General features: G+C 37.6%; 2 long non-coding RNA genes across 2 annotated transcripts; one reads left to right on the forward strand and one right to left on the reverse strand.

The window, feature by feature from the left end:
• The first annotated feature begins 4,185 nt into the window (after positions 1 to 4,185).
• On the forward strand, positions 4,186 to 114,269 carry LOC135406577 (uncharacterized). Its single transcript, XR_010426350.1, has 5 exons — positions 4,186 to 4,269; positions 59,538 to 59,663; positions 84,067 to 84,162; positions 108,310 to 108,380; positions 113,222 to 114,269. It is a non-coding gene; the product is annotated as an uncharacterized LOC135406577 (long non-coding RNA).
• On the reverse strand, positions 85,626 to 87,961 carry LOC135406578 (uncharacterized). Its single transcript, XR_010426351.1, has 2 exons — positions 87,733 to 87,961; positions 85,626 to 85,773 (listed from the first exon to the last, which is right to left on the reverse strand). It is a non-coding gene; the product is annotated as an uncharacterized LOC135406578 (long non-coding RNA).
• Positions 114,270 to 144,179: the final 29,910 nt, after the last annotated feature.

Consider the following 144,179-nt stretch of genomic DNA (forward strand, 5'->3'; position numbering starts at 1 on the left):
TGGGGTTTTTTGTTTGTTTGTTTTTTAAATTGCACAGGATGTTTATGCCTGCTGTGCTTAATTTTAAAATCCCATTATGTCATAAAAATGTTTTCTCTTTCATTTCTCTTCCATCTTGTATCAGTTTTCATTAAAAAAATCTTTGACTGCAGCACAAATTCCCCCTTAAATTTATTTTTGTCTCATAGAAGCTAATGTCACAGACACTCTAAAAGGTGATTCCACCCTCACTCACACTCCCACAGCACTTTCCACCTTTTAATCTTGCATTTGATGGTAATGCTTTTTCTTTAATCTCAGGATTCCATACTTTCCATTAGCAAGAAAACTTCACTTGTTGGTAGTTTTCTATTCAGCATGGATGAATCTTCTAGGTGTTTCTGTAACAATTTACAGTATAATGGCTTTCTTTAAAACAGACTTGGAATACTTTTGTGTAATATTTGAGTGCCCACCTCTCAGTCTTCTCTTCTTCAATAATATGGGACAATTTCAAATGGGTTTTGATGCTGGTGGGAAGATCAGGAAAGTTACTAACTAGAAGTAAATAGTTGGTTGTTGGAACAGCAGCAGAGAAGCAAGAGAAGGATAAAGAGAGAAGTAAACAGGAAAGTATGAAAAGGAGTTTTCAGGAAATGCTACTGAAAGAAGGAAAAATTGTCAGAGATGAGCCAATGCAGGGAGGTGAGTCCCATGTAGACATGCTGCTTTGACAAGGAACAGAAAAAGTGTTGTTATGGAGACATTTTCAGTATCACCTTTTCCAAAATGTAAGATGAATCCTTGAGAGTGTGGTAAGTCAGAAAAAGTTTGGATCATGCTTCAGTAGGGTATTGTGGTGCAAGTTACTATTTTTATTTCTTTGGAGATCCAGGAGATAAAGAGCATGTGGATGAGCTTATGAAGTGTTTTCTTCTGCATATCTTTTTGTCATTCAGCTTTGAAAACAGTGTGAAAGCTCTGTTCTCTCTTTACCTAAATGACTGTGAAACAGTGGTGGGATAGTCATTTCCATATGTGAGCTTCTTAAAAGTAGTTAAATGTCCAGCATTGTTAATCCAGAGGTTATAAAATGAAGTTCCCTTGCTGCTTTGCTTAATGGTATTTGCTGCAGAAAAAAAAAAAATAAATGCGGGAGAGGAAAATGAGAAACATTATTACTATGCATTTTCCATTTTGCCATCCCATGAATTGAAATTGCCTAATTGTTCATCAGCTTCACAATAGAAATGCCTTTTATTTTTTTCCAGGCACTTAGAGATGACTTAAGTGTCAATTGGCAGAACAAAGAAGCCAATTTATGTATCAAGTTTTCTCTGTTTCTTTATCCTTTAAAATAATTTACTTTATTAGTTTAGTGTGCTTGAAAGAAGAGGGATTGACAGGACTACAGTGACGAAATATCAGTTCACAGAACTAGGTCATATACATACATCTTTACTAATGATAGAGTTGAAAAGGTAGAATTTTGTCAGCTTCCACTTGTATTTAAATTACCCTAAAAAAAAAAAAAAGAAGAAAAAAACCCCAGCTAGCTCCCTATCACATTCTGAATTACATTGTACCCAGTGCTAGAAGTAAATGCTTGTAAGTATATGAGAGTAAGACTAAAGACTGTTTGAAAAGCCAACAGCATCTCAACCTTCTTTGCCCACAACTGATTCCACCCCACTAAATCCAGTGGGAAACTTTGTGCTGGTACCCAGGACTAATGTTTACTGTGGTCAACATGAAGAAAATGAAGTTGATTAAGGCCTCTCACAATTTCTTCATATGCTGCTCTTATTTCTGCCTTGTGAATATACCTGATTGTTTGCATGCCCATGCATTGTATGAATGAGATGCTATTTTGCTAAATCATTGCATCAACGTTCACATGCACATCCAGCTCAGTCAGTGGCTGAATATTTATGACTTCACAGCTGGTACTGTGTCCAGCCTGGGAAAATTATTACTTCCTCTCTGAAGAAAAGAATTTTTTACACTTATATGTTTCAAGAAGAAATGGAAAACTTGAGAACACTTGAGTCCTGTAGTAGGACTGTCAGCACTGTATGGCTGCCTTGAAAATAGAACAGTCCTTGTGTTACATAAATTTTATTCTGTGGGTGAAAGGAAATCAGTGTATGCTTATTGTCCCTATTAGCTTGGGATTTTTAAATACACATAGTTATATTCAGTGTTTGATTAATCTCCTTTTGGATATTTATTATAATTTCCTTCCAAGCAGATCACCCTGATTCCTTTGCCTGCTCTGAGCAGCCTGACCATGCGTGTGGGACCCTCTGCTTTGTACCTCCTGCCACTCACATGGTTCTTTGGTATCCCATGGCCAAAAGTCTCTTTGCCCTTGTTCAGGTACCAACAACACCTCATCAATGTATATGAAGGAGTGATGCCAAGAGGATGGAGCCAGGCTCTTCTCAGTGGTGCCAACACCTAGGATGAGAGGCAGTGGCCAGAAACTAATGCGCAGGAGGTTCCATCTGAACATGAGGATGAACTTTTTTTTTGCAGTGACCTTACACAAGAAAAGATTGCCCAGAGAGGCTGTGGAGTTTCCCTCAGTGAAGATATTCAAGAACTGCCAGGATGCAATCCTCTACCATGTGCTCTAGGATGACCCTATTTGAGCAGGAGGTTGGACCAGATGACCCACCATAGTCCCTTCCAACCTGACCCATTCTTTGAGTTTGTGATTCTGTGACAACACACCTGCTAGTGCCTTGCAGACAGTAAATCCCGCAACAAGCAAGGGCATCAACTCAGAAATCATAAGCTGGTATGGCAAAATCCGCAGTTCCCTCTAGGACTAGTGAAAACGTGGAATGGGATGGTTGGTCTTCAAAACCAAAACAAAACTGGCAGTGGAATCTCAGCAGTCATGAAACCAATGGTATACCTCAATTTCCTGCTATGGCACCATCATTCCACTTTCTGGGAGAGTTCATTTGTTCTGAACTCATCAGGAAGGGAAGCCCATCAGCCTCTTACAAACCAGTGATCTCTGTTCATGCATACCCCTAGAGCAGCATTTGGGTTTTGTCCTGGTGGTTGTTCTTTTATTTCAGATGAAGAATAGTCTGCTAACAGCAGACAATATATATCAGTGGAAATCACACAAAACAGCCAGATGTAATTCAAATGTTGTGTGTGAGATGGCTTCACCTGATGTTTCTTAAACCTTGAATTACAATGGCGCTGTTAATAAATGGTTATCTACAAGTGGGAACCTCTCTTGAAAGTGTAATTTGTTTATGGGAATAAATAGAAAAGACTAAAATATAACATACAGCATAAAAGTCGTAGTTCTACTTATGTATATTCTGTCTCATCAAGAAAATGGCAATGCTGATACACTGTATCATTCTGATTTTTAAATATCTCATGTAAAAAAGCACTATTGGGTTTGGTGATTACCATATTAAGGACTTTGGACTGATATATTTGAATCTGATTTGAGAAATAACATTTCATATAAATTTCACATGCATTTTGATTTTTAATTATAAAAACCCATGGTCCCTTAAAAATTATTTTAGGCTAGGAACAAGCCCAGTGCAACAGTAATATTAGCTCTATCACATATGAGCCTGCATCTGGAATGAAGCAGCTCCACAACAAACCTAAGATACCAAGGAGCTTTCTATCAGACTCCCACTGGCACACTCTACTTTCCACTATCATTTTCCTTGAGAAGAAAGGCTCATCTGGAAGACTAAATAAAGTGTGGCAGAAGCTCATGGGTTTTGTTCTTAATGTATCACACCACAATTTTTGTTGTAATTATTTTTCACCTCCTTGAAATGCTTAAGGATTCTGCTTATACAGTTACAGAATAAATATAGTTGACAAACATCAGTGATATCATCTTATAGGATGGTGATAATTGTAGATTTGTACACTGTATAAAAATATCTGACAAGGTTAAAAATTGCATGATTAAATAAAGCTTTTGAAACCTTTAATGCATTGTAAGACTTTTATTATTTTATTATACTCTTCATTCTCCTTTCCAGCTGTGAATTTTCAAGATTTATTTGTCACTATTCTCTGTTTTTCTGCTGTATACAGTGTTTGTGGGCTATGGCAACCAATCCTCTTGGGCTTTCTTTCCTTTAATTTGCATAAACACAGACATCATATGAATATTCAGTGAGTGGCTTTGCATTAAGTGCCCTTAATCAGATTTTCAGTTCAGTTTTATTGGTTGCCCACACAGTCAGATATTTCACCCAGAAAATCTGAGGGCCCTACAAAGCTAACCAGGTAAGGTTTGAATTCTTTTAATGCATCTAATGAAGGAGAATTAGCATTTATTATATAGATTCTGGAGACGACTCAAATCTTGCTAGTTTGATCAGGGAGCAGCTATGTATGTATTTTTTTTTAATAATTATTATTGCTATTGTTTTTATTGTTGTTGTTAACCACAGATGGCCAGATTGGGAACATGCTTCTGCAATTTGCATAAACATCAACTCTTAATGAATAATACATAAGGGTAATTTTAAACACTGTCCTCCGAGTGTGGCAGGCTGTGTGGCACCGCGGTTTGATTGGCTCTGCAACATTTTCATCACTGGCAAATATTCCTACAACATGAAAGCCATTAAATAACCTGAATTTATGTACAGTGCTTGTTCTTTGAAAATGTCGGCTATCTTTTCAAAGGGAATTGCATTAGTTCCCCTCATACCCTCCCAGGCTATAGCACTTCTCACTTTCCATGAAAAACATGTTACGAGCTTGATTGCACCTGCTGTTTGTAGCCTTGACCAGCGCCTGAGATTCCTGGGGAAGGTGATATCAGCCTCAGCTGTAAATGTCTTTAACTTGCATAAAGATGAGCAACATGTAAATAAGAAACCCTCACATTTATATGCAATATGCACCCTTTCATTCACACACTGGAGGTGTCTCCACTCGCTTCTGTTTAAGCTGGGATGCAATTTGAGAAAGGAATAGTCACACTCTAAATATGTTATTTATAAGGCTATTTTGATTTTTCTGCTATCTAAAATGTCATTTAAGGAAGGATAATTGGAGACATGGAAAACTAAGGGAAGGAGATAAGACAAGCATTAATTGAGAACTCAGCACTTGGGAAACGGTATAGAGAGCCAAAGCTGGTTTATGTATTTAAATTACTGGAGATAATTCACTTCCCTCTCCTTATTCTTAGCTTAATACTCAGCTTTTGTGAGTGTCTTGAAATGAGCCAGTGGAGGATAAAATAATCACATCTAAAGCTTTCTTGTTACAAATGGTTTTGATTCAGAAGCTCATAGGTGTGTTGACCCCTAGAGAGGGTCAGTGTCCCAGGCAAAATATAATGTATGTGAGCACCAAAGCCACATGGAAAAGAAAAATTAATGAAACAGAGTTGTGATACACAGTAAGATTTAGGGTAAAAGTCATATTAAATGGAACGTGCAGTCAGCACATTTATCCTTTAAACTGTATCAAGTACAACTATGCATGTGCTTCAAAAATGATAATGAGGAAAACTGAGTTGTCCATTGGTTTGGACTATAGATACAACCTATAAACCTGAACAGCTGGATTTTAACAGTACTGAATTGCTAAAATTGCACATTAGATAGACTGTAGGTGACCTTGAGTAATGGGAGGCACATGGTGGTGTGTGAGGCAAGTTGGCATGTTTTCTGTCATGTTGTAATCTCTGATAAGAAGATGCTGAGCAAAGAAAGTATTTTCACTGCTGGTATCAACTATTCCTGTAGATCTAGTGCAAACTAAAACTAAAAAAAACCAAACCTGAAACAAAAAAATAAAAGAGAATGAAGAAAAAGCAAAAATGCCTCATTTTAATCAATAGTTTCTCATTTATGGTAGTGTTATTTCTTCAAATGAATATTTATACCATTTCTTTTATGACATTAAAGGAAGGCCTAACAGGGGCATGGTTTTTTATTTGACTTATTTTCAATTTTTTTTTCCTTTAAATCAATGCCTGGTATTTTGAAGGGGAAACACGAAAGTGGATTAAAACTTAACATGTAAAAATAGGAAAAAATGTCTCTCATGATTAGATGCACTTATTTTAAAAAGAGTTACATTTTATGCAGAATTATTAATACTAATTTTAAATTTACATCTCCTGCCAATTTGAATTTTTTAATTCTTTCAGGTTTTAATGAGTTCACTGTGCATTTAATCATCAGTCATTAAATCTTTACATCTACCATAAACAGTAAGTGATCTTTAATGTGTTATAGGGATTGTAAGACTGGTAGCTTTAAAAGAATATGCTTACCCTAGAACTAGATGACTTACCAAAGAAATTCTGTGAAGGAACATCTGTAGTAGTACATGTATTGTTGCTGGCATGTAGCACCTCCCTCTGTGCTAAGCCCACCCTCATTATCTTTTTTCACAATGAAATTTGTTAATATCCTGATGAGATTGATCTGACCTGATTTTAATGCTCTTATCATTGCTGCTCAGGTGAAATTTCTAGAGGAGGTGCAGGGATTTTACATACAGGAAGGACTTTAAAATTGAGCTTTTCACCCTTATTCATGAACAGTGGATGGTGCCCTTGTTGGCACAGCAGAAAGAAAGGGATATTCTGCCCGAGGAATCTTCTGGGAAAAAAAAAAAGGGGGCCAATGAACACAATTTAGTTGTCCATATTGCGACAGGATGAAGTATCTAGTGGGAAATGCTTCAATGTCTCCTCTGAGCAAGGATGCTCTGAAAGCCAGAAACTCAACCCTCCACCCTGGTGCTTAGAGATAACCATGACAAACCTGTCCCTCCTGCACACATTTTGACTTGGCTGAGTAACCCACCTTGATACAACCCTAAGCACCTCTAAAATATGCATCACCGGTCCCCATAAATATACAGCAGTTTCCACTTCATCTTCAAAACGAAACCATAATACCAGGTGAGTCAGTCTCATCTGTTCTATCAAGAGAAATCAAAAATGAAACAGTGCCTGGCCTCATAGTGCCTGCTGTTATTCTTTTTTTTTATTTCCCTAGGGTAAATAAATAATTACTGAAAGCATGCCTTCAATAGCTATGATTGGAGAGTGAACATTGAACTTAATTCATCCTTAATTGCCCAGCAATGGTGCCCAGCAATGCATGGATTTTAATGCAGCTATTTTAGAGTTTTTTAATTGAATTGGAATAAAAACAAGAAGGGAATCTGAATACAAAAGTTCCCACTTCTACTGTCTTTGGTCCTGCAGACCTCGTGATGGTGCATTCCAGGCTGACCACAGCATGGAAAAATGCTGTGTTTCTGACATTGGAAAATATTGTGGGGAGAAAAAGGGAGCAAACAGGCTTGCAGGCTTTCAGATACAGTTTTTAAAAGAAAAAGAAGAAACCTATTTTTCATTTTCCATTGTGAGTAACCTTTAGACAGGCATAGTATCACTGATTTTGGTTGCTGTTCTGGAGGACTATAGGACTAAACCCTAAAAAGAAAAATGGCATGAAACAGTAAATTAGGATGCTTATTCGCCTCTCTCTCACCCCAATTTTACACCAGTGTAACACCATTGACATCAGTGGTAGTACTGCTGACTTTAAGGAAAGGAAGGAGAAAATCAAGCTTGAATTTTTTACAGCTTTCTCAGTGACAAAAAAATCTGATAGATAGCAACTCTGCCAGTGTCACTGTAGCCCTTGGTATAAACTACAGATTTAAAACGTGCAGCTCGACTGTATTTTACCTTTATATATGCCAAAATAGTAATGCTGTGCTGACACCCAGTAAACAGGTTTTTGCCCAACCATTTACCCATATACACGGCTTGCCTTAGTGTATTTATATCCATTTAATCTTCCTCAAATTCTTTTCTCTTTCATAAACATAAAAGGTCTTTTGAAGATTTTTTGGTGCATACCACTGTTAATTAGCATTTAGAATGAAAGGTCTGACAGTTTATTAACAATAAAAAAACAACTATGAAGGAAGGAAGCATTTTTACGTAATGAATGACTGGTTTGCATATCTAGAACTGTAAGGTGGATCATACTCATGGGGATTCCTGTTTCTTTACATATCAGCTGCTAGGGTTATTATTATTCTCAGGTGTAATGGAGAGCATAATAGAAAAACAGTCTTTCTAACATGGGTTGGCATGATGCTACAGGAACAAAAGGCTAATAGCTCTGAGTTCTGTACAATACATTTTTACAATTGTAGAATAAATGCATCTTCTACTTTCAATTCATGTGTTCTGTTTTGGTTTGAGATTTTTTCTCATGGATCTTTTTTTTTTTTCATGTTTGGGCATTGAGGAGTGGGAAAAAAAAGACCAGAGGAGGTGTTTTTCAAGTATAATTTTCAGAGATAAATTGAAAACACCATTACAATCAGGTTTCTGTTACAGGTAGTCAAACAGAAGTATGCTGGGGTGAGTTTGACCCAATGAAAGAGAATAAATTTCAATGTAATTTAGCAAGTGCAATGTTCCATTCTTGGCTAGGTTTGGCTATAGTTTGCCTAAAAAGTCTTGGAGAAGTCACTTCAGTGCCTATGCTCTTCTTCCCCAGTAATCATGATGGGTTGAGCTGCACATTGTTTAGGTTTTGTCACTAAACACCTCGTGGTGAGGTTTAATTGCCCTTGTGGTTGTGTCTTTATGTCATGGAAGAGGGACACTGTTATTCTCTTGAGTCCAGTTCCTGGGAAAAGAGATGGAGAACAGGGACTGTGTGAAGAACAGTTGCCGCCCGAGCTTGCTGCTCTCTGGTCTTTCAGGAATTATTAAGAAAAGACACTATGTCTTGTAATTCCGTCCCAGGTACTAGCACACACTGATACAGAGAAGGATTGGGGTGCAAAAGAAAGTTCCCACACATTTGCAGTCACTGTCCTCATCCCTCTGCAGGGAGAAATGTCATCCTTCTAGCTCAGGATGTCCCTACAGGAAGATATCTGTTAGGGGGATCTTTCAATTTTTCTCACTCTGATGGCCCTTCACTGGTCTCCTCATCATCTTTGCACGAATGTTGCAAGATATTTTTGCTTTGGGTTTGGTCCTTGCACTTGTCAAATCAGGGTTATTTCAAGAGTGGACCACTGGGTGATATATCTCAAATCCTCAATTTTACAGCAGAAGAGTTCCTCTGGTGTACCCCAAAATCTGGTTGACCATTCTACCAGAGGTCAAATGAGTGTCTTTGAGACTATTTATTGTTATTTGAGAGAGGTAACAATGATTAGAAATTAGGGGTAAGTCTTGTCCCCAACAGCTGGAGGAGAAGAAGACCAGAGGCATCTGTAGGTCCCCAAGCCCACATTTGGGGCATTTTCTAATACATATGAAAGAATTAGAAGGATAAGAGCAAAATGCACACAGCTTTCGTTATTAGGCACATTTCTGTAGGTTTATGATGCATGGGAAATGTTTGTCCCGTGTAAGGTACAGCATCTCTGGCAGTCCTCTAGTGTTATAATAATGTTGCCACTGTTGATGACAACAAAATTTAGGTTTTTTGTTCCTGTCACCTTCTCTGGGAGCAGGACTGTTTTTCAGTGAGACACTGTCACTTTGCATAAGCTGTGGATGGGGCCTTGTCCCTACATACTTATATACTCTCTTTGCACAAGGGGCTACAACATCTCTTTTAAAACATAATGTGCATTGTGTGTGCATTCAAGTTGAAGACCTCTTTTTCAAAATGTTTTCCTTAATATGTTTTCCATAATATTCCATACTATCCATCAGGCATTTCAAAGGATTGGCAAATGCTGCTAGAAAATCCAGGAAAAAAACCTGTTTAGAATATTTCTGTCACTGTGATCTGTGATTTAGGAGTTTCACTAATTGGTTTGTGCCACTTAATTTTAAAATATCATAAAGTTCCTATGGAGCCTTTTATTTGATTTTTTTTTTCAAATGAGTACAGGTTTTGTTCAGAAGTTTCTGATTATATAAAAAAAGAAAAAAAATTGGTATATTGCCATTGCCATTGACATATAGACAGAGAAAAAGTGAAATCATCAGAGAAATTTGTCCTAAGCTGTAACACTCTAGAGTCCTTAACTTCTCTCACTCCTGACTTCAATATCTTCAGTGAGTAAGGTTTTTTTCCATGAAAAATATTAAAATTGGATCAAACCACACAGTGATTGCTGTAAGTGCAGCAACAACTTTCCATACTGTAAATAACTGATGCCCCATTGTCCTTGAGGCAACGCTTTAACCTGCTATTAAAGAAAGATTTTTCTTGAAGCATGTCTTGCTGTTGAAGGGCTCTACCTCAAGCAAAACACCAGCAGCCACGGCGGTGTCTGCGTCCTGATGTCTGCGTCTCACCTGCATGGTTCATGGGATGCTGCTGGGAAATTAAAGCTTACACCTTGGGAAGGCGATCTACTTTTGCTCATGCTGCCATCAGAAATAATAGCTCTGTTTGGGAAGAGGATCTTGAAATATGGTGGGTTTGATTCTGTGACATACACAAAAGAGATTTTCACGCACTTTGAAGGATCATTTTGAGCAGAGGAAAAAAGGATGGGATGATGGGAGAGAACATCTGGAATAAATGCTTATCTCTAACATACATTCTGTCAAATCTTGATCGACCTAAGCAAGTTCAGGTTTGTACTGGGGAGAGGAGGCAATAGTTTTACTCTTCACCTAGTACATTCAGTAGAATTTATTTTTTTTTAAAAATCCCTGTTCCTTTATGGGGACAAACATCTCTTAGCTGCACACAGACTTCCCCCTTAAATGTATTTTTACCTGAAATCCTGATCTGATATATTAGACTGTGGCACAGTAGCATTAGCTGTAAGCTTCGGTATGAAATGAATGTCTTCCAAGTCAAAAGGGTTTTTAAATATTATAAAACTACATTTAAATAATCCAAGTGTATGATTTAGACCACTTCAAACATCATCCCTCAGATATTCCTGGTCCTTTTTTTGCTCATATGATTATTCATTACTTCAGTGCATTATAATAACCTCTGAATAAGTCAGGGCTCCATTAATCTGCGCATTGTGCATGGAAAAAAGGAGGAGGAGAAAAGAAAAGAAGAGAAGGAAACCCAGCCCACATTCCTGAGATCACACCACATAGATGTGAGGACTCTACATTAAATAAACCTGAATAAAAGATTTACACGGAGAGTTATTTATAATAAGTCACATTTTTTTATTCATTTCCCATATTTATCACAACAAAATTCAATCGAAGTCAGTGAGAATTTGACCTGATAAAAAGAGTCTCTGTGTGTAGTAGATCATTATCTTATCTGAATATATCATTAACAGTAAACAATTGAACCTGATATTACTCACATCAGGAAGGTATTATTTGTCCTGCCTCCAATGAAAACTAGAAACAGACTATTAAAATGATCTCTCCAAGGAAATGGAGTATTTTGTAGGAGATAGAGAAATACAATATTTGGCTCCCAGTCATTTGCATTAAGAATCCAAAGATTTTTCCTCTGGTATAAGCTTGGCTAATTTTAAAGGTTTTATTTATATAGATAAAAGAGATGGTAGTCTCAGCCACCAAAGCACTGAAGTGCTATCTCAGAAGGAAAGGTTCTACCACTGTGTATTTTCCTTTGCTCATTCTTCCCTCAAACACATTATGTTATTTTCATAAAATGGGTCCCTACCCTTTCATGTCAAAAGCACACAGAATGTATGTGAGGAAATAAGAAAAGAGTTATAACTATGCCTTTTAAAGTCTTTAGATATTTGCTGTGTTTAATTGTTGCAGAGACAACCCCAAAGCTGCCAATACTGCAAATCGAAATCATTGCCTGTGGATTTTAATTGGCTGTCTCCCATTCAGGGTTCATGGTGAATTTTGCCAGTTTCTGAGGAAAATTAAAAAAAAAAACCAAACACCCCACCATAAAAGTTTGGCATTTAAATTGAAAACTGAACAACTTTTGTGCAAAATGCAAACACTTGCTACCAGAGAGTAGGATAAATAATGAGAAATATAGCATCACTTATGTAAGTGATGCTTACACAAATATATGCTGAAAAAAAATTGAAACAGAAAAAACCCCACCCAACTGAATAATATAATATAAAAAAGGAAAAGCAGAACATAAGGGGAGGAAGATCAGAAAATAAGGTACCATTCCTTTCTGAATCTGCTGTGACAGACTGTCCAAGGGAAATTAACTCATCCTGTTCTCCGGAGGGAGCCTCACAATTGCAGGAGAAGAATTTTCCTGATGCGATCTTATGATAAACTTTCTGGAACATGAAGATAATTTAAATCTATCAAACTATTGAAACACTTATAAAACTTAGAGTTAAGATACACTTAAAAATATAAATAAAACATTTCACTAATTTCTCCATGGTTATAGAACTGCATTATTTGGCATCAATTATAAACCAAATACTAATGCTGAGTGAATAATTCACAATTAATATTTTATTCTATGAAATTAGCTCTTTTTGCTTATTGTGGAATATTTTCCTTTTATATTTTTCAATTCGATTTGGTGTAACATCTTCACTAGTATTTCAGCAGAGCTTATTGCCTTCTCTCCCTGAAGTATTCAAATATGCATCTCTCTTCATTCTCATGGTATAATGTTTAGGTTCTTTGTGATTGGGCAGATTCATCTCCTGGTGTTGTGTAAATTACCTGATTAGATCAGTGCATGGACTTTCCTTGCATTAATACACAGCTATGAATCTGCCGTTCATTTTCTTCAAATATTCGTGCTTACGGGTATGAAGTTTGCCTTTTGCAGATATTCATGCAAGTGAAATGTTATTGAATGACTGTTTCTGAAAAACAAACACTTGTAGAAGTTCATAATGGCTGCCCCAAATTCTTCAAACAATTTACATGAATAATCTCAGGTTTTCTTGAGTTTTCAGTTTTTTAAAAAAGGTTTCTCAGACCAAAGTTCTTCCCAAATGTTTATCAGGAGTACAAATACTGTTTTAGGTCAAACTGTCTGAACTCTGTTTTTTGCAACACAACAGCTTTGATGCTGTTATTGCTACCACCTGTATGTAAGAGTCTCTCCTTTTCAAGATGAGTCCTGGAACACAAATATTTACACAACTGTGTGGAAAAAAAGAGGGGAGAAAAATGTTGCAATTCATTTGCTATGGACAGTAAATCTACATGGGAAGGATATTGTTCATAGGCAAACAAATGTGAAACATGTCAGTCTTATAATGATCATGGTAAGATTTTGCTTTTAAATAAGTATAGGACTTCATTTTTCCTCCTTATTTGCAGGGCTAAAATATTTGCAGAGAAACACTATGAATTCTCTGTGTTTCTTATTAAACTCTTCTGGATTATGGATCCTTTTTCATCTCATGTGATGAGCCACAGAGGAAATCTTGGGAGACAATGAAGTTCTGATCACCTCTCATGAAAGTGATGTGGGTAGTCTGTTCCTATTTCTGAAAACTAAAGACAAAGAGATGCTAATTTTAATTTGTATATTTATTTTTAATTCATATCTTCTTTTTGTCAGAAGTTCAATGGCATTGCTTGTATCCACAGTGTAATCCCACCATGAAATGCATGAATTGTATGATACCAGCAGGACTGCAATTTCCTTTCTCAGCCAAATAATCCAATAATCCAATTCTGTTTCTCTGAGCATGTAGAAAGGGAGGTCTAATTTGAAATATCTGTCCTGTTTAAAAAATACACATCATATTTTTTCACTTTGCCCCTTTCCTCTCCGAAGTTCATCTGTCATCTGATCTGTCATCTTCCACATGAAGAACATTTTAGTTGTGTGAGAAAGAAATGATTTTGTTTTGAAATTGCTTCCTCTTTCTATTTTTAATTTCAATCTACACTGGAGAAAAATACTTTTCAAACTTCTTCTGAGTGTTGGGGTGGAGTTACTTCTATATTTGAACATTCTAAATTATTCTGCATCTGGGATTTTCTTCCGAGGAATAAGAGTTTCTTTTGAGTGTTAATCAAGACATTTCCAGCAAAACCAGTTCCTGAATAGAAATTAATCAAACATCAAAATATGCAAAACTTCTGATGTAAAACCTGCCTTTGTTTTTTAAGCAAGTGCAGATACATGGTGACACAGTATATCGTGCAAGCTTGCTCAATTTTTGCCATTTTCCCACAAAATGTTGCAGAATGAAAGGATGAGTGGCACAATGCCATTAGTGCTGCATTCACAGTGACTTATTTCCACCCTGTTGCACCAGCTGAAGTATCCCCAAACAGGAGTAAAGCAGCACTTGGAGCCACCAACTTTTCTCTTCTTCTGAACCTCTAAGTCTCATCTTACTGAATACTTCAATATTGTTGAGGTTTTAAATTATTTATCAACAGTGTCTTCAAAATTGATTAGTTCTATTGCATGTTGAAGTGGGGATCTGTTAAGTCACTAAGAGAAAGTATATTTTCTCTCCCAGTTATTAGGTGTCCCTTTTTTCCTGGTGTTGGAATTATGACCTGTTGCATTTCATAAAACTCTTTGATAATCTATGAGATCGTATTCAACTATGTTTCAGTAACAGAGTAATAGACTTATTTCAGAACTTCTCATTCTCTTGAATTTATATTAATTTTAAACAATTATGGGGGAAAAAAACCCCACGCTTGAGAACTAGAACATACAAGACTATTCCAAAGATCCATTTTTGGTCTGCCAGTGAGACTGCTTTATGACATTCTTCTTATTGCCAAAGCTGGTGGGATTGCAGCTCAGACTCTAAAGCAAATGAAAGCCTTATTTCTAACTGGTAAGTAATATCAGGTGAGATATTGATATTTAAGTTTTCAAGGCAAACATTAAGAAAATTTGTTGTCATTAATACATTTTTAATAATGTATCTAGTTTTTCCTTATGATTTAAATAGAGTATGTAATACTTGGGTCCTTATTCAAAAAGAATAGTACTGTGCATGACCAAAAAAAATATCTGTGTTTCAGATATTATCTATATGGCTAAACTGGGGTTTTAGAAAGTTAGGACAAGAGTCACTCTTTCTCTTATATTAGGATAAATTTAACCTCATTGAAGTTATAATGGCATAAGGGAAATCAGAAATGATTCTCCAAAGATTCCAACTAAGTGCAAAATCTGGGCTTTAATGTCTGTCATTAAGTGACACCATGCAAGTCTTTGGAGCATGTGGGTTCACTGAACATATTTCTTTGGAAAAGCTGTCAGGATTTTTAATGTTTGGATCAGCCAGATTAAGTGTGCTTAAACAGATTAACAAAATGGTAGGGGATGAAAATCAGTCTTTAAATAAGGTACAAAAAATTAATATAAGGTCAACAAAATAGAAAAAGACAAGCAAAATAAACTCTGCAAATAATGTAGAAAAAAGTGCTTTAATTTTTTTTTTTAATTGTGCTTCACTAACTCCTAGTTTACTTGTTTTTCATGCAAGTGGAACAATCATTTTCTAACCTGCAGAAGCAAATATAGCATCTGAAAGTCGAAATTGATTCTCCTCTCCTCCTGCTCTGTCTACAGAAATGAAGATGTTGTAAACTAGACTTACACTGTCATATACCTCAGTCAGTGGGATTTCTGTTCCAATTCAATATAATGAAAATTTTCATTGGTGATATTGCATGAGTATGTGGAAATAAGTGTGAGCTCATCATTGATCTTTCATTTGCCTGGACGGCAAATAAAAATGTGGAATTTGTGTTGAAAACTTGGTAGTCTGTGGCAGAGCAATGGTAATTTTCATCTCTAAGCCTGGGCAGATTTTGTGTTTAAGGTTTGACATAGAATTAGTAAGCATGCACGTAAAGCCCATATTCCACTTATAAAGTCAATTGTCAGAATAATGCAACACCCTGTGGGAATTACAAAGATTTTCAAATGGATCAGTGCAAACACTAGATAAATAGAATGGGTAAATCAGTGATGAATTGTAGAATGGTTGAGCAGATGAACTGCATTTTTAAATATTTCCTAACTTAGAAGGACAGGAAAAAGAGATATAGCTAATTTGAAAAACATGAAGAGCTGGAAAGCTTGCAGATTAAACTATTATTAAATAACAGGTTAATAATTAATAATAATTAAATTAACAATATTTAATAATTAAAATATTAATAAATAACAGGTAGAAGTTAGAAAAATATGTAGGTTTGAACCAATAAATCATAAGATCTTGGCTTATCAATACTCGTAGTTTTAAAAGAAGCATTGCAGGTGTAAGAAAAAAGAAAAAGTAAAATAGGCTTAATAAGAGTAAGGGTGATCAGAATTTACTGTTTGCTAAACATGAGAAAGAAGAAATTAGAGGTTTGGTTTTTCAACATGCTCGGAATTTCTTATTGCATAAAAAATGAAAGTATTTATGATTAGGAACACAAAATAAAACATATCAGTGGTTTAGATGCATGACTATTGTGTTGAAAAGAACTACCATCTCTATAATCAAGAGAGAGAATTGATGTTGTTGATGATGAACATGCTGATGTTGATTGTTCAGAACCACTCTCAACTGCTTGTTTGATTTGTTGAAATGAGAAAGGTACTGCTGAATAATTGTTGTTGCCTGTGTTACGATGGTTTGGGTATTGTAACTAGACATGCACATTCTGGAATAAAAGCCTGTGGATAGCTGATGAATATTTCTACTGCACATTAAGCTCTACTGGATCTTAAACAATATTAGCAGCCAAAGTATAAACATAAACTGTTTTCTGTGGTTTGTAGGTTTTGCAGACTCTTCCATCCCCCAATTTTATTTCATCAGATTCACACAAGCACCATGTTTATCTGCTCTCAATACTAGGAACTTTATGAGGCACTAGGAAATTTATAAGTCAGTCTAAAAAATGGTAGTTTCTCAGAAGCAGGAGTAATAAATTGATGCTGAGAAGGGAAGAATTGGTTCTTTAAACCATTATACAGTTTTAAAAGGTTCATTTGACTGCTATTCAGTTTGTCTTGAAGAGCAGGAATGTCATTATTCATACTAAAGACAAATTCATTTAAAAGGTCTGAATGACACAAGATGGAGCTGCTAATGACAGAGTCTAACTTCAATTAAGCAAACAACAAAGACAATGATAAGTACTCTGCAGAAACTGACAAATACCCCTGGAGATTGGAAGACACTTGCCGAATTGAATGAAATAACAATGTGCCAGAGACTAATCTCATTTTATGTTTGTTTTCATATTGACTATGCTAGGGTTTTGCCTCTTGATTTGATGTCACTAGTTCCCCAGTCTCAGGCTGTCTGTTGTGATCCCAATCATATAACAATCTGAAAGAAACAAATACTTCCAAGTCAAAGTGACTATTTAGATCGAATCTGAACTGAATTGATTTGTGTGTTGATAAACTTCCACTAGCATGAGGAAAATGAGTGGTATCATTTAGATATGATGACAATCTACTTCTGCTTTATGTAAAGGAGAATAATTATCTTGCAGTTGTAAGTAACCTTGCAATTTCAGATTTGGAACAGACAATGTCAAGGTTGGCAAGATATAATCAATGAATTTGGCTTTTTGCATCCTCATCATGTGACCTATCATGTTGATGAGTTTGTAAGTCAGAAGACATAAATTCTTTGCTATTGACTTAGCCAGTGCAAGCACTTCATTCAAACTATGAAAGAAAATGCATTTGACATCTTGTTCTACAATGTCACATGTACCCTAGATGGTACCCTGAGACCATAAACAGCTTTTAGTGTAAGTGCCTTGTCTCTCCCTGAGGCGTTATTTGAATGTGAACATGCTTTCTGTAAGGAGACTTATTGAGAATGGACTCAGATACACAGTAGGACAAAAATCAGTCAAAAGCTGCTGCTGCTGCTGACAGCAGAGTATGGCATGACTACAGGAGGGATATTAATGTGTACGTAGGTTTATTCAAAACAAGAAACTTGTCACTTTCTGATGTCCTGATTTATAAGTGGTGTAGTTTTAAAACATGGATTTAGACTTCTTTAAATGTCATTTTCATCTTCCATTTCCTAGGTACAAATTATATTTTGTCATTACAGAAATATAATTACTCTTTTATATAATTTGAAGCAGAAAATAGTAGTGTGATCCTCTGCACTGTGGTGACACTTTGCTTCTCTTTTCTTTAAAGCCAGACTGATGATATCTTTAGCTGTATTCCAGAACGTTCTTGAATGTCTCAGAAACTCTTGGTGAAGCTTCAGTACTGCAACAGCATCTGAAAAGGGACTGTTCCATGAAAGTTTGTCAAAGCTCTAACTACACTTTGTACATTCCAGTATGTGTAGACTTCCAGACAAGGCAGTCAGCAAACTTTCTGCATGTTTTTTCAAGCACAAATAATACTCCAAATTGTGTTTTTGTGGATTGTTATGGCTGGAAAACATCTCCCTGTTGTCTTCATATAGTGCTGATGATAAAGGTGAAAAAAAATAGTACTGAGCATTTTCTTTCAAATAATAGATTCTGGGTCTTATAATGAATACCTGTGACAAAATTGCCTCCTGATTTTGTACTGTTTACATGATCACATTTGTCTTACTAAATATGTGAACGCAATTATTTCACAGCAGTATGACATCACTGGTTTTCATAGGAACACTCCAGCTGGTGACAAAGGACTGAGACAAGGGATTATATTATTAGGAGTTATTATATCTTACTAATATACCTTCCTCATTCCTGACTCTCACAGCAATGAAAATATCATACAGCTTCTTTTTCCTTTATCTTTAGAAATAGTTTTAAAAATCCATTTCAGCAAAGAACACTACTATGCACAAAGTCTAGTACTGTAACGTGGGGGTCTTTATATGATAAGGAAATGCAGTCCGCTCTCTGATGAGGTGGAAATCAAAGAGGCTTTATTCAAACTTGGCTCTCCCTTTTATCCCCTAAAACCATGTGACCTTGTGACCAACGGGGTTGTTTGTTTCGGCACATGCCCACCCCTTGGTTTCTCTGCCCTTGGTGCATCCCCCTGCACCCCTGGGACATGCCTCCTACATAGTTCCCTCTCCCATTCCAATGATTAAAGCTTGTGTCCACTGTTCTAAAAGATTATATGGTATGATGATGTAGGGGATATATTGTATAATTTGACCTGTATTTTCAAATATGTACACAGATATGATATAAGCAAAAATACTTACTTTCCATTCATGCGTTCTCTCTCCATCACATTCCTGTCTTAGTGTTTGGCTGAGGAGTCTTCCTCAAACCACCACAAGCAGAGTATGGGTTCTCACCACCTCTCCATTCAGCAGCAGACAGGCTGGAAACTTTAGAAGGAACCTGACATCTCCAGTGAGGCCATCCTTTATCTCATGTTCCCCTGGGCCAGGGGGAAATCCTGATTTTTAATTTCTGCATTGACCTTTTGCAGGTTCCACATGCTCCCTTCAGAAGAGTCAAGCTGGTGTTTTTGAAATTTATGTTTATGTCCTCCTTCTAAATGCATTTTGAGAAAACCACGCCAGACACAATATCACCAGTGGAATTATATTTTTATGAGCTTCTTAATGCCACGGAGGTGGATAAGGCACTGATGGTCAGTTCCAATGGTGCAATTTATACTGAAATCACAGCTATAGTGTACCACATGTACAGCACTGTGTTGTGTGTTACACTTTACTAGTTAAGGTATGGCAAAATGATATCAATTGACAGAAGATTGATAGGCACATGAAAATGTACATTTTACTTCATGAGAATACTCTTTTTTCAAATAAACCTTTTTCTTTGAATAGTTGAAATTCGGTGAAAGGTAAGTGCCCTTCTGTGCTAATGTTCAAATGAGAGCATTTGTACCAAAAGGAATACCCTTTCTTTTGGACATTCACTGTTAATTATATGCAACCACTTAACCCTTCCCACAGCTCACACTGTACAATAAAGTCTTAAGCACAAGATTATTCGTGCAAGTCCCACAAATAGCCACCAAAAGATCTTTGCTTCAAAATAATATCCTTTTTAATGCTGTATCTTTTGTCCACAACTTTTTGTTTACCAGGTAACACTGACAAGGTCTTGACACCCTGACTTTTCTTTGCATGAAAAGCAAAAGTCAAAGCCTTGCATCTCTCTCGAGTGTACTGTGTGTTCTAGTGGCTGAGACTGGAAGTATCTTCTGTTCCCAGCTCAGGACCACATAACTTTTTTGAGGTACTTTGGCACTTCTGGTCAGTGTTCCTGTGGGATGCATAAGGTTTTTGTAGGCTGGTTGTAGGTTATTATAGTGCCCTGTTTTTTGGCCATGACAGGGCTAATTTTTTTCACAGTGGCTGTGAGGGGATGGAGCCTGGAGCTGTGTGGTTGTGTCTAGCTTGTTATTCTATACCACACATCACTGCCATGGGGGAGAAGGAAGGAACTCATTCTTCCTGCTTTCCTGTTGGGAAAAGCACAGTGTGGTGGGGAAGAGCTGGTTGATATTTTGTCACGTTTTTTCTGTGTAAATCCTTTCTTTATCTTATACCATTTGTTAGTAATATTGTTGCTGTTACTCTTCTTTTTCTTATCTCATTGCTATTTCCAGTAGATCGCTCCTATCTCAACCCATAGTCTCTGCCTTTTGTCTCTCTCATGGGTGGGGATGGGGTGAATGAGCAAGTGCCATCTGCTTTGGGAGAGTCTCAGTTGGGGTAGGGGGACACCAAATTAGCAGTGCCATTCCTAAGCCATGACGTGTAGGAATCACCATTTCAAGGACACCAAGGAAAAATGATTGGACTGTATATACGTTAAAATTTGGGGCAGAAACACAGAGTGTTTAATGGCATTTTTTTCCCCCTGTCAAGTAGGAGAAGGGTAATCCTTGGAATTTGATGTCTTTGTACAAAAAATGGTGACTAATATGTTGAGGATTTATGAAGGATGTTTTCTCCTTTTCACTAGCTGTGAAGAACAAATGAAATCGTAGTTTTCCAGTCCTGAAAATTAGTAGACTCTAGAGAGTAAATTAAACATTATTCGCATATCTCAGCTCCATATTAATGTTCTTCTTTTAAAGCACACTCCAAGTGTTCCTCACAAGCCAGGTAGTTGGTATTATCAAAATAATTTAGGGGGCGTTATCATTATAATGCAATTATGTGGTATACTTGCCGGCAAGAGAGCATGGCTTTGCATTGCCAAGGGGCAAAACAAATTCAGTGTTCAATCAACCCAAGACAAAAGGGACAATTCTTATTTGCATAAACATGTAGCCACAGAAACTAGATGTACAGAGGTGTGAGGAAAGAAACCTATTTTACATGATGTGCATAGCATATTTGACAGTTTAGATTGAAGTCGTCACTGATGTGGGTAGGAATGGTGCAGCTGGTTGCCATGGATATGATTTTCCCTACTGGCAGTGTAAAGATTGGCAGGAATGGATGTTAAAAGAAAAAGACACATAGACACACATAGGAACACATGCATGCACACAAAACCACCCAAACCGCAGCAACAGAGGCAGTATCGGTCTCTTCTTTTGTTGAAAAGCTGTGTATCCTATTCTTTTTTTTTTTTTTTGCTAATAACTGCTTATCTACTGTGCAGTGTAATCTAGAAACATGGATATTTTTATAATAACTCATTTATGATTTATGTATTTATAGCTTGCACACAAACCCAGAGACATAGAAAGCATATTTTATATGTATATATTCTATGAAATAGATAAAAATAAATAGATATCAATATTTAAGGAACAATGTATGTATGTGGTTATAATAAGATTTTTTTCTTTTCTTTAAGAAAAAATATAATATTTTTATAAAATCAAATATAATATTATAATTTATAAATTATAATCTGAGACACTCATCTTTACAGATACATTTAAACTTGAACTCCAAAATATGTGTTCCACAGTATAAATGTGAATTTGTGCAAAAAGAAAGAAAAGCCATTTTTCATTGGCTGCACAAGTGTTTTGATCAGCTGGTCACTATGAACTGCTCAAAATTCTTCTTACCACTTTTAAAAAAACACAGCCAATCCCAAGAAAAACACAAGTTCTGATGTCATTTTACTTCTCCTGACAAGCTGTAAAAGGTCTTTCGAGGTGTTTTGATCTTTATACTGAAACACATACCTTACAAAAAATGGACAAAAATTGTCGATTCTTTATTGTGGTCTGGGAGACAAATTTATGGGCAAAGAGGTAGATGTTAAGGTCTCTGCCTAGTCCAATTTCTTTCTGTATATTTCTCTTTAGTTGTCTCCTGTTCTCCATTTTATTCCCCTCTAAAAAAGTTTTGGACTTGGTTAATTTCAACCAAGCTTGCTAGCTAGGCTGATGCATCAAAGACATTAAATCCCCATATTAAGTTTCTGGCTGTTAAGTAATGGTGAAGGATTCTATTAATGCCCCAAGAGACTATATAGGAAAGGACCCTTTAGAAATGATACTCCATTGCTTTCCCTGCTCCTGAAACTACATGTTTTGATATGTAATTATAAAGATGAAAGTGTGAATCATAAGTATCCTGCTGGATGGATCTCCTTTCACATGCTCAGCAAATCAGACAGGAAGTTATAACAAGCACTATGGCCCCATGGCAACACCTGAAAGATGGTATTTCTCCTTGCGTCCTTTTTCTGCTACCCTTCCTTCATCAGCTCATGGGTAAGGGGATGCCTTGAGCTTTTACTGGAGCACAGAAGCAGATTATCCTTCTGAATAAAAATACATTTGGTCTTTAAATTTTTTTTTCCTGGAGCGTGAGAGATGAATTCTACTGCAGGATTGTACAAAAACTTTCTGTACTTCAAGCAGTGGATATAACTATTTGGTGATTGGTGGGGGAATTGTGCAAACATCTCTTTGCTTCGGGTGAGCAAACACCCGTCTGAATTGCACTCTGGGACCTATCTACAGTCTTTAATGCTCATTCTCAGTCCAGATAGCCAGTACGAACCCTGCTAAAGCCTTCCCAGTATATTAGTTTAACACTGGGGCCACCTTCTTGTCCCAGCTGAGCAGGTGATTTACTTGGGTAAAGCTTAGATGAGAATCTAGTGCATCATTTTGAGTGTGCTCATTTCACTAACTGGATAGCCCTGCTTTCTGCAAATCAGCATCTTCTTCAACATGCTGCTTTCAAGTTGATTCAGGTGTCCTGATTTTTTTCATGCTCTCTCCTTCTCTCTTTTTTCTCTTCTGGGTGGAATGTGCCCAGCTTTGTAAATAAGACTTCAGGAAAAAGATATTTTGGTTTCGTTTTCTGACAAGCATTGCCAGTACTAGATCAAAAGAGCCTTGTGATATCTCTGTTTGTGTAGAATATAGCTCTGCTCCTTGCTTTCTAACCTGCCCAAATTAAAGTTTGAAATGAAGGAAAAACAATGTGCGAGGTGGATGTAGCCTGACATTTAGTTATATATTAATAATGGCTCACAACAGCATTTCTTTTCGCAAGAGTTTCAGGAGCCTATGAAGCCAATCTAATATCACCTTCACAGAGAATACTGCATCTCTCTCCTCTGAGAAAGATATCAACAGAAGTTCTCAGTCTTATGAAACTGGTCTTCCTCATATCTTATTCTGTTGTTTCCTCTCACCCAGATAAAAAACATAAATAAAACCTGCATTCATTCCCATGAACTATTTCCCTGCTCCATTGGAGAAAGCTGATGTATGTGTGGGATTTTTAATGGCCCAACTGATATCTCTTTCCTAAAGAGAGGTAAAAGAGACATCAGAAATTTCAGCCATTTGAATGAGCCAGCCAGCTGAACCTTCTTGGATGCTTTACCGTGTTTATAACAGCCTTTGAACCTTGTTGCCACCAACACCAGTAACAGTAAAATGAACATGGAGCTCCAAGGGCATAAAAAGCAACGTTTCATGGACTCCAATGCTGGAATTCCCATCTTTCATTCAGGGGTAGAATTGATATGGGGAGCATGAAATAGGGTAAGAGGGTTGAGGAATGTGTAAGCTAAAGGGTGCTAAAGGGTGAGGAATACAATATAGCTACTTCTAAAATCTAGTTCTACTATAATTATATATAAAGCTTATAAAAATTAGCAAAATCAAAAAAAACTAAAAGGGCCTTAAGGCATCACTGTGCTGCCCTAAAAGTGAAAAGACTTCTTCCTCCTGGACTTTATGGGGGGAGGGAGAGGTGGTCTGAACATTGTTTTACAATAGGAGAGTTAGTTAGGATTGTTGTATATATTGCTTTATAGTATTTATTATGTTAGTAATAAATTTTAATATAATTTCTCCATGCTGAGTTGTGCCTGTGTGAAACTTCTCTCACTCTTGGAGCAAATTTGCGGGGGATTTGAAATTGGCTTTTGAGGCTCAAAACCGCCTCACTACTGAGTGAGAAAGAACACTGACAGAATTTTAATTCAGATTTTAGAGAAATATAAACCTTGCTTTATCTAATGCTATAATGCACTTTTGTTTTCAGAAGCTAGACTTCAATGAAAGTCTTTCATGAAGGACTGGCAAATCATGGAAATGTAAATCCCATGTGTGTCAGGAGGAGCTGGAGGAGGAGCTGGCAGTAGTGTCCACCAGCACTAATGCCCCTACCAACATGCATTTTTGATGACCTTATTCAAAGAGTATAGATGTGCATCAACTTAGACTCAGGCAAGCTTCTGTATAAATTCTTATAAACTTACTCCCAGAAGCATCAACAGTTTAATAAACGGTAAAGAACCTCACAGCCCGAGGCTCCCTGGATGTTACCAAGAAAAACATACAGAAATTATGGCAGTTACCTATAAATAAAATATAAAGCTGCTTGAAGATGTGTGAACACTAGGAACTGTGTTTAACTGAGCTTGGAAATAGGCATGTTTTTTGTATCTGAAGCAACTAGGACAAAGTTTTTGGAAGTTGTACCTCAGTGAAATTAGTGTCTTTCTTCAGCAAAAAATAATTCCATTGCAGGGTCTGTTTTTGTGGCAGGGAATACACCATCAGAGTCTTATTCTTTATGAAAACCTGGCAAACATGATACAGGGTCTGGTGGAAACCCAAACCCCTCTGAAATGTTGGGCAGATAGAATACCTCAGGTCTTCAGAATGTCTTTAGAAGCCTTCATCTTGGTAACCAAATCAAGCCCCAAGTTTATACTGCCAGAAGATGAAGACAAATGTGAAGTTTTTTCTCAGTTTTTCTACTGGTCTATCACGGTGAAATTTTTCCCTAGTAAAACTCAGGTTAGGTTGCAAACTAAATCCTAAGAGGTTCAGAAAAGGAGTGGAAAATTTTGATGAAACAAAACAAGTTGGTATATCCTACAAGCTGGTATAAAACAATATCTGTTTGAGTATGTGGATTTTTTTTATGTAACCTCGTTTTTCTTTACTCATTCTTCATTGAATTATGTTCACGACCCTCCCAGAAGGTATGACAGCAGGGATGGAGCTGCACTCAGATATCAAAGGATTAATTTTTACTGTAGTGTTGCTAAACAACACTTCTCTGTTTAAAAAAACAAACAAAATTGTATTTTGGAAAAGGATCACAGCATCAGTTTGGAGAGAGCAAAACAATCCATTAGTCATGGGTGCTTGCCCATCAAAAGAAGATATCATCTTCTCCATCCATTGTTGTCAATATCTGATGCACACATGCTCCTTGGACAGCTCATTCCCTGCATGTTGTCTCCCCCTGCTCATGATTTGTCATCTCTAGCCACTGATGTCCCTGAGGCCAGGAGAGCTCTTAGGCAAATGGCCCAGCAGGGACTCCATTTCCATCAGACCTGCTACCTCCAGTACATGCAGACCTGTTGTACCACCAATTGAGATGTGACACTGCACTTTGATTCTACCTCTCATGCTCCTTTGCTGTCATACCAAATTTCAGTCTTCCAGCTCCTGAGCATCTCTGCAGGTTTCAGATGAGGGTATCTGGTCTCCATCTGGATTTGAAAAATCTGTTTTTAGAGAGGTTATTACAATGTGATAAATGTTGGCTTGAGGCACCTGGCTACTCACATTCTGGCTTCCCACGTCGTCCAGCCTGGAGTTTGAGGTTCTTGACTTCAACCTGGCCTAAGAGGGAGGAATTCTGTAGTTAAACTCTGCAGGAGATTCAGTGCAGTGTAGCACCTATACCCCCAGGGATTGTATGCCTTAAAAGCTTAAGGCTGGATGTAAAACTCTCCACCTGTCACTGTGACTATTTCTGCTCCTTTCCCAGCATGAAAGGAAAGGATGCCAGAAAAAAACAGCTGCCAATGATTTTAACACCACAGTACTGAAATACATGCAGAATAAGTTTAAATGACATCAGTCTGAGGCACATGATTCCTTTCCTCTGCCATCTCAGTCTGTACTTACTAAGCAAGAATGACAGAATCTATCCTACTTGCTTAAAATGTGTTAAAGGGAGATTCATTTCCCTGATAAATTAGTACCCTTTCATTCGCTGAATAATTAGAAAGAAATAAACTCAGTTGAAAAGATTTTAAAACCTGAGTAAGTTTCTTCTGCTTTCATCCATTCACTTTAAGCTTCATCCATCAATAAATATAGAGCACTAATAGTAGTGTGTCCTAACAAGGCCTCTAACATTATCCCATCTATTGAAAAAACCAACCCAATTTTCTGGAAGTGATAATGGCAAATAAAAATTACATTTTTCTTGTCATATGAGGCCTGATTTTCACTTATATATATAATATGTATCTGAAGGTGATATTATGTCTACCTTAATGTAGCCCCAGAAGTCATGGTGACATACAGCTAGAATTATTCATTCCCTGTTACCATCTCCTCCTTGACCTCCTTTCTTTTGTTTATTTCCATCCCCATCTGCAAGGTTTTTCATGTTTTACTTGCATTCTTGCCTTCAGGTAGACTTTTTGTGGTGGAAGTTGAGGTAAATCTGGCTCATAGAGCAAAGTCTATGCCTGAAGTGTTGAAAATGGTTTCTACAAATACATGATAAGGGAAAAACCAGTAATTCTCACCCTGATTTCCCTTTCTTTTTCATCTTCCAATGCATTTTGCTCTTTCTTGGCTCTTGCACTGACAAAAAGTTGTTGCCTGTGTAGACCAGATGATGCTGATCATCTTTGTGAAATTTTGCCCTGTCAACCGAAGAAGGAATAACTTTCATTGCAGAAAACCACTGATTTAGTTTCATTTTGAGAGCAGTAGAAACCCATAGAATTCTGGTAGTGCAATTTTGATAAGAATACATATGCAGACATTCAGATCATTAGCATAAAAAAATTATCTCAACGACTGTTAATAAGGAGGTCAAACCAACTTAAAAGAAACAAACTATTTGGGACCAATGGCACATGAAAACATAAACAACCCTTTCACAAAGAAGTTTTCAAAGTAAATGACACAGATTACCTTTATATCATGTGACAAGTAAATAGAGATTTTGAAATGTACAACATATACTGATATTATTTTTAGCCAAAATTATGCTCATATGTAGTGTAAGTAGCATAAAATAATATGTGGCCAACAAAACTAACAAATTGTTAACAAAGTGGAAGTCAACTTAGTTATCAAACTTTCAGTGCGTTTGTATGGATAAAAATCCATGGTTTGTATGTATCATGGCGACTGCTTGATGAAAGATGGTCTGAATTTTGAAGTTTAGCTGACATCTTAAGTATCCGGAGAATGATGTATGAGCTCCCTTTATCTCATAATTGTCTCTAAACTAGTGACCTGTTACACTTTCCAACAACTTACTCTTGGATTCAGGGATGTAGAGGGTGGGTACCTGGAGGAGCTGTCCTCTGCAAATAATTGAAAAAATAATAATAATAAAAAATACTGTTTGCTTAGTTCTGAGAGTTATGCAACACATGGAAAAGGAGACATAAACATGCTAAACAAATAACTCACAGTTAAATCAGTCAGTGAGAAGTGTCTTATGTAAACAAGTAGGTTACTGGCAGCCAGAGGGAGAGAAAAGTCTGTTCTATTACTAATGGACATCCAGAATACAGATAGAAAAAGAGCTAACACAGAAAAGAAGAAACTACATAAGAAACAACTCAAAGTGTGTCTATTAGTAATCAACACTGTGAAATTATTCTTCATATGTCAGCTGCAGGTTGTAAAAAATTACTTTTCTCACATTCTGAGAAGGAATTAAGTGGAAACGACTGTGAAATGAGATTTTTAGTATTCTTTTAGACCTTCACATCCTCTGAATTGAAGTTTGTAAAAATGTAAGCTATGGGAGATGAATCTTCTTGTCTCATCTATTGTAGAAGGGGTTCCTTCATTGAAATATAAGACTTGCTCTTTTTCTGCTGAGATAAATGATGACAGGATATGACTCGGTCCTTACTCACCAGGGACTGATACCATCTGAATAATGCTGTCAGAACGCTAATACCATTAGAAAGATTTTGTGGGTTTTTTTGTTGTTTGTTTGTTTGTTTGTTTTCTAGAAGTCTCATGTCTGAAAGCATGACTTTAGTTTTCGTGGAAGAAATCATGTAATGCCAGTTTTCTTTCTTATCTAAAAATATTGCCAGTTTCATAAGTTTCATAAAGTCTATGAAGTTAGTGTTGAAATAAAGTATTACTAGGCTCTACAAAGTCACATTAAGATACATTTCATTTACCAGGAGTTATAACCTAGATGAGATAGCTTTCTCAAAGACTGCCAGCTGGAAGAGGGAAACAGTTTTGCTAAGAACACACAAGTTGTCATTAGATTTTGGAACACCACAGCTGTTTCCTGGCTGCTTAAGCATCTCTTAACTACTTCTGATTGACTTTCCTGAGGTGATGGGGGCTGCAGACTGTCTCATGTTCAGAGCAGGTGATGGAGTCTGAGAGGCGTGGCTCCATCTTTGGTGACTACCTGCGCAGGCATAACAAGTTACTCTAGCAAAAATACTCATGTAATAACTCACTACTCCCCCGCCCCATTCCCCTGAAAAGGCAAGTGAAGAAGAAATTTTGGCACCTGGACAGTGCCAACCACCTGAGCAATTCAGGCTGCTCAGTTCCTTGGTATTGTGACCACATGCATCCTCTTAGAACAAACAACAAAATTACAATTATTATAAGATTATTGTGATAACCACACATTTCTTATTCTGCTCACAATTGTTTTTACAACATACAGAGTACACAGTACTGTGATGTATGCAGTGCTTAACTATTATTATATATATTGTATTAACAGAGTGGATGAAAAAATAATTTGGAATAAGCATGCTTTTCATACATTTTTTCTATGCTCTATTGAGATTTTTTTTTTCCTTTCAAGTTGTCAAAAACTGGATCATAGTTTTCACAGATATATTTGCTCTTTGAAAGTACTCAACCAATAATTTCCGTGAATTATCCTTAGCTTGCAAGTTGTTTGTCTTGCAACTCTGATATTGAGAAGTTGTGCTGTTTCGCCTGAAGAGGGCAGTCACATCAGCAGTTTCTGTTAGATTGAATAAACATCTCATTGTGAATTGGTTTTCTGTTTCAAATTTAATTCTAATTGATTATCTGGAAAAAATAGGTTTTTCTAACACTCCTTACAAAAAAGTACATTCTGGATATTTCCAAGAATACTTATTTTCTCACAGAAAGTTAAAAAAATAGAACAAAAATACAGTCAAATGAGTTTTTTTTTAATATGTGAACAGATATTCACTGATAATTTTAAGTAATTTCCTTTACTCTGATGGTGATTGTTCTCTCTCCCCTAGTTTTGAATCTGAGAAGGGTTACTAGATTGGTTTAGAATATTCTTTTTGGCCAAACGTATTAATTCTAGAAATGTTTTTTACTCACTCTATAGGGTTTAAGATTTTACTATACTAATGATAAAATATTGTGATAGATTGCAATTCATCTCAGGTGACTGTACTAACAGCAAAAAGGCTTCCTCCTAACAATTGTTCATAGCTTGTGTAGATACAAATATTTCCCTTTTCAATATATGTTGTAAGTCACTTTTTGTCTAAAGATCACTGTCTTCAGCCCCGGTCCTCAGTAAGCTGCAAACACAGTACTGCATTAATTAAAATGTAGCAGGGATTCATTGACATGTATGGTGGTCGAGAGCAATTGCAATCTTTTTTTTTTTTTTCCTTTCTCTTTTGCATTTCTGTGTAATTCATGGATGATCTACTCCAGTATGTAAAGCAGCTCTTGCTAAACATCCAGCAGTACGGTTCTCTTTACTTTTTGGGGCTGTTATCAAATTTTTCACACATCCAAGACTTTTACTCTGTCTCTTTTTCAGGTTCAAAATCCATTAGCAGGCTGCAGATGGTAAAAATAACGTATTTGTTTGCTTGCCATACAGTCTACTCTGTAAATAAATAATCTGATAAACCAGGGAAAACAAGGAACATAATAAGATTCATTTCCCTTAATGTTGTTCCAGCGGGAATAGTGGAATTATTCTCCCTGTTAAGCCAGGCTGAAAGTAAGCTGGTCTGCTAACTTACATGAGTGTTGGGAGAAATACTGTGTGTCATTCACCTTGTAGCTTTTACCACTCAGCAGTAGCAGTCAAATAAATCAGAGATGTAAATTAATTGTCATTTAGCTTTCAATTAGACCTCATTCCCTTTATCTCCAAGGAAACCCCACAGTTATTGTGGGTTGTTGTTATTACTTCTACTACTACTACTGCTACTGCTAGTACTATTACTACTGCCACTACTACTACTACTACTACTGCTACTACTACTACTACTACTACAAGTAATTTTTAAAAGCATTTATTCTATTCCTAAATATTTCCTTTTTTTAATTCCCTTATGACCTCAGCACCAAGAGAGTGTAGAGATCTTCAGTTAGATTGCCGATATCTTTTTGTTGCTATAATTTATAGCACAGAACTAAAGAAGGAGATAACAGAGGAGAGTTTTGCTATGCATATATAACTTAAATATCCAATAAATAAGCAGATATAACCTGAGTGTTGCAAGAACTTGTTTTTTTTTTCCTCTTGTCAGTCACTTATCTATTTTACTTAGATATAGTGTAATCCAGAGTTTTGAATAGAGTATTTTCCCACTGAGAATAATGTTCCTTTTGCAAACATTAGGATAGTCAACAATCTACTTTTCTACAGCACTTCTGCAAGGCACAAGAAATAATTCCAACAACTTTTCAGCTATGTAATTATCCAAATCTTGAGTTACTAAGTGCAAATGTCAAACAATGTCACAGAAATTGTGACATAATATGCATAACTTTAACACAGTGAGTACTTAATGGAACAACTGTCTTCTAAAGTCCACATGTGACATCACTTGCTCAAATCAATCTGTACCCATTTTCCTCTTGTCCTCACGCTGAATGTTTGATGGGAATGGCTATTATGGATGACCGCAGTATTTCTTAGGCTAAAAATAATTTCTGTGGCACACTGAAGGGTAGCTCGTGCTTAGAAAAGAAAAAGTTCCTGTGCTTTTCAAGAATAACAGAGCTCTGAGTTTCTAAACTTTTTGCAGTTTTATGCCTCTTTACTGTAGCTGGCTTCGAAAAGGTTATTCTTGATAAGATGCTGTGCAACCAAGATCAGAGTAAATATCCTCAGAATTCCTCTAAGCACTCAGAGAAAATTTAGCATCTCTATATTATGCCCATGAGATACCTTGAAACAATTTGGGTGACTGCGAAGTTAGTGTATTTTTCCTTTTTGTTGTATTGTACAGAATTTAGTTCTTCTGTTAAATTTATATCGTTCTGTCTATCAAGCACAAAGATAAATTGTAAATGCTGAGCTAGATAAAAATCCTGTCAAGTCTAGCAATGATAGGAGTTGAATTCTACCAAAAGCTAAGGGTTTTGGGCTTTGAGTTTTGCCTGACTTCTGATGTCTGTGTTCTTTAACTTCTCCCCACCTTACGGAAAAATAAGGACTGTGTAAAAGTATATGACCTGAATAAAAATAATGTGCAGTATATCTGCAGGGAAGCCTGGGGGATTCGAGGAATGTTCCAGAAGAACCAAGCAACAGGCACTTTTAATTCCTCTTGCACATCACTGGGAGGATACAGCCTAACATTTTCCATTCTGTCCTTTCATACTGCATGTTTAATCACCAGGTGACAACAGTGCATTCATGCTGGCCTTTCACACAGTGAAATGGTGCTGTGATATTCTGAATTACACCACCACACTGCAACCAAACTCTCAGACCTAAATTCAGAAGCAACAACTCGAGAATGCTGTGAGAAATCTTTTCAGTTATATGTGTGTATAGTGGTTGCATGCAGAAAGCACAAGACAGTGTGTATCAAAATATTGTAAAGGTTAATCAGCACAGATTACCAGCAGTGCTTAAAGTTACTATTGAAAGCATAAGAGATAGGGTCAAGTATGCGTGCACAAACTTGTCTCTGCTATACCTTCCCCATAAACAGTAATTTAGGAATATTCCGATTTAGAATTTGTATCTAGATTGTTACCTTTCATAGCCATCAGTGAACTTGTCCTCCATGAGTCTGTTCAATCCTTTCTTCCTTTTTTTAACCCTTTTCAACAATTAGTGCCTAGAACATTGGCTTCACTCTGCTTCCATAGAAGTGAATTTCACAGTTCAGTTATCTTTTTTTTTTTGTTACAAGTAATCACAATTTTAATTTTTCATATTAATTTTTCATACCTTTCATATTAATTTTTCATACCTTTCATACTTTTACAGGCCTCTTTCCTAAGCAAAGAACCCTAGCTTATTTAATCTCTTTTCATATAGATTCTGTTTCTCTGATCATATTTATTGCTTTTTTCCTATATCTTTACTCATTCTATCATATTTTTTTTAATTGGAAGAATCAAAACTTTACAGAATATTCAAGCCATAGGAACAGTAGAAGTTTAAGCCATCGTATGATAATATTTTCTGTTTTCTTCTGTTATTCTTCTCCTAGTACCTCTGAAAATATTTTTTATGGTTTTTGGCTCTGCACTGAATCGAGAGTATCTTTCCTGTGTTTTACTATTCAATGGACAGCTCATCGTTGTACGCATGCAATTGCAATTTTTTTGCCCTATTTGCACTAATTTGCAATGATTTGCAAAAACTTTGGTAGAAAGATGCAGTTTTAAATACTGAAAAACTGTATTATGACACAATAAACACAGTTTTCTCAAAATATTTATGAAGATATTAAATAGCATAAAATTCATCACTTAGCTTGGTAGTGATGGTAACATCCTTGCAGGAGGACAACTGCACATGTTAGCAAATGACCAAATCATGAAAATAATAGACCTAGACACTTTAATTATGTCAAGGACAAGAAACTATTGAGGAAGTAGAATGTACAGGAAGAATAGATGAAATGAAATATGACTTGAAAGACAGTTCAAAGCAGATATTAAGTGCAGACTGGGCTCGAAATGGGGATGCAAGGAGCAAATGATAAATAAGGGAGGGAAGGGATAAACAGTTTACTTGAATTTATTATATAAATTCTTAGAGTAGGAAGGAAGTCCCTGTGAACAACCTGTGTTACCTCCAGTGTCAGGTGCTCAATTTGCTTTATGTTACCCCTAATGTTGCTATTTGGTGCTAGGATGCTAGTAATTATGAGAACGTGAGCAAAAAACCCAGAAACTCTTAAAAATCACCATGTAAATTCACAGGTACTCCCTGATCCTTATCTTCTAATGCAATTCTGAGCACTCCCTTCAAGAAAGAGTATGAAAACAAGAAAGAAATACTTGGAAAAGAGAACCAGGGCTAGTGGTTGGAGATAACAGGAGATAACAAGGGACAGCTTGGCTGTGAGGAGGAAAGGGTCTCACTACTGATGGTCTTGCCCCTCAAGAGTCTGCTGCCAGTGATGCTCTGCAGTTTTGGAGACCTTTAGTTTGACAAAACACCCTTGGTCCGATGCCCTTCCTCCCATTCCCATCTGCTCAGACTCTACCTCTTGGCTGTCCTGGTACTGCTCAAAATTTTTGTACTGCAACAAATATACTACAACAAATATAAAGAACAGCAATTTCTTAGAAAACCAACTATCCTAGTTAGAGCAGCCAGGACCAGTTCATCACTGTGTGGGTGTAACCCAAACTGTGTATTCTACACCCTCTATGTCATTTCCCAGGAACTGTTAACAATAGACCATTGTCTATTGTCTGCTGTCTGGCAGCAGACCAGCTACCCAGTGTAGGGTGCACATGTCCTTATATAATAAGGAAAAACATGCTCCCCGTGGGTGATGAAACAAAGAGATTTATTTCAAATTCGGCGCTGGTTTTATCCCCTAGAACCATGTGACTTCTTTGACCAATAAGGTTGTCTATGTTGGCGCATGCTCCCTCAGGCACTCTTGCCCTGGTACATCCCCTGTACCTTAAACATGCCCCCTACAGCCCAGAGCACACCTGACCCCTCAGGCTATAAGCTGGGTGTTAAAAAGCCTCTGAGATAGGAAGATGTTCCTATCCTCACACCGATGACTCAGGTGTGATAACCCCTGATGACTCAGGTGTGATAATCATTAGCACCTCCACACACAGCCTGAGGGGTCATGTCTGCTGACGGACCACCAAGGATTCCAAAAATATCTCACAACTCACAATCACCCATTGTGGAACTCCCCGCCCTGGGGGAGGTACTGGGTATTCCCACTTGAATCTGAGTGTATATAATCTTGGGGGTCTTGGGACTTCTGTTACCACCTGTCAGATCCAGAGGAGGACTAGAACCTTGACCAGACTGCAACCACCACTCTCGACCAGACTGCGATCACGGCCCTCGACCAGACTGCAACCAGCACTCTCACCAACAGGTTTTCCTCACCTTTTACTTCGGACTCAGGGGGACCTCGCAGGGCTCAGCACGGGGGCCAATGAACACCATTCTGTTTGTTCCCAAGGGTGCTGGGTTATACATCTGGGTTTTGTGGGTTAAAACCAATTGTTTGTCCGTATAATTGAATTACCGTATTATTTTTTATTAAATTGTAACTGACTTATAATCTCTTTTGAGTTGGGTTCATTTCTCCTGCTGGTTTACCTTTAAACCAGCACACCAACAGACCAAGAATACTCCTGAATTTTGTCAAGCCTCAGAGAATCAGCCATTGCAATAAAGAGACTCAGGAAAGCCTCTTTTAAAACTTGTGATGGATCAATAGTGTGCATCTAAACCTATAACAGATATTTTGATTCTTAGCTGTACTACCTCCTGCCTATGAGACATTTGTAGGGGATCACATTTATGCAATTTTATTTAGAAGTGACTTCTTCCCCAGAGGGAAGAAAGGCATATATTAGAGCAGAAGATAGTTTTAAGCTGCTTCCCATTTATGATATCCTCTTGCAGTTATTGTAAAATTTACCATAAAGCAAACAGAAGCACATTACAAAGACTTTCTTTGACAGACAGGTTGTTAGAAGAAAAAAGTGTAAGAACCTGAACAAATAGAAAGTAATAACTCCATCTATTCATATTTTAGAAAAGCAGTGGTGTATTAATTTCCCTTTTTGCCAGAGCTGTAGTGCCTGTATTTTATTGTCCATTAGGAGCTGCTTCTCTTCTTGAGCCTGCTTGTCACCTTCTTTATATTTCTGTATTTTAAAACAGAGTATGAGAAAAATAGGCCTAAGTGATTAGTGGAAGAAAATTCTTTTACTGAGAACCAAGTAGGCATGGATCTGAAAGAAGACTTTTACGCATAAAATGAACCTTATGAAAGTCTGAGATTTCACTATTGCAATAGTTAAATTTGTTGCAGAATTTCCCCATGTAAGTATATAACATAGCCTGATAAAAGTAAATTTTGAGGGACAACTTTAGTTCAAGGTGATACTGAACCTCATTTAAAAGCTACTGAAGAATCAATAGAAAATGCGAGTTTTCTACCACTGAAATGCTGAGGTTTTTCTTTCCTGTGCATCTTCACAGGGCACAGCACAAGGAGGATCTGTGAGCAAGAAGAAAGTGGAGCCAACATCACAGTTAATACGGGGGTGAGAAGTCTCTGGGTTTGACCTTCAAGCTATTACAGGGGACTGAGTAAATCTTTGGTCTCTTTTGCTGTGCACAACCCACCTTATGTAGAAGTTTGGCAACTCAGTAGGAGTTTAGGAAACATTGTGCAGCTTGCTGTAAAAATAAAACCATTTGAATCACTTATGCTGACTAGACCTATATCCAACCAGAATAGTCCCTTCCCATTAGGTGAAACTGAACTCACTTTCGTCACCAAAACTTACAGTGTTTTGGAGAAGTTGCCATATCTTAAAAAAACCCCAGGTTTTCCTGCATTTCTCCATATGCTTTTTTTGAGATATATATTGTGGCTGTGAAGCATCCCATACTTTCAGAGATAGAGTAGATATTCCAACAGGACTACAGAGCTGTTTTCCTCACCATGTTGCTAAGTATGCACAAATACAAGCCCACAGTTATTCCTGTAATCTGCATGTGGATATCTTTTAATTATTGCCCTTTAACACTTTGCTGAGAAAAGGGAAAAAAGCAGATGAGAGCCACCATTCTGCCAGCATGTGGAAGGCATGATGATTATGAAAAACAGTCCTCCAGATATGTCTGGGAACTAATGATTTCAGAAACTGGCTTAATTTGTTCGTTCTGTAGCATCGTCATCTGAGCAGAGATGGAGAAGTTTACTGGCCAAGGCTGGATGTGTAATCACAATCACCACAATGAATTATCTCTGAGTTAGCTGTGGTCCTCTCTTGGGACAAATGTACTCTAATATTTTATATATTCTTTGTCAGTGTGATGCCTAAAGGAGTTGAGAAAAAAATCTCCAAAGTAATTTAATTGGAGATGAGATAAGAAAAGGATTTAATTTGGTTACAGGATGCGCGCATGTCTACGTTACAGATATTACAATTTATAGTATTCTCTGTCCAATCCCTGGTTTCGTCAATTCCCTGGCCCTTGCCCTAATCCATCCCCATCCCACCCCCTGGGAATTGGGGCTGGGGGCTTTTCAAGACCCTTTCTTCATCATCTTCATCTTTCTCAGAGTACAAAGGGTACATGGTCACCCAGTTTCTGACCATGTTCTGCAGTTTAGGCTAAGATACAAGCATTCTCCAAACAGAACAGGCCTATCTTAGAGTGAGACTAAACATGTTCTAATGGAATTCAGGGGTAGAATTGATATGGGGAGCATAGAATGGGCTTACAGGGTTGGTAATCTACGTAGCTTCTGTGTTAAGGGTAAAGGAATGAAATGCTGCTGCTTCTAAATCTACTTCTGTTATATAACTACTTATAAAACTTATAAAAATTAGAAAAATCAAAAAACTAAAAGGACCTTAAGGCATCAGTGACATGAGGAAACACCAAATTGCAGCCTGCCGTTGAAAAAAGAATATTTCTGCAAAGAAAAAGATGTGAAAATGTAAGCATTCAAGTGAAAATTCAATCCTTCACAGTACAGAGCTTACACGAAGTCTCTTAAATTTATGCCGAAAAACCTCGGAATGTTTAACTGCTCAGAGACTTTGTATCTTTAAGCAGCAAGGTATATTTTTATTCAACATTGGGAGCAAGCTAGCTGGCACTGGACAAACTTGCTCGACTTGAAAGTGCAAAAGCAAGCCATTTTATACACTTCAGATACATAGTTACATCATTTAACATACATATTAATAAGTAGGCTAGTCTCTGGGCAGAGTCTTTCCAGGCATACACAGTCTTCTACTGTGGGGGTCTTTTCCTCAAGCCTTCATCCCTCTGGTGGTCACCACAGACGTCTTCTCGATTTGACCTCTTCTGAGGTGACCTGAATCCTTCAAGCTTGCAAAATCCTGGCTTTGGGCCTTCTATATCTTATTCAAAAGTCTAGTTTACCTAATTTATTAATATGTGTGTACTATTCCTATTCTTTCTCTAATAAGGTGTTTATTCCAGTGAGCAGGACAGAACATGATATTAACCAGTGCTCCTAAAATGTTCTTCCAACAAAACAGGTAGAGCAAACAGAACAAGGTATACCAGCTGAATCATTGTTAACTCTTTTTTTGTGCCTTTTTGCCATCAAAATGACCCTTTTCGTCACGGTGCCATCTGCCTTTCTCAATAGCAAGACCTGGTAAGAAAAATAGAAGTATGTATACAAGTGGTAGAGCAATGTATTAGTCACGTGCACTTTGTTCTTTTTGGCAAATTGACCTTATCAAGAGAAGAAAATATGCTCTGACAAGATGAGCTCTGCTGAAAAGTCTGAATTAGCAGTGTGTGAGGTTTCTCTGTTATGGCATTTTAGATGATGACTAGTCAGAGTCATCTTTTTCTGGTTTGTGATTTGATGATACTAAAGCACTGTCACTTGCTTTTTTTGTTATTCTTGTAATTTTCTAGTCAGACACTCTGTGTTGCATGTTTTAAGGAACAAGCCCAGTTTACAATAATGACAGGTAATTGACACAGTAGAAATATATTTGACCCTTCAAATACTTGTCTGCTAATACAGAAGTATTGTGTAGATTGCAGAGTGGGATCCAGTTTTTAAAGACAGTGCTGATTACTGTGTAAGTCAAGAAATGCCAAGCACAGTTTTATTGCTGCAATGAAGAGAAAGCCTGTAATGACTATCGGTGGAGGGGTGACTGAGCTTGGGTGACTGGCACTGGGAGAAGATGTGGTCTGGTTTTGATCAGATAGGTGGAAGGAAGACGGTTGTCTGACCACCTCGCAGTGGCAGCTGCAGGGCTATATGGTTAGAACTTGTTGTTTATCAGCTGCTGCTCTGCCATTTACTTCAGGAAGATTGATGAGGGTATGTGAGATCTGTGAAGAATCAGGGGCCTGCACACATCAGATCATACACGTGATATTTCTTGAGCCCCTGTGGGTGAACTCCCTTCTTCCCCTCAAACCTGAAAAGCAGGGCCCCGGGGAAGTCCACAGGAGGAGATGACCATAGCTTGCTGGTTTACAGACATGTTTCTAGAATACAGATAAAGAATTTGAATTTGCTTTAAATATATCAAATTTAAATTTATCAAGAAAAAATTGTGCGTCCAGGTCATTCTCAAGAGAAATGTTGGCACAAGCTAACATTAACTTTCTTTTATTAAAATATACAGCTGTGACATTGTCTTGCAGCAGGCATTTTGAGGCATGCAACATAAAAAACATTTCTCTGTTCTTTTTTGCATTCAGTATCCTCTCTTTCCTATTCTTTTTTTTTTCTTTAAACTGTGGGCCAACGAAAAATAATTTTTAGGCAATATTTATTGTATCTTCCATGCCAAGAAACTCTTCATCATAATCACCTGTGATTGTTCCCTTGTAGAAAGTTATTCATCACTGTTTAGCTTCTGAGCATTAGGATCTTTACTGGTCCTGCAAATGGAGATGTTCTGCCAATTGTTTAATGCTTTTGTTTGATTTTCCTAAAACCTTGGAATTTGGACGTCTTTTTTAAGGTTTTATTTGAGTTCTGATAAGGTTTCCTGATCAGCAGCACTCTGAGATGGACTGCTAGAAAATTATGTGTCCCACAGATGTCTTGCTTTGAGAAGGGTTTTCCTTGTGGAAGGTGTTGTTGCCACTGGGTTCAGTGACCTGATAGAGCAACAGACTATGGTCTGGTGTCCTCAGCTCCTGCCAGTCCTGTGACAAGGGAACTGATGTTTTTTAATTCTTTTGGCTCATATATCTCCATAGCTGCCTAGTCTCTCTCTGTTCTTGGTTGTAGTGAAGCAAATTAACCACTGTACTTTCAGGAATAAGACAACTAACCATAAGGAAGCACTAGAACATATTCAAGGACAGAGCTTTGTTTATCCCATCTGAATTTCTGCTGGCATTTTGGAATAGAACATCACAGAGGCTAAACCTTTTGGAATATCCATAAGAAGCTCATCTATGATTGTTATAGCTGGTGAGTAGGTAGTGTAATTAATCACTACACAATACTATGGCTGAAACAGTGTGTCTTTGAGGAAAAAAAAAAAGATGGAAACCTCAAGCTAAAATAACTCTTCTGGACGTCTCTTTTAGGGCTCATTTCCCCAGGTGTACAAAAATAGTTCTGTGAATACAGCAATAGTGCTCTTTGTTGATCTCTAACTTTTATAAAACATACCTCCACACTTACTAGTGAAGTAAGAATCATTAAAAAGTCATCATATACGAACATCCATTGCGTCATGATACCAGGGAGGTTATTTTCCGGGGAGGGAAAGTATTGAAGTACTCCTCTGTGCAAAGGGTTGAAAAATGCTGATGTATGAAAGGGTCATTATTAAAAAAGGTGATAAATATTTAATGGGATGGGTACTTTTTCTCCCTTGCTTTCCACCACTTTTGGAACTTTATGGGTAAGTTTTGCTGAGTGCTGTATGAAACATATTGGAGTAGGATCTGTCCAGTGGGAGAGTAGGCACAGCAGACTACTACAAAAGGAAAAACAACTGTGGACATAGTTTTCCCTGAGTCTGTGAAATCAGTTTTGCTGCTGATAATGAGAATAAGAAAGCATCAATGCTGGTGGGTTAAATGCTTTGGGCACAGTAGTGGGCACTCCAGTGACAACAGTAACAGCACTCTGAAATTCTTCATCTCCTCCTTCTCCCAAATTCGTCATCTCCAGTCTCTGTTCCAAAAGTGACTTCCTGCACTCAACAAGCCTTTGCTACCCAAGCACAATGCCTTGTGCCTGGAGCCAGGGCCATAGAGATTTGATACCTTACTGAGACACTCTGAAAAAATGCCGAAGTCATAAAAGAGATGAAAAAAAATGAAAATCAGTAACTATCATAGCATCCTGACCAATACTACTATGAGCCTTTCATGCTGCACAGTGTCCTGGCAAGTGGGAAGGCACCAGCATATATAACCATGTGACATGTGCACACTAATCTGTGCAAGCAGCATACTAATTTGAAAAATATAATCTTAAAATAATTTATTATCTGAATAATTTTGGACAGATAGCCCTGAATTTGTCTGATTTCCATCCTCTTTCTATATTTCCAAAGCCTGTTTTGTATTAGTTCTCTTTCTCTAAGTTTAAGTTAATTGAATGATCAATTTGTAAAATTATATATTTTTTATTTTTTTTCTTTGCACCTTTTTCTTCCTAGACAATCCAAATGGATGTGAAGGCAGGCTTTTTGGAGTAATAGGCTGTAACACTGAAAATGTAGCACTTTCTGCTCATATTGAATTCAATGGCAATATTCCTACTTGCATTAACGAACCAAGAACTGGTCTTCTAGTATAACACTATTTGACAGGAATGTATGCTGGTTCCCATGAGAAATCAAATATGATAGGTATGTTCATGCAAGAATGTGTACACAAAACCACATTCACATACAATTCCTGTAAAAATTCTGTTTCTGTTGCTCAGCACTGTGGACTGACTAGGGCAAGCATTCAGTTTCAGCTCAGGCAAATAAAAAAAGAAAACCCATGTTTTAAAGGGCAGAGTTCCCTGTGTCACTTACAGGGATGTTTCAGTTTCTAAGATACTTCAGAAATAACTCAGCTTCACTGGTTTTTGAGAATTTTTTACTTTATTTTTTTAATTTATTTTATTTCTATTTGGTACTGTGGCGCTGAACAAAGCCTCTAAGATCCTCTGCAAATGGAACAGCAAGGATCTCTTCCATGCTGAAGTCACTGGGGCCACTTCTATCGTCTGTAGTGGGAGTTTGATTGATGGCTGTAATTGCTTATCACCATGGTACCTGAGGATAAACTCACTCTCTTATCAATTTAGTAAGCTTGCATCAGCAATATTCTAATCCATATGTAGCAAGTACAGAAAATGCAAGGATGCATAACAATACTGAACACACCACAGATGGAAAGGAGCAACTGAACCTTGTTAGAACTTTTTTCCCCTGCAGAATATTACAGGGAAGTGAGGATATCACCCTTGTTTTACTGTGATGGCAGTGATGACACCCCCTTCAGGAGTTCCTGTGTGACGTGTACTACTCAGGTCTCTTAACAGTGTTCATTTTCACTCTAACCAAGGAAGATGTGGGGAGATACCATAAACATCAGGGGAAAATATGTTTAATTTGAAGCAATTAAGAAGGCAATGAATTTATAGTGATGACAAAGGGGAAAACCAGGAAGGACTCAGAAGCTCGAACCTGTGATACAAGAGCTGGAGGAGGTATCCCCACTTTAGGGCTCTTTCGTGCAGATCTGGCAAAACACAGCTTCAGCATCTCTGCCTGTGCCTGCTTCATTACTGTAGCTTGTACAATAGCTAGTTCATTACTGTAGTTTACAAGAGTGAAGCTGCTCAGTGACCAGACATTTCATTAAAATGCCACAAACCATCTGTCAATTAACTTGTTTTGATTTGCACAATGCTGTTCTGAACACTGAGTGAATGAAAAGCCTGTCTGGTATTGTGTGCCGCGGGGTGTAAGGCAAAGTGTGGGACCTGCGGTGGAAAAGCAGGTACTTAAATGGGGATGAAAAGGGCTTTCTGAAGAAGAAATTAAGAAATGAGAAGTGGGGAATGAAACAAAAGGTGCTCTGGAGCAACAGGAGATACAGCAACTGTATATGAAAATCAGATGAGATGTTAGGAATGGCAGAAGATACTAACCAACATGACAGGAGCTTTCCTGTGTAAACCAAAGATGATAATGTTTTAGTCTTAATAGAATAATAATCTTGGAGTAGCTACAATGTTAAGAAGACTACAGAAGGCCAAGGACCTAAAATGTAGAAAACTCAGATTCAGAGGAGGATTTTTAGGATTTAAGGAGAGCAGCAATTAATTAATTAATTTAAAATAATTTGTTTTCCTTTTCATTGAGAAACCAAAGGCTAATAAAATTAGTAGCCAAATAAGAACACAATTATATCAGAGCTGGTTTTCTAATTTTAAACAAGGAATTATGCGGAACAATTATAATTTTTTCTCTATTTCATGTGAGGAAATGTATACAGCAATGGTAAGACTCTGTTCTATTTGGAATGATAGTCAAAATACAATACATGATTTTGATATAAATGTACCACTGTATCCATGTTTCTGACTCTAATGCAAAAAAAAATATTATTCGACATATCTAGCTTTCTAGGTTTTACATTTGTGCTTCAGACTGAATCCCCACTTTTTTCTGAAAGTCTGTAGAGATCCAAAGAGGAACAAAAGAAAAATGCTACAGAAAGCAAAGGTGCAAAAAAAAATGGGCGTTACATCATTTGACAAAGGGAGACAGTACAGAGGTTTCCAGGCTAAAGAATTCATCTGGGTATATTTCAGTCTGTTATTTCTTGGGGAATTATTCCAATGCAGACGGTACAATAATACACTTCCCTCTGTTCTTCAACTTATTCCTACAATGTTCTGCCATCTCCTTGTTGTTTTGAACATGCCTGGTAGAAAAAAGTCTATATTTTTTGCCTTACTTAGTGTTCAGATTGAGATACCAATTGAGACTTTTGAAGATGGAGGTTTGGGCTGATTTTGATGTCTTAGAGCAGGACTTCTGTACAACTTTTATTATGTTGCTTACTTAACAGATAATTAGTACCATGTGGATTTCCTTATAATGCTGTTTGAGGGATGTGAATGTTGATGCATACATTTGCTCGATACTAATGATCTGTGTGTGTAAAGTCCCCATCACCGCCTGGAACAGCCTGCTATAATGGTGTAAGACAGAAAAAAAATTGCAAATTTTAGACGATAAAGGTGATATCAGGAGAAATGGAAATGGTAAAGAGAAGAGAAAGGTCATTAACCAGCTCAGAGACCTATGGCAAAATACACAGGTCCCAGTTTGAGTCAGAGTGGGAGCTCCAACAGCATGAGATTAAAGAGAAAACTGGTGGAGTGATAAGAAGGAAAAAAAATAAGTACGTCTCAGCATTCAGAAACAATACCTTACACCCACAAATAAACTGTAAAGTTAATTATTTCACATCATTCTCTAAGACCAACAAATTCTTCTCCATTACGTATCAAGGAAGGATGTTTCTTTGTTACTGATTAAAGGCTGAAATACACAGTTGACATGGAGATTATCAGTTTGGTCCAGCCCATAAATTTCTGTGTCAACACATGGAGGTGAAAAAAAAACCCCACAAACCAAAAATGTGTTAGAAAAACACTGGCGCCAGCTGGTTCTGGATACTCTGATTTGAGGAGGAACAGGTATTTGACTAATAATTATTCCTATTCTTGAAAAAAAGCCTTGGGCAATGCAGCATTATACGTCTATTCTAGAATTAAGCACAGAGTATTTAGTTAGTTGTGGGTATGGCTGTTTGAGCATTTGAGCGGAAGGAGCCACTAGATGTCAGGAGAACACCGCGGGCGCTGTCCAGGGCCACGCGGGGCTTTGCTTTCTCCTGGGCACCAAAAAAACACGTTCAAACACGCGGGGTTTGCTTTTTCCCTGGGGAGGGGGGGTGGGGGGTGGGGTGGAAGCAGGTTCACTGGTTTTTGCGAGAGAACTTTCAACCACTCCATTTTTCCCCGGTGTGGATTTGTTGATTTCAGCGACATTGCACTAGGGATAAATTTTACCCACTGTCTCTGTACTTTTGCAGCACACTTATTAAGCCTTTAAACACTATCTGCACCTTAAATGTATGAACAATTGCCATATTCAGGCCACACACTATCATTTCTTCCTTCACTTAAAGGTTCTTTTTATCTTTTGGAGAACCAGCTTGATTTAAAACAACAGGAAAAAAAAAGTGAAATTAAATCTCTATGTCCAGCAGTGAATGAATGACAAATCTGTTGTGACTCAGAGTATGTTTTAAGAAACTATTTTTAAACATCCTGCAGGAAAACCTACATATTCCAGAAAAGGTATAAAGATACTGATCACCATTATTTATTTCATATGCTATCGATAAAGTTATGATTATACGGGTATAATAGATTTTCTAGCTTCTGATTTACTTATACAAGTCCATATCATCTGCAACAATTTTTAAACTTAATTCTGTTTTTTAAGGTGATGTGAAACACACAAGTTTTTTTTGTCCTTTGCTCAAGTTTTTATTTTCTTTCTTAATCCAAGTTGAAATCTTTGAAATTGTTAAATCATTAATTTCATGCTTCCAACAAAAACAAGAATTTGAAATCCAGGCACCTCTAACTTGCCTAGAGAGAAAGTTGAGATTTTAATGGCCTATGTAACAATTCTGTTTTGCCTGGCGCGGCAAATTGTGAAACTGGGCCATTTTTACATTATTTCAATGATAATATGGATGCTTGATATACTTCTTGGAGTTGTGGGAGGTATCTTTCCTTTCAAATATATTTTAAACAAAATTGCCAAATCTTGTAACAGAAAGAGAATTTGGAATTCATGTCTAAGTCACATGTCAAACAACACAGCCCCAGAAACCTGGAGAGGAGTTTTGCTGCTCTGCAATCCAGGCCCTGAAAGTGTCTTCTAAATTATTTTTTTCTAAGACACTGTTTACACTTTTTTATTGAACAAACAATTTTTTAATTATTATTTTATTTAGTATCTTACAATTTAGAATTCCTTATTACTACAAATAATATGATGAATCTTACAAAAAGTCTTGCAGATCTGAGTCAGATTTGGCCCAATTGGGTTCTTTGAAGGGCCAGAAGGTCTATATGGCAACCTGATTTTTATCACAAATGTGTGATCTATGTCACAAAGTTCCAAAGCACAGTAAGTGCAAGTGAGTACAGTTTCTTTACAGCTTTTTAGAAATTTGACCCCAGTGTAGAAACTTTTATTATTCATATGAATTCTTGCATGGAATTTTGTGAAGGAAAGAATTTGAGGTTAAATTTTGTCAAATAAAGCATCTCCTCCCAAAACAAACTAAATAAAAATAAGTCTTAAAAAAACCCTGTGATGACAACTCATTAGGTGCTCTTGAATTATATAAGACAGTTGCACAAATATAATCTATAGTTTTCCAATCCCACCAGTCCATACTACTCCTAAGCAGCAGTTAAATGAGGTTTAACCATCTGTTCCTGCAAGACAGGTAATGTTCATCTGCCGTGGAAACCATCTGAAATAACCCAGTTATAAAAAGTAGGTGGCAAGAATTATGGTAGACCCATCCTTCTGACTCCCAAGTACTTTTTTATCCAAAAAGGCAGGTACCTATTCCCTTAGAGGTACCTACAGAGAAAGAAGCCTGTGAGACAAGTATGTTATTGCCAGCAATGAAGCTACTCCCTGCAAAGAAGTTGGGTCAGATGAACAACTTCTAGAGTTTGTCTTAATCCCGCTTGGTGTCAGCACACAGCAGAGTTGCCAAGAAATACAGTATTAAAAGATGGAAACCTTTTTTTTTTTTGCATTGAAGTGGTTTTAAAATCATCTTGAAAGCCACAGTTGGCGTGATGCCTCATAACTTTTACATTAGGTGTTGACAGATATTGATGCTCCTCAGCAGGGCTACAGAGCATTTGGACTTGTCCCTCTCATTTAATCCCACTGTTGTGGGAATAGTCAGGGAAAAGTATGAAGAGCAGAGGCCCTAGTTAAACTGATGATTGAAGATAGGGGTATGAAAAGAAAATAAAAGAATCCTCATGTTGCACTCGTGCACAAATAGCATGAGATCTACAAGGGCTTTTGACTGCGTCAGCTGATGTTCTACATTGTGTTATATTTTTTATAAAAGTCCACTTGTTTGTTTGAAATACCTCCCTTCTGACTACAATCTTTCCCTCCTTCATTTGCACAGCAGACAGTGACATAAGTAAAGACTGGTGTTCTTAATTTCCTTTGGGTTTTTTTGTGTTTGGCCTTGTGACTGGGACTTGGTCAGCTTATCTTGATGAGTTACTATTGAAAATTAACTCTGTAACTGCCAAGTGCGTATATCAAATGCTACCGGGCTGTGTATCAACGCACAGCAGTGTGTTAATTCCAGAGCTTCTCTTCTTGAAGATGCACCTCCACAGAAAAATAAGTACCTCCCTCTGCCCCTCCCCAAGAAAAATTTAAATCCCGAACAAAAATGTAGTCTTTCCATTAGGAAAGAAAAAAAGGGCTATATTTGTTATGTTTTTGAAATATAGTAACAATCTGAAAAAGACTGTTTTCTTTTTTTTAAAACATTCCATACTACATTTAAATTGAAATAAAATAAAATAACAACAATGAAAGACTATTCTGCAAGCTATCATCCAGCCACCAGGAGTCAAATACAGCGAAAGACTCTTCTGTTGAAATGCTGGTATTGTAACAGAGATGACCGTGTCCTGCAAAAGGAAGAACTAATTTCACAGTAGCATCACAGCTGTTTTAAATAGAGTATCTCATATCCTTAACATGCAAAAGAAAGAAATTAAGAAAATTAAGGGACACAATTAATGCTTTTGTATGTTTTTTTATACACAGGGGCACTTGCTCTTCATTCATCTCACATCGTTGCAGCAGCTAAACTCAACAGACAGACTAGTGTTGCCCTCAAAAACATCATGCACTACCTCAAGAGTTTTCTCCTCACAACTTTCCACATGTTTTTTATTGACCTTACAAGCTGCCCAAGGCTATTGATCTCCAGCAAAGCTGAGCCTGGTCAGCAGGTGAAAAAATGAGATAATGCAGCTAACTACCAAAAAGTGACTTTGCTAAACTTTTCTCTTTTGAAAGAAATGAGAGCAGGAGAACTCTTATTGCTTTCCGTGTTGGATTTCTTATATCAGCCAATCAGGATGAAACAGATGTCTTCAGCAATGTTGTCACTGCTGGTTACCCAGTTGAGTTCAGCAGCACCATGAAACTACGAACATCCCATCTTCATTGGTATAATCTTTATTTATGAAGTGGGTGTAGAGGCAGACCTCTTCTTCCACCATACCACTTAAGCCAGGGCTAAGGAACTTGAGAAGGAAAGCATCATCTCTTCAAAAGGCAAACATATGGTCAGTTATTCTTAGAAGTGTCCTCAGAAAGTCTGCTTCATACAGAGTAGGATTAAAAATTGAAGTCCTGGGTTTCAACACCACTTATAGTGCCAAGAAATGACATTTGACCTCTGCATGGTGTCTGTCCTACTCCTTCTATTAAAATAGGGAATACACAAGCACAGTAATAAATGTAGCTTCTGTAGGCATAAAATAGTACTATTATTGTATAATTGATCCTTATTGTATAAAAGACTGGAAGAAGGCTCTTCTTTTCAGAAAATCATGACTGCCAGTGAGTGACACTAGTTTTGTGTTAAACCTCAGTTACCTGTGATGTTACTGGCTGTCTACTGGCATGCTGAGCCAGGGAATGCTTGGTCAATTAAGCAGACAAAATCATGCTTCTCCCGGCAGCTATGGCAAATTGGACTTACAAGGAAAAAGTACAGGATTTCACACAGAACACTGAGGGCGAAAATACTAAGAAGTTCATCAGGCCACCACATAGGTACCAAGTTAATGGTGGTGAGGAAAGGCAGCTTGGATTAAGTGTAGTTTGATCCATAACATCTGCAAGAAGAAATCGTAGTAAGCAGTAGTGTTGTGTGCCTATGGGTAAGGGTCTTCCTCACTGGGAACTCCCACTGTAGTGCCTTCTCTGAGCCATCACTAAACAGCATCCCTCTTCTTTGAAGTCCTTTTCCACCGTATCCCACACATACAGTTTTCCTACTCAACACTGAATAATCATGGCAAACCACTAAGTCTAAACCAATCAGAAAGTTTGATTCTCTCTGCCCAAAATTTGATTCACCCTTTCAGTCCAGGCACAGCTCTGTATATTTTTGTTTTCATTTGTCCCAGCTCTGCTTTTCAGGACCACATTTATAAAGAATAGCTACTCCATGTGACATTTTTAAAAGGCATTATGCCATCTTCCCCTGACAACAGAACTTAAGATTTAAGAAGAGATTAAAAGTATTCATGTTTAAAAGTACAAAACCATTTTCATGGGATTTATCATGAAATGATCATTGGAATCTGGAAAACTGGTTATGATTTGGGTCCACCAGCATTCATAAATAGTGGTTCAGGTACTTTTAAAATCTCACCGTATTTCTGTGTGCTCTTTCATATGCCACCTCCTAAAAAACCCTAAAGCCACTATAAAAGTTAGTAGAAAAGTTAGTATTTTTAAACATGTTTGTAGTTCCGATAATTTTCATAAGGTGGATTTCTTTCTGAAATAACACTATCCCTTATTAATGCAAAACACTGTCTTATGTGGCTGAGTATCTCTTACACACACAAAAAAGGAAAGAATGGAGATATTTACCAATAGAAGAATGCAAAACCATATCAGGGATTGCTCAGTTTTGCCTTTTTCTCTTCTTTAAAATCTGAAGTAAAATATGAAAACTATCAGTCTGATCTTAACTATTGGTACAATTGCTATTAAAAACAAGAGAAGTATACGTGCTTAGATTAGTAAAATTTAATAATACAAATGGCAAATAGAATTTATTTTCCTTCATCTATTATATAACAAATAAAAGTAGGGATGCAAATATATCTGCTGACTCTGGTATCTTCTGCCTGTGCTCTTATACATAACAATTCTTATCTGACCATTTCTGTTTTCTATCACAAAATGTTTACAATTCTGCTGAAGTGAATCTAACAAGAAAAATGCAATTTTTAAGAGAAAATACATGAGCTGACATGATGCAGGAGGTAAATGTTTTGTAAGAAATGTCCGTGCAGCAGAAGGTGGACAAATAGTGTAGAGTCCAGAATGAATGCATGTCTCTTCAAAGGACTATAAGCTCTTTTTTGACACACAAAAAACTCAGTAAGGAGGAAAAAGTCTAAAATTGAATTTTAGTGTTACAAATGAAATTAAGATTAAACTGACTGTCACATCAAGATGATGTTAACTATGTGAATATTTGCTATTTATTAAGTCACTGTCTGGAATTCAGACTGTGATAAAAATATAAGACTCTCTTGTTGCTCACATAAGATATAAATTATGCATTTAAAAGGGCATATATATGGACTATTCATTCCTTACACATAAGAATTTTTAGGAATAAAACTTAAGTTCTCTTCTGCTTTTTTCCAGTATTTTTCTCTAATTACATCTTGCATATGCTGTAGTTCCAGGCTACAAAATAAAAACAACGACCAAACCAAATCAAACCAAACCAAATCCCCCCAAAACCCACTAAACAAAAAAAACCCAAAACAAAAAAACCCAACCCAAAAAAACCCCAAAAAATAAAACAAAAAAAACCCCAAACCACCGTGATTTTCCAGATAAGCAGTATCCCATTTCAGTATCCCATTACATCATTTCTGCAGATGCATACATTCTCTAACATATTGTTGGCTGTTTCAGGTTAACTACTAAAATCATTTGCCTGAGAAGCAAGATTTAATTGTCTTACAACTACCTCTGTGAAGTACAATAGGTTTTACAAGTACTCACTGATTATACTATTGGTAGAATAAGGGACGCTTATTCTAGCATTTCTTATTCATTGTGTCATTGCATTCTCTTTGAAAGGGACCAAATGGGTCCCAGCAGGTGAAAGCAAAGAAACCTGAAAGGCTCCCTTTGATGAATGAAAATACCACAACCACCCTCTCCCCATTTTTGGAGATTAAAAAACCTTATTAAATCATGCCCTGTTAGAAATTGATTGAGAGGGAGCTAAACCAAAACCAACAATAGCAGCATGGATCAGAGAACAGTACTTTCATCAATGGGCACTGAACACAAGTAAGCTTTCCTGTCCCTTTGCTGTGCAGGTTTTGCTGGGGCTTTATGTGGTTTTGGTTCTGTTTGTTCATTTGTTTTGTTTGTTTGTTGTTGTTTTTAAAATCAAAGCCCAAAAAACCTATTTACTTTTGTTTAAACCATTATAAAAGAATTGCAGCTAACTAGTAGCTGTCTCTGTAGTATGAGTGATTCCTCTCTCAGACTGACTCAAGAAATACCACAAACAATGTTAGAGTTAAGAATCCTGTTTTGTTTTTTAATTTTGATTTTTTAATCATTCTGATCAATTATTGGAACTGTCACTGACTTCAGGATGCCCTTAATTATTAGAAGGCTGGTTTTAAAGAGACTGTGTGAATGGAAGAAATGAAACAATTTTGTAATCTTTTCTTCCAGAAAGTAATGAATAAAATCACTGTTTTTTAAATAATATTTTATTTTATACTACTTTTATTAGTTACCTGGCATGTCATGAATTTATGAAACCCACTACAAAAATACCCCTTGTGGTGTCATCTCAGTCTTAAGTCTGCTTGTGTGTGAGGAGACCTCTTTAATAGGACTGTAAGTTAATTAACTGTCAGTGATTAATTTATTGTTAAAGTATAGTGCATTTCAGACCATGCTAGAAAATTATGAAACATGAATAAATACACACTTAATCCTACAGGTATGTTTCTTCTAATAACAGAGAGTCTCAGGCCAGGCTCTGAATGATTTATTTGCTTTAAATATTTTGCTTGGGATTTAATTTCCTTTTTTGCTGTTAATTGTCTTCAGGCATTAATTGTCATAGGCAGAAGATGCCTGAATCAAAGACATTGTTTAAAGGAAAAAACACAGAATAATTGTGAAAAAAGTCAATTCAAACCATATCAATGTTCTATGTAACTGGTGATTCCTAAATGCAGTAAATCATGCCAAAATTTTGTTTTTAAATTAATTTTGGCTGAAGAATTGAAATATCATCGAGATCATAGTAATCTAAATACTAATATTACTATTCATCACTATCAAAGAAATGCATTTTTTTCTGTTGATTATTAATAGAATTATTCAAGAGAGTGGCAGTTTTCTGTATGAAAAGCCTCTTTTGCTAACCAAATGTATATTTCTGGAACAGCTGAAATCATTATAGAATTTTAGAACAAACAGTCAGAGCTAAAAATTGTTTTGATAGTTGTAAAATATAGAGGAGTAAAAAAAGTGTGTTTATACTATGAATATAGGAAATAAAACAGGTTAAATTGGTGAAAATTTTGTATATTTCACTAGTGCTATGAAAACATCTAAAGAAAATCCTGGGGGGAAAAAAAGGTAAAATAGCACAGAATAATGGAACATTATGCTTTTGAAAAGGATATAAAGAAATGAATTAATTATATTATAACAATATTTTTATATCCATATTAATCTTTGTTCATTTATACTATCCTTATCCTAATAGCTGCTTTGCTGTTATTTAATATTTTCCATTTGTTTGCCTTTCTATGTCAGGTTTGCCAGGATTATCTTGTGTTTTCATACTGTACCTCACACGAATCTAAAACATTCATAAATACTTATTCAAATCCTCCCCCATAAAGCTAAATGTACTGTGTCTAAAAATTACAAAGGTTCATTTTTATCTAAATTGAAAGCAAAGTATCAATTTTTACAGACATCTGTTTTGTTGCTTGTTGGGGATCTTTTAGGCATTTTTTAATGTCAAATTTGATAATAGTAAAATCCATATAAAATGCAGAGATGAGATTTAAAACAGTAAGTTCCAAGTCATAATGTGAAAATTACAGATGAGCTTCAGAGTACAACAACTTGAACAGGTTTTAAAAAAACAGTTTGCCATTTACAGGCTTTAAAGTTTTATATGCTGCTGAGCATGAATAGTTAACTGGTTGAAATCTATGGCTAATTGTATTTTCATTAGATATGACTTTTGAAGCTTGACTGTTACATGCAATTTTAATACTACTGATTACCCATTTATAAGCAGCTCTGTGCTGTCAGAAAGAATATCTAAAAAACATTCTTTTAATTGTAAGGGAATTCTGGTAATTCAACAATCACCAGCTGCTTTGCAAAATCTGTCTTTCTTGAAGAGTTCTGTGAAAAGATAATCGGATCACTCAGGCTGTTACAAGATTTTTCTGTCTTATATTCTCCACTCTCTGGATATAGAACTCTAGTAACTCTTCAAACTGCTTCAGAAAACAATATATAGACACAGGAATATGATTGTAAATTATTTGATGATGAGCTACATTTTGGTTTTCCATCTATCTTATACCAGATGTTGGCAATGATTATAAATTTTAACATCAGAGGAACTTTCAGTTATCTGTTCATTTTTGCTCTTATGTTACATTTCAACACTGCCTCTTAAAACCAACAAATTTAAAATAGCCTAGCTCTAAGGAAGAGGCTGCAGCTGAAGGTTTCCAAGCTGAATAATTTGTTGGGTTTTTCACCTTACATTTTAAACAATGTGCTGTACCTTTAAGGTAACAGTAGTGTGATGGAAGCAATACTTTGATGTCAAGCATTCCCTTTAACATTTCAATAGTTTCAAATAGTATTTAAGGTTTAGTGCTTTCAGATTTCCTGGAGCTGAATGGCCTATAGTCTGCTGTCTACTTACACAAACCCATGAACTGCCATGTCCTGTTACATTACTATAACATCAATTAGAAGAATTTATCAGTTAGGTTATGATGCTGCTTCAGCCAACATGAAAGGAGAGAAAATACTCGTGAGTTCAGGTATTAAAGTTGCTTAAATATATATTTGAAGTTACTGTTAAATGGAGGCTCTTAAAAATAGGGATTTTGTTTATGGATCTTGAATATATTCGTTAAGTTGTTTGAATGGCATTCACAGAATTCATATGAATTTTTAAAGCCAGCTTCCATTACCTTATTACACATTTTCTAGTTACTAAGACTTGTTTTACAGGATAATTCCCATTCTCACGTCTATCGACAGAATGACATAGATGCAGACCTACACATGTATGTGCACAAATACATATGCATTGTTTATTATCAAAGTTTAATCAAACAACTTTCACCAAGATGATCTAGTGAAGGAATGAGCTTGTAGAGAAATTCTCACCATGTTCTTTTAGGCAGTAAGAGGGTTTTTTAAGCTTTCTGTATAGTCCATGGAGGAAAATAAATCTCTTCAGAGAGCATTCAGAGCAGGGACTTCATGATGTGCTCTCAGACCAAACATCTCATGGTGCTGGTTACTCAAGTGCTGGTAGCTGAGCTTCTTTCATTCCCTTTCCTTTTCCTTTCCACCTTCCAGGAAGAAGAACATTCACCTTCCTAAAGAACACTCCAGAACTCTGCCAGCCTCCCAACAGTGTTTTGGATGCCAGCCCCTCCAGAGAGGAGACACTCACCCAGCAGCTGCTATCTTAGTAGTCAGAAGGTGTTTTTCTTTGAAATGAGCTCATATGTTCAATCTAAAACACAATATGGATTCATACCATATCCTTCCATAGCTCTGGGTCAGTTGTCAGGTTTATCAGATATTTTTCCAGGCACGACTGTCCTCTCAGGACAAGGTATTACCAATGCCTATGTTCCTACACAACACACTAGAATTCAATAAGTATAAGCTAAAGTTAAAAAAAATCAGCTTATTGCATCCAGGTTCAGAGGCACGCTTTTGTAGTGCTCCCTAGAGAACTGAATGCTACACTTAAGCTAAAGTGAAAGATATGAAATGTTATCAACATCAACTATAACTTTCATGAGCTAAAAGAGCAAAGCCTTTATATGGAATATATGCCTTTTCAGGTACAGCAGCTCTTGCTTAGACTTTCAGTGAGTGAAGCCTGCAGAACCCATAGTCTGTTTCAGCAGGAAGGGTAACTTCACTTTCAGCTCCTGTGTTTAATTTCAGAATATACCATCCTATTAACATAACATGTGCATCTAATTTTCCTTATTAAAGAAGTTATATGAAGTTGATTACACTTCTATAAACACAAATTCAAAAGCTCCTGTTCAGTTTTCATCTCCAGCATTACACTATGGTTTTCATGTGTTTTTTTTTCCTTCCCCCTCTAAATTTCTTTGAGGTCCCTTTCTGTGGTGTACTGGGTTTCTGTGGCTGGGTTTTGGTAGTGGTGGGGGGGCTGCAGGGGTGGTTTCCTTAGAAGCTGCTAGAAGCTTCCCCTGTCTTGTGGAGCCAATGCCAGCCGGCTCCAGGATGGACTTTCTGCCGCTGGCCAAGGCCAAGCCAATAACATATTTAAGAACAGAAGGTTGTTGCGCAGAAGAAATTCCAGCCAGGGAAGAGAGAAGTGAGAACATGGGAACAACAAGGTACACACCAAGGTCAGTGCAGAAGGAGGGGCAGGAGGTGCTCCAGGTGCCAGAGCTGAGGCCTCTGCAGCCTGTGGTGCAGACCATGGTGGAGCAGCTGTGCCCCTGCAGCTCATGGAGGACCATCAGGGTGCAGAGACCCACCTGCAGCCCATGGAGGAGCCCATGTTGGAGCAGGTGGATGCATGAAGGAGGCTGTGACCCCGTGGGAAGCCCAGGATGAAGCAGGGTCCTGCTGGAGAACTGCAGCCCATGGAGAGGGAAGCCCACGCTGGAGCAGGTTTTTCCCAGGTAGGACTTGTGGCCCCTGTGGGGGCCACAGCTCATTTGTGAAGGACTGCACCCCATGGAGGAGTGACCCACGGGACAGCAGTTTGGGAAGACAATGAAGCATTTATTAGCTACTCTGTTTGCCAAATAGATAGTTGTTCCAGTCAAGGAATTTTCATACATTAAAATTACTTAGGATTGTTACTAATGTAAGATAATGTAAGGAAAGCTTACACTTGTTCAATATATTGGGAAGATTAATTTATTATGATTGAGTTACAATACCTTCACTTTGTACAAATTCCATAAACGATTGGTGGCTGAGTATTAATATACATGAGAATGAAAAAAACTCTCAAAACATGTTCTATATTGCTTTTAAATACTCTACATATATCTGCTAACAAGCTTGTATGTATGATTGCCTACATCTTTGCTTCCATGCTTATACGATCACCATTGTACCTATAAGTTACAGTAAAACCTTCAGTCTCTCTGATGTCAAGATAGTAATCCATGAAAAATCAGTCAATGAACAGTTTTTAAATGAACTCTAACCCCTTACTGAATTCCTGTTAAGTTGCATGTATGATACTCTGAGTCATGGTTGTACCCCAGCTGGCAACTAAACACCACACAGCCACCTGATCACTGCCACATCAGCAGGATCAGGGAGAGAATCAGAAGGGTACAAACTACAAAACTTGAGGGTTGAGATAAATAAAGACAGTTTAATAGGGAAAGCAAAACCATGCACACAAGGAAAGCGAAACAAAGAATTGATTAACTGCTTCCCATGGGCGGGCAGGTCCTCAGTCATCTCCAGGAGAGCACGCAATAGTGACTTGGGAAGACAAACACCATCACTTCGAATGTGCTCTTTCTTCCTCCTTCTTCACCCTACTATTTATAATGAGTATGACATCATAGGGTGTCATGACTTCACTTTGGTCAGTTTGGGTCACCCAGCCTGGATGTGTCTCCTCTCAACCTCTCATGTGCCCCCAAATTCCTTGCCACTGTGGTCATATGAAAAGCAGAAGAGGTTTGGTTCCATGTATGCCCTGCTCAGCAATAGCAAAATCATCTCTATATTATCAACACTGTGTTCAGCACAAATCCAAAACATAGCTCCATACCAGTCACTGTGAAGAAAATTGCCCCAGCCAAAACTAGAACACTCTGTCAGATGGAGCTAATACATTAACTACAGAGAAAAATTCAGAGGCACCACAGTGATTTTAACATATGAGTTTCCAGAAAATAATAGTTGGGGGTGGAGTGTATTTTGGTTTGAAATTGCACTAAAACATTGAAGAACTAGATTTGCAGGGTATGGTTTTCCTAGGTGTTGGCATCTTTTATTCCTATTGAAGCCTACAGGATTTAGGGACTTCAACCTTCTTGCAGACCTTTAGTGTCAGCTCGCTCCTATTTCTCTGAGGCTGAGAAAAGTGTAAAGGTACTTAATTTCTTAGCTGGTTAGTGTAGGGTTTTTTTTCCTCTCCATTTCTTTTCTTTCACACCTATTCTTTTCTATTGCTCCCACAATATTGCCTTTGTAATTTTCTTAGCACCAGAGTTAAAAGTGGCTCCAACTGGTGGCAGCTTCACCACAACAATGCATTACTATCGAAAACAATTGTCTTGGTGTGATAGTTCATCAGTGCCATTTTATACTGGACCCTTTCTGGCTTCTTAGAGGGAAACTCACTTCCTGGTCAGGTGAATATTAAGAAATCCATTTTGGGACAGTTCACATTGTCTGAGATTACAATTCAGAATAAGAAAGAAAAATGAATGAAAACAATTAATGAAAACCATGCCTTGCGAGTTTATCTGTCTTGTAGATGATGCAGAATGACACAGAAAAAGGGGAAAAAAGAGGAGAAAAATGGGAGCAGCTGTAAAATGCCAAAATTTATGACTTTTGGGGAGAATCAAGACTATAAGGAGACCTTCTGTCTTTGCATTCTATCTTAAGTAACTTTTGCAGGCACTCCACTCTGTTGTTGGAGTTTTATTCCAACTGGGCAAGGGGTAATGGGGCCAGCAAGGAGTAATGTAGTACTCTAATATAGCTGGTCCTTGTGTGAAAATGAGGCCAAATGGCTTCTATCAATGTACTCTACCCTCAGGAAAATCAAAATCACTGCCACACAAATTATAACTGATGCACTTCAAAACAAAAATGAGCATCAATAGAAAAAAAAATTTCATTTTCCTATATTTCTGTCTGTATAGAAAATTATGATGAAGTCATCATTTAGTGCAATTGTTTCAATTATATGAATGCATTTTGCTCGGTAGTAGACATATTGTATTATGAATAGTTTGCCCAGCTTCAAAAGTGTTATTATTAAGCCTGAGTCATAAGATTTGAACTGGTAACCAGAGAGCTGCAGAAGGAAGAGCAGCTGACATTTTAAAAGATGCAGTTTCTTTTCCTGATGAATCTATAGCTGTAGCTCAGACAGAGACACTTCCTTGAAGCCAAACATACCAATGTATGCTCTCTGCTGAGTATTTAATTGTTTGCTAGTTTCTCAAGTAATTTGAGTTGCATAAAGAGTCAGGTGAAAAGCATATCAGTGTCTCTCATGCAGGGAAAATTAACTACTGTGTTGTTCCTCCTTTATATTTTCTTTCTTCTTTTTTTTTTAAATTTTTATTAATAGTTTTAGGTCTTCAGAGTTGCACCATACTTCCACATGATTTTCTTCCTCAAGCACTCCTCCACTTTCAGCTCCCACTCCTTCCTCCATTCTGCCACCTGATTAAACACACAAAATTTTGTGAAAGCCACAGTTAAACCCATCCTGCTAACAAAGACAATTCTGCAATAGGTCTAATGTTGAATATGTTTCAGATTCCTGATAAAACCTCTTCATGAAGAAATATATTTACCCACACAGCTGCCACTTGAGGTTGCTGCTTGCTCAAAAATATAAGGCAGGGACTGAACTCTGCATCTGCATGCAGAGAAGTTTTATTTAATACCTCAACCATGGGTCTAAAAATGTGATATTTTCGTGCAGTCATTGGTACAAGCAAGAACTTTATGGAGTGGACACTTTACAACATTATGCTTATTTTTTCTAAATAAATTCATTCTGCCATTAGCAGCAAGCTTTAATGCAATTGGGAGCTCATTCTGTAGGTCTTGTCATTAATTGGGATGTAGGTGCAAAAATGATAATGCCTTAACAACTTGGACAGATAGATGTGCAAGGAGAAAAGAATTCTTTGCAGGCAAAACCACTTCTGCCCTTTGTCCTCTTCAAATAGCAAGTTTACAAGCCCTGTGTGCCTGATTCACTAAATTCACCTTTATATATTTGCTCTTTAAACTCACCTATTTTTACAGTTATAATCATATGCGATATTTACTGTCTGCAGTAAATACAATTAATTAGTTGAGGTACACATAATTTTCACTTTATTTGGTGACTGTAAATAATTTCTGATTCATTAAATGGTACTGTGGAAAGTCTGATCAACTAAATGTTCTTTCGCTTAACATTGCTAAATAGTTGGATAAAAGGAAGTGACAGGTAAATGGTGTGGAAGTAACACCTAGCATCACTCTTATCACAGTGCAAGATCTTGAAAGCCAAACCTCATTTTCAGCAGAAAATGAAAAGCCTCAGCAAAAAAAGATATTTCCTTATCTCTTTAGAACAAAAAGACATTTTAACCAAATATATGCCAGAAATTGCATTTTATGGCAGTTATGGCAGCAACTTCCTGCAGAAGCATTGGTACTCATTTTGGAGTCATAAAACATTTGCCTAATTTTCTTCACTATATCCTATAATCAAAGAGGTAAGGAGGAAGCATTCTTAGAAATTACTTTCCTAATCTTCCTGGGCCTTCACTACTATGATATTTTCCCAAGTAAGCCATGGGCAGGGACACATATTGTCCATAGAGGATATATAATACATATATTTATTTAGTAATAAATTAGTGAATAACACAAAGATATGTCATAGTTCTTGCCAGAATCATGTTTAAAATATGTATATAAATATATAATATATAAATATATATATACACACATACATATATACTTATTGAATAAACTGGCCAACAATATAAGTTGGTTAGTTTTCTTAAGAAAATATTTTGTGACTGGGAGGTAAACTGAAGGAATTGAAATAAGATTAGGGGACTTCCATATGCTTTAGAAGGTTAGGGTTCACCAAACCTCAAGACAGGACCCGGGTAATGCTATAAAAATATAGAGTTACTTACCTGTAATGAAGATAAAACACAAAAACGCTGCAGAGGCATTCCTAATACTTAAATAGCCTGATTAATCCATGGCCTTTGAAATAGATTCCTCTCATCACTTCATACAGAAAATAAGGTGTATTAGCTGTGCACATTTTTGCACCAAGCAGTAGCTAATGAAGACAAAACTGAAACTGATGACCAGTTTCTCTATTTTAAGTGCTGCACTTGTGCCCAAGAAGATCCTCAGTTCTGTCAGTATGAGACAGCAAGAAGTTCATGTGAAGAGTGGACCTGCTGGTCATTAAAAGCTATAGAAAATCTTCAGACCATATGATACATGGTGGTGAGTGATTCCTTTTAAAATACATATAAATAATTTTAAAATATTTCAAACTTGATTCTTTTAGGAAGAGGGACTTGAGCCGATCTTGGCAGAACAAATGAAGATGGAAGTGGGTAAAACAACCATGAAGTCATGTTGGAAACAACGTTGTTGCCTGTTGCATGTGGTTTATGGGTGCTGATGGTAGATAGTGGTCACTGCTGGCATTGCAACACCATCATCCTGCTGAGCACTGGAGGGAGAAAAAGGCCCTTAAACTTACTATAATATCCCGTGTGACTCCCTCAGAAGTGGAGTCACATCACTACATGTCTCCAACTCCTGTGTAATCTATCGGTAGAGTTCTTGAAGCAGCAACATAGGCAATGCCCTCAGGATATTGAGAAGGCTTCTTGGCATGCAATTCTGAATCATCTTTCTACTTGCAGGACTTTCATCTCAGAATGCTTTTTCGGATGATTTTTTAACAAAATTAAAAAAAACGAAGTATATGCAAGACTACTGGCTGTAGCAAAACTCTCTGCAAAGAAAGAGGAATTCAGTCAGGTTGCTTATTTCAGTGCAGAATCACTTGGAGTACCTAACATTATTTATAAACTACTGACTTCTTAATATGCTATCTCATTCATTACTATGAAATTATAAGGTTACAAAGTTCTTTTTTACAGATTTCCCATTTGTTATAGTTTCCAAGGTAGTGAAACTTTTATGCTTGTATAGCTTTCCATTGGAAAGATAGAAACCTAGCTGCATGCTATTTGATGCAAAGTTGAGGGCATATTGTTGATAAAAGTGTTATATATGTTATAGAAGAAAAAAATTACAATTCTATTACCTAGCACACATATACTAAAGTTATATCAATCGAAGGAATAAACCAGACATAGTCAATGTAACAATCTTTTGGCAAAATCCGTCATCACTGCCTGCTAAGGGAAAAAAAAAGATGTTTTGATGGAAAAAGCCCTCCAAAGTCAGGAAACAGAGTAAATAAATGATGTGTAAATACACAATGGATTTGAAAGATAGAAAGAAACAGAAATACACAGATTTTTTTTTTTTTAGGAAAGTATAATAGTTGAATGCTTTCAGTCCTGTACAATAATTTATGTGATCCATTTCCTAATGATCAAGAGGAGCCTAACAATTCCACAAGTAAAAAAAAAAACTTTTTCTTTTAATTGCCTTCGGGTTTTGAAGTAGTTTTCAGTAGTTATTTCTGCTACTGAAGCAGAACTACTTAATCTGTGGTGTCTGACAAAGCAATTTCCTTTCTTACTCCTTTTGCCAGCTGAAACACTCAGAGCCTTTTTTCCATCAGTGACATCTCTTTGGTGGATACAATTGTGTACCAGCTCTTCACTGCAGTTAACAGATAGATAGGTGCAGAAGTGGTGACATCTTGAATTTGAACTTGTGTCTTTTTACTTCCCCAAAAAAATAGATAAAACTGGTAAAAAACTGAGCCATAAAGCTGCAGGAAATTCCTGCTTTGTCTTCATTCAAAGGCAGATGTGACCTGCTTGTTGACCAAAGGTCCAGCGTCTTGTCTCTTCTCTCTGCCACCATGCTGAGTGGCTCTTAGTAACACATGCCTTAGTTTCCTCATCCATAATGGAACAGTATCACAAAACCTCCCCTGAGAGAGGCAGCGAGGGCTAATAGGGCATGAAAAGGACTCCCTATAAAAAGTCAGGGTATTGCAAGCAATTAACTTCATTAATACATGGGTAAACCTTTGCAAAGTTTTGTGTCCAAAGGAGATAGAAATGTTCACTTTCTCCTTTTTTTGGGGCACGAAAAGGACATATTCCACTGTAACTTGCATAACACAGAGAGAGGCTGAGAGAATGACTTAACTAGAGAAGCTTTTTCCTAGTGATTATCAACTGCACTATCCTGACTGTCATATTTTTGAGACAATTCAAGGAAGGATGAAGAATCATAACTGAGCTGTGAAGAGAAGGAGCAGGGCTTATGAAGGATGTCAGATGATGTTGCACATGGAAACAGCAGAGTGCATAAAGCCCTAGTGAGTTATATTTTTTGTTATTTTTTTATTAAAAGTTGCAGCTTATCCACATGTCAAAGAAGCAGTAGTTTCTGGGTAGCTATGAGGGTCATCCATAGGCAGAAACAATTGCAGCATTTTTAACTAGAAATAATGAAATATAACTCAGTGGTAGAGAATATAGGTATGAACCTGAATAATGAATTTACAAAGCCTCACAACTCCCTAAGAGTGTCCCTCTAGGTGTTTTCTTTTCTGTAAAACAAGAGTTTGGGAGAGATTAACCCCTGAAGCACTTCTCTTTTCCTGAGAAATCAGTGTGCTTCACCAACACACCATTACCAAATCTAGGGATTATTGGATATTGCTTTTTGATTGCTTTATGGAGACAAAAAATATTTATACTATTTATTGTTGTATTTGCTCATTTTAAGCTGTTTCATGGGTGTATTGTGTTTTGACTTTCCAACAGTGAGTCATGCTGTGGTGTTAATCTGATTTCAGCCACTCTGTGAGTAAGAAGCAGTTTTCAACATTTTCAACTGTCTCAGCTGAAATTGCTGGAGGCTGAATTTTTTGCTTGTGGAGCCCCTTCCCTGAGACACCTTTGGTAAATTGCAGACTGTCAGGATGTACAGGGCTTTTATCAACACGCCTTCAGGAACACCCATGTTGTAGGACATCTGCACTAATGCAATAAGAGTTTTTGGTTGATGGATGCCTTTATCAGGGAAGAGAAAGATCAGAAGGGGGAAAATTTTAAGGCCACCCACAGCTGGTGATTCAGGACATGTTGAGTATGTTTGAGCTTTCCCTGTGTTCATCTTCAGCACTTCAGTGAGAGTAGTGCTTTTCTTTTTATTGTACAGGTTTTTCTCTGTGAATACTCTATGGATATTGTCAAGATAAAAGAGATTTTTTTCTGTTGACTGATAAGTAGGGACAAGAGCTGAGTGAAAAGAGACACAAGTGCTGATTGTTAGAGACATAAGGCAGATTTGAGACTAGAAAAGCACTTCAGCAGTCCCTGTTTGCAGAAGCAGCTTCCAAAACCTGCCTTTTGGTAAGACCTCGGGGGATTGAGTGCTTTAATAAGTGATATTACCAGGGCCCTGGTTAGTGTTGGACTGAGAGAACATACATTGAGAGAGTTCCAGTTCCCAGGACACTTCTTTACAGGTTGCTATTAAGGCACGTTTGAGAAGAAAAAACTTCTGTGAAGTGAGAGCCTGCAGGAAAGGAAACTAGGGTTTGGAGCAGATAATCCTAAGTGCGATCACACAGCACCTACCGGATAGACAAGGGATCAGACCCAGCCAGCACGGTTTAGGAAGGACAGGTCCTATCTGACCAACTTGATCTTTTTTTATGACCAGGTGACCCTCCTGGTGGATGAGGGGAAGGCTGTGGATGTAGTCTACGTGGACTTCAGCAAAGCCTTTGACACTGTCTCTCACAGCATTCTCCCGAAAAAGCTGCAGCCCATGGCTTGGACAGGGACACTCTCTGCTGGTTTAAGAACTGGCTGATGGCTGGGCCCAGAGACTGGTGGTGAATGGGGCTGTGTCCAGTTGGTGGCCGGTCACTAGTGGTATCCCCCAGGGATCAGTGTTGGGCCCAATCCTATTTAATATCTTTATAGATGATTTAGATGAGGGGATCGAGCGTACCATTAGAAAATTTGCAGATGACACCAAGCTGGGGTGGCGTGTTGATCAGCTGGAAGGCAGGATATCTCTTCAGAGGGACCTGGACAGACTGGAGAGCTGGTCTGATTCCAACAGGATGAGGTTCAACAAGGCCAAGTGCCGGGTCCTGCACTTTGGCCACAACAACCCCCTGCAGCGCTACAGGCTGGGGAAAGTGGTTGGAGAGCAGCCAGGCAGAAAGGGACCTGGGAGTTTGGATTGACAGGAAGCTGAACATGAGCCAGCAGTGTGCCCAGGTGGCCAAGAAGGCCAAGGGCATCCTGGCCTGGATCAGGAACAGTGTAGCCAACAGGACCAGGGAGGTGATTCTTCCCCTGTACTCGGTGCTGGTGAGGCCACACTTCAAGTGCTGGAGCAGGTCCAGAGAAGAACAACAAGGCTGGGGAAAGGACTCAAGCACAAGTCCTATGAGGAGAGGCTGAGGGAGCTGGAGAAGAGGAGGCTCAGGCGAGACCTCATCACTCTCTACAACTCCCTGAAAGGAGGTTGTAGCCAGGTGGGGCTTGGTCTCTTCTCCCAGGCAACCAGCAGTAGGTATTAAGCTGTGCCAGGGGATGTTTGGGTTGAATATTAGGAAGAAATTTTTTACAGAGGGGGTAATCAGGCATTGGAATGGGCTGCCCAGGGAGGTGGTGGATTCACTCTCCATGGAGTTTTTAAGCTAAGACTGGATGTGGCATGGAGTTTCATGGTCTAGTAACCACAGTGGTCTTGGATCAAGGGTTGGACTTGATGATCTCACAGGTCTTTTCCAACCTGGTCACTTCTATGATTCTATGATTCTATGATTCTATGATTCTATGATTCTATGAATGTGATATATTTTGCTGCTTGGAAGAAAATTAGCACAAGAACAGATACTCTGGCTGAGAAGCCAAGCTGGCTATATGTTGAATATTTTAGAACTATTCACTCTACTTTCTGCCTTTGGCAAAAGGTGAATTTATTTTCCTGAACAAAAGAAATTATTAAATTATACTAGGACTAATTTTTTTTTTTCTACAAGGGGAAGTTTTCATATTGGAGATACTATTCCACTGTTTCGCAGGGAGAGCCTTTAAACTTCAGCAGCAAATTGTAAAAGGTGAAGAAAGAAAAGATAGAAACCAAACTTTATTAATAAGAACTGGGATGAATTAGCAAATACAACTATCTTCTGCAACGTGCCCTTCCCTCCTTGCCTGGCTCTCTAGCAGAAGGAGAGAAGTGAGAAGCCAGTCAGCACTAGGTCTGACAGCAGTAATTTGCTGAGAACTACACGACTGTAGCTACAGGCAGGGCCGTGTATCCCCTCAGGCTCGACCATTGCTGCGATTGGCTTCACTAGGATAATGCTGCAACCCAGAATTTGTGCATAAATTTGGAGGAGGGGGGAGATGGGCATGATGTGGTTCCAGCCCTAGTCTCTGTATCACCCTCCTGCAGATGAAGGCAGGGAAGACAGCTGAGGCAGTAACTAAAACCAGTGCAGTTTCCCAACCAGGCCTACCTCTATCACCCTTGGGAAGGAAGAGAAATAAAACTGAGGCTGTATTTCTACCAGACTGTGGAGCTGACACTGTGCAACACTTCCCCTGCCCTCCACGTCTCCACACACCTTTCCTTCAGGAAGTTGTATGTGCTCTAAAGGAAATATATCCCATTTTCAGTTCCTACCACAAAGATTTCAAAGGAAATGTGTTTCATCTAGTGCTATCTGCTTTGTCATGAGTGCAGTCAATTCATCCCTCCTTGGTGCAGTTGGATTTGGGGCCCAAGGTGATGGCATGGCCAACAGTTTGTCCTTTGAGAAGATATTTCAAGAGGAAGACTATCCAAAGGGAAATCATCACCCCTGGCTGAAGATCTGATAGGGTCTTTAAGGGACTGCTGCACAGCAGAGCTGTAAGCCGTCCTCTGAGCTTGCTGTAGACTATAGGGTAGGTGGTGAGTGGTAGCTGGAGATACAAAGCACTGGTTGCAACCATGACCTTGCAGCATGTTTCTGCAGAGATATGCTTGCTCCTCACAGGCTGCCTCATTGCTTGGAGAGCATTCAGTGGAACTAGGATGGATTAACCCCCACACAGGAGCCATGCACTGCATCACTAGGGCAGCAGAAGTGGGAAGCAATACCCATCCGTTTGCAGGACTGCAGAGGAAAGGTGGACTCACTGCAGCTCTTAGGGCATTTTCCTATGTCCATCCTGAGCTTTTGGAATGAAGGTGGGAATTTGGATTAGTTCATCACCTGCTCCCTTTCAAAACGCAGACACATTAACAGCCCCCTCCCCCCCCCCAAAATCAAAATAATAGATTTTGCAAGCAGCATGTAAAGAATTCACGTCTCTTGCTGAGTTTATCACCTAACATAGGCAATGATATTAAGGTAACAAATCTGGAGGGTGCACACCTTCACATGCCACTACCAAGTTTATGTCAGTGGCAAAAGCTAAAAGGAGGCTCTTTAGCAGTCTTGACTTATACATCACTGGAAGAAAGTCCAGAATTAGACAATTTCTGATAGCAAACACTCTCCTTTGCAGATTTGGTCTTTCACACACAAATTTAGAAATTTGCTATGCAAAAAATTGTCATTTAATTATATGCAGTAAAACAATATTAATAGACTGCATTAGGGTTTCCCAAAATGACTGCTACTGTTGCTAAAGGGATTGTTTTACAAAAGAAAGGGTCTTCACAGGTGACTCCCCTCCAATGGCAGCAGCAGCAATTATTAGTAGCAAACAAGACATATAATACAAAACTGGGCTTTAGAAGGCTTTGTCTGTGGTAAAATCACAGCTGTAACAGGGGATGGAGTTACAACATAGTTAACCCTTTACTCAAATACAATATGGTTCTATTCTGCAGTGTCCATAACTATGTTCCACTGCAAGGCTTAAAGGTTAAGGTTACCAGCTGCTCTCCTCAATGAAACTGTAAGTGTCCAATGACACAATTTTCAGTCCAATGACACAATTGTATTTCTAGTATAGAAAAACCTTATATAGGCTAGATGCCATATATCTCTCCATTTTTCTCCATCTCCCTTGTGTACACACACACACTTTGCCCTAAGGATATCTCCAGAGAGATGTGCTTCTCCATTTACTGCAAAGGAGTTGCTTTGATGTGATGACAGGGTCATTGTCTATGAAAATCAGGAGATCAAAAGATTCACAGTTAACTAGTCACTGAAACACTTTATGACAAAACTTGAAAGAAAGAGCCAGGGCTGTCTTCTCATTAAGCAGTGACAAAGCAAACATTTTTCATTGACGGTTTCAGGACTTTAATCGCTATTTTGCAGTTCTTTCAGTCTCCTTCATCAAATATACCTGATACTTCAGCTCTGTGCAGTGAGAGAAAGTTTTGTCAGTTTTATTAAGGGAGAATTGAAAATAAAAAAAAAAAAAGAGGCAATTTAATCTTTACAAAGGCTGTCAATACTCAGTTACCTTTTGACTGTTTCACATGTAAATTCCAAATGCTGGCTGTAAGACAAGAGGCAGGAAAAGAGGGGTGGGAGCTACCCTGGTAGTGGCAAATTTATAGGGATCTGAACACCATTGTTCTGATCAAGTGATGGAGATATGTGTGAGCAGCAGCTTCATCTTTTTACATTAATAGAGTCTGTTCACATGTTAGTGCTATGTGCCTTATAAATGGTGGGTTTAAGAAGCACCAATACAACAAGAAACAAACACTGTCAGAAGGGTAAGGGAATTAATTAAAAATGTTCTGATTCAGGGTCTGTACACTTCAGTATCTTCCAGATTTCTCTGACATCTTTTTTTTTTTAGGGCATACAGTACCAGTTTTCATTGTTATGTCAGCAATTCCTCATCAAATTCTACCTGATCCATCAGCTGATTCTGACAGAAGGTCTCAGTTTCATCATGCCAGCTGAAGAGAATGTCACTGCATTTCTCACAAATCTTAGCTAAAACACTGAATTTTGGCACCCTTCTAATTTATTAAAAACCTGCTCTGGATTTTAAAGTGGGGTTTTTTCTCCCTTTCTAGACTAATCTGATCATCTCTTCTAAATTTAGTTTCTTTAATGCTAAATGATGTTGCAGGCTTGTGGGCAAAATAGCTAATTGCCTTAGGCACCTGGTATTTCATAGCATGATGCTAGAAATTGTTGCTGAAGAATGTACACAATCCAATAGCATCAAAGGATCTCAACACAAAGTTTGCCTCTTTTACTTTATCACCTAAAAATAATGATTGACCAAGACATTGTGTAATTCAGCCAGATAGAAATGTGGTGCTCCATATTAGCCTGACTTTCAGAAACAATTAAATCCACACCTCTGTTAACACAAAAATATCTGAAGGGTTTCATGACTACTTCAGATTTCATATCGATTCCATCGTTCCAGGTAAACAGAGGACGATCTTCACATTTCTTGAGGAACAAAGAGGAAAACAGGGCAACTCCTAGAATTTTGCAACAGCAGACAAAATGAGCTTGAAGACAGGGGAAGATGGGAAGAAAGAAGGGAAGCCACTCAGGCAAGCAAGCCTTTAGAAAAGAGTTGTTTATTGTGCCATATGAAGGAGAAACCTAAAATGTGTGAGATATATCCCACTGTTTCTTTTTATGCTGTTAGCAGCTGCACACGGAGAGATAGCTCTGACCCAGAGTCAAATGTGTGAGTGAGAGAAGAGGAACCAAAGGCATCCATGCAAGGCTCAGTTGTCTCTTGTTGAGAAAATTACACCAATGCCAAGTGTGGCATTTCAAAGTGTGGCAGAGCGAGAGCTTACTAAAAATCCTTCTGGGTTTTGCATCAGCTAGTAGTCTGTCTTTATATCTGATAAAGCTGTTAAATGTTGTGGTGTTAAATGAATTAGATAAACCTTGGATAAATAGGTGGGAATGTGGCAAATTATTAGCCTATGTTAAAGAACATTAACAAGGAGTCAAAGTGCTTTGCTGAATGATACCTTTCAGGTATCAGTTGCAGAGAAACACTGTGGAAACTGTGATATAAAAAGCATAATAAAATTCAGGCTGAAATTCACAGGCAAACATGCTGCTTGCAAAAGTGGATTTTGGAGTCAATGAAACCAATGAAAATTGAGCAGTGGATTAGTTACTTATATCTCAGGTGTTTTCTCTATCTCTCCAATGACTTTTTAGTCCTTCAGATGGCAAAACTATCCAGTCCATTCATGATTCAGTTCCTGAATTGACACTGATTTAATCATGGTTTATTAAGAAAGAAACAAAATCTGAATTTGCTCACGTTAGTGTGCCAAGTTGAAAACCAAGAAGCTGGGAACTGATTTGTGAGTAGATCAGTTCACTCTGAGTTGGATATCCATCTCTTTGAAAGATGGATCAAATATGGAAAGCAGCAACAGCTTTAGCATCCTGATTTTAATTCACTGCCACAAGTCTGTCAGCCCTCTCAGACACACTAGATGTTTTGTGTCTTGCTAATGAAGTAGAGTCACTGTCTATGCTACTATACTTTTGTAACAAGTAATTCAAAGATTTGAAACACATTGCAGAAAATTTAAAATTTAAGCATATGAATGTCCAAAAAAAGGCTGAATAGCAGACTGTACTATATATATTGTTAATCCCATCAGTGGTTTGCATCCTACAAAAATTCAAAATAATAACCTCTCACCACAACTGATTTATGTTTTACTGGAGCTTCTTCATGGGAAGAAGCAGCAGTAGAGAAGGCTCAAGTATGTGGCTTCCACATATCATTAAATTTACAGTAAATTTTTTACGTTAGTTTGAGAGAGGATTGGAGGTCACCTAACGTATTCAAACTAGGAGCAACGGCAAATGCACTCAACTCTCACATATTTGAGAGCAAACTTTTTTCAGAGTACTTACAATCTGTGAGAGAGTGGACTGGAATTGGGGTGGGCTCATCTGGGGGTTCCATTTTTGGAATGATTCTTTCAGCAATTATAAGCATAGTCCTCCCTAGCCATTTAGGTAATTTAATATTATTAAATGTTTCTAAAATAAGAATTGGGTTATAAAGTATATAATTTAACTTAAGAGTAATTTGTTCCATTATTTAAATTTTCCCAAAGGATTTTATAGTGGCACAGTCTGACAGTGTATGTGCAATACTACTGTGCCCGTTACAGTTGAGACTGTAATTGCAGAAGATGCCATCATAACAGCTTAGCTAGGTTAATATATGGATTTTATGGTCTTAAAGGTCTTTTGCAACACAAACAATTCTATGATTTCTAGCTCATGCATTATTTCCCCCTTAGACTCATAGTCAGCTATGGTACCCAGCACAGGTCAACAGTTTTTCTCGCATCTAAATAAATGTTTGTTGTGGAGAGTGATCCAGATTATGTAAAAGAACATGCTTGAGATACGTTTGTGTGAGTGAGAAGCATACAAATACAGATGACTCCTTTTTAGCCTCTCCTTCATTATGAAAAGAAGCCTGATGAGAAATATTATTTGAAGATATAATGCCAGAGCATTAAAAACAGGAATACCTTGTTCTCTAAGACCATAACATATCTCTTACCTTAGCTATCTTTCCCATTATCGTGTCTTGATCTCACTCTAATGCTGCCAGCTTTCTTTTTTTTTTCTTAATTCCCTATGCTTCTTCAGCTTTTGTACTCTGTATCAACGGTATAAACTCTATATTAAAACTGTTGTTGCACTCCGCTTTTTGGCTTGATTATTCTGAGATACACAGTGGAAAAATATAACCTATGGCAGATGAATTAATAATAATTAATAATTAATTAATTAATTTATTAATATTTTCCCCAAGTTTGAATCATACCCCTAAATCATCATAAAAATATGTTTTTAACAGTATGATTCTTTATCCAAACATGACACAGTTGACTGTGGATCTGAAAGGAGCTATCAACTTTGTTCACCAGGTAAAGTAATGTCTTTGAGAGCCTTTAGCACCAAAACCATCGGTGTGCTGAGACGAGGCACAACCTCCAGCTGAATCAGTTATGAACAGATGCCATAGTGCTGAAAGTACATTCATTTGAAAAGTAAAATTAAGATCCTCCACCCTCAGAGACATTTAAATAATTATTTTATATATGAGTAAATTACTCCTGACTAGGTAAAACTCTCCAGGTAATCTCTCTGACCAATACCTTTTCTTTGGAGTTTCCTCTGGAAATGTTTTCTACAAGACTGGTTCCTGTCTAGGTGGTCATGGCAAGTGGGGTTCTAGCCTAATTATTTGGTGGGATTAAAATTTTGACTATTTGATTTGATGATATTCCTGTTGAACTGTTAGCCCATTCCTTCCTCATTCTCCTTGGAGATGTATTACTAGAAATAAAAAGTTGCAGAACAGATACTTTTGAAGAGAAAACACTGCCTGTAATTTTTTAGTCCTCTAAGAGACACCTGTAAGAGCAAACTCACACTGCTTTGTGGTCTGCCCTGCTAGCTAGAAGGATAGCATTCCCTGGGGACACATTCCCTCCCAGTATTTCTTTCCCCAGTGATATGGTCTCAACAGCAGTGTTACGTTTTAGAGCTGCCTATAATATCTCAAACCCTGTGGTGTGCCCAAGGAATTAAGGAAAACTACTAAAGCTTTAATAAATGCAAGGAGGCAATTAAAATATTATCTTCCCATCAGGAGCTGAGTACTTTCTATTGTGTTTCATTTTCTGAAATTCAGCCCTTTTTCCATCGAGTTTAACCCAGTCATACACAGAGTCATCAGAATGAAAATTTCTATTACAAGATTCTTGAATAAATACAAACATCAAGGATATGAAGAATGTCAATGATTTTGATTTGGGTAACTAAATTTAAGTACATTCTTAAGAAATCTGCTTATTGTGTGCAGTCTGACATAAGCACAGTTGTAAGTATGTGTTTATGTCTTGGAAATGTTTTGCTGAGTCAGAATAAATGTTACATCTCTGAAGTGAAATTTCAGACCGGGGTCCCCCATTCTTTACTCCATGTCATAAACATGTAGGAAGACCAAGACTATGACTTCTTTATTAGTAAAAAAAAAAATTGTTATGACCATGAAATTCTATACTATTGACCCCTCCAGAAATTGTACTACCAATATTAACATTTTGGCTTAAGATGCAGATTCTTTGTTCTTAGAAATTATTATTTTCATTTCCAAGTGGCATTTTCTTGCTTTTTTTTTTCTGTGACCTGGAGTCTTAGGGGTAGGCTTACAGATTAAAGTCTCTCACATGTTCACAACCTACCAGGTTGTGCCAGTTTTGATAAAATTTTTGCAATTGCGGCCTCTGAATAAGACCAAAGTTCTTTGCTACTCTTATTTATTTCTAATTATAGAGATGATTTTGAAACATTTTACTCTTACTTTCAAATGTGATGATCAAGTTAAATTTACACTCTGCTTTTTTTTTTTTTTTTTTTTTTTGTAGCTTATAAGATTTTCTTTAAAGTGTCTTTATTTCATATTAGTTTTTTTTAACCAAGTCCAGGAAATCTATGCTGAAATGTGGTTTGGGTCCTTTGTTTTACTTATACTGTACCTTTAGATTTTGTGTATTTCTGTAACCAGCTGTATTATTAACTAATTAGTTATGATGTAACTCTTTTCAGTTTCTATTCAGCAGTCATCATGCTGTGATACCTTGTAGTTTCGTACTGCTGCTAGCACAATTACAGTAACTGTTAACATAATGGTAAAGTCGCTGTGTTCCCAAAATAACCTCCAAATGGTTTCAGTATTATGGAACTTTTTATTGAGGGCAAAACCATCAAATTGCCTCTATGTCATTGATTTTAACTACAGTGCATGCAGCTATTTTTTCTCTCAGCACTGAGAGGCATGGTGTGTTCACACTGTGCTTCAGTAGATGTGCTGGCAGGACCTTGCTCATTCACCCACTTGTTTATCATAAATGCAAAAGCTGCTGTGATGAGTTAAACAAAATGTCCAGTGGGAATCACCAGAGGCCAACAGGGAGCAGAGTGACAGTAAGGCGAGCAATTGATAACACTTTGTTTTGTCATAGGATCACAGAATGCTAGAACCATTTGGGTTGTAAGGGATCCTAAAGATCACCTTGTACAACCCTCCTGCCATGGGCAGGGATATCTTCCAGTAGACCGGGTTGCTCAAAGCCCCATCCAGCTTGACCTTGAACATTTCCAGGGATGGTGCATCCACAGCTTCTCTGAGCAACCTGTGTCAGTGCCTCACTATCATCACGAAGAATTTCTTTCTATCTAATATAACCCTGCCCTCTTTTATCTTGAAAACATTCCCCCTTGTCCTGTCACTCCATGCCCTTGTAGCCCAGACTTCATAAGGGGGTAGCTAAAAGAATCAATGATGAGATGTCCCCCAGCTTTTCTTGGTGGTCTAGATAGATAACAGAGAGCATTTTTTTGCCTCTAAAAAAGCATGCTAGGAAGGGAAAAGAACATTCTGCAAAAACATCAAAGGCAAAATGTGCGGCGGAAGGGCTAGAAGGACTTAAGAGGATAAGAAGAAAGAGTGGATTTGGGTTTGAAAGATACAAGAGGTTCCTTGAAGGTTTGACTCACATGTGGGAAGAATCCTAAAGGATCTGACACTTCCACTGCATACCTCACATCAATTTTAATTTCTTTAGCTGATTCCCACTGTTGTTGAATTAACTTCTTTCCAATTAGACCTGCCCTTAAAATAAAATGCCCTCGATCTTTGCTAATATTTGTAATGGAATCAAAATCCCTGAGGATGGACATTAGGATTCAGAGGCAAGTCTATGCTCATTTTTGTATTTACTTTTCTATTACTTTTCTTTTAGAATGAATGCTTTTCCTAGCCTGGATTCACCCTTGAAAGTCCACAAGGACCAGCTCCAGAACAGTCCTCTACCCTCCCACACATTCCTATGCTGTGGAGGCAGCAAATTTCTCTTCATCAGAGAGACACATTTTGGGTGCAGAGTCAGATTAAGCCTGTTTTTGAAGTTTCGTATTGAAATTAAAGTAGTATTTTCTTCTTATAGACTTAGAGAGAAGAGCAAATCTTGCCCATGTTTCCACTGTGATTTTGAAAAATGACTTTGTGCTGTATTCAAGCCCAAAGAGCTGGATGGATACTTGGACATAGTGATGAAGACCCCACTATCCTGCTCCTCTGGGGACTAAGTCTTGACTGTTCAAAATGATACCTTTCTCCAATTTTTCCATCAAAGCCATCTTAATTTCAGGGGCGTTTACCAGTTCCTATATGTAAAATGCCATTTTTGTTCAAAATTCTGTTGATATATTGGGCACTTAAAGTCCCGATTGTCACCAATACCACTACTTCTGGTAGCACAGACTGTGAAACATGTAATGAGATGGTGGCCGTTTATTTCTATAGTGAGAGGAGAAGGGATGGATCACAGAAGGCTGGGAATTTTCAGCTGCTCTGCAAGGTGAAAGGGTCCATAAAGCATTTTAGAGTGGGTTCAAAATGAAAGTAAACACAAAACTATATTAAATTGCCAAGCTCTTTTCATGCCAAATTTATCCAGAAGTTGTATACCAAAACATCCTGAATGCTCTTTTAACTGTTTGTACATTAGCCCTGAAAAATGTATCTGATGATGGGAACTCAAAGTTTGCAGAAAACTTAAGATAGGGCATGTTTCTATGTCTTCTCAGCTCAGAGGATGGCAACACTCTTTCACTTCCCATCTGCGTTCCCTCCTTCTCATCTGCAGGTAACTATTCTTCGATACTTTGCTGTCAAAGGGAGAGTAGCAGGAGACAGAAGGTTCCATGTTCAAAATGTGAACTGTTCCTGTGCCTGCTGGTGCACAGGAAGATGAACCGAAAAAACGTGCCTCTGTACTAAACCTTGGTGGGGGCAGTAGATGGAACAAGCTCAATGGGAAAAGAGAAAAATGCAAGAGAGGAACAGGCATGAAAGAGGCATTCTCATGTTTTTTGGACATCAATCCCCAGCATATCGTAGCAATTTCATAGACAGCATCACACTCTCAGACAGAAAGATCATGTGCCCTTCATTGAGGTGCTTTTCGTTTTCCATTTGTCTGAAGCCATGACAGACCTGGTAATGTCTCTTTACAGATCTGCCCAATGAGCTAGTTAATGAGCAGATGTGTGAATATATATGGACAAAACATACAAGGGTTATGAGTTTTCAATTGTAAAATTGCCCATTTTAACAGTGGTGATAAAAGCAACTTTTAGCCTGATCCTGCAACCCAGTCACATGAAATGGTCTAGGCTGTGTGCATCACCCCATCATTTAACTGATGTCCAGTTGGAAAGCTCCTCCAGGCCTTGATAGGACTCAGGGCATCATTTCTTTTTCTTGCCCCGATTCAGTTTCTCTCATCTTAAGAGTAAGAAAACAGACACAAGGATTTGAGTGTTATTACCCTGCCCTGTGGATAAATGATGTCCAGGGTTTAACTTAATTGTACCCTGGCACAGCCACCACAGGGTCTGGGGTAAGGCTGCCTTGTGCATGGCGTTGTGGGTGATGCAATGACTCTGGCAAGCAAGATAAGGTCAATGTGGGAAGGTGACTTGTTGCCTTCCTGTCATTGCTGAGGTGATTGTCATTAATTCTTTGTGTTTTCACCCTTGTGTAGGGACCATATTCACTAGAGACCCACTTTAATAAGTAGCACTCAATATGTACACAGGCTTCTGTCATTCCCTCCTGCCCACCTGCTTCTCTCCCTTATTTTTCAGGCACCCCCTGAAGTGTCACAGGAGTTTTCACAGGGAGCTGCACACCAGGGAAGGAAAGGTGATGTGCCATTTTTCTGGGGCAGCTTTTCTGTGCCCAGGGCATTTCCGTAAATGAGAGGAGTATTAAGATTCTAACAAAAGTCAGATAAAGGGAAAGGATGAAGGGATGTAATGAATGAAACTTTCATTAAGTCTTAAATAAGTAGTTCCTTCATGTTATCTGAGGTTATCCAGGCTGACAAGTAAGCAAGGCTGTTGTCAAGCTCTTTAACAAAAAAGGATACCATCTGTGTGCAATGCGCTGGAGCCACAGATGTGTCATCTTTAAATGAACTAAAGCATGAAAGAAAGCTCTTGACTAATTCAGTGTGGAAAATCAGTGAGTTTGCTTTTTCAATTAGCACAGTGAGAAGTGCTCCCTTCTCCATCCTGTTACTCCAATTAAGAATGCTTTATTTCTTCAGACCACTGCCCTCAAAACGCTCGTGCACTAATTCAAGTGAAAAGTTTTACATTCTATCAACTGGGAATTTTACAATAGGGAACATGGCCCATTCTTCTGTCATGATTACTTTTTTTTTTAATGCTTGCTGCTTTGGTGATTTAAAAGAATGGCCGCCCAAGGATTGTTTCCTGTACTCATAAAATCTTCAGAGGGAGAATTCAAGTGATTCTTTTGTCACCTCTGGTGATGAGATATTCTTAGATAAGAGAAAGGATCCAGCTTGCAACCCTTCCGAGAGACAATGACTCATTGGTCACAGTTCCTGCAGCTCAGGTGAAAAAATTTTCTCATATCGACAACAATTGGTCAGGAGCAGAGGTTCTTCTTGCAGTGAATATTAGGGCATTTCATATCCTCCCAGGATAGACCAATGCAGCGTTTTGGAAGCCCACATCCCAATTAAGAACCTTCTCATGTGTTGGTGGTAGGTATTGGTCTGGGCTATTTGCACTATAAGAGATAGATACAATGTGTTTATGGAGCAGCAGAAGAGGAGAAGGAAAGGGGGAGGAAATCACTCAGTGACCCGAGGTTAGAGCCTCTCCTAGTTATATGCAGGACAGTTAAAATTTAAGGAGGGGTAAGAAAGCAAATATTAATTCCTCCCCATAAATTTTAAAAGCTAGTCTAAAGAGGGCTAGTTGACAATTTTTCAGTGTTTCTGATGTTTCTGCAGATCTGAGTTGTGACTTCGTGCTGGTTTCCTGTATTAAAATAAATGACAGTGCATAAGGGGAAAAACCCACAACCTTTAACAAAACACTCAACATACATGAATTTAGGGTAGCAGTTAAGTTCTGCAATGTAAATGAACACTGCCCTTAAAATCAATTTTTCTGCTACAAAATCATCAACAAAATATCTCTGGGTTCAATTAACCCCCATGCTTAAGTTTGAATATCCAAGATTTATGCCACCTCTTCTGGAGCTTTGATCTTGCGTTAGAAAGAAAAATAGCATTATCATCATGTTTTTCAACACAGTTGACAGAGGAACTGATATTTTAAGAATGCTTTTGAGATGCTCAAGTTGAGGACTAAAGGATGCTGCATCCTTATTAAAAGGAATAAGAGTTGTAGTTTGATCAGCATGATGCTGCATCTGCAAAAAACCCCACACTAAAGACAATGAAGCTAATAGCCAATGAAAGAGGTTACACATAAGATGAGCACTGAGTGATTGGCCATACCTCTTCATGACACAAACAACTTAATTACATTTCTTTGAGATAACCTCAACACTTGCAGGATTGCATGGGTCTGTCAGTTCCCAATTTAAATCATGATTTTTTGAGGTTGGAAATGTTGGTCCATCCCAAAATATAACAGACGTAGGCCTGACATATTATGTGAAGTTCCAGATTAGAGATATATGTTGATTGGTTTTTTTACAAGTGAAAAATGCTTTAATCCTTTGAAACATGATTGAACTTCAAAGAAAATACAGCATTGTCAGGGTTCAATGCTCAAAAAAGTGTTGTGCTATACTCTCCCCCCTCAAACTCAAGATGTTAAGTCATAATACTATTTATATATATACATATATATATCTCTACATATATATATATATATGTAGATATATATGAAGACTTACAAACATATACATACACATATATATAGATACAGACATATACCTAAACATATATAGACATATGTATGTGCCTATATATATATACATAAAGGAGTTCCTCAATTCTCCTATTTGTTTGTTAGCTATTATTAGGTACCTGTTTCTCATATGAAGGACTGTTTTTCTTCAGGCACTAGTCCCATTGGATTACTTTTTTTAAAATTTGTTTTTAGTATTTTTTTATTTGGTTTTTTTCGTGTTGTTTTGGGGTTTTACACAGTTTGAAAAATTGTTCTTCAAATCACATCACGTTTGTAAGGACGTAAGCGCTAAGAATGGAAGATCAATGCTGTAGACTTAGTAGATTACTTGATTTGGTTAAAAGAGGAACAAACAGTTCTGAGGAATGAAAAATAATTTCATTACATTTCACAATTATTTCCAAGACTGTATGTTAAAGCATAATTAAAAGAAATTAGTTGAAATCAATTTGAAATCAAATTTCCCTTTATTCTGGAAATGCCAGCAAGGGATATTTCAACAAGATACAAAAAATAATTGTCCAGCTTTCTTCTAAAGTAGGTGTCCAACAAAAACCTTCAGAAGATTTCTGCATGAGCTAGTCAATTGTGTGTGGTTGTTACAGGATGGGTACAAGTTGTTGCTTTAGACACTGAGACCAAAGGCTAGATGGAGAATCATCTGGTACAAATATTGGATCTTATTTATACATATGTGCCTAAATCTTACTGTTAATGTGATCTGTGGTCTCTGGAGCTCAGTGCAAGCCTTCTCTGACAGTGCTGCTGGTGCACCTCAAAGTAAAGGTTACCGCAAACTGAAGGTCATCCCCTGGATCTTGTGAAGTGGGATCTTGAACTTACGTGGCAGAATTTCTTAAATACAAATGAGCTAAAGTGCTTGGGGCTATCACAAATTTGGCAAGTATGTCTGTTCAGTGAATTTTTGTTGATACCAAACCCAAACCTGGTGCTTACTGGCAGACAGCACACATATGTGCTAGCAGCTGTTTTAACCTCAGTTTTAATGTCTGAGGTAATAATTTAAAATGCTGCAATATGAAGTGAAATGAGATGGTGCTTCCTTTAATGTTTCTTCTAAAAGATAAAGATAGTTCATTTTTTTCACCTAGTACTGATGGAAAAAATTTGATTGAAATAAAGCTCCAACAAAACCAAGTTAAAATATTAAATCTTTGAGTGAATATTTTCTCCTGGTTTCAGACAAGCTCTGCTTTCTTTGCACAGGAGTGACTAAGAGAATAAGCGTTTCTTTTTCCCTCAAAAAACTTATCATCCCTACATGTGCTATGAAATTACAATTTTCTTTCAATTCAGCACAAAATAGGCATGTTCATCTTTTAAGCAATGAAAGAGACATTAAGACATACATTTCAACAAGTATCTGGAGCTTTTATTTTTTCTAATCTGCATTATAAATTGTCCCTCATTTCCTAACAATTTGTTCACTTTGAGTGGGGCTTTACATGCTGTGTGTTTTGCAAAAGGTAATGAACTAGACCAACTCAAAGTTGCCTACAAGGATCACGTGAAAATAAATTTCCTACTAGTGAAACCTACTTTAGAACTTGTCCATTGATTTATCCATTTCCAGTTATACTTATGCCATGCTAGGCATAAAGAAGAATTAATTATCAAGGTTATAGTTGCGATTGCCTGGTGTAGGGAAACAAGGAGAATATGTAAATATTTTCAACAAGAAAATGGTGTAAATTTTTTGTATGCCTCTGACTTAGTTTGGATGTTTTTTCTTCTCGGCCTCTTTTATATCTTTGTACTGAAATTCTTTTGTGACAGAAGGTACACACAAGTACCACAGTGCTAGGCTTTTAAGAACTGAAGACCTGTTATATAATCAGTAAAGAATCAGACAAGGTGAAAAAGTAGTCATGGACTGAGTCAACACAGACCAATTTGGACAGACAGAATTCTCTGATCCATGGCAGATAGCCCATTTTAAGATTTACTGATATCTCCCCACTAGAAGGTATCAAGAAATAAATTGCTGGTACTGAGGCCCTATTCAATAGCAGTGGGAAAGCCGTAACCTCAGTACCAGCACTGGTGCAATGTTGTGTGGATATGAGATTTGCCTTTTCTAAAGAAATGACATTTTCATGGAGCACTCCCTTAAGAAACATTGCCAGTGGGAATAAAAATGAATGTGCCTAAAATGAGGACAGAGCCCAAAAGACTTCATGGCTATCTGCCTGCTTTCTATCTGACCCTAAATTGCTCCTCAGAAGGTGTAGTAGTTAATACAGATACCAGGTACAATGTACCTTCTCACAATTAGTAGAAAGTGCTGTTTTGTAATTAAAGGGTGAAGTGGGGCATGATGAACATATGGAAAAGGAGACCCTTAATAAGTGATAGAGCCTTCAAAAGAAATTGCTAATTAGTATGCATTTGATGTGTACTATACCAATTTTAAGACTTTGCCTGGAATAAATTGCTGTTGGGCCTTCGAAGGAGTGGTGAGATTAGCATTTACAAAGAGAGCAATTTTCTGTCTTTTTGACTCTGTTAAATGGAGGAAATAACTTCCAAGACTGAAGCAGTAGTTAGCCCATCAATCATCCTCACAGCTGGAAACTGGGGATCCCAAATGCTGACATGAGTTAATCCGTCAGTTAATAAGTTCATGGTGGCACCATATGGTGCTGGGCCGCCCCACACTGCAGCAAGGACAGTACTGCCTACACAGGCATGCTGCTTTCTCAGATACCTCCCCACTGGCAGATCCCTTTGTTTGTGAGGATCAATTTACTTTGCCCAGCAAATTGACTGAATTGATCAGTTCAGAGGACATAATTGCTGTCTAATCCTGGGGAATCATGTCCTGCCCATATGGAAGAAACAAAGGGTGCTGGCAGTAGGCAAGTTGCTTTCTCCAGCCTGGAGGATGTTGTGTCCGGCCATGATGGACATTGATTAAAGTTGATGGTAGATGGATGTGTATCCTGTATTGACTGTAGGTGATAGAGATAACAGGAGGACCAGCTTCCTTCAGGGAGGCTCCTTTACATGTCCAAGCCTGGCTGCTGCCTTTAATTGTCCCTCTCCCCATAGTCCTAACTGGGAGGGGAACCCACACAAAAGTCAGTACTACCAGTTCCAACACTGGCCATCACTTCTTTACAACTCAAACACAAAATCATAGGCAGACAAGTTAAAAAAAAAAAATTAAAAATACTGATGCGTTTAAAACCACATGAACCTTAAGGGCTCACCCAGATGAGCCTAGGCACTGCCTAATATATAACTTTCCAGTTTTAACTTTGAAATTCCTCGATTTTGCAAGTATGTTTGATGACATTAATTCTAAATACAGTGATTACATTTTAACAGGGGTAATAAAACTTAGAGCAGACTGCAAATATACAAAGTATCCCATTTAATATTTTCTTTTTAATCAAGCCTCTTTTCTATTACTAGTGCCTTCCTGATCAGTCTTCAGCAGAAGTGGTACATGCTTCTTTCATCTACAAAATAAAACTTAAAAAAAAATAAATATGTGGGGTTTTTTTAACAAGATTAATAAACAACAAATTTCATAATATCAAAATTATACATATTTGGAAATTGTAATGCAGCATGAGTAGACTTTCCCAGACGTAGAATTATAACCGTGATAAATAAACCCCTACATTTTTGGGTGGTTTCCCTGACTTGTCTTCATAGTAGCATTTTAGTGTAGGATGTAGGGACTTTCCTTAACATTTAGTTTTCTGTTTGTTTCAGTTTCTTAACTTTCAGCTCGTGTTTATCTCAGTCCCTTTGAAATCTGAGGACTGAACTTGATGGATAAATATGACCTAGTATATACAAAAAAACCCTCTCTCTGAAGTATACCTCAAATGAACTGAAAGAGCTAAGTCATAGACAATTGGCTTGTGCATGCAATTATTTTGGAGCTATTATGTTCATTTTATGGCATGTTGCATTTGGATATTTATCTCAGCATGCAGAACTCATTGTTCTGACAGCCAACAACTTAAAAAGTAAATGTCCCTTTCCTTCCCCTCTCTTTCCTCTTCCACTTCCCCAAAACCTACTCACTCATTTCAAAAAAATGTGCTAGAAGGAAGGTCAGACTCTAAGGACTTTTTGCCAGAATTCTCCCAAACTTCTAGAAAAGTTTGTCTTGTCTCTTTTCAGTAGTGAGAATTAGAGTTTAGAATATTACTGTTCAGCAACCTTCTAGGATGAGTTTGAAAGGATCACTGGCAAATACCTTCATAATCAAGAGAGGCAGTTTCTACAGCATTATATAAAAGAAAGACGTGATTTATTCAAGATGTATAGCAGACAAAGGCACTGTGGATGACCTCAGTTTATCCAGCAAAAGGGCATCTCTTCACCTGTACTTTCTCAGAAAGTAGAGTTTTGTGTGAAAAATGCATATAAGAAAGAGTAAATATATATCTCTTTTCTGCCCCTTCTACATTTAATGAAAAGAACTTCAGAAGATCACTTTTAAACTATATTTACTGTATACATAAAAGTAGAGGAAAATATTTCCCTTTATTAGTGCTTGTGCTTTTAAATCCTCTAGTATATTGGATTATACACAGTGTAGTATTAACTACAATAAAAAATTCTTATTGCAGGGTATGACTTTATGTTTAAATGAATGGTGGATCTTTTGAGGGAGGACAAAAAAGAGATTGTAGATATTAGATTTGGGATGGCTCTATTTTCAAAATGATCGGTAAATTATATATTAATGAAGGTTTTTTGTTAGATAATTTCAAATTTAAGGAAAATTATGTTGACATATGAACCCCTCAAAACCTTTAAAGTAGTAAACATTAGGTATTCTACAAAGTCAGAATTCAGTAACCTGAATGTAGAACATCCCAGTACCATGTTTATAACAAATACAGTGTTATATACATGAAGTATGTAATATATAAGATAGTTGGTTTAAACCAAGCTTCATTACAAATCATATATTTTGCACTGACCTCTGCAAACCTTTCAAAGCTGTCTTTCAAATGGAAATAGACAGACAGAGACATATCTTTATATGGAAAGAATATAGAAAGAGATTCCATATTCTGGGTTGTCAGTGTTGATTTTTTTTCCTTTTTTAATTGACTTTAAATATTCCAGCATGTGGAAGAAAGGGCAGGATATTTAGAGACAGCCTCATCACTACTTGTGAATTCCCACTACACTTGTTTTCTCCCTGGACAATACACAGAGAAGATACCTGAGGTCACAAGTGCCACCCAAGACTGAGGAGACAGATCTCTTAGGGATCCTTGGCAATGACAGCACTAAATTGTAGTTATAATTAAAACTCAGTTTTCTTAAGAGAATATATGGTTAGTATAGCACATAATTTATAGTTGGAATGGCACAAGTTTTCTACAAGCTGAAAGAATATAGCACAACTTATAAGTAGTGTAATGTTGAGTTTATAATCAAAATGATTTTCTGGACGGTGTTCTGGGCTGCTGTGCTTCCCTCTCCTGTGCTGGGGCAATCAGATTGTCAGGCTGGCCTGGGACCTTCAAGACTGGTGAGGAGGGGAGTAACTGCCCTGGAGCCCAGGGACCTTGAGGCAGGGGAAGAAGAGATCTGTTTGTTTTGTCTACTTGGTGCACAGGATCTTCAGGCCTTCATGATGTGGTGAAGGGGACAAATACGTGTTCCATTCGGTCACAGAAAATGATTGCTTGCCTCATAAAATGGTGTTAGTTATGCTTACCATGGGACTGGAGTTGGGAGTCAGAGGAACAGGTCACAGGGAGCTGCCAGACTTTGTCCTTCAACTCATGCAGCTGAGGTCAGTGCTTTGAATACTCACATTCCAGAGACCTCCAACACTTCCTTGGCTGTGATCCAGTCTTACCTGGGAGTCCCTGCAAAACCTAGGCTGTGCAGACATTAAGTACCATGGATGTTCTCTCCCAAGGAGTGTAAAGGACTTATCTACACTTTTCATCCTTAAAACCAAGCAGAAACATCAGATTCATGGGATGCAGTGACCAAACATCACCCAGTTGGTTCAGTTCTACTCCCCTTAACTCTTACCTCTCCTCCAGAGGCATGGGAAAACACAGAAACTCTTCATCAAGGAGTATCTACTCATCTCTGCTGTTTCTGGCACACAGAGCAGGACCTTTGGAAGAGGCTTGCAATTGCTTACCTGAAGTTTGGAAAAGACTAAGAAACCTGATACTGAGGAATTTTGGCTTCAATAAAGCAATTATGTAATTGCCTCAAGGCAGAGTGAACTCTCAAATTGCCCTTTCTGAAAGTTTCAGTAATTTCTGGATTTGTTAAAGCTCCTCACACAAAAACAAGCTTGTGAAAGTGCCTTATGCTTCACTCTCTTGCGATGTACTGACAACAAAGGAACAAAGAAAAGAGAAAATTTTGGTTTACGATCTGTATTTAAAAGTATTTGAATGCTGGTTTTCTGTTTTGCTTGAATATGTTTTTCGAACATATTATGAAGGCAAAATATGAACCTCTTTTGGCTTGTATGTGTAAGGAATCACAGTTATTAGGACTACAGGTGATATCAAATAGCTCTTCTGTTATGTAATAGATGAGATTTGTACAAAGAACTGAAAAATATGAATATTTCTGTTCTTTATTTGCTGAATATAATCCTCCTCATAGAAAAGCATTTCTTTACGAGAATTCCCTTCGTAAAAAAACACATTGCTGGAGCTTGAAATTCTTGGCTGCTATTGCGGGAAAAGTTTTTGCATTTTTCTTTTGGTGACAAGTCAGCCATTTCCCATATTTTTGAAATCAACTGTTTTCTCAGACCCTTTATAAATCAGCCTTCCTATGTTTGCATGATTCTTACAGACAATGTTGCATTATCTGCCAATTGCAGACAATTTAAGACATTTTTTTTCATATTTATAGGAAGAAACCATAATGTGACCTTGTAAGAAGGAGCAGCAGCAAAGGACTGAAATTGTGCAGAATTACAAACAATTCTCTTCTTCCAGCTACACTTATGTAAGTAAGAGTGGAATTTGAGGTGTAGCTATGACACAGAGCATCTGGTTGGCTGCCTTACCTGCTTCTATCATATCCATCACTCACTGTGTTTTGGGGGTTTATGTCGGAATATTGAATGCAGGTCTGGACAACCATAATCATCATGTTAATTAAGGATATTTTGCTGCATGCTTTTCTCCTACAACCCACCAGCTACAGACTGACTATGCCAGGTAAGAACATTGGTTCTGTAGACCCTATTGCTCTTGTGGAGATGTGAAATATAAAACATATCACACCGTCCTGTTGGGCTGCACTGTCCAGTTTACAGAATACACAACAAGAGACGTGTTAAATGGTGACAAATCCTTTAGCTTCTGGCTTTTGACCTCTGACTACTTGCCTCTCTGCCTGTATCCAGGGAGCAGTCTAGAGAGAGGAATGCAATAAACAGCTTGTAATCTAATAGTGGCAAAAGAAATTACATCAGAACCAACAGTTACACTACTAGTTGTTAAAGACTAACAACATATTATGTAAAATGGGGCCTTTATACTGTGTAGGCTTTTGCAACTGCTGAAGGTCCAGTGTTGCTTCCTCCCCCAGGCCACCCTTTTGCCTTTATGCAAAGAGCAGTTAATGTCATTCTAAGTAAACAAGCCCTGTCTTTCCCTAAAACTATGAGTAAATTGTGGGTCACCAGAGTCTCTTCTTTCTCATTTTAATTTACCCTGTTTCTCAACTCTGAGCTTTATGATATATTCCTAACCTCACATCACAGAAGTGAATCAGCACGTAATTTCTGCATTTCAGTTCCCTCTGATGAATATTTATACTTTGATTTTATATAATTTAGAATTTCTCTCTCTGTTTTTCTTTTGGAACCATTACATACAGGTACACAGGACTTATGGTGAAATAATGTCTACATGTACCTTGCCGATTTCAGTGCTGGCATCTGAAATGATTTGAGGCACAAGTTAAAGCAGATTGTGCCTTACAGTGGATGTCAAAATTTTACTGTGGGAGGGTTGAAATGCAGACTGTATCTTTCTGTTCATACAAATTCATCCAAAATACAGCAAACCAGCAAGCACCACAGAATTGTAGAATCACAGAATCATTTAGGCTGGAAAAGGTCTCTCACACTGTTGAGTCCAACCATCAACCCAGCACTCCCAAGCCCACCACTGAATCACTGAACACCTCATCTATTCTTCTTTGAAATCCCTCCAGGGATGGTGACTCCAACAGTGCCTTGGGTAGCCTGCGCCAGGGCTTTAAAACCCTTTCAGTGCCGAAATTTTTCTTAATATCCCATCTAAACCTCCCCTGGCATAACCTGAGGCTGTTTCCTCTTTGGGACAATCAGCTGTCACCCATAAGGGAGAAAAACAAACAGTGAAGGAGTATGTGAGCGCTGGAGAAACTCACAGGCAAATGCATGCTGCTAAACACCTCTCAGAGTCCATAAAAAAAACACAGTTGTCTACCACGTGTTTGAACAAGAGTATAGATGGAAAGGACAATGCCTGAGATGTAGGTTCAAATCTTTCTCACTACCCACTCTTCCTCATCTCAATGTTTTTCTTCAAATCTCTGCTTGTGTCCATTCCCTCTATCCCTGTGCTGTAAATTAAAGGGAAAAAATGGTATAAGAAGTTCAGCCAGCAACTTCAGTGCAGTCATGTAGCTATGGTTTCATAAATAATAATTTTTGGAAAGGTATTATTTTAAGTCACAGACAATAGTCGTTTTCAGAAAAGGTTTTTCTAAAGGGTCACTTATACCACCTGTTGATACCTGTGAAAATGGATTAAAAGCTGAGGAAAGCTGGCAAGATGAGGCAGCTACAGTGAATTAATATGAAGCCAGATGCTATTACCAAAATACAGAAGAGACTGTATCTTTTCTGTTGGTGGAGAGGAACATCTAGAGAAAATATAACTGTTAGTAGACACAGAGATCTAAATTAAGCCTATCTGCAGGTGTCTAGGACCTGCCTCAGCAATGCTGTCTGCCTAATTTTCCAAGACTGTTCAACCTTAGAATACAGCAATGTGCTCAGAAGAGCTTGTTCTGGAAAAACAGGCACTTACCTCTTCTTATTCATTATAATATGGGATTAAACAGATAACTCTTTAATATGACTAGTGAATATTCCACTAGACTAGCTGTTGGATCCTTCACCCAGAAGAGTAAAGGTTCAGTTTTAGAAGAATGTCAGCTTACATCCCAAGAGATTCCTGATGACCAGGTAGGCTGGGTGAAACACGTCCTCCTCCAAATCAGGCCATTAAATTTCTAAAAATGGACAAGTGAGCAGAGAAGAGACTGCGTGATGGCTTAATGGACCATTTGTGGTGGGCACTTTTTTGCAATAAGAATGTCCTGACATTCTGATCCTTGTTTTTCTGTGTCCTACCCAGCCTAGCTCAGTGGCCTGGACCAGATCCCTGCTATATCTCACCTGACAGTCACCTATACTCTTGTCCCCTTTCTTATCAGCCCCAAGGATCTTGCTTTTCCATCTCTCTGTTAGGGGCCTCTCTTAAGATGAGGAGCCAGGAGAATGGCTTCCAAAAAAAGGGTGTTAAGCCACCAGTTTCTGCTATTGCTTCTGCTTTTCCTATCCTTTAAGACCTGAGAGACCAAATCTCAGGTCACTGGTATTTCCTCTCATTTCTCTCAGTAGTCTAACTAGGGGCTAGCACTTAGTTGAAATCAACCCTGTTCCATGCACTTCCTTGGGAATTTGTTATTTGGTTGGGAGGAATAGATGAGCTCTGAGTCTATGCAGTAAATTAGCAAAGCAATGTGCCTGGTGCACAATGGATCATTCAGTAAATAGTAAAAAGCTGCAAAAGAAAATAGAATTAAATTTTAGGTTTTCAAAAGTACATGTTCTTTATAATTACTGATCTGGTTATAAACAAATTGTTTTATGTACCTAACATGTATTTCTTTATACTTCAAACTTTCCTCATACCCACTAAGCTGTCTTCAAGCAGTATTCTTATTTTTGATCTGTTCTATATTTAGAAATGGTATAGGTATATGCATATATAGACTAAAGTTCTTTGCTTTTGGCTGTTTGTTTCAATGAAGTGCAAAGAGAGAATGAAAAGTCATTCTTCCCATGACAAGACGGAATACCTATTAAAAATTCACGTGGGAAAATAATGTTATAAAGTTTCTTCAATTTTGATGTGATTTTCTATCTAGATTGATCTTGGTCTTAAATGGAAAATAGAAGAGAATACTTTTTACTTCTTTAAGTAAAAAGGAAAGAGATTTATCTGTACCAGCTGGGAGGAACATGGGGCTGCTGCTGGTTTGGAAAGTGGCAGAGTAGGAAGAGAAGTTGATATAACATACGTGGGTTATAAGTAGAGGAGTAGAAAGAAAGAAATGACAGCTTCTCTTCATTTAAGAGAAACATTAAGAGCAAAAGAGTGATTGCTCAGAGGTTTATCTTTCTCAAGCTTTACATTTAACTGATTCTCCTCCCTTTCTCTTTTATTTTTTATTTCTATATAGAAAAAAAGACTGAGAAATATGCTTGCAGGAGTATACATGCATGCTTACCAGCAGATAGGGTAGTAGAAAGTCCATTCATTTATTTGTTTTCAATTATTATAAAAATGAGTTCTTTCCTGAAATGTGAAGGATTGCAAAGGCATTGTCCAGGGATACCAAATAGGACTATTTTTGGGTTAGATCGTTTGCTTTAGGCTGGTTGTTAGGTACAGGGAGATTTGTGAGCCATCTCTACTGTCATATGTCATAGCATCATGCAATCACAGAATCATTATAGAATCGTAGAAACACAGAATGTTTGGAGATTTGTGAGCCATCTCTACTGTCATATGTCATAGCATCATGGAATCACAGAATCATTATAGAATCATAGAAACACAGTATGTTTTGGGTTGGAAGGGATCTTAGTGATCATCTAGTTCCAAACCCTCTGCCATGGGCAGGGACACCTTCCACTAGACCAGGTTGCTCCAAGGCCCATCCAGCCTGAAGTTAAACACTTTCAGGCATGTGGCATCCTGGGCAGCCTCTGCCAATGCCTCACCACCCACACGGTATAGAATTTCTTCCTAAAACTTAAATCTCCTCTCTATTATTTTAAAACGAATACCCTCTTGTTCTATAACTATCTGCCCATGTAAAAAGTTGCTTTCCACCTTTTTTATGAACTCCCTTTAAAAGGTCACATCTATCTTGCTTTCAATTTGTTTAAAAACTCTCTCAGTCAGACTTCAGGGTCCAGCTGTCCTATGCATCACTGTGAACTACCAAAGTGTAAGAAAAGCAACAGGTAAGACCTACTTTCTTCCTCCAAAGTCCTGTGGTGGCCTCTGGCACTATGCTGGACTTGCAGCTGAAGCTGGAGGCCAAAATATTTTCATTCTGTAAAAGGATAGCATGCTTAAGGACTGCTTCAGAGAAATGTTTCTTCTTCATATCTGCACCAGGCAACGGACCTCAGCCTTTCAAAGGGAGGGCAAGTCAAAAATGGGAAACTGACACAACTGATATGAAGTGGGGGCTTTGCACAGTGTGAGAAAAAAAAAAAAGTACTTTTGCTTCTGAACACAGATGTGGGTCTCAGAGCATGGGTGTAATTCATTGTCTCTCAGAAATGTTGAGTACCAGTGGGAGTGCATCCCCTTCTAACTCTACTCATACCAGCATGTCTGCGTCTGGATGCCACAGCTGCAGGAACCTGGTAAGAAGCAGGTCTATGGCCAAGGTCTATTGGTCTACTGTAGCTAAAGAGGTCCAATAATTCTATTCTAATACTTAAGCAATAATTTCTTCGGCTCATTTTGGACACAAACCTGAGCACTTTCAGATTGTTCTGAAAATTATGAAAGCCAGAATTTTCCAGTGGCCTTCTTGAGGATGCACTAGATAGAAAAATACTCACACAAAAACTCCTAATGGGTCAGAGGCCATTGTTTTTGCAAAGCAATGCTGGCAAACCTTTCTTTTCTTTTCTATGCTAAGTTGCCTCTGTGATTTCCCTAAATAGTTCCTGATTGTCTAAAAAAAATACTCTTAGCATTATTTCTCTTCCTCCTTGATAATTTAGCTTTCTGAGGTTGATTAACAAGTCATTAGTCCTTAGGAGTCCAGTGTGCTCAGATAAACATTAGCATATACAATTGCTAGAAAAATAATGAAATCATCTATAGTAGAAAATAAAACTCAGGAAAATGCTCCTACTCCCTCACATATTTTGTGAGCAAAATTTCTGTGCTCTGAACTAGATCAATTTGCCTATAATTAGAAAATGCACTTTGTGTGAATTGGAGGAATCAAAGTTGATACTCTTCTCTGTATCTGCGTTTGTGTATTTAATGCCAACATACTTGTAAACCTGATGCTGCTGATGCCTTTGAGAACGCACGCAGGATCACCCTTGAGGAGAAAAGGCAACGCAAAAAGAATCGTACCCTGCAGAATATACCACCTAAGGAGTCTTTCTGTTGTGCCTTTTGCAATCGGATATGCCTGTCTCGTATTGGCCTTTTTAGCCACCAGTGTGCTTGTAACAAACGTGGGTAGAGACCTTTCCCAGATCTTTGTTCGCGAAGCCTAGCCACGAACATGAACCTGGAAACCAATTTTCCCTTTATAAATAAATATAGCTATAAGTCAGACAAGCTATTCTGGAAAAATACTGAGGCAACTGTTCATTTATATTAAATCTTCCTTAAACCACTCCTCATATCTGTAAGATTCCTTATATCTGTTAAGGGACCTTAAAATGTGTGGAAATGTCATTTAGTCCTAGATTAAGAACCTCTGCCCTTCATAAAGCGCAAAGTAGCATTAGTACAAATGCCTGTTAGGTTCACTCTTTTTAACAGAAAACATCTGAATGAGACTGCAAAATTATAGCCTATGTAGTTCTCCAGTGAGCTGAATTTTCATTTTAGATTATTATCTTAGTGACAGGAATAATCTTTGCAATTTTATCAGTTTCCCACTTGTATAGCATGGGCCCTGGGCAGGTTTTTCTACCATTATTTTTGAAAGCTAAGCTTGATTCTCTGTTGCTCTCTAAAGAAGAGTTTATAGGCTGAAATACAGCTTTAGAGGCCACTGATGTACAAACTGACAGCCTTCGAGGTCTAGGCATCTTTGGTTGAGTCACTTGTAAACTACTGCAACTAAAAGACAGTTTACCAGCATGTAAAACCATTAGAAATGCACAGCTGAGTGACTGTGAGTGCATTGGAATGATATATTTGATCTCATTTACTGTTTATTTTAAAAGCTTAAGTTTATCAATCAGAGCCTACAAGCCAGGGACAAAACAGAGAGAGGTCTGTTTGAAATCTGACAGCAGTCCTCCCCTGTTCAATACAGCATATAATAAGGTACGTATGCAATTTAAAATATTATAGATTATGAAGCTGTACCTCAGCTATTAAGAGCTGTGTGGTTCTCTCTAGCAGTTAGCAAACTGCCTCAGAAGGCAAGGGAAGAGGCCTATGCCATCATCTGCATATGTACACAAATATATGTATATAATTTCTGTGTATCTGCCATGAACATAAATGCCTGTGATTTACATACCACTTATCTATCAACCATATGCAATAGATCTCTAAAAGCACAAGAAAACATATTCATACAGCTATGCATTTAAATATCCTCTATGCATAAATCCATACACACATGTATGTATAATTCTGTAGATATTTTACAAATGTTTGTATTTCACAGATTGATTGCATGTATTTATAATGCTCTATTTGTGTACTTTGAACAGGGAAAACAATACAAACGTATGTAAACTTGTGCCTGATATCCAAGACTGAAATTAATAACATACATGTATATGCAAATGTGATATGTCACTTTCATGTAGTGGATCTAATTCTTTCCTCCCCTCTGTTAGCCTTGAACTGTTATAATTTGCCTTACAAGAAATATGCTAGTACAGATTTACTCCAGCACGGAAAGCTCCAGACTCCAGATCTGCAAATTTAGTATCTAATAGGCTTCATTCTTGAGATAACAGGTTTGGAAAAAACAAGTCATGTCTTTACTTGCATTTCTTCCTTTGCTTGCTATTGATACTGTCTCACAATGTTCCATAGAACATACTTACAAAATAATCTCTGTAACTTGGTAGGTAAAAGATGTAACACCTCTGATCTTCTTAGAAATCACAGCTGGACTGAAATTTCTTTTTTTGTTTTTTGCCTTATGCTAAAATCTCAAGGAAGGACTCCAGTAGATGTATATTGGAAGACAAATAAGGTCTGAAGAGCAATTTCTATGTAATTTTAAAGGAGAGCAGGAAAATCTATCTAATAATGAAATCTGCTTTGTTTTTATTCTGTGTGCTTATGGTTCACATTTGTCATAAATCGTTCCAGTTCCCATACACACTCTTCTCAGGCTTTTTCTAGAGCCTGTAGTTAATACAACTACCTAGTAAGGAAACTCCTATTTTTTCTTGCTAAATTGATTCGGATCTTCGTATGAATTTTCTGAAGAAAATTTAAATTCTTTTAGAACCTTGTTTCATGTAACCATCATTTTATTCAGCATGGAATTAATTTCCATTTATTTACCATAAACAGTTATTCATGAATTGTCACTGTTGCACTTCTACAATTTATGCAATTTGCTGACCTGTAGGTAAAATATTCAGTAAGTATTCTGTAGTCAAGAAGCAGAAATACACATAGTTCTAACTTAGGACACTGAAAGTACTGAGTTTTTTTATTGACCTCATCTGATGAGAGTTTTGACTTCTTACTTAGGAAAGTCATGGGATATTTTAGAGTGACATAATTAGAATAAACATATATCTGCTGAATTCACCAGTAGATTGCTACAATTCACTCCTGTTTTTTATCTCAAATTTGTCCACACATTTTTCCCAACTCCTGAAGAAATGCAATTAAGAAATAAAAGGGGAACATTGTCTCCACAAATAACTCCACAAAACCATGTTAGAAATAAACCGTTAAAAGTATTTGCATTAGTTGGGTGATGAATTAATGGAATATTTTATTTCTTCAAGTAAAACAAAATGCCATCCCACACAGAAGTATAATGTCAGAGACAGTGCTGCCAAAATGAAGCTTTATTGTTACAGCTAATGATTCTGTGACAGTCGAGTACTTCCATTTAAGGTAACACATGAAGCATAACATGTTAAATTAATTTTTAACTTAATATTGAAGATCTGGAAAATTTTTACACTTGAAGGGTGTTCTAATTTTTTGCCAAGAAATTGAGCTGCTGGTTAATTTTCACTTAGATTTGCAATCACTCTGATACTTGCCATTCCCATTGGGAAACTGTAGGTGTTGCTGAAGCTGCACAGTTCCACAAAAGAGGCAGGTGATCTGATCACACCCTAGAATATTGGTTAACACTTTTAACACCTTCTCACCCAGTTCTTTGTGATGCTTGAAAAAACACTTGCATTCCTCATCATTTGAGGTTTTTGATTCATGTGAGGGGTGATTATTGGCATTCCTAAAGTAATACTTGAGAAACACCAGCCTGTATAGATTTTAGCTAACTAGTGAACCATGCCCTACAGGAAACTCGGTAATGTCAGAACAGTCTGCAAGAGTCATAGATTTATTTTATTTAAGGGAAAAAAGATAAAATTAAGACCTGTTAAAAGCTGATTCTCTTCCAGGAACTTTAGAGTATATGGAAGTGACTGTCTTTATTATGCTTTAAAAGAAAGCTGGTTAAGAATACACTCTGAACAATACAGGGAGTTTAGTCTTCCAGTTTATCACCCTTGTTGTGCAGGAACAAATTCTCCAAGCACAATCAGTTTCCAGTCTTTTTGTCATCAGAGTGGAAAGATTGCTACCCTTTGACATGGTATGAGTTGTCAAGTGAATGAAAGGGGACTGTGCCAATGGGATGCAGGACAAAGTTTGAAGCTGTGCTGGAGACAGCCTCAGAGCCTACTCAGTATGACGAGTCTTTTAGAGATCCCAGGGTGGGTGCTGGAACAGGTTCCCCAGGGAACTGGTCCCAGCACTGAGCCTGACAGAGTTCAAGAAGCATCTATTCTCTCAGGCACATGATGTGAGTCTTGGGGATGGTCGTATGCCCTTAGCCCTCCAAGAGCTGAACTTGTTTATGCTTGCTTCTTCCCCTGTACTCAGTGCTGGTGAGGCCACACCTCGAGTGCTGTGTCCAGTTCTGGGCCCCTCAGTTCAGGAAGGATATTGAGGTGCTGGAGCAGGTCCAGAGAAGAGCAACAAGGCTGGGGAAGGGACTCAAGCACAAGTCCTATGAGGAGAGGCTGAGGGAGCTGGGGCTATTCAGCCTGGAGAAGAGGAGGCTCAGGGGAGACCTCATCACTCTCTACAACTCCCTGAAAGGAGGTTGTAGCCAGGTGGGGGTTGGTCTCTTCTCCCAGGCAGCTATCAGCAAGACAAGAGGGCATGGTCTTAAGCTGTGCCAGGGGAAGTTTAGGTTAGATATTAGGAAGAAATTCTTTACAGAGAGAGTAATCAGACATTGGAATGTGCTGCCCAGAGAAGTGGTGGATTCTCCATCCCTGGAGGTTTTTAAGATGAAACTGGATGTGGCACTTAGTGCCATGGTCTAGTAACCACAGTGGTCTTGGATCAAGGGTTGGACTTGATGATCTTGGAGGTCCCTTCCAACCCAGCTGATTCTATGATTCTATGATTCTATGATTCTACGATCAGAGAATAGTACTGATGGCTGAGGGGTGATACTAAAACCTCCCAGACACATTCTTTGGCGGTCTTAGATGACAAATAGGCTTTTTTTTTCTGGTTTCTATTTTAACTTGAATGTTTTCTTCCTGCCAGGAGTTTTCAGTGCACGGAAAAAGTTGCACAACAAAAAGAACAAAATGTGGCTTCTTTTTCTTACCTCCACTTCTCTCACCCTTCCTGGATGAAGTATGTTTATTTACATAAGTTAAGTTTGTGAGAAACAGATCTGTGGCTTCTTGTGGGACAGATAAGTAGTCTGGTCTTCCTGGGTGTTGAGGACCATAAAATTCCACATTACGGAGACCATGCTGCTCAGAGCACTTGCATGTGCATTTGTTCACCACTCCATTAAAAAAGGGATAAATCTTTTAACAGTAGTACTATTCAGTAGCTGTCTCATTTTCAATATGGATCATTGCACCATGGCACATACAGAAGAATAACATATAAAATCTTACATCTTTGGTGATCTACCCTGTTTCAAATTATGTGTGTTTAAACATGTACATCTGTAGGAAAAAATTGGTCAAACACAACTCACTAGCTATTATTGGGATATATTAATTTATTCAAAACATATAAAAGGACTTTATTTGCTCTGCAGCTAGTCCAGCTGCAATTCAAAACATGTTTAATTTCATCTGGGAAGAGAGCAGGTTCTTTTCATCTTGAGTTTTTAGATTTATGTCACTGTCCTTATATTAAAGAAGCTGTTATAGTTCAATGGATATCTTCTGACACTATTAAACTTAAGAGAAAAACTAATCAAGCATAGATCACTTATCTGCAATAAATGAGCTTCCTGCTGACTGCGCAACATTATCACAACGTTGTACAGAGGGAATACAGTGAAACACCCTTTGGAGCCTGCCAAAATGATATTTTCTTTGGAAACTGGATTAAAAACTGGATTGCACTACTGTTTTCAGTTTTTTAACACTTCAGTTTTAATATATGTAAATATCTTTCTTTGTAGAGTACCTGGGAAGTACATCACCGACGATGTGCTTTTCAAGGAGAGATTTGGTTAAAGGTTGTTTGTAAGAACAAGAACAATTTTATCATAAAAGACTCAAGAGAAATGGACAAAGACGTGCTTGATAAACAAAACTTAAAGTATGACTGGATGATTTTTAGACATTTCTATGTCTTTTTTTTCAAATTCTTGATCTATTTTAGGGAAAAAAAAAGAGTTTTTTGAAAATGACACGCAAACTGTAATTTGAATAACTATTAAAGTTTTACTGATCTCAGCAAGCATTTTTCTGACATATTTTTGTCAGGCTCTGTGAGGTCGGTGTTTTGGTACCTTGAATCATGAGGTGCTTGTTGTTGCACGAACCCCACTACTCACACCAAGGAGTACGAGAGCAGAATTAAGTTCATTACAAAGGGTATCAGTTTAAATACAGTGTTTAAATCGTGTCACATGATCCCTCAACCAATGACATTATAGTATATCATTGAGCATGTGTGAGAGCCCAGAAACCTAGAAGGAAAATCCTGTGCTACATTCTTCCTGCTACAGAATCAACGTACCAAATAAATATTTTGGTACATTTGCTTTCTGATAATGCTTCTTTTGGGAAATAATAATGAGCAGTGCATGTTGTGGGTGGTTTGCCTTCAGCTGTCTAAAATATCTCAAATATCGAAGGAAAAAAGAAATTTCTAAAAATCAAACAGGCGTCTGTGATTCCTGAAAAAAAGAGCTGGCACATATGCTGTTTGTGAGGTTTCTCCTGCCAGGATCAATGTGGTAAAGACAAAAGAATCAGCACTGCTTTGTTTTCCAACACTGATTTCTCTCTCAATGCAAAGCCTAGTTACAAAGCTTTTGAACTAGCCACAGCACGGCAGAGCTGATACTCACTCAGAATACTTATTGGCAGTAGCCCATAACTACTTCTTCACTTTTAGCAGATTTTTTAAAAGTAGACCAGGTTGTTTATTGGATTAATGTGAGCTTTGCGTGCATGTGGACTGGTGCTCTGCAGTTCAAACACTTCCTTCTTAAGAGTCCTCGAAGTTTTATCTACTCAGGGTCAGGCTGATCCTTCCTGCTCTCTGTACTTATCTACTATATACAACTTAGCTGTTATCCACTTTACATAAAATTTGTGCAGAAGTTAGAGTGATAATGACCTGTACAGACTATACTCTATTGCCCAAACAGGTTAGTAACAGTAGTTTAGAGGACAATTATGCAATTACATGTTTTTTAAAAGCATAAGTGATGATATAAGCATGTGTCTGATTTATCCATCATCTAAAAAATACCAAAAGATCTGGAAATGCCTCAAGGAGAAATAAGAAATATGCAGAGCAGCATAATGCCTTCTTAGCAACTGTAGCATGAAAGATACTCTTTCCCGTTCTCACAGAATGTATTTTCTTGATTATTATGAAAAAGTGAGCACCTTTGTTCTATACATTAGGTTTTAAAAAGTATCTTAAAAATACTACAGTTCTACTCAGTGCTCTCCCACTGCTGGTGTTAATGACTGACATATTTAAGGTTATTTAATCCCATTAATCCTGAATAACCAATACAGCTAAGAATGAGTGAGCTAGTTTTTTTTTTTTTTTTTGCCTTAGCTCTGTTTCAATTTCCTGTATTTATATCTGCTCTTATTGCTGGGGTATCCAACTCCTGTAGTCAGAGCCTGAAGCTTTGTTTATGTTTTACTTTTTTCAAGAGGCTACAAGTAGCAAAACTAATTTCTATGATGTCCTCATCCTTTACCCGTCTCCCATGAGAACTTGTTCTGTTGATTTCAAGCCTAACTTGATGCCTGTTTCATGCTACATTCCATCTCGATTAACAAGTGAGGTTAAATAAAAATCAGAGCTTTTAAGTTATATCCATAGCCCCTTCTAAATTTTTCTAGAATCTCATATTACTTAAAGTTTACCAAGCCAGAGGGTGAAGAGACAGGAAAAAAACCCAAATGTCCAATAGCTCTAGTAGTTTTTACTTTTAAAAAGAGCATTTCTGCATAGTGATTATCTGTGCAGTGCTTTGCTCTATTAACCAGAGTTGAATTTCATTCTCATACAGAATATTAAAGATGACATAATAATAAATAAAGGAGTCAAAAAGGGAGAAATGTGTCAGTGGAAATTTCTTTCAATACTTACAGTAGACCCAAGAACAACTAACAAAATAGGTAGTAATATAGTAATTTGTAGAAAAATCCGAAGAAACTTGAAAGATAACAGTGGCTAAAGCTATATATTTACAATAAACAGGTTGGATAACTAAAATCCTAGAATCCTAGTTGAATTGCGCAAGGATCTCTGAATCATAAATCACTGGTTTTAATGAATGCTAATAAACTGGCAGAGGATTTCTAGAGGATGTCTAAAACACAGGCTGCAAAACTATAAAGTTATAGATCAGTGTGCAAGTTTCGAGCTGGCTTCCCACCAAGCCCCCGAAACCCGACAACAAGGACCTGCCTCCCAGAGAGGGAAAAGAAAAAAAAACCAAGCAGTATAGTAACATTAAGTAAAGTTTGAAGAAAAGAGCTATTCTGGTAAGCAAATCAGAATCTAAAGACAATGCAAACATTTTTGAAAGGTTGGAGTTACAAAATTCTTGATTTTTTTTTTTTTGCATAATTGCATATCTGGTCAATAAAATATTTTTCATATAGTTTATGCTACCATACACACTAATTTATCCAAGACTTTGTATTGTCTGATGTTTTGGGGCTTTTTAAACAGTCACTAGCTTAAACCAAGGGAACTCAACTGTTTAGGTTAAAATCTGACTCATCTTCCATATTTTGAGTTTAGTTGGTAAGGAGAGATCAATGATGGACTTCCCTAATGAGATCTTTAATGGACTAGTGCTTGTCCTATTCAGTATTTTTATTAACACCAGACTCTGTAAATTGCTAGTGGTATACAGACTCATGGAACAGTACACTATGACAATGAATTATAGAATAGTTATGGCTTGAATAATGGTCACAATTAATTGTTACAAGGTCACAATTAAAAGAACATCTCAATAAAATCAAATGCAATCCAGAAAAAAATCTTACAAAATCCTTCTGAGGAGAGGGGGACAAACTTTAAGATTTTCATGTGAATTTGGGGGTAAATATAATGTCAGAGGAACTGACACGATCCCTGACGTACAATAAAAGTTGAATGCCAGACTGGCTTTTCTCTGCACATGCATTGGTGAGAACCGGCACTACGATACTCTGCTGCATCCTCACTTAGTCAGAGGAATCAGAAAGGGCACACAGTGAGTGCCTGAGCTGACTCTTTGCAGGCAGGTGGGAGCTCACCGTGCTCACACCTCGGGCAGATCAACACAGCCTTGCTGGACCCAGGGAGGCACCTCACAACAGATACTGATGCATATTTTGGAAGGCAGAGAGGCATCCAGGGGGCTGTGACCGTGTTTTTTGGCGGTTAAACCTTCTATACTATGTCGTTGCTTCATGGGGAGCTGGGCAGCTGCTCCACCTCCCTGCTTCGTTTGAGCAGACAAGCTCAGCTCACAGTTTCACACTTTGCCACTGGGCTTAGGGTTATGCCAGGTCAAATCTGAGCCTTGCTCCAGCTCAGTCTAGCAAAACCTACCACCATATCTCACCTTCTGCAGGGTGAAGTGGTGACTGTTGTGCTGGAACAACCTATCATCACCTGGGGAAGCCGGAGCCTTGTCAAATCTTACTCTTTCATTGCAAAACTTATCCAATTTGATATTAATTGTTGCATTCGCAGTCACTAAAGAATATTACCTCCTAACCTAAAATAAATAAATCAAAGTTTAGCTGCTAGAGATGGGGAAGAAAATCAGCACCTATGATCTCTTGCCTCAAACAGCCTGAAAGCTCACAACAGGAGGCAATAGTCAAGATCCAGAGATATACATAAAAAAAGTTCAGGGCAGATCTAAACCAGTCCCGCCATGCATGGGGGTTTGAACAGGTGATGTTCAGAGGTCCTCTTCAGATTTCATGGCTGTGTGACTCTAGATGAACCTGTCCTAGCTACTTCCTAGCTTCTACCATCTTAAAATCAGATATCCAGGTTATGTTGATCATTCAAGCTTGCACTCACAAGGAAGAAAAACTATTTCTAATGCTTTTTAGCAATGGACTCCAGTCTTAAGATCTCTTTCCCAGACCAGTGAGGACATCTCGCATGCATAAGATGTTTAGTTTATGGAAGATCAGATGTCGGGTTCTGAGTTCTGGCCAAATCCCAATTAGCATGCATTTTATTTAAGGACTTTGAAGTCCAACTACGTGATTAACAACAGTGATGTTGTTAAGGGCCATGCCCTTCATGTATTATTTGGGCTTTCTTAATTTGTGTAACTATTTTTTTACAATCAATTTGATGATTATGCAAATTGATTACATTTGTGGCACTCATGGGTGATTTGTTCCCAGAAAACAGTCTTTTTACTTTCATATTTCTTAAGGCCCCTGAGTACTTGAATATTAGGGAAAGATACCTGTACAAGTAGGTTAAGGTCCTTAAACCTGGAGATGGAGGTGATGTTGTCTGGGGGCTTGGTAAAGTTATTGTATTTATTTTAAAGGAAGCCTCTAGACAGCACTGATTTAGTACTGTTAATGATGTCTGACAGAAAGGTTACATACTAATATGGAAAATGACAGTGTTGAATACATTTGTCTTCACAATTCATTCATAATGCTTCAGTGCATCGTAACTGCTTCAGGTTTTATTACCTGTGAGTTAGGGACCCCACATTCACCAGGAAGCAGCTGGAGAATGTTGTGTCCAAGTGGTCTCCCTAACCTACCTTGCTCATGGATTCTTAATGTAGAATTAAGACTAAATAAATCAGAAATTGAAAAAAATGTATTGAAATATATGAGGCACAAAGCCGAACTCACATAGGCACAACCTTGTATGCAGATGCCTACAGACAAGGCAAAGGGCCAGAAGTTTCCCCAGTTCACACAGAAAATATTCTGGGAAACACTAGTTTTATGCTTACAAAACAATATTGCAGGTGGAAGTGGCAATGAAAGCCATGTCAGGAGCAGGCATACAAGATATTACGAGGGTTTCAAAAGAGACCCATGCTCCACAGCATCAAAAAGCTTTGATAAGGATCAGGAAGAATTGAAAGTGATGATATGACTGAAGCAATCGACCTTGCAGCACAAGGTCATTACATCCACCTTCACTATTGAAGTCATCTCAGCTTCGAGGCTTGAGCTTCCTGGCCTGAAAAATGCTTCTGATTAGTGTATTAGCACCAAAATGAATCAGACCTTCATTTACTCCTACATAACCATTTCTAGGACACTACCTGAGAGCATCAATTTTGTGTACTGTACAATGCAGAGAAAGCTACCAAATTAGTAAATCAGTTTGCATTAAGTTGTGTGTTGCTGTGGTTGGTGAGCCTCTGCTGTCAAGATGGATAAGCTCCTGATAATTAGAGGGAGATTATTTGACAGTGTATGTCACCAAAATATTTTAAAAAGCCTTGTCTTTACAGAAAAGGAAATTTTGAAGTTTCTTTTCACAAATTCCACTGAGCAATATTTCTAAACCAGTATTTGCCATGAGCTTGGAGACTCTTGCCTCTCTATCAGGTAGCTGCAAGGGCTTATTGCATCTGCAGCTCCAGGGCACTACCACCTGCAGATTGATCTGATGTCTACAGTCCGAGGACTACAGCAATAACTAATTCTAGCTTGTCCTCTAAAATGCCTTACAACAGTTTTCTTGAATCAGTTTTATGAACCAGAGAGAAATGGTACAGGAGTCCTCGACAGTAAGGCAGAACTTTAAGGTCCTCCATAAAAAAGTCATATATCTCAAACAAAACCTCTGCCTTCAGAAGACTCATGGATCCAATATGACAATATAACTAACTGTAGACACTGATAAAGTCCAGTATTTCATGGGGGTTGCCACAGTAGACTACATCCAGGCTGTTTTCTGTGAGAACAGTTGCATGACGGTCAAAAATTTCATCAAAACAGGTGCATTTGCAGACCTTCATTGCTGAAAATTGATGCTTTCTGATAGAACAGTTTTTGTGTAAATAGTCCAGGTAGCCTTTACTGATGACTAAACTCCCCTGACGATCTTTCTGATGAGTACAGGAGTATTCAAAATCAAGAAATCAAAACACAGCCAATCAACATGAAAAACATGTTCAAGTTCTTAATTTCTTGCACTTTGCTTTTATTTTTCAGGTACATTTCTTGTTTTAAACTGTTGGGGGGGGGTGTTGTTTGGTTGGTTGGGTTTTTTTAAAAGTTTTTTTAAGTTTTGGATTTCTCAAGAAGGTCATTGAAATTAAAAAAAAAATATTAGTTCTGCTCTCCCAGACAGGATTTGTCATGGACATTGGGTACTTTGCTACTTTGGTACAAGTACGAGGTACTTTGTCTCTTCCCTTTGTTTTTTTCCTTGAAGCCCTTTATTTACATAAGCCCTGAATTTATCTGAGTCATTGTATCTATCAGGAGTTAAAATGCCTTGACATACTTTCCCATCTCTTTCTCCAACACAACTTAGTTTATATCAATGTGTTTTTAACACTGAAAAATGTTTCCTGAGTATTACTCAGTGCAGATTCAACAAACTCCCGAATTCTTTCTTCATTGTCACCACTACTTTTGAAGTAAGTTTGTTTCCTGATGACTTCAAGTCATTCAATGAAAAATATCTTTAGATATTTTAAGGAAAAAATAGTTTAAAAATTATTGTGTTTTTAGTCCCTACATTAAAGGCTCTGCACTTTCTACTTCCAGTTGTATCTAGATCATATTATTCCAATTATCAAGAGTCATCACTCTACCTGTAGTTGAAACTTCCAGTGTTGCTCCTAATTTTGAGCACTTGTTAATTTCCATTAGTTCATTTTTTCATTTCCATTAATTTTCCACCAAATGACCAAGGTAATTAATGACTAAGTCACTATTGATGAAGATTGAGCTGAATACTAGTGCCATTAGGAAGTAAATGACCATTGCCTTCCTGTTTGATGCTTCTCCTTTCACATTTCACCCCTTTGCTTTCAGCTCCATATTCATGTCACATTTTTCTAGTAACCCCCATTTTGTCAGCTGAACAGAGAATTTCCATTATAGAAGCATATCAGATGTTTCACTGAAGTCAGACAGATTTTATCTATCCATATCTGTCTATATTTCTATCTGTATCTACATCAAAACTATTTATCTATAAACCAGTTTAATAAAAACTTCTAAAGGTATCCAGTTAGTTTAGCAAAAGACCATTTCTAGAGAATCCATGTTGACATTTCATTACATTTACTAACACCACTTATTAAATTTTTATTATTCTTTCTTTCAAAATCTCTTCTAATGCTCTAATGACTGTTGCTTGATTTACTCTGGAACTCAAATCATGGCTCTCTCATTTTCTCCTTTCTGTTACGTGAGTTTCAGCATATGCCAGAAGAAAACCCCAAAGATTCTCAAGATAAATATGGAAGACAAAAGAAGTGATTATGACTAAGGATGTTAGCTGGAGTATTAAATTAGAGGGTCCTCCTAGCTGAGAATAATAACAAGTGGGTAAAACTGTTGATTTCCAAATAATTTTCTGAGGAATTTGGAATAACTTACAGAGGAATAACAAAATTGGCAGTAATCTGTTGAGTTTATAACTACTCTATCTAGATGGAATCCAGTGGGCAATACATGATCACTCAAGTAAAACAGAGACACGAACACTCATGATCTCTCAGACTTCACTGATAAGAGTAGCAGGCAAGTCCCAGTTTCAGACTAGAGTAGACAGAAGAAAAAGATACATATACATCTTTGAGACATCTACACATTCACTAGGATAAAAAAAGGTCCATAAGAACCATTCTTCAAACAGCACAAACAGGTTGTCCCATCCATAGTTCTGAAATCTAGACAATAATTTAATTTATGTCATAAATTCATAGAACGATCGGAAGGGATCTTATAGATCATCTAGTTCCATCTCCTTGCCGTGGGCAGGGGTGCCACCCACTAGACAAGATTGGTCAGAACCACATCCAACCTGGCCTTGGATACTTCCAGGGATGGAACATCCACAACTTCTCTGGGCAACCAGTTCCAGTGCCTCACTACCATCTGAGTAAAGAATATCTTCCTAAATATCTGAGACATAGTGCCAGAGAAGCCATAGTTTCGTGCAGGAACAGCCTAGGAATTCAAAACACCCATTTAACTTTGCGTAACCTTATTCATCAAAAAAGATATGCTCACTATTCTCACATTCTCCTGTGGTGAGATGCCCGCAAATGTTCAGTGTCAATTTTGTGACAACTTGAGAAAAAAGTTACTCCTGAGATCGTAACAATTTCTGTGCTGCAAATCGTAGAGTACAGTTCCAAACACTGTTTCTCAGAGCTTGACAGTATGTAAAGTTAAGCTATCCGCTTACATCAAAACATAAGAATTACTGATTGGATGGGGCCCTGAGCAACCTGGTCTAGTGGAAGGTGTCCCTGTCCATGGCAGTGGGGTCGAAACTAGATGATTTTTAAGATTCCTCCCAATCCAAACCATTCTATGATTCTATTATAACATAACATAAACAAAACATACCATAACAAAATAACACGTATAGAATAGAATAGAATAGAATAGAATAGAATAGAATAGAATAGAATAGAATAGAATAGAATAGAATAGAATAGAATAGAATAGAATAGAATAGAATAGAATAGAATAGAATAGAATAGAATAGAATAGAATAGAATGGGATAGATACAAAACAAAAGCACTGGAAAATATTAACTCTTTAAAAATATTTTAAGATGCAGAGGTCTGAATCCTTGATGATGGAAAAATTACAGATGGTGTTAAGAACCATCTTTGCTTGTTCTCTCTTTCCTTTCTCTCAAATTTTTTTCCTCAAAATTATTAACCATATCTTTAGACAGACAGTGTGATTCTGACTGCTTCTAGTATTATTAATGAAAACTGCTGGTTTATTTCCCTAAGAAATTCTAACTGATAAAAAAATCTTTATCCCTATCGTCTTGTGGAGGTTTCTTCCCTTGAAATGTGCCTGCTCCTTTGACTCCTCAGGAATATTTCCAAGCACAACAGTGAGACAATGCATTTCTTACTTTCCGAATTAGTCCTATAGCCAGTATCTAAAAGATGTTATTTTAGTGTTATGTGAAATTGTACTTTATCCATAAACTGGCAAAACAGTTTTAAAAGCAGAATGCAAAACTAGCAATATCTAATTTAAATATACGGACAAATCCTATGAAGTGGGGATTCCCTGATAATTTTTTTTCCGTGTACCAATTCTTGCTTCCAATTCTTCAAGCAGTTTATTTGAAAAAGATTATTTACATTACTACAGTGAATAAAAGACTTTTCAATAATAAATGTACTGAAGAGGTCATATTTGTTACCAAAGTTTTAACTGGACTGAAGAAATAGCCAACATCCAGAACCAGACTTTGTTGAACTGATAAACACCATGTTGGCAGCTGGCATTTCCTCTGTGGTTTCAGTTAGTCCATGATGTCCCTTTACCCCAGTATCTTGGAAAATCACTGTACCCTGACAAACCCGATGGGAATTGATGCATGGGAAGCAGCAAGTTTGTGATCAACAAGATTCAAAGCACTACATACACCATACCACTTTTGTCCATAAAGAGGGATGCCTCATAGATGCATTAAACTGAAATGACTCATATGCATCTGTACTGGGCTGAGGATGTCTCAGGAGAGTATTTCACTTAAGGACACCCATAACTCTGTAATCAACCACCAGAAGAGGAAGTTTTGACTCCAGTCCACAAGATACAAGACCCAAGAGGGTCTGGAGGACACATATAACACCAAGGGAGAAGTCCAAAAGTGTCAGAGTTGGGCCTGAAGGCAAGAAGCAAATGGAAAATACAGTCTTTATGTGAAAATTACAGAGGAAATTTAAAATTTAACTACTTGTAGGACTTTGAACCTGCCTGCAGTTAGTAATTGTAAGAGGTTAATATTGTTTCCAGAACATCTAAGAACTATTTTGCTTGGTAGAAGGGGATTGGCTGTTCTTCTGAAGAGGGATGGAGGTGAAATATTGAGAACTGGATTCTCCGCAGTTGCCATTTGAGTTTCCAGCATGTTAAGAAAAGTGAATTTCCCTAGTTGTACAGCTCTGGATTCACAGTACAGATAGAATTCACTTAGGACATCAGTGGAGTCATGAGTATGGCTTTTGTAGACCTGCAGTTTAATAATTAAATAAATGTTTAAATATTCATGTCTTTCCTTCAGCTGACAGACCTATCAGCAAACACAATGGTAGCAGATTTACAGCCTCTCCGAGATTTTGCTCCCCAACTGCTGCATAACTATAATACTTTTCTTGTTAATGCTAGATTTCATTTTGAGGTCTCAAAGCACTTTGCAAGAGCACAATGATTAGTTAAGCCTTGCAACACATCTGTGCTGGGGGTACTGTGCTATTATGTCTGTTTAATGGATGTTAAAAATGAACTGTGGTGATGTTAACTCCTAATCTCAAATACAACAGACACAACTGCAGCATGCTACAGACACAGTGCCAACAGGGGCACTTCTTCCAAACATTATTATTTCTAACATTTTGTGATCTCCAGCATGACATGAAACCATAGTAATTGCTGGAATTTCACCTTGTGCCTGTTCTATTGCTGAGGATTGAAAGCTTTATGTAACAAAGTGGGTTCTTCAAGGTTCAGCTCCTAAAGTGGGGAAGGCAAAGGCTCTATTTGGTGCCCTTTGTGGCACATGGAGCCCAGCTTGCTGGAGGCCACTACCTTTAGGAGCAACGCAACAGGGGAAGGGGTGGCTATTTTGCCAGTGATATTTTCTTCTCAAGTAATCTACTTTACTCAGTTCCTAGCTTGTTTCAGCCATTTCCTGTAAATAGTCTGGCCTTAGGCAGACATCTAGATGCTGCTAATGACATATAATCATGGAATCATTTTGATTGGGAAAGACCTCTAAGATCATTGAGTCCAACCATTAACCTAATGCTGCCAGGTCCACCACTAAATCATGTCCCCAAGCACCACATCTACATGCTTTTTGAATGTTTCCAGGGATGGTGATTTCACCACTTCCCTGGTCAGCCTGTTCCAAGGCTTGACCACCTTTTCAGTGAAGTTTTTCGCAATATGCACTCTAATCCTCCCTCCTGGTACAATGTGAGGTCACTTCCTCTTGTCTTATCACTTGTTACCTGGGAGAAGATACTGACACCCACCTGACTACAACCACCTTTCAGATAGTTGTAGAGAGCAAGACAGTTCCCCCTCATCCTCCTTTTGAAGCAATGCTGTTCAGCTGAACAGACCTAGCATGGAAAAAGGCCAGAAACAATGATAGCAAGTTTACAGCATCTACTGAAAAAAAGCAGAAGACATCTAGCAGTCCAGGATGCTGTGAAAATAATTGAATTATCCATTACCCTGATTAAGATCAAAGAAGAAAACATAGCTAGGCTGACAAGAGAGATATGAAAACACACCAGAAGATGCCAAAAATATTGCTCAGATCTCAAAGACATAGGCTGGGATTGGAAGAAAAAAGTCTGAGGGGAACAGATGGTAGAAGAGAAATGATTGACCTTGTTCATTAAAAAAAACAAACCAAACCAAACCAAACCAACAAGAATTATGGGTTTCAAGGCATGCTGTAATTAGTAGCCTTTCAGTCTAAAAAAATAGCTCCTTGTGGTAATAAATTCAGGAACTGCTGCTTTCAATCTGCCCTTTTCACAGTCAAGAGACACAGAGATGGCACAAGCCCAAGGCAAAACATGACATATGACCTTTTACATATTGGTGTGTATCACAGTGGAGCATTCCTGGATTTCTCTAATCATTTCCTTCCTTTTCCCTATTCCAGATACTGCCAGAATACCCTCTCTGGTATGTCAGATCCTTTGTGAGCTCCAGAAAATATGCTGCCTTAATGAGAAAGGGTCCTGAGAGGATTTTGAATTGGGCTATAGAGTTTCATAGGCAATAAAGTACCTATGATCTTTTTTCCACCAGTCATCTCCAGATTTTCCCGACACTCTGAAATTTTTCCTAAAAAATTCTTAAGAGGTATTATGAAGTTTATTAAAAATACAAGAGAGGACAAATTACAACAGAATATTAAGGGAAACAGAAAGTTAATATACACTAAGTCTTCATCCGAAATTCATTCACCAGTGCAGGCACGCTGCATCATTGCCTTTCTACCACCTGCATTATGGATGATTCTTTTCTGTGGTGCAGACTCTGAGAGAGTGTTGATTCACTCCTTTTAAATTAATCTGACTAGAGGAAAAAAGACAACCAGAAGCTATAAAACAGTATTTTTCTTCTCTTCTTAAATTATTTAATTTCTGAAAGAAAAAAAACCAACCATGTAGCAATCAAACAAGATCTCAGCAATCCATTAAACACCATTAGTCTTTCATCTTCCTAGCCAGTCTTGAATCATTGCATCGGGGGAAGTGAAAATAAAAACAACCAGATTCTCTCACCACCTATCACGGAATTATTTCCCACATAGCGCCTTGTAATACTTTTTTTTTCCAGTTTAACATTGACTACATAATGTAAAGGGGCTTTCACTACTTCTTTGAGACAATTGCTGAATCATTAGAAAAATATCTCCTCTAGGAATTTTTCTTGATCTCCATCCAATTCCAGTGGTTTCATTGCACTGTTTCTGATTTTGTTTTCTCATGTAATCCTCCCCAATGGCAATCATCGTTTCTTATCACAGCTCTTCGTATGATAACGGTTTAAAATTTGACTACTACTACGATGCTGCCTGGTTTACTTACTTCTTCAAAAAGTGAGTGATAATGTGGTAATTTTCCAAGTTCCATAATGAAAAATTGGAGGAAAATATTGAAAGGCAAACAAACATTAGCAACATACACAAGCAAAAATTAAAAAAAAAATTGTCATGTTCTATCAGGAGTTTACATGCTGTCTTTTGAATGTGTAAGCCTTTGTCTTCATTAATCTGATATGAAATTTTTTTAAATGATTCAAAGGTCATATCTTACCAGGGTAATCAAATGCTAAAATTCTATTATATTAATGTAACATGAAATACAGAAATGTAACAGAACATAACTATGAAAAATTGTTATAATGGGTCATATAGATAAATTCTACCTTGTTTTCACATATTTTGCTGAAATATTTTTAGTCCTTTATGGCAAAGAGAATGGAAGGTGGTAAAGATACAAGAATGCAGAGGTTGTTGAATGCCTTGTATGTCCTTGAATGCCCTTGTATGCCTTTGAATGCCCTTTCTTGTGGGTTTTATGAATGTCAATAGTATTTCTTGGTTGAAATCCCACCAAATTCAGTGGCAGCTGTTCTGCAGTTGTTTTCTTTTCTACAGTTCAGGACACTGAATCAGTCATATAACTACCTGCACTTTTATTAGGAGAAGATGACTGTCAAAACAAACATGTAAGTTATTTTGTTGTTGTTGTTATTGCTTTTGGTTTTTTGCTTTTAAACTTTCTGGGCTATGGTGCATCTAGTCCTACCAGAGAATGCAAACAAGATCTCCCCAGAATTTCAGATAAATGCCTCCATTCTTGAAGCAAATAATGAAAGTCACTTTTTGTGCTTATACTTCAAGTCCAGAAGTTTCCTTGAATCCTGTGGTTAATTTTAACACTTTAAGCTTGGTAAGAAAGCGGAGCATTGAATAGTGCAATTTGTGTATTTTGTAATACAGTTTTAAAAGACCACATAAAGCAAGGCCCATTCCTATTAATTCATTACTGTTTCACTTCTTCCAGATCCCATATCTCCTAAGTACATTGTCAAAAACATGCATGTATACTAATCTTGAAGAATTAGGGACAAAATACCACATTTCAGATTGCTTGAACTAACTGAATTTATAAAAGTGCTATTTATTTCTTGTGTTCTCTCATCCCTTCAGTCTCTTTTTTTTTTGTCTCCTTTTTTTATGCTTAGCTTAAAACTCCGGAAGATATTTTTGAAAATATTGTATTAAAAGTGGCAACACTAAGTTCTAATGTTTATCCTAATGAAACATTTCATACTCTGAAAAATTCTCTTTATTCCAAGATATTATCTATGGTTTACAAAATTTTTATGATGATTGCTTGGAGGTCTTCGCTTAGGAAATCTAGCCTTGACACACGTTGCCTCTTAATGTTGTCTGAAAAGAGGAACTATTTAAAATTAGCTGCCAGACACAGAAATAATCCTAGTTGAAACAGAACATGTTACATAAAATATAAAGGGGTTAATCTAGCTTTTGGATGGTGCAAGGATTTTAACATATCTTATTACCACCTGGAATATATTTTAGCCAGGCTTTAGAGAGATACCATGAATTCTTCTCATACATTCAGGATCTTGGCCTAATATTCTCAAAATGTTTGCAGAAAACAAGATATATTGTGCTGTTGACTTTTGTGAGGCTCCTTGGAGAGCTTTGAACTATCAATACCACAAAATTAACTGAAATAACAGCTATTCTAATTACAGACAAGTTAGAAAAGCTGAGACTTGTGTTTCAATTTTCAAAATGCCAGTGGATTCAGCTAATTGCCAAATGCTGTCACAGTGAGAGCAGCCAGGTCATGTTATCAAGACCTTTGCTGTCCAGTGGCAGTGAAAATAATAGGAAGAGAATACTTAGTACCTGAAATAAAGGCAGCCGGCATCAGACACCAAGGTCAGATCCTTTCCCTCCCGAGTGCTAGCCTGGTATCAGGAACAGGAGAGTTTATTCAGATCTGGCAGCGAAGCCCCAGGCATACAGAGACACCCTCTCTCTCTCTCTCTCTTTTTGGATTAATTTTTAACCTATTTTTAAACTGACTCCTTCTTGGAATGAAGGATTTTGCAACTTGCTCTCAAGTAACATTTTTAATCTTATTCACTTTACTCTGTTCAAATCAAGGAATATGAAGGAGGAATTTCTTTCTAACAAGAGTGGGGCCCCTGAGATGTCATAACTGGCAATGGCAGGGATGCCTCCCCTTTGGAGGCACTACCAATTTCCATCCCCATGGATGATCAGGTATCCCCATCCATGGTCAGGTAAAGCTGGGTGAAAGAACTGGAGCCAGTGGAGCTATCCGAAAGTAATCATAGTGTCATAGAATATCCTGAGTTGGAATTATCAAAGTGCAACTCTTGGCCCTCCACAGCCCAGCCCCAAGAATCACACCATGTTCCTGAGAGTGTTGTCCAGACACTTCTTGAACTCAGACAGTCTTGGTGCCACGACCATTCCCCTGGGAAGCCTGTTCCAAGAGCTCTTTCGTATTAGAACCAAGTTCTAGTGAGCTCATTAAAGTCAAGGATGTGGATGGGAAACCACTGAGAAATCACTTGGCCTAAAAGCAAAACCAACCAAAAAATAAAAACACTATCAAGATTTGTAACTTAAACACATTGTAACTTAAACAACATTGTAACTTAAACACATTTTTCTTTATGTTGATGTATGTTTTCTTCTGAATGCTCAAAATTTACTATGTGTTTCCTGAGCGTTGCCTAGCTTTTTGGTTTCCTAAGAGGAAAATAAAATTTGTCATTACTGCTATCCTTTTACTTAAATTCCATGCCCTGGAATTACAGATAGACATGCTGTGCCTTCATTTTGACACATCAGCCATCGCATACACAAATCACGTGTTTAAATTTCCACAATCACATGCTCCATTATCAGCCACACAGATAGTAGAGCAGGCTCAAAATAAAACTGCTTTGTTCCAGTCATGAGCTCTATAATATCCCTTATAAATCAGGATTGGTTGTATGGTTTCTTGCACACATCCTACGGATTTGCTGTGCAAAAGCCATTGATCATACATACCACTTTCTTGCCTCTTTGCATCTGAAGAGCTATGCTGCTCTGCAGGGCGAAGGAGGGGGAAAAGAAGGAAAAATTTATGGGTTATGAATATTGACGGAGAAGATATTCTTTGTTTATTGAATCCTTGTTTATATAAAAGCTCTTTACAGGGTACACCCTAAGTCTAGAGGTCCTAAACCAGTGTCAGTGAGCTGTCTGGGTATTTTTTCCCATGTATCGCACTGCTATTCTGCTGAAAATAGGGGTCCATTAACATTTGGCCCTTGAAGTTACTGAGGCTCAAGTCTCTGCGGTAGAACGTCTGCCCAATATGCAAAATAATGGAATGAATGGATTCATTGGAAACAATGATAACAAGACCTGACTGAGCTAACTGTGACAGCATGTGGTAATTTTCCAGCCCGCTGATCCTGTAAAGAGAGCTGCAGCACAAAGTTTAGACTGTGGGGTAGGTTGGTCTGAATGGCTGCAAATAAGTGCAGAATATCTGATGATGTCATACATGCAATCTGACAGATGGGGCAGGGGTTTTGTTTGTTTTGGTTTGCTTTGCTTTGTTTTAAACTTGAACTTAACTGTTTATTTTTCTGACATGCTTACAGATTACAATTATAACATGAGAAGGCACAGTTGATTTTAAAGCGTGTCTTGGAAGCATTGTTGTGCATTAGATTTAAGAAACAACCTTATTTCCTGGCGAAAGATGGTGTTTGTGCAGTGACTGTTCTGTGAATTACAGAAGAAAGTTGTTATAGAATGATGCATTATCTCTATATTCAGCCCTGGGGATGCATTTTGGACCTAACTCCCCTCCCCAAATCCCAATACATAATCTGAATAGCATAAATAAGTATTTTATTGCCTTAATTAGTCATCACATCAGAGAAACAGGTAATAAATGATATCTAAATAGGTTACTAATTTAGGTTTAATTTCTGGGAATAAAATGGGATAAAGCAAGTTCATTTGACTGTTAGGGAATTTGTGTGTGTTTGCAAGACTATGCAACTCTAGACGTGTTGCAAATGCACTTCAATGGAAACATATGCTAACACAGTTATGTACCTCCTGAAGTATGTTTGAACGTTTACTCAAATGAGGACTGGAAAGAAATGATACAGCATAATAATTGTGAGTTACCCTCAATATGGCTCCTTGCCACGTTATCGCTGAAAAAACACATTAAAAGACAATTCCAATTCTGTGTTTGTGACTGAGATGATAATACAAGTATAGAACATATTCCTGGAATTTTTAGCACCTCTAAAACTAGATTAGACTTTTCATATGCTCCAAGGGAAAGATGCATAGAAATTTTTAATGTATTCCAATTGCACCTTCCTCTCTCCCTTCCGCTGTTATTTGTCCTTTTGGCTGTTAGCTCACTGGAGACAGTGCTCGAAGCACTGTAAAATAATGACAATAGGAAGAAAGTAGAGGTACACATGTAAAAAAAGAAACACACATTGATTACAATGGGATTTTCTCTAAGCTTGACATAGTTATCCAAAGTTAAGATAAACACAGGCAATATTTTAAAATGACAAAGCACTGCCTAAGCAAACCAGAAGGCCAAATTTTGAGGACCAGAGTTTACTACTTGATTTTAGTATCATTTTTGAAGCAGAGAAACTGTTGGGAGGCATAACTTTTATCACTGCTTGAAATTATTGTTATCAACAATGTGTATTATGTCTCAACTGAGGAGTAAATTCCTATTATAATAAACACTGTACAAATATACAATTGCAGGTAGCTTCTGATCCAATGAATTTTTAGTGTGATAGGCAAATTCAACACGAAGACAGACCAAAAAGTCTCTCTATACTTTCATGAAACTCTTCATATCCACCGAAAAAAATAGGAATAGGATAGGAAGTGCCATGATTTTTTAGAATGGGGAAAAGAGGTTTGCCCATCTCCTCCATAACTTGAATCTCGTGTTGATTTTATTGCTAAGAAATTGTGACTACATCTTAATGTAACCTACTAGAAATATAAGGAGCATGTTTGTCACCCTCAGTGACCAGAGAGGAGAACAAAATGAAATACATGAGTTGTCACTAATATCCACTCTTAGGCTGTAAACTCTGTCTTTTTGTTACTCCTTGCTTTATAGAAGAAGAATTTCCAAATTCTAGGAAGTTTACCAGTTTTTGTTTAATACCTCAATATAGGACATTTTCACCCAGGAGGGATCTCCGTTAGTCAGAGAACCAGTAAAATTCTGACACGGGGGAATCTGCTCTTCAGATTTTTTTAATTTCTTTTTTGTGAGTAGTGAGTACCTTGGAGGAGGGTAGCCTGTGACAAAGGTTCAGAGGCCTCAATAGTTTTCATGCAGGTGTTAGGATCCCTCAATTCAAGTATCCCAGAAACTCAAAGAGAACCCTGAAACAAAAAAAGAGAGCATGATTCACTGACAAGAATTAATCTTTTTCAGGTGAAGAACTCCTGCAGCTATTTGCAATCGAAAAGAGATAAGAAAACAGAACTGTGGGAACTGATGATTTAGATTTACAAATGGTTTTACTGCTCTGGGAGAATGGAAGTGACTTCAGCCTGCACAAAATTCTGATGAGGAGAAAATAGTACATCTTGACTTACCAGATGTAAAATATTTAATCATGAAAACATCCACAGTGGGGCAGAAAATAACTCATCAAATCACAGTTATTAACTTTTATTAAAAAGAAGTTTACAGTTTTTAGCAAGTAAATACATCAAGTGCTAAATTTTAAATTGGATTAATTAATTGTTTGCATCATTATTATGAACTATACTATACAAATTTAATTTTAATGTTAATTAAATAAAATTAAAGTTATAATTAAATGCTGTAAATTATGTCTATTTTATTATGACAAAGAGTTATTGGTTTTAAACAAACTAGGAAGAATAAACACAAGTCTCAGTGAGTTTAGCATGTTATACATGCATCTTGGCTTTTAAGGAGACACATTGAATGGCTAGATATATGAAACTTTCAGCGCCTGCTATTTTAAACTGGTTTAATTTAACAACTCGATCACTTTTCTCCTGAAATCAAGTATTAGTTCCTGCAGAATCTTTATTTCTGCTACATGTGTATGTGTACATTGCTATAGAGTAAGTCTGCAGCATTGTTCCATTTTTTGATATAGTACTGTATTCCTTCTACTTTATATGTACATACAGAAGCATTTACCTCTGTGTGTACAGGTTTACACCTCAGAAATGGCCTGTCCTTCATTTCTGTATTACATGACATTAATGTCATCCCTCCGGTCCATCACGTTGATGGCCATGGGCCATCCTTACTCCTCACTTTTCAGAAACTTTTAGTACTTATTTTAGTAGTTCTGTGAATTTCTCCTCTCTGCCTGCGTGTTCACCAAGCCATTGATTTTAAGGACCACAGGTAAAGACCTTAGACTGTACCTTGTTCCCTTGTCAAAACTGTCACCACAGAAAGTCAGTGAGGGGTGAGATGCAGAGATGGAGATATTGAGAGAGTTATTGATGGAAAATAGCCAGTGATGCTCTCAGCTGCAGAAGAGGAATGGTTTCCCAGTCCTGCTCATATTTACAGGTAGCAAATCTGTCTCACTACAAACCAAAATACCAGGAGATACCTGTTCAGCTCATACCCCTGGCAGTTTGGAAACTTGAAGGAATAGGCATGAGTATTAAAAAATGTGAACAATAAAGCATTTAGAGGGATAGTACAGTAGTACATACTCAGGAAAGGATCTGATATTAAACACGCATTTCAGGCCAATGCCATTGCAGAATTTTAATCACAAAAAAATATGTCATCGTTTTACACTATTGTCAGTATAGCAATATGAAATTTAAATGACATTATTCATTTTCGTATGTCCTAAGAAGTGTTTTTCTCTTTCTTTTCTGATAAATAGCATGGAACATGCATGACGGTAAGTTGCTGCTAATGCCCATTTGACAGAAGGAATTTTTCAGGAAGAAGCATGAAGTGACATGGAAGTGGGACAGATGAAGAGGCCCCAGGAATGCTCTCTTCCTACTGTACTGGAGAAGCCCATTGTGCCCATGGCCAGGCTCTGTATTAATATTTTCCTGAGCATTATTATAGAGCTTGCATGATATTACATACGCTGCAATGTACAAGTGTAGTCTCAGGATACCATTTCGTCCTCCTCCAATCACAATGATGTGATTCTGATTCTGCCACCCAAGGTGTCTTTTCACCAGGTTTGAAGACAACTGCTTGCGTATGGTATTTGGCTACAAAGAAAACATGAATTTGAGGTCTCTTTCTGAAAGGGCATACACTGTATTAATTATCAGGAGACTCATGCTTACATAGCAATACAGCTGCGTTTTTAATGTAGAGTTATCAAAATCCAAATTGAAATGATTACCAAATTTTCAGTCTGCAAATGAGAAGAAAAAAAGATACATGATCTTGTTTATGCACAAAAATAATTTTAAATCAATTAAACTGTTGAAAACCCCTACGTGAACACATTTAACTTGGTTTACATCTGGCTTGTATTAATTTAACTTCATTCAGTTTTCACCAAATCAATGCAAATGTGTAACTAGCTTAATGGCTCTTGGTTTTCCAGAACAATAGTCTTTCATTCTCAGCAATAGGGGGCTCTTTTAATTTCCTACAAATACCAAAGGAGGCATCAAACTGCTTTTATACCACCACTTTTATACAATGACTTTTACTGTTTTTCTATTCTTTCTTTCGACTACGTAAAGCATGATTTTCTGCATTAAGTAGCTAAAAGTGACAGAACATGAGGGGGGTTCAAGGTAGAACAGGAAAAGAAGACTTTCTGGTTTTTTATATGCTGATATAAAAGAGTACTCAAGACAAATACAGAGCAGGTCACTCACATAAGTTTCTGGGTGTTTTTCAGGTATTAATTTGTCCATCTAATCTCCAATATTTGTCGCTTGTCAAACAATCATGTTGCCCTTTCCCAAGCATTCATTCCCTTCTTTAATTGATGTTGGGTGTAGCTAATTTTTTCTGCCAGTTAAAGTGAACATTTCTTGTTTCAGAATGAAGTCATGACTTGTGGTTTTGTCTAGGCTGATAACAACCACAACTGTTTTGAGATCCTTCCAGACCATGTAGGATGGTCATTTTATTGTCTTATTTTCATTCTCCTGAACTGTTGGATTTAAGATCATGTTTATTTGCAGACAAACCCTGAAAAGTGTTGTAGGCTTGATAGAAATTTCCAAGAGCCATAAGACCCTGCTGAAGACAGCAGCTGTTTTCTGGCAGTACCACTATGTGCTTTGCACTTCACAGGATTCAGACTTGGACTTTACTGGAGATTGTTAAAAAGCAAAATAATCTTTCCCGTAAGGGTAACAAATTACTTGCAAAAAATCTCTGCTCTGAATTTCCTTGCAAGTTTGTTTTCTGTAACACACTGTTCCTTAGAGAACAACAGAAACAATGCAGGAAATAGGTTTTAGGACATTTTTTATGTAATGGATTTGATATCTCTAGAAGAGGGGCTGAAGACATAGAGTTCATCCCCCAGGCCTTGGGAACATCTCAAAGTCACAAAACCAACAAAGAAGTTTTCAGCTTTACCAAATGCAGTCATTATGTGAAATCCTTTTCCATAAATCATCTTAAAGTTATTTTCAAGGCCGATTCAATATAAACCTACTTTTCCAACCAGGCATATCTGTGGTATGAAACACCGAAGAAAACTATGAAAGCTGCCTTTGTTAATTCACTTGGAAATATAAATAACTGAGATAGTAGTCAGTTGCCTTTGACATGGGAAAACTGCTGGAGAAATTAAGATGCCAAAGAATAGCCTGAAATACTCAGTAAATTACATATTGCAAGTGCTGATGGAAACCACTCATCCATTGTTTGAAATAATTGACAAAAAAGTTAGCATTTTGTGGCCAATATTGGCCTTACCCATCTTGGCTATAAATTCACGCAAATTAATGTTTTCCTGAAGTGCTTATGTTGTTGAAACCAGGAAAGTGTGAAAACAAAATATTGTTTCCACCGTGAAAAATACAACTATCTTTCAATTGGAAGTAGATACTGAGTCTCGAAAATGTTGAGAAATGTGTGATAGCAGTTCTTTTAAGTGACCTGATTATCTAACCTTCTTTAAAAATTGCTTTCTCTCATATTGTTCCCTTATTTAATAACCTCTGTCTTGGAGACCTATTAGATAACATGCCACAGCATACTTAAAAAGTAGAGAGGAATAAACAAAGCGAAACCTAGACAACTGGTGATGAGTAAGATTGATTCAGAATTCCTCTACATTGATATGCATTGGATATGTATTGGTTTTTAAAATAGATTTTTATGCATGCACATAAACAAGTAATTGCAGATATGAATATATTCCAGTCTTACTCAACATGGAAAGTTAGAGGTTCTGTTTTATTAACTGGCATCTTGAGACCACAGTTGGTTATCGCTGATTCTTGTTGGAAGCAGCACATGTCAGGTGGTATAGGTGTTTGGTACTACAGTATCATGCTATCACATGCCAGGCAATTTCTGAATCTCATTTCTTGTGTCAGAGCTGCACAGGTATTGTCTCACCCACAAAAGTAATCCATAAAATATACAGTAAATAAATTATTAACTTACATATTAAATTTGTATGTAAAATATAGTGCATGCCAATGTGCTTCCTGATAGGTCTCTCAAGATTTTTGTGTGTATATCATTGAAGTGACACAAATGAAGCATTTTGGTTTAACTTTCTATTATACAGAGTAAACGCAGTTATGCCAAATAACTTCTCTATTATCAAGGACAGGGAGAACAAAGACATCAAATGTATTCTCTAAAAACTCCTCTCTTTTGCATTTTATTTCTCAAATTATTCACTAAAGTTACCTGTTTCAGGATGACCTATAAAAATCAACACAGATCTGCTAAGATTTATAAAATAATAAAGCTTTGATCTAGGCAGTAGGCTGCTCTTGCTCTCAGCTTTTGCTTTTGCTTTAGCTTTTGCTAAGATATGTCATTTTGTTTGGTCTAGTTTTGTTTGGGGTTTTTGTCTGCTGCATGATTTAGAGTAAACACATTTGTCATTCTAAGTTGAAGACCGAAAAGGTAACTATGATATGAATAATATGTAAGTACTTGATGACCTTTCTATAGATTCAGGATAAACTCAGCATTGGTTAATCTCTGTCAGAACTGTATGATTATTTTTGATATGTCACTGACATCAGCAGAGGATAATGTGACTCAAGTGACAGCACTTTGAAATTTTATCCAAGCCAGATAAAAAGCTACAGTAGTTCAAACTTTCTCTTCTTTTATGATCAAATTTAAGCCAGTAACACTTATAAACTACTTGTTGATTCAATAAAAAAGTGACATTTTCTCCTTCAAAGAGAAAATGGCAAAAATAGATGGGAAAAACCCCACTCATTTTTCAGGTATGAAAATCATTTTACTGGATCCTCAAGTCTTTAGAGAAGATTTAGTCATTACAAATGGCCCTCTTAAAGCTGTTAACGAATGAAGTCTTGCCTGCTGTACATTACAAGGCTACAATTTTCATCTTGGGGTTCCTGTGACTAAATAGTTCAACTAAACTCGTTCAGTTTACGACATAAGAGAATTTCTCAGTGAAATTATAACCTTGGGAGTACCCAAGCAGCTTTTGATTCTATTTGCAGACTCAAGTCTGCAAATCACTTGTGTATCACTGCAGAGCAAGTTAACTGTAAGCAATAAAGCACTGCAAAATTTATTTAATACATGAAAATTGGGTTTTTGAGTAGCATTGTTCACATTCATATCAATAGTTTAGAAAACTGTGGTGTCGCCTTTTTTGCATGTGTTTTTCCTGGGCAGCTGAGCTCTTTCAATAGGATAAAATTCATGGCCTCAGCAACTGAGGTTTTGGCTACCTCTGCACTGAGCCAACCCTTCAGTAAGTTTCCATTGTACCATGGCTACTGCAGTGTAAGAAACATGTCATGCCTGGGCGGGTCTTCCCCAACAGTACTTCTTGCATGGATGATGCAAGCTTTATTTCTGGAATTTTGGAAGACTGTCTTGCCTGGCCAGCTCTGGTCAATTTCTCTGCCTTTTTCATTTCTGTCCCTGTCTTATCATAGAACTGAAGATTGGAAAAGACCCTTAAGATCATCAACTCCAACCCTAATCTTCTTCTGCCTTCCCAATCATCCCTGTCCAATGCGTGTCACAAACTTTTCTTCTTCCGTGCTGATTAACTTGTTGATAAGGCACAGAAGAGATGTTATTTACTACCCACCCTAGTCCTGTCACTTGCATCTCTGCTGCAAGACCCTGGTCTCAGATCAGACAGACTCCAAAGAGGAATTAGAGAATCATAAAGTCATTTAAGTTGGAAAGGACCTTCAATATCATCAAGTCCAAGACCATGAGGTAAACTGCAATTTCTGTCTCCTGAAATTGCAATTTTGTCTTTTGTGATTTTAAATCACTTAGGAACCACTCTAGACTTCAATAAACCAAAGAATTATCCAGATTTTCCTAAGTCTGAGAATTTTTTGTAACTATTCACTAAATAATTTTGAAGAAGAATTTTTCAATATAAATGCAGGTGATCTGCAATTCGTTTTTTCTCACTACTTGACATTTATTCATCAGAGTACGCTACCAGTCACATTTTTATTTTTAAAAATAACCGTAATTGCTTTATGATTTGAGATTTCCTTAAAATGTTTGAAAGTAACCACATTTAACGTTTACCAAGGAACAAAAGAGAAAAAAAGAGATTGTGATACTTGCAACCTAGAATCGTAAAAGATTGCAAGAGTTTGGTCTCTTATTTTTATTTTCATAATAAATCAGCTTGATGCTTATTAGTGGTCAATGTGGTTATCAGCTTTTCCCCTGTCCTGTCACTAGCTGGCACACTGTGAACCATGAGGCAGTGGGATGAATAGGAGGAGACCATGTGAGATCTCTTTCAGTACTGTAGTCTGGGCTCCTACACAGTGGCTACTTAACTGGTAGAATTCTGCAGAAATTTTCCTTAATTACACTGTGATTGAAATCACATCAAAAGTCACATCCTTGTCACCATACAGTGTCACATCTACAATAACCTGCTAGTAATCTCTAGCTCACAGAAGTGTCACAGTTTTGCTTTGAAGCATGTCTGCCCCTTTATGTTATAAGGATGTCCTCTTTTGGTTACTCTATGTCTTTCATCCCTGGCAACATTGATGTAGTGTTACTGGTAATCTTCAAAATTGCTTTATTTTCCAAAAAAAATATTAGAACTGAGTGTATGGATAATATTGAAAAACTATATGAGTGAATAGTAAAAACCTTCTCCTTACTGCCACAGCACTGAAAAAACTGATCTGCATACAGTAAAAAAACCCCAGCAATTGTTCAAAGGCAAACTACGTGTATTAATTTTAAATCACTGGAATAGTTTTGTTTCTACTTTTTCTGCTCTGCTTCATGTTTCCATCATCTACAAGAAGCAGAATGCTGAAACTAGGAAACTTAGTTTTCAGTGATTTAACTGCTGCAAAATCTCCCAAGAAAACTCAATATCTTGATAAAAGAGGTTTAAAGAAAAAACTTGAAAACATTTTGGGTCTTCCATTAATCACATCACCACATCTTCAGAGCTTGCCTGTCATCTAGTATAAGCATTTGACTCATTTTTGTTTCATCTAATCTCTGCTTCTATTCCACTGCCTTTTTCAAGATATGGGAATCAGGCCTTTGGTGTTAATATTAAAACAGTTTAAAAATATTTTTCTTCCACAATCATGCTTTATTTTTCCCTTCCTTCTTTTCTTTTATAATATCAGGTTCTCATATATCAGGATTTTGTAGCACTAGTGAGTACAAGAAAGGGTCTTCTCAGGATTTCAATTATCATTCATAAATCATGATTTTCAGGGTTAATATTTCAATACCTGTAAATCTCATGTTACAGAAATGAAGCATCACAGATTTGAATCAACTTTTTCCTTTTAAAACTGGATTTAACCCATTAAATATTTTTTTTGAATGATAGGAGGTGTATCAGTAGGCCAGCTCCTCAGGAAGCAGCTGTCTGGAATCACTCAAGTAACTTCACTGATCAAGAAAGGAAAGACAAAATTATTATTAAAATATTATTAGTCTCGATGTTGATAGACAAAACTTGGCTCATAAGCAGAAGCAGAAAGATGCTAAGTGTACTCTTGAGAGCACATCCTCTTCAGTAATAGTTGTCTTTGGTTTAGAATCCAGGATGAAGGTCCTCTCCTCTGCTTTGTCTGAATTCAAGTCTCATGTCACTCATGACATCAGGTTTCTCGTGGTCTCTTGCCTCTTCCATCATTCTCACCCTCCCCACTCAGTCAGACTCCAAATTCTGAACACTAGCTCCTGGAATCTCCAGCTTCCAAAAAAATCACTAAAAACCCAAAAAGTGTCCCTGTATCACCAGGGCTATCACCCTGTTTACAATGCTCATATGGAGAAAACATTCAGCTGACTTTTACAGCTCTTCTTTCTTTCTTTTCTTTTTCTTTCTTTTGCTATTTTCTGCCATAATCCTAGTCCTGCATTGCTCCTGCCAGCCTCCAGCAGACAGCATGCTTTATGCAGTGCAAGAAGCATATGAGTTCTACATGGCCTCTTGAGAGTGGGATGGAGAGACAGCGTCTCTAAAAATTAAGCCATTTAAGGATCTGCCCTTTTACCATTCAGTTAAGACTTCTTCTTTCATGATTTTTCACCATGAAGAGTTTGTAATTATTTTCTTCAGTCATTCTGCTCTTCCTCTTTGCAGGAGCAAGATGTGGAATAGGAATTTCAAACAGCTCTCATCAATGCACCTCAAGAACCATTTTATGACCCTCATATAGCACTATAAAAAGTTGTTTAATTTCCTATTTAAAACAAATTACTCTTGTATGCTCTAATCAGGACACAAAGGATCCCAGATCTTGTCTGGAAGTATATGGAGGTTACTGAGAGGTTGCCCAGATTGATGGTTGCACTGAGTGTATGACCTTAAAATGAACTTTGACTAAACTTTGCTCTTTGTGCACTTGGCAGTCTGTATTGGAAAGTATCAATTGTCTACATTCAACATATTAAATGTAAGGCATATGCTTTACAGAGACTTGGATCTTTGTTTTTACAGAATAAAATCTTCATCAACCATATTTACATCAGTTATATCAATTATTCCACAACTATTTCAATCTGCTTTAGAATGCATGTATTTCATTAGAACATGTCAATCATCTCGTTTCTTCACCATTTCCTCTTCTAGATTGTGTATCCTTCTCATCACTGTGACAAGGCTGATAAACAATATTGTGTTTTGGATGTAAATCTCCATGACAGTTTTGCAAGACTGCTTTATGCTTAAGCTCCATTTAAATCCCAGGAGCCAAGAATTGCATTAGCATACTTTTGTTTGAATTTTTTTCATGTATTGCAGATATAAATACATACACATACATACATACATACATACATACATACATACATACATACATACATACATACATACTTACATACATACATCAGGAAGAGAGAATAGGAGAGAGAAGAGAAAGAAAGATTTTCAGATCACGAGGTACATGCTTTCATAGAAAGCACTCAGGCACACAACATAAGAGCAGAGAATTATTACCACAAACAGGTAATATACAGATCAGAGTGAGCACTTGCTATGACCAGGACAATTTCTTTTACTAATAAGTGTCTAAAAGACCCTCCTTATTATTTATTAAAGACTATGATATTACAATGGCTATTCATGCTAGCTTGTCAAAAAAAGCTTCATTAGCAATTTTTCATTCAATGTTTTCACAAAAACCCTAGCGTCCCTACCAAACTAGAATCTCCCCTCTGCTGTCAATAGCTAATTGTCCACTAGGGCAACTTTTGCTGAATATGAAAATGTCATGGTTTGAGAACCCCAAAATCCAATTCTCTAGTCCAAACCCCCTCCCACATCTCAACCCAGTGTGAGATGGGTTTCCAGACACCACACAAGACTCAAAATGGGGGGAAAGAGAATATATTACAATGACTGTACAAATAAATACTACAATACATTATATACAATCTTAGCTATCTCTACCATGACATAAAAGTATTTATAATGGATCAAATCTCTTCTCCCCTCCAAATAAAAGTCCAGGAGGGAAGAAGGAAGAGATCCTTTCCACTCGGAGCAGCAGTTTCTCCAGGGCAGCAGTCTATCTCTCATGCATGCAGCAGCTGTAGCTGGATCTCTGCCAGCACACACGAGGGGGGTATCCAAGCCCCTTGGCCTGTCGTCTCCAAGTGAGGGTCTTCTCTTCCGTGGGCTGTGTTCACCCGGACAAGGTCACTTCACTACAGTCATATCAATGAAGTGCAGAGGTCTTCGTGGCAGTCCATATCTTTAGGGGATTCAAATTCCCTTTGCAGAGCTCTGTGCTCTGTCTCAAGCAGTGGGGAGGGGGGCAAGGTCACCCCCTCCACATTCCTTCTCGGAGCTTTTCAGCTCCTTTCTGCAGTGCTGTAGCACTTCAAGACTCTTTCAAGTAAGAGTCCATCATCCTCCTCCTTTCTAGGAGGAGTCTCCAAGGAGTTAGTTTGGGGGTTTTTTGTTCAGTTCTTACCTCAACTTTCTCTCTCTCTCTCTGTAGAGCCTAATTCTCTCTCTGCTACTGGGTCTCTTGCAGAAGTGCTCATTGGGTAAAACCTCAAGGGTCACCACCTCCTGGGGTTTTACCATTTTATAACTTCAGGGGGAAAACTGTTTCCCCCCACCACAGAAACAGGACTACCAAATCATGTTCTTGAAAAGAAAAAAGACTTTTATGCAGTGGTTTAGGTTCTGCTATTAATTTTTTTATTTTTTATTTAATTAAATTTTATTTAGTAGATTCATTGTTTTAAATATGAATTATTTACTGTTTTGCTATGAAAATAACTGGTTTTTTCCCATCCTGTTCTTAAATCAAGCAATCAGTTTCCATTTTCCCTATTTGTGTAAAGCTATTAATATTAGTCTGTTTTAGGATGTAGTGTGAATAAAATGACCAGGACAATTCTAATAGTATTTATAGAATGTTATATATATGTATACTTTGCATAGATATTTGCAGCACAAATATGTATAGTTCTACATACATAAAGGAGTTAAAATCTTTTTAAAAAAGGATTAAAGTTAAAATAACCCAGAAAGTCTTGCACTGCTGCCAAGTTTTAGATTAAGATTAAGCAGCTGAATTAGGTCTCTTAAGAAGCATTTTTGATCAATATTCAGAATAATAACGCAGAGAAATATAAAACTGAACATGCAAAAGCTATGAATAGCAATGCCTGTAAACCAGGTATCTACTATAGTTTTCAAGACAGCGGCTATTTTTAAGGACCTTTTTAAATCACACCTCAGGCCCACAATTTAGCAATACTGTCAGGACACAGGGCTGACTGATAGTCAACAATGAATGCTGTACATGTTGTAACAGGAGCCGGAACCCATTTGAACAACCCTAAAATTCAGACCCATCAGGAACCACTATAGTTCAATGCCAAGGAAGACTGAAGAGCAGATTTATGGCCTGGACACAGTAAGAACCAACAGTGGGGATCAAAATCTGTGCTGGGTGGGCCAGAACTAGACTTTTTTTTGGCTTAACTGGAATCATTAGATGCAGCCAGCATGTGAACATATTACTCTACAAAGTAAAAAATGGAAAGAGTTTTTAAAAAGACTGGTTCTGAGTCTTTTCATTATATGTATGGCTCAAATGAAAATTTTCTGGGTTAAAATCAATCATCAACAAATAAGTGCAAGAAATAAAAGGGGAAAAAAGGCATGATGACACAGATTTTTCTCTCCTCAGCTTACTAGACACATTCTTTATCACATCTAAATGTATCAACAAAGCTTGCTTTGCTTTGAGGAATGAGGCTAATTAAAACTCTTTTGAAAAATGAGCCAAATTAAAAAACAAGGAAATATTTAAAGCATCTCTTCAGCCATAGTAATAGTCTGATGAACTTTAAATGAATCATTGCAAAACATATTCTAGCCAAAACACGTTTCACCAATTATTCATCAATGTTGTGGTTATAGTGGTACTAATAGAACTATAAATATTTGTCACAGAAAAGGGCTACACAGCTCTCAGCCCTTCTTTCATTCACAAAGATCTCAAGCTTACCTAAAATCTATGTTACCCCAATTAAACTCCAGATTTTTAAGAATATTCGACCAGGACTCAAGTCCAGATTTCTAAAACACTTCCATGTGCCAAGTGAACATAAAAGTAACAAAAGCTCAGCTCACAAATGGAGGATCTACTCAGCAGATTGTCTTATTGGTCACAGAAATTATATCTGCACTGACAAAATGTTCCAAAAACCCTTTTATCTTACCCATCCAGTTTTAGGCATGATCCAAATGCCTAGCTTCATTTCCTGAGGTTATGAAAGTGTAACTGTTTTTTCTCTCATCTGACTGTTCTTAGATTTACAGCTTTAATGTGCTATTTTCTCATCATATTCCTATAATAAGCAAAATCTAAATTTTTGTCTGATTCTAAAACTGTCTCAGCACAAGTGGCTCCATGACCAAGTTGTCATTCTACCTCGTTACACTCATATATAAATCTTTTGGAGGTGACCAGAATATTGGAGGTGGTTTCCCTCATTAACTTCCCGAAGTGCCTTCTTGAAATACAATGTACTTTCTCACACATTGACACCCATCTCCACAAAACCAAGAAAAAAAGTCATCTCAGTCATATAAGAAAGAATCTATAGAAATGTAGTGAAAAAATCCCCCTGAACTAATTGGTCAAGGAAGCACATTTGCTTGAAAAAAAGAGTGAGTAAAGACTGAGAGATGTGATACACAACAGAGTGTTTAGCAGAAGCCTGTAACCCCAGTTACAGGGTTAACTGGAAGGTGTTCATACAGTTTTTGTTTGTGGACAAAGAAAAAAAAAGTGACTTTGTGGCACAGTGACATGCTATGAAACACACAGAGGGTAGCATTAGATAACGTAGAGCTCTCTACAGCCTAATTTACAGGGAAAACCTTTTCAAAGCTGGCTGGGTTATATATGTTCTGTGTGATAGACATCCAGAGTATAGAAATGTGGAGATTGACACAACCTTAGTGTTTTTAGATTACTCTTTTTAAGTAGAGAAGCTTAAGGAGTTGCACTTCTAAACTCCACTGAATAATAGTAACAGTTCAGTATTAATTTTTAGATTCATTATCTTCATATTAATAACAGACAGTGGTATTAGCTGTGTCTGTCCAGAGCCACTGCCTATGTAAATCTCAAAGCGAAAAAGCACAAAGCCAGAAGCCGGCACTGGACAGGCCTACTCAGTCCAGTCCTTGCTAGTAAGCAGTCTCCTCTGTATTTACAGTGAGGGCAGCTGAGTTGCACAGCACCTCTCAGGTGTTCCTGCACTGCCCGTGCATGATATTTCAATCTGTAATTTCATCATATTTTTAAATGAAGTACATATCCAATCCTACAGTCTTCAATAAACATCTGTTCAGAGTACCCTAACTGGTTTTCTTACATGGTGGCCACGTTATCATGATACTAGCTCATTATTTTCTGCAAGATACATTTTTTTTCCATTTATAAAAATTATGGCTTCTGTGTTATTAGCAAGATAAAGTTCTAGTTCAGTGACAGAAACTTAGCAAGCCCATAGCAGCAGAACTGTGGACTGCCTATCATTCACAGAAATCCCTCAACATCATACAAATTATTGTTTCTTCTGAACAATAACTGCTTATTCAAAACAAGGCATTTTTCTCTCAAGCTGTTTGCATTATTTGCAGTCCCCAAGAAGAGAAACATTTTCTCAGAAAGTGAGAATCAAAGTTATGGCACTTCTCAGACACAGATGAACACAGTTACAGCTCGATGAAGCTTATCCTCAGAGAAACCCCCTATTGTAAACAAATGAGAGAACAAAAGATTTTGTGTTCCCACCACACGTGAAATTAGCTTTTCATACAGCTGATCCTCCACTGATTAGTTAAACAGACCAATTAATGTCAAGCAACTATCAAGACTTGTGATACTTTTCAGAGTAAATGGCATATATGTGTAATCCCTTTGCTTTAGCTACACACAGTCTTTGAGGAATTTATCTCCCCTGACAGCAAGGATACCTCTTAGGTAAGGGGTGTCTCATGGTCTCTACCAACTTAAGTATATTCTTCAAGGAGACCCACTTCACTCTATCTGAGTTGTGGAGTCAGTTCAGTACTACACACTCATTCCTGAACTGTGGGTCTTTTCCTTCTCACAATGCTTGTCCTTCCACTTCTCTCTTTGCAGATGCTTTTCAAAACCTTTCTGTGCTAAAACTTTAAACCACTGTTAGAAACACTTATTTCCGTCTCACTGCTTCTGGCCAGGGAAATATTCAAATGACATCCAACTCAATATATAATGACCTATGAGGTTTTTATCATTGATAAAAGCTGAATTTTGCTTGTCCTTCTTTTAAAATTCTTTTGGTGGAATTGCAAGTTTCTCTCTAAATAGATCTATAAAGTTTGCTGTCACAGTGTGCTGGCTTAAAGGTAAACCAGCAGGGGAAATGAACTCAACTCAAAAGAGAGATTATAAATCAGAATAATAATTTAGTAAAATAATACAATAAGTATGATTATACAGACAAACAATTGGTTTTAACCCACAAAACCCAAATGTATAACCCAGCACCCTGGGGCATGAACAGAGTGGTGTTCTCTGGACCCTGAGTCTAAAGTAAAAGGAGAGGGGAAAACCTGTTGCAGTCTGGTTGAAAAGTGGTGGTTGCAGTCCAGTCGAGAGTGGTGGTCTGCAGTCTGGTTGAGAGCGGTGATCTGCAGTCTTCCTCTGGATCCCACGAGTGGTTCCAAAAAGTCCCAAGACTCCAAGATTATATATCCTCCAGTTCAGGCAGGAATGCTCAGTACCTCCCTCAGGGTGGGGAGTTCCTTAATGGGTGTGAGGACAAGAGCAACTCCCATCTCTCAGGCCTCTTAGCACCTAGTTTATAGCCTGAGGAGTCAGGCTCTATGTGCAGATGGTGTAAATGGTTCATTGATAACAGTTTTTGGGAAATGGCATGGAAGGCTATAGAATACACAGCTTTGGGTTACACCCATCCAGTGATGAACTGGTCCCATTTGTTCTAACTAGGACACACAGTCTGCCTTAAAATGGAGCATTCCCATGAGCACCTTGACTCTCTAAGACTTCTGCTTGAATTTCTCCTTAGAAGTTCACCATACCCTCTTAGTGAACAAATCCCTATTTAAGTTCTCTACCCCCTCTCAGATCAAAGGTAAGTACACCTGCTGGTTAATGCAATCGTAATTTTTCATGCTGTAAATCTACATGTTTGTGCAAGCTGGAGAAGAAATTCTCCTCTGAAGATACTCAAACCTTCCTTTTTCAAGGAGAGAGGGTCAATTGCACAGCCTGTTAAAATACGCTGCATTTAGGGCAGAATCCTGCTTCCACTCTTTATCTGGAAGGTCCCCTTTTTTTTTTTTTTTCCCACTGCACAAGAGAACAATCTCAGTTATTAAGCTGCAGGTATGAGGACAACCTGTTATTTTAACATTAGGACTTTGACTCTCTGGCACTCAAGAGTCAGAACTTAGGAGTGTGATTGCTCAGAGCTGGCAGAGGGTTATAATGTTTGTCCCTCCCAAATCCGAGAGTGCTGCAACCCTTTGTATCAGCACCAACACCCATCTCTTGCCTACTGAAAAGTGCTTGAGCGTAAGAACCACTTGTGGTTCTTCCCATGGTACATTATTGAGTCTGAAAAGACTTGAAATGTACTTCCTAATCAGGGTCTGGTCCAAACCTACTAGTTTCAGCCAAGATGGTCTCATACAGGATTCAAAACACCACATCAGACTTCAAGTTTCTTCCAGGGAATTTAAAAATAGTATCAGTCTGCCTGCCTGTCTCCCTTTTTGAGCTTTAAATTGTCTTTATAGAAGCTTCTCACTTCACCAAGGGTATAGGACCAAGTAAATTATTTATGCAATCTCACATATTAATATCTAAATGCTATATCAGGTTGGCCTACTTCTTGACCATATGCCAAATACTGGGCATGGATTTAGATCCTTATATTATCTAAAAATGATTGCTCAGAGAACGAACTAGAAATTTGCTACTGATGGATAGCAGCTGCTTCTGGAAAGTAGATATCTCATCTTTTCAATGGAGAGGCTGGTTTTCATCTAAATTTTAGATACACAGAGCAATTTCATCAAAAAACCTGCTTTCAGTATTCCCAGGGTTAAGCTTCCTCTTTAACAATTGGTGTCCTGGATTTTGGTAGAATGTTTTTTCAACTCCAGAAAAAAAATCAATAAATATTAAAAAGTTTTATTTTAAAAAAAAATCATTGATCTACAATATAGTTACAACCACAAGAAGGGTGGAAAGATTATGCGTTCCCATACAAGAGGGAGATTATGGTGATTGCGTGAGAATAATTCCTTAATAATTGGTTAAAAAATCAATGTATTATACTATCACGATGGACTAAAGCCAAAGGGTTTGTATAAATGATGATTGATTTCTCTATATATGTGTGGAGTGGAGGAAAAAAAGATGGTTGTCTTTTATTTTCTAGGAAAACTTATGGATTGATTCATACCAACACATAGGATTTGAAGTCTGTCTTTCCTCATATTATAAATTAGAGGATATAACTGTATGTTTTCTACATGCAGATGAGAAATTTGCAGCTGAAAGGAAAGCTAACTGCAGGAAAGCTTTTCAGCTTTCACCTGGAGACCTAAAGAAAGCTGCTCCTCCTGAGGCATCTTACTTGCTGTTTTCTTTATAGCACCACTACTGTGATTTCCTTTCTTATTACATTGAAGTTCTAAAAGAAGGCCTACAACCAGCTGTAGAATTAAGGCTTGAGAATATGTAAAGACAAAAGATGTGATCTGTAGCTGATTTAAACCAGAATATTGTATTGCTACAGTTTGAAACTATGACTGCATTGCAAAACTGACAGTTTTAATGGAAAAATATGTTTTGAAAGTTGTCTTTGAAGACACACTGAATAATTCTTTGAGTTGTGATGGTTTCACTGCCTGAATATTCAGGATAACAGCAAGCAACCTAGCTTTACCTTATTCTTCTTATTCTTGGAAGTGGCATTCAGTGGTGTTAGAACACACTTTGTTTTAAAGTCAAACAACTTACAAGCCCCTCGTGTCTTTCAAACCACTTCCCATCTGAAATGACCGCTCCAAAATATCTCATTATTCTGGTCCTGAAGAAGGTACTTTAAAGAATCCTTGGACCTGTGCATTATTTCCTCCTAACTGATATACGCAGAAGAACCTAAAAGCCATTTGATAAAAATTGCTGCTTGTTTTCCCTTCTTGTTCCCCTCTCTCATCCTCAACTTAAACATAAATGTGAGAAAATTCAGATATTGCTTTTTTTTGTTTCTCCTGGAGGGCTAATTGGAGGGTTCAAAGATGCAGTCTGTGAACATGTAATATAATTCAAAGGGCAGAGAGTGATTAATATTAACAAAGACCATTTTTACACCTGAGTATTTCTAAGGCCCTCACATCAAATAACTGTGTGGGGGAAAAAAGTTTTAAAAGGAGTAGTAAAGATAATTCTTTCTATGAGAGTACCATGAATTTTCCAGTCAGCAGAGCAATGTGTGACCCAGGGTTTTGACATGGATTTTGAATAGACCAAAATATCCCCAAATAAAACACTTTTTTAAATAACTCTTCCCATAGACTCTGTTTATACACCACAAAGGAAAAAAAAAAAGAGAAAGGAATCAAGTATATTTCTTGTTCGTTTCTTTCCCTCTACAAGTCATTCCTAAACCAGATTTCTCTACAGCATAACATTGCTAATAATACAGGTTTACACAGACACACATTTTATGCTCTACACAAAAGTGTAATCAGCTCTCCAGCTCCCAGAAAAGATTTAGTAGTAGATGTCACTGATTAGTTGTAGAATCACAGAATCATTGAATCATAGAATAATCTGGGTTGTAAGGGACCTAAAAATCATCTGGGTTGTAAGGGACCTAAAAATCATCTAGTCCCAACCCTCCTTACCCTAGACCAGGCTGCTCCAAGCCCCATCCAACCTGGCCTTGAACACTTCTGTGCAAGTTTCGAGCTGGCTTCCAGCCAAGTCTCCGAAACTCAACAACAAGGACCTGCTTCCCAGAGAGGGAAGCGAAAAGAAACGACTTAAGCAGCCAAAGCTATAGCAAAAAAAAATATATATATATATATTTTACATATACATATATATATATATATTTTACATATGAGACAGATATATACAATGAGAATACTATACACCACAACTCCAGAAATCCCAAACAGTTCCCCAAAAAGGGAAGAGGGGGAGGGAGAAGGGAGAAGGACAAAAAGGGACAAAGACCGAGCAACCAGCCAACTGAAGGTAAATTAGCAAAATCTCATCACTTCCCTTCGAACAGGCAGGATGGCTGGACACGGCCCAGCGCTCTCCCCTCACGCGTGGCAGATAACAGCAGTCACTGTAGGCCTCGGCTCCAGATAAACCAGACCGAGACAGGGACCCACCGTTCTCGAACCTCGCCGGAAAGGAAGAGAGGGAGGTCCCTCCTGCTGGCTTTATTTATACCTCAAGTTACGTAAAGGAATAGCATGGAATACTTCCGTGATCACTTTCCTAGTTCCTTCCTGGTTACAAGCTGGTCTCCAGGAAGGCCTAGAGTGAAACCATCACAACTTCCATGGATGGGACATCCGCAACTTCTCTGGGCAACCCATGTCAGTGCCTCACCACCCTCACTGTAAAGAATTTCTTCCTCATGTCTAATTTAACCCTGCCCTCCTTCCATTTGAAGCCATTCCCACTTGTCCTGTCATTCTATGCCCTTGTCAAAAGTCCCTCTCCAGCTCTCCTGTAGCCCTTTTTGGTACTGGAAGGTTCTATATTACTAGGTCTAGAGTCTTTTTCAAAATCCTACTATATGCCTGAAGAAAATAAACATAAAATTCAGTTAGAAAAAGTACATATTGTGATTTTTTTGTCTTTAATTGTATCAGTTTACTTAGGCTTAAATAAGGACAGTGGTCAAAAAGAGATGGCATCATAGACTTCTAACTTTAGGGTTATACTGAACTGCACTAGAATATATACTAATCACATATAAACAGGTACAGATTCCCACACTCTTCATTTGAACATTAACTTCACTTCTCAGCATCAATTTAATATTTTAGTCTGTCAGAATTTCTGTTTTAAAAAACTTTGAAGTGCGATTTATGAAGAGTAAAAAGTTTGCTGACTTAATATTTGTTTATATGATGAGGGAAAAAAGGGACTCTACCTGTTTCGCTATGGGGAGGAATGACCACATCAGCAAACCATAAATTGGTGTGTGCAATTCATGTATTTACAGTGTTGAAACTGGATAAAAAGGAATTCTTTGTCCTAGTGAGTAAATGCAGTGTCAGGAGCCTTGAACTTTTTTCATGGAAGGTAATAAGTGACTCTAGAGTGACTCAGCACACCTAAGTGTTGTTTTCCATTAGGATGTAGATTATTAACTTAGCTGATTTAGAAGGCTATAACTGGTTGTTATTAATGTAGACTTTAAAGTAAATTAATTAACAAAATAGGTTTTTCACATAAAAACATTCACTGTAGCAATCTGAATAATCCAATACGTTTGCATATTAGAAAGAACAGGAAGAGGAAATAAAATCTGTTATTGGGTAAATTTCATTTTTTTTGTAATTTTGAAAGAAAATTAGGGTAGACTGATGAATAAGCTGTTAGGACATGAAATTAGGGCCTCTTTGCATCCTACTTCACAATAATGCAGATTATTCAGCAGATACCTTAGTGTAAACTGTTAAATAATATTTAATTCAATATTTTACTGAAATATATCCAAGATACAAATTTATCCATTGATTCTGAATGGACTACAATAACATTTATAATGTTATCTCAGATGTGACTCACTGAATTATACCATTTAATAAATGCAACAATTTTAATAATGTCCCTTATCTCTCAATTTACATGTTTATCTACCTAAATAATTAAGGGTTTTATGAAATGGGCTGACAGAGTTGAGGTAGGGCCAGATTTGACATTCCTCTAGTGAAGAAGCACAAATATTTGTTAAGTCTTCAAAAACTGAAAATTCAGTTTTGTTCCAGTGACAAAGTTCCTAATTTAAAGCTGTTCCTCTCTACAAATTCAACTCATGCAAAGACTTACAGAGCACTTAGCCTTGTAGGGTTCATGGCTAATAGAAACTTGTGAAATACTAGCAAGTTCAATTCTCCTCTCAAGAGCTACCTCATTTTAGATAGCTGCTAACCCTTTATGATCTCTCTGCCAAACAAGCATGTTGTATGTGAAGGATTTATTAAAAGACTTTGATATGCTGTTGGGTTACATTTTCATAGGTGCAGCAGTATAGAAATTGACACTTGTGTGATGTTCCCAACAGCAGTGACAGAACAAGTAAGACTAGGAGGAATAGTCATGCTCAGAACAGTAGGATGACTACGTCTTTTACACTGTTGGAGGCAAGCAGAAATAAAAAATATCGAATATTCCTGCTCGTCTGCTCCATACATCCTGATATTCCACCTCCTACCTATGAGGATTAGTCCTCAGAGATCCAAACCATTTAATCGCATAATTCTTAGTTTTTCTATAAAGCTTCTGTGTCCCAATAGTATTGATTCATAGCTGGGAGTGAAAGGGGATTTTTTCTGAGCAAAGTGGCAGGTGGTAAGATTCAGTCTCAACACACCATCTCCCTTCAGGGAAAATGGTTCTCACAAACAACGGATGGATGGCACAATGGCCTGAAACTCAGGTCACATTATTATCTAAAAGGTTTTTTATTTTCATTCAATAGCAGTATGATAGGTTAATCAAATCAGTAGGGAAAATCCTGTGGTGGTGCTGGTGAAGCAAAAACAGTATGTTATTCAATCTGGTAATCATAGTGAATAGCAGCTCTGGGGGGAGTGAGGTACATTAGTACAGAAAGAGGCAGAACAAATGCATTTGGGTTTATTCAGCTACTCACCACATATTTTGCAAGAGTCAGACACAGAGATAAAGTATCATGTGAGATTCCTCACCAAGCTATTGAATTAAAAGGTTAGAGAAAGGCAGAATCCTCCAAACTTACATTTAGACTCTGAACTGGTGGGAACTCATAGGAGCCAGAGGAAAGGTTGGGGATTGTGTTTTTCCTAAGAGAAATTGTCCCGGCATTTGCTGTCTGCTTTGTCATCTGCAGTACCTCTTTTTGCTGCCACTGAGATTTCCATTCATTGATTAATTTAAACTCAAAGGGGAAAGCTGACTAACACAAATGCACTCATTGTCCACACTGTAATAGAATTAGGAATCTCAAGATACTTCCTGCACGTTAATGAGGTTTGTTACATAGCACTGTGCAGTTGTCAACTTTTCTCCTAGAAGTTCTTAAGACTGGGAAAAGTGGAAGATCCAGGTGTTTTTTAAGCTCGCAAATGCAATGCACTCAGTGTTTAAATGCCAAAGTTGTGGTACAACTATAGGAATGCTGAGAGTGACAGTTTAAGTTTACACCTTATCCTCACTGATGCTTTTTTGCAGAAGAGAAGGAAAGAAGACGTGGTGTCAGTTCTCTAATTCTGCAGTCTACTCATTTGTCTTGAGATGCACAGGGTACGCAGCCAATACAATTTTTCTTAAATCACATATAAACTGTCTTACAGGAAAAGGAACTAGAGGCACTGCTTTATGGGGGTAGGTTCTTTTGTTCTGTTTTTCATGGGTCTTCATATACTTGCCTCTGTCTGTGTTAAGTCTAAAACCTATTTATAGTGCTTCACAACCAATAAGATTTGCAGATAGTTTGAAACTGATTTCTGCCATAGATGGTCAGGATCTATTTCTGGGAAATACCTACAAGGAAGCTACAGCACAACAGAGAAAATGCATTTTTCTGCCTCCTTTTTCATTAACTTCTTTTTGAGTTTTGTTGTTCGTGAAAAGGCCCATATTGATCTCTACGTAAAGCTGGAAGGCTTAGCTTCACCGAAGTCAGTGTATGAGCCTGGGAGATGCAAGACCAATGGTTATTTTCTTAAGCCTTAGCAGAATATGTTTAAACTGGCATGAGTATTCTTAGAGTTCCAAGTAACAGGAGTTCAGGGGTGATGCAGCATCTGTGGCACATGGGTCATGCCTGGCCCCACACTGTCCCCAGACAAGAAGTGAGTACCTCACCTTGGTACGCAGTCTGAGGGGACTGACTTGTTTCCTGTAAGAAACGTCATACATGATGGTCATATGCACAACATTCGGCGTATATTCACAACTCCTTATATTGAATATTGCATATTTAATTTATGCAAGTACTTCAATGTTCACTACATGTCAGAAACTGATTTAGCCTAGATTCTTCCTTGGATTAATTGGCAGTTTATATATTTATTTTGGCTGACTGATAGAAGCTTATTTTTCTTCCTTGTTCAGTTACACTTATTTTGAAAGGACTACCTAAATGAGCAAAGTAAGTAATTCGTAAGATTAAAAAAAATAAAATTAGGACTGTGGAACCAAAGGGAGTCTGAGCTAGAATCAAACAGGAGCGTCCTCTAGCTATTAGTAAATTTCCTCAAGCACAATATTTTGTTCTGTTTTTGCAGTCCAATCCATACCTTCTGGTGTGCCAATCCCACAGGTCTAGCATTGCAAGAGTCCCTGTTGCACTGATTCCATGACTTCACATCTACTGGTTTCTGCAGAGCACCAAAAGAAGCAGGGAAAGGCAATGAAGAGCAGACTTAAAAGTTTCCATGTGTGCTTTGGTAACAGTAAGAACCTAATTATTTTTCTCTCTCCCTGTATCTCACTTCCCACAAGCTAGCATACACCTGCAGAAACAAGCAGTATTTAAAAACGATCCGCCATCAGGAACTGCGTTTGCAGAATTATCCCTGCAATTCATTGTGACTTCACTGTTTCCAAATTCAGAGTAATAGAATCTGGAGCTCACTGGTAGATGCATTTGTTCCTGAATTCGATATTTTGTATTTACAAGGGATTGTACTTGCAGAAATAAAATATTCAAGGAGACTTTCCATTGCCTAACGGGGCTAGAGGAGAGCTGGAGAATGACTTTTGACAAGGGCATGGAGTGATGGGGCAAGTGGGAATGACTTCAATACGACAAAGGAGAGGTTTAGATTAAATATTAGAAATAATTTTTTTACTGTGAGGGTGGTGAGGCACTGGCATAAGTTGTCCAGAGAACTTGTGGATGTCCCATCCATGGGAGTGTTCAAGGTCAGGTTGCATGGGGCTTGGAGCAACCTAGTGGAAGGAGACAGGAGGGTGGAACTAGATGGTCTTTAAGGACCCTTACACTGGTCAAACCAGTGTATGATTCTCTGTTTTTTTAAATTAAAAATATATATAGATTCAATATTCTGTGCTGAGTTTACAGGTTGTTTGAAATTTGCCAGGATTGCAGTGCAAACATGTCCATAAATGTTGACAACCTAAAGTAATGACTGGCACACCAACATTAGCTAATTTTTTTTGTGCACTAGTGTCACTAGTGCACACTAGTGACACTAGTGCACACTAGTGACACTAGTGCACATATCACCATGGCTAGGCTTTGCGAACGAAGATTTGAGAAGGGCCGTACCCACATTTGCTACAATAGGCCTGTGTCTCCAGGTCTCCCAATTGGAGGGCAGAGTAGACTAGTGATGAAGATCAATACGGCCAAGACTGAGATGGTGTTTCAAGGAGTCCTCGAATCTCCTCTTCGGGGCTCCTCTCATGTGGCAGCCAGTTGCAAGTTCACCATAGAGTACGATCTTAGGGAGGCGGTGGTCCTTCATCCTGGAGACGTGTCCTGCCCAGTGCAGCTGTGTTCTCAGCAACATGGCCTCAATGCTTGTGACTGCTGCTTGTTCTAGAACAGGCATATTGGTCACATAATCTGACCAGTGAATGTTAAGGATTGTATGGAGACAGCATTGATGGAAGTGTTCTAGGAGATGCAGGTGATGGCGGTAGATGACCCATGATTCGGATCCATATACAAGAGTAGACAACACTATGGCTCTGTAAACACTGATCTTGGTACTTTTCTTCAAGTGTTTATTACACCAAATTCTTTTATGGAGTTTTCCGAATGCTCTATATGCCCTTGCTAACCTGTTGTCTGTCTCTCATCGATCTTACTGTCCGAGAAGATGAGGCTACCTAGGTAATTAAACTGCTGGACTGATTTGAGCTCTGATTGGCCAATGGTGATATGGGGATGATGGAAGACTTCCTGAGGTGCGGGATGATAGAAGACTTCTGTCTTTTTTAAGCTGACTTGCAGCCCAAAGAGCTCAGCAGCATCTGCAAAGCAGGATGCTAAACTCTGCAGAGCTACTTCTGCGTGTTCAACGAGGGTGGCATCATCAGCATAAAGCAGCTCCCAGACAAGATGATTTAAGGTCTTAGTGTGGGCCTTCAGTCGCCTTAGGTTGAATAGGCTTCCATCAGTACAATATTGAATGTTGACACCATCTTCTTCATCGAGGTCTGCCGTGGCCCTTTGAAGCATCATGCTAAAAAAGATTGTGAATAGAGTTGGTGCAAGAACAGAACCTTGTTTCACACCATTAGTTATTAGAAAGGGCTCAGAAAGTGCATCGCCATATCTGACTTGTCCGTGCTGATTCTTGTGGAGTGAGATGATCATCTTAAGGAACTTGGGGGGACATCCTAAATGTTCCAAAATCTGCCATGACCTTTTCTGCCCACAGTATCAAAAGCCTTGGTGAGGTCAACAAAGGTTACATAGAGACCTTTGTTCTGTTCCCTACACTTCTCTTGCAGTTGTCTGAGAACAAATACCATGTCTATGGTACTCCTCTTGGCTCTGAAACCACATTATCTTTCAGGTAGAATTCCTTCTGCTATAGCAGGTATTAGTCTATTCAAGAGTATTCTTGCCAGGATTTTGCCAGCAATGGAGAGCAGAGTAATACCATGGTAATTTGAACAGTCTGATTTATCTCCTTTCTTCTTATACAAAGTGATGAGGACTGCATCACGAACGTCAGATGGTAGTTCACCTAGTTCGTACTTCACTGGTTGTTGTGTGATGGACTGAATTGCTGAGACTTGGACTACACAGCTAATACTGAAAAGAGTCTGAAAGTGTTCAGACCAACAATTCAGAATGGAGGTTTTATCTGTCAGAAGCGTTTGACCATCAGCGCTGAGTAGAGGGCTTTGGACCTGGTATGTAGGCCCGTATGCTGTTTTCAGGGCCTCATAGAATCCTCTGTGATCACCCGTATCTGCGCATAATTGAGTTTTTCCTGCTAGATTGATCCACCGCTTGTTCTGGATGTCACGAAGTTTCTGTTGGAGCTTGCTGCATGCAAGACGAAAGGTTGCTTTTCTGACATGGCAAGATGGCTGAGCAAGGTGTGCTTGGTGAGCAGTTCTCTTCTTCCTCAATAATCCTGGTGCATATGTAGGAACACAAACACATTTTCATTTGTTTGGAGAAGGCATTTAATGCCTTGTCACGTGGTTTCATGTCTCTGGGATGGAAAGGGTTTCATTCCTAGGAGATGTCTTATTTGGTCATACCTAGGATTCTTACTGAATCAGCTGAATCTTACTGAATACAGAACAAAATCCCCTCTCCAGTTCATTTTAGATGTTAGGCATTCATATTTTGAAATATAATGTGGATATATTTTATAATCCTTTAGAAAGATGAAGGTCTTACATAAAACTCTGAAATAATGCAGGGGCAGAGCCTTGCAGTGTGTTGGGTAGATGTGCCCGTAATGGAAGTGAGAGGTCAACCAATTAACATCTCACATGATCCTTGCTGAAAGTGTTTAGTATGGGGAAAAGAGATTAAAATGTGACACTTGACCATAAATATGCAAATTTTTTTGAGGTTTCTGAAATTTTTATTCTTCATGAGATGTTATCCTTCCTGACTTTGCCTTTGGAAGAAAATCTTGGTCACTATGAAGGCAGGAAAGTACATAAAAAGGTGATATATCTAGGTTTGGTGTTCACTAGCCCACTACACTGAAGACTTGCTGTGAAATTTAATACATACAGTACATATATACAGTATAGATATTATATTCCTGAATGATAACTTCAGGAAGGCATGGCTCACATGTTTAAACAGGACTCAACTGGAAAGCAGAACACAGACAACTTTGAATTTTGGCCCAGCCCAGTACTGAATGTACCAATATATTCCCAGAAATTTCTGATTTCCAGAATTAGCTCCATAGCAGAGTAGGAAGTCCCCTTAAAGCTTTGTGACATTTTGAAACAACTATGTTAATAAAATAAGAAAATAAGCTATATCCTCTCTAGAGGCTTTTATATCCCTAACTACAACTTCTTGAGCATTCCAGTAATTTCTTTGGAATGCAATAGATGTAAAATTGCTGCATTTAATATATATGTTTGAAGTAAAAGGAAAAAAGCCTCATATTTATCCTGGGAAAAAAAAAAGATACTGAAAGATACTGCACTAATTCCCCCAGTTCTGTTCATCTTGTTAAGACGACCTGTTTTTAGGGCAATATATGCATGTGTAAAGTTGATTGTCAGTACATAAAAGCCTGCAGGGATACAGCAAGCAATGTGGGTAGAGAGGAAAGATGGTATTCAGACAACCACCATTTATTTGGACAACAGCTACTGACCAAACATAAATCTTCAGTAAACCTACAGGGCAGGGGGAAGAAAAAAAGACATTTATTTAAAGAACTGGGTTTCATTAGTGCAGTGAAAATGGAGATTTTGTGCATAAATTTTGTGCAGTTAGTACTAGCATTAATGTGAAGAGTACACCAAAAATACTGATTCCTCTGAGAAAATGTCTCTTTCAGAAAGCTGAATAAAATGCTGTTTGCAGATATTTGCAGATGTTCCCACTTACCTTCATTTCTCAGCTACAGTTTTGTCTCAAAGTGGGAGATGTGTGACAAGAATGAAAGAAATGTGAAAAATTTCAAAGGCAGAAAGTTATAGAGGTGAAGAAGAGAAAGGAAAGGACCTAGAGAGGCATCAAAAATAAATGAGAGTAGTGCAAAGGGGGTAAAGATAAGGAGAAAGAGGAGATGCTTTAAAAAGCAGAATTAAAAAAAAAAAAAAAAAAAAAGAGAGAAAGTGGCACAACTGTTTATCTGAGAGACTGAAAACCACAGAGAGTGAAAAACTCAGAAAGAGCCTGAAAGGAACTGGGTGATTGAGGATTAAATATAGATGCACATATGGAAATGCCAGACCACAAGAAACCATCAGAAGGTAAAAAAGCAGGAGAAGTGTGCTCAGAATAAAAAAATATGAAAGAACAGAAGATATGCTTACAGCAGAAAGCCAGACTAAATTATTAAAATTACACATACTTTTAGGAATTGAAGAAACAGGTAGAAGCAGGTGAACAGGAAAGAAAAGAAATTGAAGAAAGTGACCAAGGTTATTTTGGATTACTTCCTAGAAAACTGGGAGCTAAAATTTGATGTAAAAAGCCCACGTAATTATGCATATTTTTTAATTGAATCTGTCACATCTCAGCATTTGAAGCCTCAAATCCTGCATCTTTTCTCTGAAATCTGAAAGACTGTTACTCACAAAGGCTGTTGTTCTGCAGCATCATGTACCTCATGTCTTATTTAAATGTTTCCACAGATATCTCATACGGCGCTGTTGGATTGCACTGAGGTCAACTGCATATGACATGGACATTGTCTAGAGCGTACATCAAGACAGAGAGGGGTGCTGTGATGCTGTATTTGTGTTATACTCACAAAACTTACCCACACTTGTTTCCATGCTTCTCTTTAATTTGGGGAACAGGTGACTTCACTGTTGGTAGGCACCATGCCTGAACAGGAGATCATCTAAAGAGGCAAGAAAAGGAAAAGCAAAGGGATTCAATTTTAAATGGTATTAAATAATCCAGAAATGTTAACAAGGGGTTTATACTCATCTTTTTCAGAGGTGTGGAGATAATTTACAAGATATATTATGGTAGGCAAGGAAATGCTTTCTATTTTTTAAGGAAATTTGTACAGAATAAAGATAAATCACATGTTGTTAAAAAGTAATACAGTAGTATAATTAAACGAAATTGTGTTGCAACATTTATTGTATAATTCCTTACTAATGGTACAGTTTTTGAGATCTTCATTCCACAAATTTTTTTCATTAGATGTCCTTCTGAAACATACACAAAAAAGTGTGAGAGGGTTGTATGTCAGAGCGACAGCATTAATAATTTTTATTTGATATTATTATCTCTAAACAGCTATATCACTTTTTCTTTTTTTTTCTTTAGAGAAGAATTATTTCATTTTAGTTAAACCATATTTTTAAAAAATTATGTTTTTTCTTAATGTTCCCTCAGATCCCTATGCCAACATGAGCTACAATAAATAGCAATATTCTGGTGTAAGCCTGTTCTAAAGTCTGACATGCAATCAGTTCTGCTTCACATAGTAAAATGGTGTGAAATATAAGAAAACTATAGCTGTGAGTTACCAAACAACAGACTGGTTATTTTAATGCACAAGAATCACGTCAGAAGCTGATCTAGCACATCCACCTGAAAACTTCATAGTAACAACTTCTCAGTAAACACGTGGGTATTTGTCTTTATAATTTGCCTTAGTTTCAAGCATAGAGAAAACTGATGATCTTTAAGGCCCCTTCCAACCCAAACCATGATAAAAGATATTCATGAAGTTCTACAGGAGTAATGAATGGCTTGGGAGATATGAAGACCTCTCTTTCTGATGAGCAGAATAGTTTAAACCAGCCAAATTTCAAAGGAAATGCATCGTATATTATTTCACGTGCAGCGTACTTCCTAGTGCAGGGGAAAAATATTGAATTGGTTAAAAATCCAAACTTATTCTTTCTTTCTGGTTGAAGTTAGCCTCCCACCTCCTACAACAGTTTTATGCTAACAGTTGGATATGTATTTCAAAAATTGTAAAACATACATCTAGAGATGATATATGCTTCTCTTTTCTTGAGGACGGGATTTGTGCCTGCACTGTCCCAGTAGAGCAAAGCTGTGATGGGGGGGGGGGGTAGAGGCGGGGCAGTGGGTTCTGCTGCAGTCTTCCCTGAAGGGACCAAGGGAGAAATCCTGGGTTTGCCCTAGGAATGAGGATATGGCAAAGGGTGGTGTTGTCACTGTCACTCCTACTGTTGACTAACCTCCTGCTGATCTGGCCATGGCTTTCGTAAGGGTAGAACTTTCATGCTGGGGTACAAATATCTGCAGCAATTGAGACTGACAAATAAGGGGGTCACCATTACTAGTACCTGAATTTAGCGGGAGGCAAATCACTCCTTTTGGAGGAGAAATTTCTTAATATCTCTCCTTGCTTTTTACAATAAAAATTGGTGTGTAGCATAACCATTGTTAGCCCCGTGGTGGTTCATTACCCAGCATCAGAGAGCTTGCTCACCAGATTTGGAGACACAGAAGCACAAAGCCAGTTACTGTCCTTGTCTCCAACAAATTAATAGGTTGAAAAAAGATATGCCTACCTGTCAGGCACTCCAGGTCTTTTCATACTACAAGCTCTGAAAATGGGTCTTAACCATTTATCTCCCCAAGATCATCTTTATTGTATTTTGTTAAGTGGTCAAAAAATAAAATAAAAGTGAAAAGAAACCTCACTCCTTGCTTTGAAATTTACCTTTTCAAGGAATGGTTTCCTCTATTCCTGAAGTAGTATTTGATGAGAAATAAAATGCTAGCGAGTTACTTGCAGAGCCTTTTTTCAAACCACAGAGAAATAGATATTCAGTGATAATGAGAGGAAAGAAATTGAATGTTTTCTGCAACCATTGGAAGTGATTTGTCTCTAGCCATGGAAATCATCTCCCTGGGAGCTTGCTGGGAGAAGAAGGTCTGTGCAGCAAGGTGTTTGCATCACTGCCCCATCCAACGCAGTGGTCAGAGTCAGCAATCCTCAGGCACTGTCACCTGGCCTGGTGCAAATCCATCTCACTGTGGGTCTCTCTCTTTGGGTTGCAACTCTCCCACATACCTGCCTGGAATGACTTCCTCAGCAGTAGATTTTTATTTTTTGGTCCCATTTGTTCTCCTGTGGTACTTTGATACAAAACTCTCTTATCATGAGCTACTGTATCCTTCAAACTTGTCTGAAAGGATCACCATGGGAACTTCCACCTCCAAAACCACTTGGGAACTTACAAAGCAAAACATCTTTTTTTTTTTTTCCAAATGTGGTTGATTTCAGGATTAAGATTACCCCTTGGCCATTTACCAGACAGACTGTACATTGTGTTCATGCTTGTCAGTGCTGTTGCCCTCCCAGTATCACCATGATATGCTGCATTAATAATAATATTTACCAGCTTGTCAGTCGGTCAGTGGCCACAGAAATGGATCATTTGTTATTCAGTACAAATAAGTCATTGAGAAATCAAGCTGCAAGATGCTTATTTAGTGAACATTTTTTATTCAAATGTACACATGCTTTTAGAAAAAGAAAACTGTGTAAAACTTGTGATTTTGAATAGTGAGAATGAGATGGGAAAAAAGAACTATTTATACTGACTCTTTGAAATGAAGTCTTACTCAAAAAAGTAATGGAAATGAAATTTGCTTATTCACAATTTCAGGTCCTTTTCATTCTGTTAGAACAAAGTAAATAAGGAATCTTTTATGCCACTAAACTTAGACTAATTTTGTATGGCTGAGACAGTGAATCTAATATCGTAATACTGCTGTGGACCCGAAAAGAGAGATTTGTGGGAATGGCACTGGTAACAAATGCCATTATAAAAGAAAACATTTTCTTTTCTTGTAGAATATTGACATGTAGAAAGACATATCAGCAATTAAACATTCTCTTCTCAAACCACATCCACTTTCTTTCTCAGTACAAATAAACACAGCGTGGGCATTCACAGGACCGTTTTCAACTCCAAAAGTGCTAGATGAGTTCACTGAAACTTCTGATGTTTCACCAAACAATGACTTGAGTGTGGTGATCTTGTTACCTCAGATTTATTTTCTGTAGTTTGTTTTCACTCATTTCTCTGGGGGGGGGGGGGGGAACCCAAGCCAAACCAACAAAAAAACAAAAACTAAAAAAACCCCACAAAACAAACAAATAAAACCAAACCAAGCAAACAAACAAAAAAAAAAACAACAAACAAAACAAACAAACAAAAACCCTCAAAACTTTGGGGGTGGGGAGAGGGCAAGCCCCCCCCCCCCAAAAGATAAAACAAATTGGGAAAACATTTAATTTAACTTTATAATTAATTAAATA

Source organism: Pseudopipra pipra, chromosome Z (genome assembly GCF_036250125.1).
Source record: "Pseudopipra pipra isolate bDixPip1 chromosome Z, bDixPip1.hap1, whole genome shotgun sequence".
In the NCBI taxonomy this organism is placed as follows: domain Eukaryota; kingdom Metazoa; phylum Chordata; class Aves; order Passeriformes; family Pipridae; genus Pseudopipra; species Pseudopipra pipra.